We start from the raw sequence: 111,223 nt of genomic DNA on the forward strand, positions 1-111,223 counted from the left end.
GTGTTCTGTTCAGTTTCAGCACCAGATGACCACGCCCATGGTCAGATGAGTCAAGAGGCCTATTGCAGACATGAGGAAGAGCACGGTTGAAGCATCTGTCAGGGTCCACACTGAACATTGCTAGCAAAACTGAATCAGCCATGAGAGGAGAGAGGAGGAAGCTGGAGAGGAATGAAGTAGGAAGCAAGAGAGGAGCCATGAGTCAAGAGGTCAAGGGAGGGCAAGGAGACCAATAAGGCAAGAAAGCCTGCATCCAAAATGGCTAATTATATAGAATTAGAAGCTGGAAGAATGGAAGCCCAGCCCCTAGGAGGGACTGGTTTAGGATTTGGTGGGGTGAGAAGTAATGGGAGGAGTCACAGATACTGAGTGAGACTTGTCCCAGGTTTTTTGAGACCTAGCAAGTAGGGCTTACTAGCTTTTAGTCCAGTTACATTGTATTACAGATTTTAACTTTAATTTTATTATATTTACTTATTTATAGAAGTAACAATGATGAATATAATTATTATTGTTTTGATTTTTTTCTTTTGTTTTTTTCAGAGCTGGGGACCGAACCCAGGGCCTTGCGCTTGCTAGGCAAGCGCTCTACCACTGAGCTAAATCCCCAACCCCTATTGTTTTGATTTTTGAGTCAAGGTTTTTTGGTGTAGCCCTGGCTGTCCTGAAAATCACTATAGAACCAGGCTGGCCTCAAACTCAGAGATCCACCTGCCTTTGCCTTCTGAGAGCTGGGATTAAAAGCATGTGGCACCACACCTGGCTTATTTGTTTTGTACGTGCACATGGTGAGAGGATATCTTTGCATGGCAGTCAGAGGACAGCATGAATGAATTAATTTTTACCTTCCTGTATGGATCCAGGGGACTGATCTCAGGTCCTCAGGCTTCATGGTGACTTTATATCCACTAAGATATCTTGCCATCTAACCCATCTCAAAGGCCATTAGTGTGTGTGTGTGTGTGTGTGTGTGTGTGTGTGTGTGTGTGTGTGTTCGCATGTTTGTGCCATGGTGCAAATGTAGAGGTTACAAGACAACTTTCGGGACTGGAGAGATGGCTCAGTGATTAAGAGCACTGTCTGCTCTTCCAGAGGTCCTGAGTTCAATTCCCAGCAACCACATGGTGGCTCACAGTCATCTGTAAATGGATCTGGTGCCCTCTTCTGGTGTGTCTGAAGACAGCAACAATGTGCTCATACTAAATAAATAAGTAAATCTTAAAAACAAAAACAAAAACAAAAAAACACAACTTGTGGCTGGGCATGGTGGCACACTCAGGGACTCAGAAGGCAGAGCTAGGCAGATCTCTTTTTTTTTTTTTCTTTTTTCTTTTTTTTTGGAGCTGGGGACTGAAACCAGGGCCTTGCGCTTGCTAGGCAAGCACTCTACCACTGAGCTAAATCCCCAACTCCAAATCTCTTAAGTTCTAGGCCAGCCTGGTCTACAGAATGAGTTCAGGACTGACAGAGCTATGCAGAGAAACCCTGTCTCCAAAAACAAAAGCAAAACAAAACAAAAAAGACAGCATGCAGGACTCTAACAGAGCTCTCCCAGCTCCACCCAGGCTGCCTGTGAATAAACTCTTTCTTCTCCACAGTCATCCTTTTGGTGGCAGGCAGTGCGTAAAAGGCAGTGTGGCCTGCCAAGGGACAGGATCTATGCCTGGCAATGTACTAAGAACCAAGGAAACTCCCCTTCATTGCTTCAGGATTTCACATGGTCAGAAGTGTCACTTTTGTAAACCCAAAATGTGCTACCAGTTCCAGCAACTTCTAGGGTTACAGGAGTGTCAAGATTCCTTCACAGCCAGCTGCACAAGGGAGGAACAATTTTGGTGGTTCCTTGAGTAAGCAAAAGGGTCAGGTACAAAGTCCTGAGGCACTTCTCTCTCCCACCCAGTCCAACCCTGACCAGGCAAGTTTCTGAGTGACAGGCAGACTCACCCAGCAAGATCCCTCTTCCCTTTCTGACATAGCACCTCTGCCTCCCTCTGCAAAAGGGAACTGAGGGTCAAGTGTGGTAGCACAAATTTACCCAAACACTTGGGAAGTGGAGGCAGGGCTATCAGGAGTTCAAGGTCATCCTCAGCTACATAGCAAGTTTGAGGCCAGCCTGAAATACCTGAGACCCTGTTTCAAAAAGGGGGAAGGTGAAGCCAGAAGGTGGTGGGGCACACCTTTAATCTTCGAACTCTGGAAGCAAAGGCAGAAGCAAAGGATGATCTCTGAGTTCAAGGCCAGCCTGGTATACAGAGCAAGTTCCCAAAAACAGTCAGGGCTACATGGAAAAACTCTGCCTTGAACTCACCACCACCACTAAAACAGAGGGTGGGGAGGATGACTGGGAACTGAGCCAGACACGCCCACCTGTTAGCTCTGCTTGCTCCCAACTGACAGAGCATGCTAAGGCTCCTTTGGCTGCAAGATGAAGAGTGTGGGCCTGCAGCACATGTAGAGTAGCCTGTGCACCTCCAAACTAGCCTGTGCTTCTGCTGGACTCAGGGTTCCCCTCCCTTCTGTTGGGGCTTTTGCATTCTATTTCTAGGACACACGTGGAGACAGTGTAAGCCGGCCTCACTTCTTAGGCCTTGTGGTGCCTGCTAGCTACTTCATACTCAATCCCCACTCTGTGTGCCCCTCAGCCTCCTGCTGCTGCAGTGTGAACAAACATGCTAACACCAAAGAGGACTGAAAACAGACCCCCGAAATGATGCTACCCAAACAGAGACTGCCAGACCCATGAGTTGACTGGGGTCACTTACAGATTGGGGATGACTCCAAATGGCTGCATCACCCCAAGAGTCCCACATCAGTGTAGGTGACATAGGGGGGGCATAGATGGCGCCCCCTTTTAGTTAACCTTCCACTTCCCATCTAATTAAGCACCTCCCAGGTCGTCTGCATCTGGGAAGTGCAAGGGAGGGAGAGCATGGCTGTACTCTGGGAGGTGGGGGGAGTGCGGGTTTGATAACCACCACCTTTCTATGTTAATGAAGCCAGTCCCTGAGAATACAGATTGGGTAATCACAAATGCTCTGGTCCTGGGTGACAACAGCCATGTTCTTCATGTAGGGCAGATCTCCACAACACTTCTTTCTCCAGCCCCTACATTCTTTCTGCCCCTCTAAGAAATCACAGCTGTACCTGTTCTTTTCACCTTGTGTGGATTGAGTTACACATACACACACACACACACACACACACACACACACACACACACACACACACACACGTGCACAAAACTCTTTTTGTTTCTTAATGCTGTGTGTGTGTGTGTGTGTGTGTGTGTGTGTGTGTGTACAGAGACCCACAAAAGCCAGAAGAGTGCATTATACTCCTGAGAGCTGGAGTTACAGGCAGTTGTGAGCTGCCTGATCCTCACATGGGTGCTGGAAACTAAATTCTGGCCCTCTACAAGTGCAGTACGGGCTCTTAGCTACCCTGTCTCCTGCCCCCATTTTCACTTCTTTAAGTGGGTTCACATAGCTTTAAGATGCTTTGTCTAGCACTGGGCCATGGTGGTACAAGCCTTTAATGCCAGCACTCAGGAAGTAGAAATAGGTAAGTCTTTGATTTCTAAGCCAGCCTGGTCTGCACAGGGAGTTCCAGGACAGCCAGGGCTGTGCTGAGAAACCATGCCTTGAAAACAAACAAACAAGGGCTGGAGAGATGACTCAGAGGTTAAGAGCACTGACTGCTCTTCCAGAGGTCCTGGAATCCCAGCAACTACATGGTGGCTCACATAATGAGATCTGATGTCCTCTTCTGGTGTGTCTGAGGACAGCTACAGTGTACTCATATACATAAAATAAATAATTCTTAAAAAACAAACAAAAACAAAAACAAAAAACAACAACAAAAAAAAAACCCCAAGGATTGGAGAGATGGCTCAGTGGTTAAGAGCACTGACTGCTCTTCCAGAGGTCCTGAGTTCAAATCCTAGTAACCACATAGTAGCTCACAACCATCTGTAATGAATCTGATGCCCTCTTCTGGTGTGTCTGAAGACAGCTACAGTGTGCTTATATGTAATAAATTAATAAATCTTAAAAAAAAAACAAGCAACAACAGCACCAACAAGATGGTATTTCTAAATCTGCGAGGAGGTCGATATACACAGTGAAACCTTTCCAGAGGGTAGCAGGCCTCTGAAGGTTCACTGCTGTCTGTTGCAAGTAAGTGCCAATTAATCTCAGGAGTCAATAGCTAAGGGGGAAACCAGGCAGTGGCAGCGCACACACCTTTAATCCCTTGGGAAGCAGAGGCAGGCAGATCTCTGAGTGTGAGGCCAGCTTGGTCTACAGAGTAAGTTCCAGGACAGCCAGGGATACACAGAGAAGCTCTGTCTCAGCCCCTGCTCTCTACCCCCCCAAAAAACAATGAGCAAACAAAAGGTCCAATAAAGCACAAAGGATCCCTTTTTTTTAAAAAAATCAATTGCTGTCCAGTGTGAGGGGGAGATAAGACACCACTTTACTTAGCTCTCAATAATACATAATTGTTCCGGAGGGCTGTCCTGCACCCTTAGGCTGGGGCACTAGGCATCTTTCTGTCTTTGAGGGATCTGGCAGGGTGAGCTATTGTTTCTGTTTGAGGTTATGCTCTGGCCTCTTGCAAACACTGAGAGTCCATGTGTTTGACAAGCTCTGGTCCAGCACACTGTGAGGCACACCGTGAGCCACACAAGGCTACTGGAAGCACCCCAGGCTGAGCCAACAATCTCCAAGCCCAGGGGAGAGGAATATTGAATACTCAGGGACAAGCTCAACCTTTTCACCTGCCCTGCTTCCAGCTCCTTACCTGTCTACCTTCCCTCTTGCCCAGATACTTCTGGAGGCTTCCAGGAGTTAAGGCATGCCTGACCTCAACAGTCACCCCAATTTAGATAATCTGCACATCAATGTGGAGCTAGTAAGTCCTCACCTTAACATATGGACTCTGGGTACACTGAGTGCCACCTTAGGCACCCTCCTGAGAAAGCTGCTGGGACAGACCCACACCCCAGCACCACAGCAGCAGGCACAGCAGCAGTCACTGGCATCCTTTGGGGAACCCTCAGGCTTCTCTTGACTTATCGCCCCAAGACTCTAGCTCAACACAAGGTTCCACACGTTTGCTCTCCTGAGCCCTACGCGGGCCCTGTTCTTTCTTTTCTTCTTTAGCACCATACAAAGCTAGTTTACACGCTAGTCCAAGTCATTCAAATCCAACAGAGCCAGACCTCAGCCAGCAATGATCAAGTGTCCTCGTGACTTCTGTAAGGCAGACTGACTGTTCTGGTATGGCCTCGGATTATGCAGCTTTTGCCTCAAGGAGGGAGGAGCAAATGCATTACACAGCGTCTGCTTTCACAGACTGATCCCATCCCCACACCTGATACCTGATATCCGCAACTTTACAAGCCAGGCTGGGAGGTCTGTCAGCACTTTTTAAAAAAAATCTTTTGTTAATTTATTTTAAATTTGAAAGATTTTAAACTTTTTATTGGTTCTTTGTGACTTTCACATCATGCACTCCAATCCCACTCACCTTCCCATACTCTCATACTCATCCTCTACCCTTTCAGCCTCCCCACCAACAGAGGGAAAAATCCTCGTTGTGGAAGCTGTATTGTGTCACTGTGTGTCCCACAGAACACCCCTTTTGTCCACACTTCTTTACTTGCAAATGTTCATTGCAATGAGTCATTGGTCTGTACAAGGTCTCTGGCTTCTGCTACAAGATCAATACTGGATCCTCACTGGGACTCCTCTGGGTTATCCTGTCGGTCCCCTGTGTTGTGGAGATCCGGTAGTTTTGGATCTGTAGGACTGACCCCTTCGTGTATTCCAGCAGCTCATCCATGGGGTAGATGTTGGAGTGGGCTAATTCAAAGCCCTGGATCTGGGCTGAGAGATATCTAAGCTGTGAACTCTCTCACTCCTGCCTCTGGCCAGTTCTCCTGCAATACCCTATGTGAGGCGCAGGGCCCATCCTCCCAAGTGATGTGGTAAGGAACATGACCGGTTCACCCATTCTCATGACCCCGGGGCCGGCTCTCCTGCCTGCCAGAGTTAGTGAGGACCTAGGGAGCAGAGACCCACAGAGCTAATTAGAGGCAGAACCAATTCTCCTGCATTCACATCCTGAGAGGCTGGCTCACCTGCCACCCCCATGTCCAGGGCCAGCCCTACTGTGCTGCCCGGGCAACGTGCAGAGGCTTGCTCTCCTGCCTGTCATGGGTGATAATGGGCAAGGTGGGGGTGGGGGGAGACATCTCTCCTTCTCCTATGTCACTGTATGACAGGCAAATGGCAGGGCCAGCTCCCCCATGCTCACATTCATAGGGCCTGCTTGCCTCACCCTCTACCAACAGGATCAGCTCTACTGTGCTCCCCACGGGAAGTATAGGGCCCATTCTCCTGCTTTCGTGATCTTAGGTCCAGGTCTCCCAATTGCCCCAGGTGATAAGGGGTGAGGAGGAAGGAGAGTAATTTCTCTTCTGTCCATACCAGGATACAGGAGGTAAGAAAGTGGCAGGGCCAGCTCTATGATGCTCATATCCTTGGAGGTGGGAGTGTTGTTTGCTAGTTTTTTTCTATTATTATTATTTATATGAGTACACTGTCACTGTCTTCAGACACACCAGAAGAGGGCATCAGATCCCATTACAGATGGTTGTGAGCCACCATGTGGTTGCTGCGATAGGACCTCTGGGAGAATAGTCAGTGCTCTTAACCACTGAGCCACCTCTCTAGCCCCAAGTTGTTTGTTTTTTGGTTTTTTTTTTTTAATTTTTATGAGTATGAATGTTTTGGCAGCATGTATATACGTGTGCCATATATATTCCTGAAGCCTATAAACTGGAGTTACAGTTGTGAACCATCATGTGAGTACTGGGAACTGGGAACCAAGCTCAGGTCCTTTGCAAGAGCGATAAGTGTGCTTACCTGCTGAGCCATCTCTTCAGCCCCTCATCACTTATTTTAAAAGTCTTCCCCCAATTCAGGCAGTTCAGAGGCAGAATGTTCCCTGATCATTCGTTTCCTGTACTGAGCACAGTTAAAGACTCCTCCCCTCGCTCACGCCTAAACCTCGAGCCATGGATTTCCCTTGGCTCTGATGGGTAGAGTCTTCCATGACTTCTAACGTGCTCTCTCTCTTTTCCATTAGTTCTTCCCAGGAGGAACACTTTAGCGGAGTTACCTCATACTGTTTATCCATTGCAGCTCTCCCAGTCATACAAAGCAGAGCCAATGCCTTAAAGCTCATTTTTTTTCTTTTCTTTTTTTTTTTTCAGAGCTGGGGACAGAACCCAGGGCCTTGTGCTTGCTAGGCCCCAAATTGAGCTAAATCCCCAACCCCAAAGCTCATTTTTTAAAAAAGATTTATTTGTTTGTTTTATGTAAGTAGACAGTACACTGTCATTGTCTTCAGACACACCGGATCAGGTTCCATTACAGATGGTTGTGAGCCACCATGTGGTTGCTGGGAATTGAACTCAGCACCTCTGGAAGGGCAGCCAGGGCTCTTAACTGCTGAGCCATCTCTCTAGCCCTTAAAGCTCATTTTTAAAATGTTTATTCGTTTTCATTTTTTGTGCATTGATAGTTTACCTGCATTGGTGCTAGGATGCTAGACTCCCTGGAACAAGAGCTACAGAGAGTCCTGAGGGGCCATGTGGGTGCTGAGAACCGAACCCAAGTCCTTTGGAAGAGCAGCTAGTGCTCTTTTTTTTTTTTTCTTTTCTTTTCTTTTTCTTTTCTTTTTCTTTTTTTTTTTTTTTTTTTTTTTTCGGAGCTGGGGACCGAACCCAAGGCCTTGTGCTTGCTAGGCAAGCGCTCTACCACTGAGCTAAATCCCCAACCCCTCTTTTTTTCTTTTTAAGATTTTATTTATTATATATACGTATGAGTACACTGTCCCTGTCTTCAAACACACCCGAAGAGGGCATCAGATCCCCATTACAGATGGTTGTGAGCCACCGTGTAGTTGCTGGGAATTGAACTCAGGACCTCTGGAAGAGCACTTAGTGCTTTTAACCTCTGAGCCATTGCTCTGGTCTCAGCCTTCTGCTCATTTTCTCTCCCCTCCTCCCCTACCCCATTTTTCCTACCAGTTCAGGTGCTAGCACGGAAGCATCTATGTATCTTTTCCCTAACATGATCAAATTCTAGACAGCGAGTTTCAGTTTTATATCTTATCAGTTCTACAGCAAAGGCCACCCAAGCAATGCCTCAGCTTGCTCCTCATCCTGTCCCTTACTGTCTTAGGGTTATTACTGCTGTGGTGAAACACCATAACCAAAAGCAACTTGGAGAAGAAAGGGTTTATTTCACCCACAAGTTACATAATAGTTCATCACCAAAATGAGTAAGGTAAGGAGCTCAATCAAGCAGGGCAGGAATGTGGAGGTAGAAGCTGATACATGGACTACGTAGAGGTGCTATTTACTGGCTCGCTCAGTCTGATTTCTTTTTTCTTTTCTTTTTTTTTTTTCCGGAGCTGGGGACTGAACCCAGGGCCTTGCGCTGCAAGCGCTGTACCACTGAGCTAAATCCCCAACCTCAGTCTGATTTTTCTTTTCTTTTTTTTTTCCGGAGCTGGGGACCGAACCCAGGGCCTTGCACGTGCTAGGCAAGCGCTCTACCACTGAGCTAAATCCCCAACCCCTTTTTTTTCTTTTTAAAGTGACGCTCAGACAGGCGTAGCCCCGGGGCCGTCAGTCTGATTTCTTATAGAAGCCAGAACCACCAGCCCAAGGGTATCCCCTACTACAGTGGACTGCCCTCCTACATCACTCACTAAGAAAATACCCTACAGGCTTGCCTACAGCCCAGTGTTATGGAGACATTTTCTCTGTGAGGCTTCCTTCTTCAGATGACTGTGGAGATTGATTTAAAACTAGCCAGCACACTTCCATACACTCTAGATACTGCAATATATCTGTTCCATGTAGTTGAGGAGCATCCTCACAGAGATGTGGTGGATCCCATTTACCAAGGAGAAACGCCTCCTCATACCAAGGTCATCACTGCAGCTTAGGCTGTCCTGACATCCATATATAGCATGGGTTGGCCTTAAGCTGGTGGTAATACTCCTGCCATAGGCACCCAAACACTGAGATTGCAGGAACGAGCCACCATACAGAGCTAATCTTTTTTTTTTTTCTTCTAGTTCAGTGTTTTTTTGTTGGTGGTGGTTTGGTTTTTCAAAGAGAGGGTTTCTGTGTAGCCCTGGCTGTCCTGGAACTAGCTCTGTAGATCAGGCTGGTTTAGAATTCAGAGATCAGCTTGCTTCTGTCTCTTGGGTTCTGGGATCAAAGGCATGTGCCATCACCAACCCGGCTTTAGTTCAATGTTTTATTTCCCATAGCAAGGCTAAAGCAACGGTCACCACAGCACAGGGACATGCATACTGCAGAGGGCAAAATGGCCTTATCAGGATTGCTCCCTATTCTCCACTAGACAGTTCACTTTCAGATGGTTTAGGTTCAGTTTCATGTCTCATCCCCTCATCCCCTTGTTGTGAGACTGTTCCTGGGGAAATAGAAACAAATGTCTATTCACCCGAGATAGGGAACTGACAGTAGATCAAAGTATAGACACCACCAAAGTCCAACTTGGTTTTATTGGGGTCACCTACAGAAGCAGAAATGACTCGAAGACAACTGCATCACCAATGCTCATCCCAGCATGGGTGACAATACACAAAATGTGGGACTCTGGGGGGTGATATACATCTGGAAAAGAGCTCAACAGGAGGGACAATGTCCTTTCCAGGTGGCTCAGTTGGCCTGAGCCCCTTACAGGAAGCTTTGCTGGTCTTTGTTTCTTGTAGGTCTCTGCTTCTTCCAGGAGGCTGGTATTGCACGATGGCGAAAGCATTCGCTGCTGCTGAACTTCCCCTCTCTGGTCAGTGTCTGGGACTCCTCGAAGCTCTTTTGAATTTACTTCTTGTTTTACCGAGCTTCCCTGCAATGATGACACCCCCATAGCAAGAACTACTTCTGTTCCTCCCAACTCACTGTGGATTCTGCCTATTGGGCTAATAAGTGTTGTGTGACTTGTGCACCAAATGGCCATCATCTTTAGCAGATCAGCTGTGCCCGCTTGTGAAAGATCATCATAGCTCTGCTTTCTGAATGCTGGTGGCTCCTTCATAGGAGGAGGAGGGGGTGGAGAGGGTCATTAGACACCTGAATATCCAGTCACTCTTTCCAGCCTGTTGTAATTCTCCTCTAACTACATGGGCCTCAGATCTCAAAAGGGTTAGCGTACAATGGCTGGGAAGGATTAGGGAACGCCATCTGTGCAGCCACGAGAAAGCCGTCATCCGTGGGGGAATGCAGACTTTCCAGTGTGGATGCTGTGGGTTCAGCGATGATCTTTTCAGGAACCCATCCAGGCTCTGTAAGAAAGCTCTATAACAGGGCAGAAGAAATGGCTCAGTGGAGAAGAGCACTGGCTGCTCTTGCAGAGGACCTCGGTTCACTTCCCAGCACCCACGAGGCAGCTCACAACTGTCTGTAGCTCCAGTTCCAGGTGATCCATGGCACCAGGCATGCATATTATGCATATGGTACATATATATGTGCACACAGGGAAAATACCCATATACATCAAATAAAATAAATAAATTGCTTCCCCAAGGGGAACTCTGGTAGAATCAAACTTTACCTTTTGTCACTGGGGCCTTATAGGGGAGGGGGAGGTGGGAGGTAGCCCCTCAACTCAAGGCAATAATTGTCTCAACAGATATGAACAAACATTTACCCCAACTAGGGCACTGATCACAGACCAAAGAACAATCGCATCCAAGTTCAGCTTGGTGAACCAGTAAATTATTGGTCTTACAGGAGCATGGGTGACACAAACAGCTGCTTCACCAACAGTAACAGCCCCATAATAGGTGGTGACTTCCTGAAGGCTCCAAAGGTGGACTTCCCTTTAGTTAGCTTAACCCTCTAGCACAATGGCTCTCAGCCTTCCTCATGCTGCAACCTTTCAATATGGTCAGTTCCTCATGTTGTGGTGACCCCCAACCATAAAATTATTTTCTTTGTTACTTCATAACTGTTATTTTGCTACTGTTATGAACCAAAATGTAAATATCTGATATGCAGGATATCTGATATTGGACCCCACCCCACCCACACTCACTTCTGCAAAGGGGTTGTGGCCCACAAGTTGAGAAACACTGCCCTAGAGGCAGCCTCTGTGGTCCCTAGTATATTAAAGTCCATCTTCCAGTGAACTTGAATACAGTCAGTTGAAGCCAAGTATGATGGCCCAGGCCTGTAATTTTAGCACTTGGAAAGCAGGGCAGGGAAGACCAAGAGTTCAAGGCCAGTTTCCTTTAAAAAAAAAAAAAAACAAATCTATTTTTAAAAGATACTTGGACTGGAAAGATGGCTCGGTGCTTAAGAGCACTGACTGCTCTTTCAGAGGTCCTGAGTTCAAATCCCAGCAACCACATGGTGGCTCAAAACCATCTGTAATGGGATCTGAAGCCTTCTTCTGGTGTGTCTGAAGACAGTGACAGTGTACTTATATATAATTAATAAATAAATCTAAAAAAGATACTTTAAAAAAAGGTGGCTAGTTACTTTTTTTTGTCAGCTTGTCACAAGCTAGAATTATCCAGGAAGAAGGAACTTCAAATGAGATAATGCCTCAAGATTAGCCTGTTAAAAAGTCTGCGAGGTTTTTTCCCTTTGGCAGGTCTAGAACTCCCTATGTAACCAAGTTGGCCTTGAATCCACCTGCCTCTGCCTCCGGAATGCTGGGACTAAAGGTCTGTACAGCCACGCCTGGCTCCATTTTCTTAATTAACAATTGATAAGGAAGGCCCATATCACCACGGTGGGTGGTGCCACCCCTGAGCAGGTGGTCCTTGAAGCTGAGGGTTGTAGCTCACAACCAAAACAAGAAAATAAGCTGTGCAAACCAATGGAAGCAAGCCAGTAAGACGTTTTCTCTAGGTCCCTTTCTTGCTTTCATACCTGACTTCCCTGACAGACCGATTGTTACCTGGAAGTGTAAGAAACAATGAACACCCGCTCCCCGCCAAGTTACTTTTGGACAGTTGTGCTTCTCATAGCACTAGAGAACAAACTAAGACAAAATATTGAGAGAAAATCTGACATACAAGAACTGCAAATCAATAATGAGAACACTGTTAAAAAAAATTGCCCTTACGATTCTTAATGACTGAAGATACAGTTTCCATCTCAACTTTCTCAAATTGCTACTTATTCGGAACAGACTTCCAGGGGAGAAATCTTGGACAAGGGAGGGATCATCCAGCAGCTTAAGGCAACGGTGGAACCACTCCAGCTGGGAAGCTGGCTTTGCCAGAAGTTGCCCAGGATTCTCAGACCTGTAGGATTCTCAGACTGCGCTTCAGTTTGTCTGATTGTAGGCAGGGGCTGCACTGAGCTTGCCTTATCGAGCCGGCGCAGGGAGGGCGCAACTCCCAGTCTCTAATTGGGAATAGGGAAGTCCTATAGCTGGAGAAAGGGTGCACTTCGAGGTTCTACCGCGGGGGAGGGAGCACTTGTAGGGGACGCACTGTTGGAGGCAAGGGCCCGCTCAAGGATTAGCAGGGCTCTGGAGCGAGAGCGCTGCAGTCTCATTCATCCGCAGGCTGTTGGGGTCTGAGGCCTACTGAGCGCGCGTCTCAATAGAATCCGTTGTCTATTCATTCTAGGCATCCGAGTTCTAGAGGGGTACACCTGGGCTCCACTCTCCTTGGACTGGTAGAAAATAACCACGCGCTACTAAGGAAGAGAACTCAGACCGGGACACGGGGCGTGGTCTATGGCAAGGTCTCCAAGTACATGGGCGGGGCTCGCCTCCAGGCTTCTTTAGCTTTGCTCTGATTGGCCAGGACGCGCAGGGCATTGTGGGTTACCACGCACCAGCTACCGCCTCAGCTGTGCGCGTTTCGCCATGTCGGGGTCCCCGGTAAAACGCCAGAGGATGGAGTCCGCCTTGGACCAGCTCAAGCAGTTCACCACCGTGGTGGCAGACACGGGTGATTTCAACGGTAAGAGGGTGCGGTGTATGCGCCCTATAGAAGCTGCGCCCCCAATTTTGGAACCTGTATGGGTGTGGGCGCCAGGGGCGGGGCCTCGCGGGCGCTGGAGCCGGGATTGGTGAGTCTGTGGAACGTTCAAGGATCAATAGCCTCTGGGCTATTGGTGACCCTGGGAGCCGGGCGCGAAGCCCTGGTGGGCCGACGTAGTCCGACAAAGAGTCTCCGTGACCCCGGGTGTCCCCACACCCATTCCCAATCTCTTACTATGACACAGGCTCATCTTTGGAGCCAGTGCAGTCTGCAAGACTGGGACAGCCTCGGCGACACCATCTGCTTTTGCAGCCTGTTGCACCGGCTTTCCAAATGCATCTGATTACTGTCTGCGGGCAATACACAGTATGGCTGAAGTCAGACCAGATGCACGGACTAAATCTAACGGTTATCATTATCAAACTTCCTTTTTTTTTGAGACAGGGTCTCACAATGTAGCTCAGATTATCCTGGAACTCCTAGTAATCCTTCTGTCTTAGCCCTTAGTGATGGATCAGGCAGTGCCACCATGCGCAATTCCAGTACTCAGATTTATCTGGGCTCGGTAAGAATGGGAAAACATAGGTGGAAAGACTTGTACTGTCAGTCCAGCTCTCAACGTTGTAGAGTGGTGTAGGTGATCTCACATGTGCCGTGAGAAAGACACTTTCAGGAAATTCGCCATGTGAACCCAGTACAAAAGGACCTTATGCTCTTTTCTGCTTTCTCACGGTGACTTGAGAAACAGGCTTTAATTCCTCATGAGTAAGTGTATTGTTTATCTGTCAGAGAGTCAGAATGATTAGGCACATTTGGGCTGCTTAGATATAAAGGACAGACTTGATGTGGGCCTAATACAAACCTGTCTGACACAAGCTATGTTTGTTTGTCAGAGAGCTTCCAGAGACCCGGCTGGGAGTCCTGAGGTTTTCCACCGTGGCTGTAGTGCAGTTTACTGGCTAATGTTTGTGAAGAGTGCAAGAGACTGGCATGGCAGCATATGCCCGCATCTGGGAGGCAGAGACAGGCACTTTTTTTTTTTTCCCCCCGGAGCTGGGGACCGAACCCAGGGCCTTGCACTTGCTAGGCAAGCGCTCTACCACTGAGCTAAATCCCCAAACCCCAGGCACATCTTTTTGAGTTTGAGGCCAGCCTGGTCTACATGGTTCCAGCTAAGCCTGAGCTATATCGGGACAGCCTGTCTCAAACAACAACAAAACACATTCACTGATAGTGTGGCTTAAAACAAGTTAAATAACGATAAACACTGTTTCAGATTCAAAGTCTATTGTATAGTGAAGGTTTCTTTTGGTGTTTGTTTGTTGGCTTGTTTCTGGATGACAGAGTTTCTCTGTGTGGCCTTGGCTGTCCTGGAACTCAATTTGTAGACCAGGCTAGCCTCCAGCTCACAGAGAGCTGCCTGCCTCAGCTTCCAAAGTGTTGGGATCAACATGGTGCACTACCACCGCCCAGCTGTGCTGAGGGTTCTTAACTCATTGTGTATCCCAGGTTCTTGAAAGTAGAATTTTCAGATCTCAAAACACCGTGACCTTGGGGCTGGGGATTTAGCTCAGTGGTAGAGCGCTTACCTAGGAAGCGCAAAGCCCTGGGTTCGGTCCCCAGCTCAAAAAAAAAAAAAAAAAAAAAAAAACACCGTGACCCCTTCATTTTCCTCTGAACCTCAGGGTCTTTGGGCCTTAATGCTCATCTGTAGGGGTAGGATAGAGATCAAGCTCAGGCTAAAACAGGTACCCTACCTCTGAACTGTGTCTCCAGGCCTTGGGTCTGTGGTTTTCTATGATAAAAGCAGTGTTTTCTGTGCATCCTTCAGCGTACTCACACCTGAGCCAGCACTGCTCCAGAGCACATTTTCCCTACTTCTTATTTTGAAATAACCTCAGACTCCTGAGATGTTGCAAAAGTAGCCCGTACACCCTTTGCCCAGTTTCCCTAGTGATGTCCAAATCAGGAAGCAGACAGCAGAATGAGCCACACGCTCTGCTGCCTGCAGACCAGGCCTGCTCCGTTTATCTCTGCAGCTGTTTCATAACTCGTAGACTTATGTCAGTACCACGAGGACACAGAACTATCCTGTTCTTCTTAGTAAAAGACGTTATGTGCGTGGTGGTGGTGGGGGGGCTATAACAAAATCTTAACACTGGGTTAGGGCAAGAAAGTTAGTCAAGTTCGTGCCCCTTGGCCTGGCAACTGGACATCCGTGGCTGTGCATCTGCTGTTCATGTGCCTGATCATTTGGGTAGCTGAGCTGACCCGGGCCAAGTCACACCTCATTGGCTTCTACGAATTCCGGAGGAAAAAAAATATGTTAAAGGGGTCAATACAGCTGGGCATAACCCCCCACACACACACACACCATACACAACCACACACACACAACATACAAACACACACAACACACATACAACACAAACACACACATAACACACTACACACACATACCACACACAACACACACACAACATACACAGATACACACAACACACACCATACATACCATATACTCACAACACACACACACAAAGCCACACACCACATACAACACATACAACACACACACAACACACACACACACACAAAGCCACACACCACATACAAACACACACACACACCACACATACAACACACACAAACACACAAGCCACACACCACACACAAACACACATACAACACACACACACTACACACACAACACACATACAACACACACAATACACACACACAAACACACAACAAGCCACACACCACACACAAACATATACAACACATACACAACACACATACAGCACACACACCACACACATACACACACCACACATACAACACACACACACACACACACACACACACACACACACACACACACACACACACACACAGAGGAGGTTAAGAGCCAAAGCATGTCCGCCTGTGGTTTAGCATTAGTGCACCTCCTACTGGCTGCTGGGCAGTAGGACAAACTTGGGGAGCAAGTTCTTCCAGCATCCTCATAGTTCCAGTCCCAGTCACTGCAAATCAGCTCTTATGGGGGATGGTCATTCTAGGGTGCTTAGTTTTGTTTGGTGTTTTTGTTGTCACTGTTTTTTTGTTTTGTTAGATAGGGTTTCACTATGTAGTCCTGGCTAGCCTGGAACCTGCTATGTAGACCTTGCTGGCCTCAAACTCTGGCTTGTTTTTTTAAATTTTACTAATTAAAATGTTGCAAATTTTCAAAAACTCACATACCAAAACGGTTTGGTTGGTTGTTTTATTTTAAGACATTGTCCCACTATGTAGCCTTGGTTGGTTTGGAACTTGTAGACAAAGCAGGCCTTGAACTCACAGAGTTCAAGATACAAGACCTATGTCTGCTTCCAGAGTGCTGGGATTAAAGGCATGTGACATCACACCTTGCAGCTTGTTCTTTTGTGACAGGGTCTTGCTCTGTAACCCAGGCTGACCTTAAACGCTCAGTCAGCTGAGCTGAGATTGGTCGCGCCACGGTGGCCAGCCTGTGAGTATGGGTTGAGCGCTGTCTTCATGTTGTGGCATGCCTTATGGCAGCCTCTGGAGCTGCTGCGAGCATTGTCACTGTGATCCACTTGGAATTGCTACAGGGCACTGTTTTCCATGTCTGGTGACAGCCGTTTCTGGTCACTGTGACAAACACTTGAGAGGACAACAGAGTTTGTAAGGTTTCAGTCCATTGTGGTAGAGAGGGCACAGGTAAAGCAGAGCAGCTCCTCTCATGGCAGGCAGGAAACAGGAAGAGAATGTCTGTGCTGGCAGGCTGTCTCCTTTTATTCCATGCGACCTCCAGTGTATGGGATAGGCTATCCCTTACCTATCCTCTTGGAAACAGATAAGCCAGAGGAAACTACATCCAGATGCTTCTTGATCCGTTCCAGCAGACAACAATAACCATCCATCTGCTTTTGAAATGTTCTTACCTAGCCATCGATGAGTACAAGCCCCAGGATGCCACCACCAACCCATCCCTGATCCTGGCTGCAGCACAGATGCCTGCCTACCAAGAGCTGGTGGAGGAGGCCATTGCCTACGGCAAGAAGCTGGGTGGGTGAGTATGGCTGATAGAGAATGGAGATGGTCCCACTCCCAACTCACTGTGGCTCTAAGTCTTCCCAGTATAGGGACCTCCAGCTGAGCTGGAGAACACTCACCAATTTCAGGTTCCAGACTCTGACAGACTCAACACTTCTGACAGCTACACTTTGCCTCTGGTTGTCCTTACTTTCTTTCAAGTCTAATGGATTTTAGTACATTGTGTATTGGGACAGCCATTACCACAATCTCTGATCCTCCCCTACCTCCTGGTCTCTGTCCTGGATTCTTTCTTGTTTGCCTGAGATACTAAGCATTACTACGTAACCAGGCCACTGTCAGCATGCCCGCCCACGTGCTCAGATAGCATTGCCTGTCACTGTGCTGGCCTCCAGTCTTTTTCTTGTTTTGTTTTGTTTTTTAAAGATTTATTTATTGGGCTGGAGAGATGGCTCAGTGGTTAAGAGCAATGACTGCTCTTCCAGAGGTCCTGAGTTCAATTCCCAGCAACCACATAGTAGCTCACAACCATCTGTAATGGGATCTGATGCTCTCTTCTGGTGTGTCTGAAGACAGAGACAATGTACGCATATACATAAAGTAAATAAATAAATCTTTAAAAAAAGATTTATTTATTATATATAAGTACACTGTAGTTGTTCAGACACACCAGCACTCAGGAAGCACCGGCAGGCAGATCTCTGAGTTTGAAGCCAGCCTTTTCTACACATTGAGTTTTAGGATAGCCAAGACTACACAGAGAAACCCTGTCTCAAAAAAACAGAAAAAGGGGGTTGGGGATTTAGCTCAGTGGTAGAGCACTTAAGGCCCTGGGTTCAATTCTCCGCTGGGGGATGGGGTAGTGGGGAGCAGAAAAGGTTACGATGACAATGGTATGATTCCCAACAATATAATTTAATGCCGTTGAACAATAACCTTGACATGTTCTGGATGATTCTCTCTAATAAAGCAGTGGTTTTGTTTGGGCCTGCCTGCCTGCCTTTTTCCCAGGCTGGCCTCAAACCAGGAGCCTTCCTGTTCCTACCCTTTGAGTGCTGTGATTAGTAGCATGTGCTTTGTGAGTTTGAGACCAGCCTGCTCTATGATAGTGAGTTCCAGGACAGCCAGAGAGTAATAGGGAGACCCTGTCTCAAACAAAATAAACACAGTACCGTGTGCTCTCACATCCATCCTGGGGAGGGTGAAGAGAAAGAAAATTGGAAAGAGTTAGAATTGGTCTTACAAGTTCCCCCAAAGTCTTCAAAGTTCCTAACACAACTTTCCCTCTGAATTCAGGCCACAAGAGGAGCAGATTAAAAATGCCATTGATAAACTTTTTGTGCTGTTTGGGGCAGAAATACTAAAGAAGATTCCAGGCCGTGTATCCACAGAAGTCGATGCAAGGTAGGTGGTATGGAGAATGCACATTCTATCAGAAGACTGTACAGAACTAATAACCTAGAACTCTCTGACAAATGGCTGGTCTTGAGTCTGTGCCTTACGAAAATATACTTGGACTAAAGGGTCCAGAAATTTGGTCTTTTTGTTGTTAATTTTTTGTGTTTTCAAGACACAGTTTTACTGTGTAGCTCTGGCTGTCCTAGAATGCACTGTGTAGACCAGGCCAGGCTGACTTCCTTTGAATTCCAGAGAGACCTGTCTACCTTTGCCTCCCATATGCTGATTAAAAGCATGAGCCAATGAACCTGGCAGGTTTTAAGTACACTGAAGCTGTCTTCAGACACCAGAAGGGGGCATCAGATCTCATTACAGATGGTTGTGAGCCGCTATTTGGTTGCTGGGATTTGAATTCAGGACCTCTGGAAGAGCAGCCAGTGCTCTTTTTTTTTTTTTTTTTTTTTTTGGTTCTTTTTTTTTTTTTTTCGGAGCTGACCGAACCCAGGGCCTTGCGCTTCCTAGGTAAGCGCTCTACCACTGAGCTAAATCCCCAGCCCCCTTTTTTTTTTTTTTTTAATTTGTTTTGTTTATTTTTTCTTTTTTTCTTTTTTTCTTTTTTTGGAGCTGGGGACCGAACCCAAGGCCTTGCGATTGCTAGGCAAGCGCTCTACCACTGAGCTAAATCCCCAACCCCTGTTTTGTTTATTTTTTATCTTTTAAATCTTATGTATGTATGTATGTATGTATGTATGTATGTAAGCCAGAGTCATTTTGATTTGAGACTGGATTTCTCTGTATAACAGCCCCAGGCTGGCCTCAAACTCACAGAAATCTACCTGCCTCTGCCTGCCAAGTACTGAGATTAAAAGCATGCACCGGGGTTGGGGATTTAGCTCAGTGGTAGAGTGCTTGCCTAGCAAGCACAAGGCCCTGGGTTCGGTCCCCAGCTCTGAAAAAAAAGAAAAGAAAAAAAAAAAAAAAAAGCATGCGCCACCACTGCCTGGCTCTTAAATTTTTTTTTATAAACTTTTTATTTTATGTATGAGACTGTTGTTTTGATTATTTAATGTGTTTCTGTCTGCATGCGTGCATCTGTGCACCAGGTACATGAAGAGCCCTTGGAAACCTGAGAGGGTATTAGATCCCCTGGAAGTGAAATTATAGACAGTTGTGAGCCACCAAGTGGATGCTGGGAATTAAACCCAGCTCCTCTGAAAGAGCAGCCAGTGTTTTTAACCGCACTGAGTCAGTTCTCCAGCCTCTGTGTGCTTTGTTTTTTGTTTTGTTTTTATTTATTTTGAGACAGGGTCTCATGTAGCCCCAGCTGACCTCAGACTTACTACGTAGCTGAGAATTAACCTTGATGCTGTGGTCCTCCTGCCTTTACCTGCTGGGGTTACAAGGGTACACCATCGTACTCAGTTCATGTGATGTTGGGGATTTGGCCTTTTTACATGACAGGCAAGTGTTTGACCAACTCAGCATACCCCTGAATCCATTTCCTGTTTGTTTTTTAAAACCAAAGTCTCTTTTTCAAAGATTTATTTAGTTTTATGTGTATGAGTATTTGTTGTGTGATGTATTTAAACACCATATGTGCCTGTTGCTGGTGGAGGCCAAAGAGGACATGAAATGCTCTGGAACTGGAGTTCCCACACAGGTTTGGCTCTCACGCCTGCTTCTGAAATTAGGTCTCAGGTTGTTGAGTCCAGAGGAGGGGTGGGGAAGTTTGCCCACTAAGCTGTGGGATCCTAACGTGCTCTGGTGTAGCTCTGACCTGTTCCTGTTCTTACAGGCTTTCCTTTGATAAGGATGCCATGGTGGCCCGAGCCAGGCGCATCATAGAGCTTTACAAAGAAGCTGGGATCAGCAAGGACAGAATTCTCATCAAGTTATCATCAACCTGGGAGGGAATCCAGGCCGGAAAGTAAGTGTTCCCTGCATGGAGGCAACTTCAGATTCTGTTCCTGTTCCTTAGCAGCAAGCACCAGTTTCTAGGGTCCTTGAGAGAAGCCTATGCTTTGCTCCAGGGTCAGCTCTGACTGCCTTTTGCCAGTTAAGGAAGAGTGTCTTTCTTTCTGTTTCTCAGTCTCCTGGAACAGTGAGGCCTGAATTTACCTAAGTTTTAAACAAATTACCATGCATATAGTATGCTCTGAGTAGAAGAGAATGCAAAATGGCAGAACCAGTCAGCCTCCTGTGTGATGCCCCTTCCAGGAACAATAAGCCCTGGCTGGGCCAGGATGACTGGGCAGCAGGGATACTCATTTCCTCTCTGGCCACTGATTTTCCTCATTTGTCTGCTCTGGATGTCATATAAGTAGAGGCGGGTGGTGTGAGGACTGCTGGGTCTGGATCATCTCACTGTCCTGGTGTCCAGGCCTTTGCCTTGTTTCCTGTCAGGACAATATTCCATCCCGTGGGTCATGTCCTTGCGTCTGTCTCTCCTTGGGCATTGGGTCTGGTACCATTTTGAGGCTGTTTGAGGTTAGTGCCATGGACACAGGCCTGCATACATTTTGGTGCGGGCATGATTTTCCTTTCTTTTAGGCAGATGCAGGGAAGTAGGCTCACTGGGTCATGTAGTCAGTAGAGGAGTTCTCTCCTCTGCCGAGCCAGCATGGCGTGGACTACACTTGGATACTCAAGTAGCCACATGGCGGAGGCACCTCTGAAGCACCCCAGGATGGGAGCTGTGGCTGGAGTGCGTGGCCCAGGAGAGACGCTGTGCCACAATCACCCACTGTTCTAGCCTAGGAGCAGAGCCCGTTGGAGCTCTGAGAGGGGAGGGACCCTGATTATAGCGCTGGAGCAGACGTGGACCCTCAGGGACCCCACATATTGCCATTGTCTGTTATGCATTATAGATCTGATGAGGAAATCCTAGTCAGTCCTTGTGCAGACCCAGCCCTGCTGAGTCTCATGCTCTTAGCGGTGTACGGCCTGCTCCTGCTCCCACGACTAAGAACTGGAGACGTGAGCACAGGTGCCAGCGCCTAGCCTGAGACTGCACTCAGCCATCCCTGCCCCTCTTGTCCACAGGGAGCTGGAGGAGCAGCATGGCATCCACTGCAACATGACACTGCTTTTCTCCTTCGCCCAGGCCGTGGCCTGCGCTGAAGCGGGCGTGACGCTCATCTCTCCCTTTGTGGGGCGCATCCTTGACTGGCATGTGGCAAACACAGACAAGAAATCCTACGAACCCCAGGAGGACCCTGGTGAGCTACCCTTTAAGATCGTGGGGGTGGGGTGGGGGATCAAGTCAGGGTGGGATCGGACAACAGCTCAGGGCAGCTCTAGGGCTATCCTGGAACATACCTGGGTCTCTTCCAGGGGTGAAGAGTGTCACAAAAATCTACAACTACTACAAAAAGTTTGGCTACAAGACCATTGTCATGGGTGCTTCCTTCCGTAACACGGGTGAGATCAAAGCGCTGGCAGGCTGTGATTTCCTCACCATCTCACCCAAGCTTCTGGGGGAGCTGCTCAAGGACAGCAGCAAGCTGGCACCCACGCTTTCCGTCAAAGCAGGTAAGGCCAAGGGGCCCAATAAAAACCCCGTGTGGGTGGAGCTAGCACTGGCCTTGATGGGAGATTCTTAGCTTAAGCCTGAGGGGCAGTGATAAGTCCAAGGGAAGACAGGCATGGAGAGCTGTGGTATCCCCAGCCCAGACCAGTGACTTGGAGAAGATACATCTGGACGAGAAGGCCTTCCGTTGGCTGCACAATGAGGACCAAATGGCTGTGGAGAAGCTCTCTGATGGGATCCGCAAGTTTGCTGCTGATGCCATAAAGTTGGAGCGGATGCTCACAGTGAGTTCCTGAGTGGGGGTGCAGCTTTGGGCCTTTTCTTTCACCCAGAGCAGAGTTTGTGCAGAGTTTAAAGTTGTAGCGGGAGCCTGGCATAGTGACACACCTGTAGTCCTGTCACTTTGGAGAGTAAGGCCAGAGGGTCACATTCAGTAGCCTGGGTCAAGAATGCTAGCACAGGGCTTTAGTCCAAGCACCTAAGAGGCAGTGGCTGTCCTAAGAAGGAACAGAGACCCACACACAGAGGTGGGGAGGAGAGGGTTGGAGATTTGGCTCAGTGGTAGAGCGCTTGCCTAGCAAGCGCAAGGCCCTGGGTTCGGTCCCCAGCTCGGGGAGGGGGAGGTACCGTTATTGAGAGGTGGGGAGGAGAGAGGTATGAGTCTGTGGTGTTTGGTTTTTCTTGAGAACCATGGATGCAGATGGCTGCTGAAGCCATACTGGAACCTTGCTGGGTCTTGGCTGGGCCTCCCATGACTCTGGCTCTGGTCATTTCCAGGAACGAATGTTCAGCGCTGAGAATGGGAAATAGTGCAGCACCTGAGGCTGGACCGCAGACCTGCACTGCCTTCGAGGGGTCCGAATCGCACATGGCTTGTAACGAATGAATCTTGCATTTTTTAGTGATCAGAAGGGAAGGATTATAGGATTCTGATTTCATGTGAAATTTTGTCTAATTCATTAAAGCAGTCGCTTTTCCTATGCTGTTTCATTTCATCGTCTCTGTCACCACATGCCTAAGTACCTAAGGCCCAGGGTTGGCTGACTGAGGCTGAGACTGGAGATGAACCCCAGGCCATCAGCATGATCTGGGCAATTGTGGCCCTCACCTCCATCTTCTAAGCCCCTCTGGACCACAGCTGGGACGTGAGGTGGCAGGGTCATTGATTTTGGTGCTGGGACTCTGTCCACCCCTGGTGTCCCTATGCCCTGCCTGGCCTTATAGGGTGTACTGGCAGAGTTGGGAAATGAATGGTGGGCTCTGTTCCTGGGGGGCAACAGCTGAACAGAGTGCTACAGAGCCAGGCTTTTCCACTGCCCAAGGAAGTCAGTCCAGCAGTTTATTTCTCTCAGCCAAGTGTTGTGCCTAGTGTAGCCAGGTTCTGAAGGGCAGAGGACTACCTTATAGGGATAGCATAGTATACATCATCAGTTTGAAGGGCACGGGACCACGCACATGCCTGTAATCCCAGTACGTGGGGGACAGCAACCAGACTGCCTGCATCTCAGGAGAGCCTGGTCTATTTAGTGACTTCCAGGACTATATTGAAACCCTGTTTTTTGGTGTTTGTTTTTTTTTTTTTTTTAATTGGGACTGGAGAGATTAAGTGATTAAGACTACTAGCTACTCTTCCAGAAGACCTGTGTTCATTTCCCAACAGCACATAACTAACTATATAATTCAGTTCCAGAAGAGCTGGCACCCTCCCGTAGATATGAAGCAATATACCAATGCACATAAAAATAGAGAAATCATTAAAAATAAAATAAGCATTTAAAAATAAGCAAGACACTGGTAGCACACACCTTTAATCCCAGCACCCAGGAAGCAAAGGGAAGAGGATCACTGAGTTCAAAGCCAGCCTGGTCTACAGAGTAAGTTCCAGGACATACATATTTAAGTCAGAGGACAACTTTCAGGTGCTGTTTTTCTCCTTCGCCTCTGTGGGTTCCATGGTTCAAACTGTAGTGTGGTACTTTTCACTGGCTGAGCCAACTTGCCAGCCCCTTTTCATTTTTTAAAAGATTTATACACTGTAGCTGTCTTCAGACACACCAGAAGAGGGCATTGGATCCCATTACAGATGGTTGTGAGCCACCATGTGGTTGCTGGGATTTGAACTCAGGACCTCTGGAAGAGCAGTCAGTGCTCTTAACCGCTGAGCCATCTCTCCAGCCCTACTTCCTCCTTTTTCATCTTTTGTGCATCATTCTGTCATCTGTGTAAGGTCTCGTCTCCCTCGAGCTGCTCTAAACGTTCTCGTGACCGTAAGAGCTCAGCTGCCGCTTTCCCACTTCTGGAGCCTGCTGTCCCCTTCTTCTTCTAGGACTTGGAGAAAAGGCCTGGTACTATCAGAGCCCACCTTACCTGCTACAGCCATGTGAAGCCTCATATAGAGTATGACGCTTAGGTGGGCATTGGTGGCCCATGCCTATAATCCCAGCAGTCCAGAGGCAGAAGTGTGTGGGTCTTTGAGTTTGAGGGCAGCCTGGTCTGCAAAAGAGAGTTTAGGACCACCAAGGCTACATAAAGAAACTGTCTCAACAAACAAAATATGAAGTTCATGTACAGCCAGCCAATTAGAAACTCTCAAAACCCATCAGCATGTATCAGTTCCCCAGTGTCTGAAGCTGTCCCCTAAGTAACACTAAAACCTTGGCTCCAAGGTAATGGTGTTAAGTGGGACTTTGGCTTCATGAAACAATCAGTAACCTCTGAAGAGGTTCCAGAGAGCACCTACCCCTTCCCACCAGGTAAGAAGCAAAGAGGTCTGTGGCAGGAAGCCCTTACCAGACACATCTGCAACACTGTGTCCTTGAACTTAAAGTTTCAAGAAGTATGTGGAACATATTTGTTGTTTACAAACCATTTAGCTTATGTCTGAATCAGCCAAGTCTAGGGCACTGCCTCAGATTTTTAAGTTCTTGTCCAGAAATACCCATCATTACAGTGTTCATGGCAGACAGGAGCAGTGCAAGGCCAGGGAGTAGTTGAGGGATGGGAGTTGTCTCCTGTTTCTTCCTCCCACTTTGCTCTGGACTTTCCTCATATCAACCACCAAAAGGTATTCCTCCAGGTCTCCAAACTGGGTCCTTGGGTAAGTAGAGATGGAAGTTGAGAGGTTCAGGTTACTTGGGTCTATTCTAGAGCTAGAAGGCTGCCACCAGAGGCTACAGGCCAGGCCAGGCGCCCCAGGATTGACAGCAAACAGCCATGTCCAGGAGGGGGATGGTCACATGGCCACATCAGTTCTCAGCAAAAGCCTGTCCGAGGTCTGGGAGAAGGATTCATGGCTACCCCTGCTCCATATGGCTTTAGCCCATCTGTGGCCATTCCTTCTAGGAATACTTGGGCTGAGGCTTCTGGGAGCCAGAGGTCATTGGACAGACTGTAAGGTAACAGCAGTTTAAGGATTTCAAGGTGTGACACTTAACATTTTTTCTATGCCAATGGAGCAGGTTGATATCACTGTGTCTACTTCAAGGGCCCAGGACTATGCCAGGCTGAGCTGACACCTCTATTACATTCAAAACCACAGGCCAGCAATAGTTAAACAAGGGCAGACTTCTTAAGCAAGAATTCTGCCGCTATAGGGATAGGATAATAAGAACTGTTCACTCTAAAAAGATGAGTTCATAGCCAGGTGACAGTACATGCCTTTAATTGAAGCCTACAGTAGACAGAGGCAGGTAGATCTCTGAGTTCCAGGCCAGCCTGGTCTACAATACAAGGCTAGAGAAACCCTGCCTCTCTCTCTCTCTCTCTCTCTCTCTCTCTCTCCTGCCTCTCTCTCTCTCTCTCTCTCTCTCTCTCTCTCTCTCTCTCTCTCTCTCTCACACACACACACACACACACACACACACACACACACACGCGCGCGCGCGCGCCAAAAAAAAAAAAAAAAAGCCAGTGGGGAGCTAGAGAAATGGCGGCTCAATGGTTAAGAGGACTGGGTTCAATTCCCAGAACCTAGATGGCAGTTTACAATTGTCTGTAATTCTAATTTTATGGGACCAGATACCCTCATAAAGACACATGTTCAGGCAAAACACCATTGCATAGAAAATATAAAAAATAAACAAGTTTAAAAAAGGAAAGATGGGGTTGGGGATTTAGCTCAGTGGTAGAGCGCTTGCCTAGCAAGCACAAGGCCCTGGGTTTGGTCCCCAGCTCCGAAAAAAAGAAAAAAAAAAAAGGAAAGATGAGAATTCAAAGCTCTGGCCTGTGGTCCTGTCCATGGTGCCCAGGAACAGCTAACGGGATAGAAACAGCCAAAAGGCCACGGAGGAGCAACACCCCATCCTAAGACGGCATAGCTGACTGCAGCCCATGGACGATTCTTCTTGGCGTGTTCAATCTGAAGCTCTGAGGGACTGCCTGGCCAGCCAGGACACTGTGCTGGGAACAGAGGAAAGGTGTCTAGTCTACATGAGAGCTGACACTGCAGGTATAATTCCTGGAGGCCTCCAGCATTCCACAAGGCCCCAACGGAGGCTGAGTGTCCCATCGAGTAAGGATCAGAAGAAGAGGCCACAGTGAGTTCAGTCCTTGTCTCTAGACCACCAGGACAGCATCCAAGCTTACTTCCTACAGGGTAATAAATACATGTTCGAGGCTCAGAACCAGCAGGCAATGTCACAGACAAAACTGTCCAGCAGGGGCAGCCAGTCACAAAGCAGTAATCCACCCAAACCTCACCCAGGAACCTCACCGGCCGCCGCAGAGGAAGAGCAGGTTCTGAACAGCGGGAACAGTGGAGTTGGCATTCTGGCCAGTGACCAGATGGCGATCCAGCACCACATGCACGGCATCGGGCTCACTGGCTAAGGCAAAAGGCACAAGCCTTAGGCACACAAGGACCAGGCCCAGTCTCACTCCCAACCCATTAAGGAGCTGTGAACACCAGGGATCAGTAGGAAAGTGTCTGCCTGGGTGAACCACTGGACACGGGCACCCAGGACACAGCAGGTAGCCTTACCCATCTAAGTGAAGGGGCACCAACTTGGACTCACCACTGAAGCCAGCCCCAGAGTCCTTCACAAAGTCCTCAACGATCAATGATAGGCGGGCAAAGCCAGGTGCCCTGATGAGCTCATACACAGAAGGCTGCAAGGGCAGGGCCTGAGTCAGACCAGCTAGTGGCTCTACTTGGTTCGGTACCCTATTGTTCCAAGGACCAACCCCAGGGACCAGGCAGTCAAATTAAAGCAACAGCCTTAGCTACCACATGGGGAAATAGAGGCAAATGCAAAACTCAGTCACCTTTAGGGAACTAAGGCACAATGGCTTAGAGTGCCTGGCTCTCAAGGCATATGTGACCAAAATGAGATGGGCTGGTATCCTCTGGAAGGATTCCCTTGGTGGGTCCCATGATGTCCAGGTAAGGGACTGAGGCTCACCCCAGAGGGTTCCAGAATGTGCTTGCCCTCTTACACTTAGCACATATCACCCAGGCAAGGAGAGAACTGTTCTAGCAGCATAGGGAATGACAGGTCATAGTGCCTGTAGGAATCTCCTCCTGGTTCAGGTAGGGGTAAGGAAACAACATGAATGGGATACTGGTTGTCCACGAGGTACTCACCCCTGTCAGACTGTAGCCCTGGAACACCCAGGACCTATCTTCATTGGTAGCACAGCACAGGGCAGCAACACCATGGCCAATGGCACAGATGGGTTCTAAAAGCAGCAAAATATTCTAAGGCGCTGTATGCTATCCTGGGTGGGGTCCCCTCCCAAGTGTCCCCTCATCCGAGGTGGCTGTTTCAAGACGAGCCTAGAGCCCATAGTGCCTCAGCTTTAAGACATGTGCAAACTCCCAGTCTGTGTACTGGCCACTGCTTCAAACTGCAAAAGCCACTGGGGCTACCCTGGTTCTTCTCCATAGGCAAGTTAATGGCCAGTGCATTCCCATGACTGAGGTAGCTGGGAACAATTGCTGCCTGTCTCAGCCTAGAAGACCAGCTCTCACCAACAAAGGACACTATGTAGAGTCTGTCTGCATGCTAGTCTCTGATAAGCATCCTGTCCCAGCCTACAGCTGTGCTTATCAAAACAGATGTTGTCCATTGCCACCAGGAATCCAGACAGCATCCTGACTAGCCTACCATGGTCTCAGCATAAAAAGGCCCTCAGCACACAGACTGACAGTACGCACAATATGTTTAGCGAGATCCCTCTGTTGTGCACATGATCACAGGGCAGACCCATCTGTGTGCAGCTCAGAGTCACTGCAGATCTCCACTCCCATCTGATGGGCTGATGACATCCCCAGACATGCTTAGTCCTGAACACTAAACCCTGTACCAGTACCCACTCCACATCTCCCTTCCAAGCTTACAGTCTAGCCCCTGTCACCCACTGTTTTGGTCACACCCTACTTCCCACCCAGGTGTTGTGCATGTTCTTGTCACTCACTGCTCTCAGAGTGGAAGTGCTGCAGTATTCGAGCCAGGGACCCACTGCTGGCGAGGTCAGTCAGGGCGCCAGGACAGCTGGGAATCAGCAGGGCATGGTACCGGGCACCTGGGGAACACAGGTCAAATGAGGGCGCGGCCAGGACACAGAGGCCTCGCAGGGACCCACTGTCTAGGAGCTACCACAGACCATGCTTCCAACCTACCGTCAATGGACTCAAGTTTAGCAGGGCTGGCATATGCCTTGAGGCGGAAGTCTTGTACCCAACGTGCATTGTTCTCTGTCACATCCACAAAGTCCATGGCCTTTCCCTATAGAAGCAGGGTCAGCACTGGGATCATCCCCACATTTGGATGACAGAGAACGCAGAGAGGCTAAGAGACTTAAAAATAGGGGTTGGGGGGGGGGGGCTGGGGATTTAGCTCAGGAAGCGCAAGGCCCTGGGTTCGGTCCCCAGCTCCGAAAAAAAGAACCAAAAAAAAAAAAAAAATAGGGGTTGGGGATTTAGCTCAGTGGTAGAGCGCTTGCCTAGGAAGCGCAAGGCCCTGGGTTCGGTCCCCAGCTCCGAAAAAAAGAACCAAAAAAAAAAAAAAATAATAATAATAATAACAGCCCCTGGGGTTGGGGATTTAGCTCAGTGGTAGAGCGCTTGCCTAGGAAGCCACAAGGCCCTGGGTTCGGTCCTCAGCTCCGGGAAAAAAAGAACCAAAAAAAAAAAAAAAAAAAAAAAAAAAAAAAGCCCCTGAGGCACAAACACCCAAACAGCCCTTTTACTGGCTGGCTCACGCAGGAAGCCTCCAGTGGTTATGGAGAGAGAAAGATCAAGAACAAAAAAGACCCAGAAAGCCAAACCCCCATGTGTGGAGCCCAGTGCTACTCAATGCTGAGGTCTTTCCACACCCTGTTCCCCCATGGTCCCCAGTCTCCTACTTATAAAGTAGTAGCAACTGTCCCACCCAACTCCTGATTTCAAAACACTCAAAGTCACAAATATACAATACACACTTGCTGTGACCCGTTTATATCAGGTTTCCAGGGCCATAGTACAAGAATCAAGAATCTTTCCTATTAGGAGCAAAAGTGCAGGACCTGCACACTAGGGCCAAGCCTTATCTTCCACTTAAAGGTGGCCTGCAAAAGTGCAAGCCACAATGAAAACAAAACAAAACAAAACAAAACCAAACCAAACCTCCCTGAACACAGTTGGTCAGAGTCCAGGGACCTGGGATGGTGACTTACGGATGCCCACAGTAGATCCCCCTGCCTGGAGGTAGCTCCCTCCTGTCTTATCAACACTGTCCTAGCCTCAACCCAGGAAAGGAGACCATCTCAGGGTTCTCTGGAGAAGGGTGACTACTCACCCCCGGGGTGGCCACCTGTAGGTTGAAGGCAGCACTGGCCAGTGTGAAACAGTGGACGAAGGACTGGGCTGACACACCTGCAAGAGAGGATTCCAGAAAGCAAAGGGCATGATTGGGCCGGCTGGCCCAACTCTATTTCTCAGAGACTGCTCCAATGCTCCTGGGGGGTTGTCCTGGTCCCAGAGCCAGCTTTAGGGGTAGTCCACTGTAACCCCCACCCCCCAGGACTTACACCCTGGGGGAGTGCAGGACAGCAGCCCTTCAGGTTCAGTAATACGTAACTGAGAGCACTTGCTCGGAGGTCCACACACAGCATTATTTTACCCAGCTTTGGTCACTGGCCCCTGAAAGACCTGCAGGTGCTCCAGTGGTTCTGAAGACACCCAGAACAGGCTCTTCGCTTGATCTAATAGCTCAGGCCCCCAGCTCACTTTAACTATCTACCAACACCACTACAGCCTTGGCCGCATCCTACCCTTTGCCACTATGGGTACTTCCAAAGGTGAACATCTGGCACATCCCTTACAGATCCACCAGGATCCAAGGTCCCCATAACCTGAGAAGGGCAGCAGCAAACATGTCATGAGGTAAACGCAGCAGGAGAGGTGAGTGTTGTCTGGAGCACTCCTCATACCCAGGACACCTAAGGTTCTGCCCCCACCATGCTATTCTCAGCCCTCTTCTGCCCTTGAAAAAGGAACAATGCTTGCCTAATTCAAAAGACTCCAGACTCCAGGTGTGGTGGTGCACACTTTTGATCCTAGCGCTTTTTGAAAGACAGCATCTCATGTAGCCATCACTCTCTTTATCCTCCTGCCTCCAACTCCTATGCTAGGCTTTTGGCTTGTAGATTTTGTTTTGGTTTAGATTTTGAGTCAGGCCCTCACTGTGTAGTTCCGCTCGCCTGGAACTTGCCTCAAACGAGATCTATCTGCCTCTGCCTCCTGAGTGCTGGGATTGAAGACAATTTTTAGTAACTGACTACGGATTATTCCCACCAGTTCCTCAATCCCTCACTTTCCAACTCTCTCAAGTAAGGCCTACCTAGAGCGGCTGCAGATTCTCTTAACCCTCTGTTCCAGTGAGGAGCAGCACCCTCAGGCCCCTCCCATCTCCACCTGGGAAGCTTCACTGTGGAACCCAGAAGTTAGTTCATCGGTCCAGCACCCAAGGTACCCTCAGGCTCACACCCACCTGAAGAGGTCTATATGATTCGAGAGGGAAACCCTGGGCCGTGGGCCGTGGCTCCACTTCCCCGTAGTGACTATCTTGGGCCAATCGGTTCCCTAAGGACCCGAGAAGTAATCATCTGCCCAGCACCCCACACATCGGGTATTTGGAACCCATGTGAAGCCAAAAGACCCCTTCTGTGTGAGGCACCCTTCTGTACAGCTCTTTCGAGCAATCCCTTTCGAGAAACCTGGAGGTGCACGAAGATAAACCCAAGACTGGGGAGGCAAAGACGGAGAAACCATAGGCAGGGTACCAAGCCCCTGCGGCTGATCCGGGGGCAGGGTCATCTCTGCAGCCGACGTCCATCCCTGTCTGCCTGAGCAGTCAACATAGTAGGCCTGCGCCATAAAAACAGGTGCAGGGTCCCAGAATCCCAACTCCACAAGCACAAACATTGGTCCTGAGTCAGGACTGTAGGCCACTGAGCCACACAGCTGCCCCGCGCGCCTCACCTTCGGAAGCGCCGCTGGCCACCAGGAGACAGGCAGGCCTGCTTGGCAGCCTCTCCGACGCCATGGCTACAACCCAGGCTGATATTTGCGCGAGAGACGGAGTGGGGCAGGGCTCGCCTTCAGGGAGTGAAATGCGCATGCGTGAGACACAAAGGGCGGGGCTCGCCGGCAGGATGCAAGGTGGGGTTAGGGAAACGACGCGGAACTTGCTTGAAGATGTGGGCAGCTTGCGCGTGCGCAAGGCGTAGTGGATTGGTCGCAGGCGTGCGAGGGGCGGCGATGGGGCGGGGATGGGGAGGGGGCGGAGTTTGGAGGCGGGGGCCGGATACACTACGGGTCCCTGAGTTATGGTTGCTCGATTGGTGGCCACTGGTACAGACTTGTGGCCCTAGGGCACATCTCTTTTGAGCGCAGCGGGCCGGCACAGGTTCCTGAGAGTCTGCCACAGGGCTACTACGCCTTGGGCCTTTGCCAGCAAGTTGAGCCCGGCTAAGTGTGTCAGGGAGCGAAGACCAGTCGGGCGGACAGGGTGAGGGGCACCGAGTTGGGTCGCATGTGGGCGGGTCTTCTTCTGCGGGTTTGGGACTAAAGATACCTACCTGGGTCCTCTAGAGAGGATGGAATGTCACTTCCTGAACTGTGGACGCCGCAGGGGTTTGATGTTGAGTATCCTAAGGAAAAGATCAGATTGTTTGGGGAGGCCAACCTATAGCTACAGTTATTTACGTCGTACTGCATGACTGTGGGACTTCTGCTGGGGTCTAGAAAACGGAACCTGGAGCCTTCTGAGTGGTGAAGTCGGAAGATTCGCAGACCAGTAGTCCTTATTAAACCCCCATCTGTTGACATGAAGCCCAGAAATTGAAGGGGTCAGATTGTCTAGAGTCCGCATACTCACACAGTTCTACCTTTAAAGTAACATTAAGGCACCAGAAATGGCAGCGCCAGCAGTAGGCTTGAGTCTTGAGGAGGAAAGTATATTTAATTCAACGTGCAGGTGTTAGATACAAGTTTTGTAAAGAGACCACCATTCCAGGGAAATGTCTGGGCAGGGCAATTTTTACTCTTGAGGAAGAGAGTATATTGGAAGAAAGAGTGAACAGTACACCAGGACAGGAAGTGTGTTTGATTTTATTTCAGCTCAGGTGTGGCTGACTAGTCTGAAAAGAAGCTACTTACAAGAAGTGGAGGAGGGGAAAGCAGTGCTTGACTGAAGGAGGGTCCCTGTTCCAGGCGATCAAAGTCTTAGTGTAGAGAAATGGACCTTTGGGAAAACAGCTTTTACTAGGTGGGGAGGATTAAACATTTGCATAAATGTCTGACAAGGTGAGGGAGATAAAAATATTTGAATTCTTCATTCTAAACACAAGCTTTATAGTCTTTGATAGAAAAGACTAGTATCAGTTTGGCGTGGTAGCCCACAACTTTAATCCCAGCACTTCGAGACAGGGCAGGTGGATCTCTGAGTTCAAGGCCAGCCTGGTCTACAAAGGGAGTTCCAGGGTAGCCAGGGCTACCTGGAGAAACCCTGTCTTTAGAAAAAAACAAAAAGACTGATATTTAATATTTCTTTTTTTTTTTCTTTTTTTCGGAGCTGGGTACCGAACCCAGCGCCTTGCGCTTGCTAGGCAAGCGCTCTACCACTGAGCTAAATCCCCAACCCCGATATTTAATATTTCTTAAACAGGTTCTAATCCTGAGGGGAGTCAGGGCAGGAACTAGAGACCTTCGTTTGCTTTTGTTTGTTTGTCTTTTCTGAGACAGGGCTTCTATGTGTAGCGCTGGCTGTCCTGGTACTCACTCTATAGATCAGGCTGGCTCTGACAGAGATCGCACTGTGAGCATTAGGATTAAAGACGCCAGCTTTAGCTACGGTGTGTACCTTGTCTGACAGGTGAGTCACATAGCTGGGGGAAGTGCCTAAGTAATTCTATGGCCTGTGTCCAGAGTAGCACGCTCATGAGTGAGCAGAATGTCTGTCTGGTTTCCAGTGAAGCCTGTGAGAATGCTCTGGACCCACGTGGAGTTCAGCATTCAGGACTAAATAGGCAGATGTAACAGACAGACAGTGGTTGGCCAGAAGCCATGCTCTGGATCTGACATCCCTAGGCCATCTTCCCTTTGTCTCCTGTGATCAGTGAGAAGGATTCGAGGTCTTAGCACATTTCTTGGGTCAGGCCCTAGTGTAGCATTACCTGCCAAATTGCCTGTTGCTGAGTAACGTCCCGGATCCCCTGTGCTCAGGTAGATGGACTGAGGTACATTGGCTCCCAGGCACTTCCTGCTACAGTGACTGGGCTCTGCCCTTCCACCCCATCCTTCAGGGCTGACATCTGGGCCTGGACACCTGGACAAGATCAGGGCCACTATGGGGATTAACGGGCTGGTTTTGCCACTTGAGGCAGAGCACTGGAGGTCTCTGAGATGTCTCTGTGCAAGACCCATGACCCATCAAGAGGGAGGCTCAGTGCCACATCCTGCCCTCTGGAGCATTCTCTCAGTCTCCTTCATGGAGACTGGGTTCTGATTGTGAGACTTATACACCTGAGCCCTAGATGGATTGCGCTTGGGCATCAGGTCTATCAGCAAGTGCCCATGTGTTGAAGGTGTAAGAGGGGCGAGGACAACATATATAGGGTCAGCTTGTGTTTAGCAGTCTGGAACTCTTTGTTTTTCTTTTTCTTTTTTTCGGAGCTGGGGACCGAACCCAGGGCCTTGTGCTTGCTAGGCAAGCGCTCTACCACTGAGCTAAATCCCCAACCCCAGCAGTCTGGAACTCTTGATATTGATGGTAAGTTGGGCATTAAGAAAGAGGCACTCAGGGGCTGGAGAGATGGCTCAGTGGTTAAGGGCATCGACTGCTCTTCCAGAGGTCCTGAGTTCAATTCCCAGCAACCACATGGTGGCTCACAACCATCTGTAATGAGATCTGATTACCTCTTCTGGTGTGTCTAAAAACAGCTACAGTGTACTTATAATAGATAAATAATTTTTTTTAATGCACTCAAGCAAGGCAATAGTGGTGCAAGCCTTCAATCCCAGCACTTGGGAGGCAGAAGCAGGGGGATCTCCATGAAGCCAGTCTGAGCTATATAGTGAGCTCTAGAACAGCCAAAACTACAGAGAACCTGCTGAGAAAAGGAAAGAAAACAAGGCAGGCACTTCTCTTCCATGTCTAGAACCTGCTTCTACTGGAATGTAAGGGTAGGTGAGAGTCCTAGGAGGCTTCTGCCCTGCTGGACTGACCTGTGCTACAAGGCCTGTCACTCCTGCTGCCTCTGTGCCTCCTGTTTCAGAGCAGGCCTGGGCCTTTTCCGGGCCAGATATACACATCTAGGAGCTTCTTTCTGTCAAACTCACAACCTTATTAAAACCTGGGGCACTGGCTGCAGCATCTGCTCAGCACTGCCTTAGTGAGGTCACTGAGTGTCCCTCTGTTTGTTCAATGACAGATGATCACATGTTCCTTGGATATGAGAACTGAGTGTTCAGAGACATGAGGTCCTTTTGGTTTGGGGTGGGGAATCAGACAATCCTTGCCATGTAAACACTTATGGTGGAGGGTAAAGACCTGCCTGGAGATGAGAGGCAGCCTTCAAGTGACCTTCAAGGCCCGGATGCAGCCTTTCCCCATTAGGGCTTAGGGTTTCTCCTGGACCAAGTAGACTGGGTGAAGTCTGGAGCCTTAAACATAACTCATGAAAAGCTGTACCAAGCAAGAAGAGTGCAGCCGGCAGCCTGGCTGGCTGGGGTTGTGAAGGCTCCTTCGCCCTAAGGTGGGTCTCCTGCAATGTCAGAGCTCAAACAACTGGCCAGCCAGACACTGCGTAATAAGTGGGCAGGTGATGGCGCTGTGGCCTTAGGTACAAAGTGTCCCTGTAACAGGGAAGGGGTAGGCAGAGGGCAAGTCTAGGTGCTTCACTCTGGTACCCCTAGATCCATGGGGCTGGAGGGGGCTGGAGGAAGACCTCAGAGGTGTGTGCCCCTCTCTTGCTGAATAGCTTTTTCTAGTCTGGAGACAGGGAGCCACCTTGTCTGCCCACTGAAAATTCAACTGCACCGTGTGTGGTTTTTTTTTCCTTCTTGGAATTGTAGGCCAATACATAAAATCAGTCACTGTGAAGAAGCAAAGAAGGTTCTGTTCCGGGCCAAAGAGTAAGAGAAGCTTGAAGAGAGCTCTCACCTCTGAGAGCTGGAGGTCCTAGATACAGCTCAGATAGAACACGGGTGGTGGTGGAAGTAGGTGTCTAGGCGCTGGTAGAGATGTCCCCACCCAGCCTTTTTTTTTTTTTTTTTTTTTTTTTCAGTTACTGTGTAGCCCAGAGTGAGTGCTGGTTCTCTCTGAGCCTCTTAAAAGTCTTTTTCTGCGCCCTTGTCACAGCGCTTGTCATGACTCAGGTGTTGGGTTGGGGATTTAGCTCAGAGGTAGAGCGCTTGCCTAGCAAGCACAAGGCCCTGGGTTTGGTCCCCAGCTCCAAAAAAAAAAAAAAGTATATGACTCAGGTGTTAAAGGGCAGAGCCTCTACTGAGGAGATTCAGAGCAATTAGATGGGAGCAAGCATAAAGGTTAGTGACTGGTTAATCTGCCTCAGTTGCAGCAGAAGCCTGGCTGCTCTGCTTTTATCTCCTGTGTCACTGAGGCCTGACTGGGCAGCTAGCCAACTTCCGTATTTCTAGGATGCAGAGAGCATGGCCATGGACTGTGAGCCGCTCCAGAACGCACCAACGATTCTCATTTTTCTTAGACTAGCCTAGAACTCCAGATGCTCCTGTGTGTCAGACCACCTTGTAGGATAGGCTGGAGCCGTGTAGAGCCATAACTTGTTAGTTATGCATCTCTTTAATTAATTTATTCATTTACTTTTTTAAAAAAGATTTAATTTTATTTGATGTGCATTGGTATGAGGGTGTCAGAGTCCCCTGGAACTGGAGTTACAGACAGTTGTGAGTTGACATGTGGGTGTTGGGAATTGAAACCAGGTCCTCTAGAAGAGCAGCCAGTGCTCTTAACCTCCGAGCCGTCTCTCCAGCCCCCTCATTTACTTTTTCTTAAGGATTTACTTAATCCTTATTCTCCTCTTCCTTCTGTAGCTGGCATACTGGGGATGGCTTGTTAGGACTGTCAGAAGCCAGACTTTGAACCAAACAGTTTGGTAAGTCTGCTGACGCAAAACAGGACTTTCACTTCAAAGTGAGTAAGAGATGTTTGTTCTAAACCAAATATAAATGGCCATGGTCCAGGAACACCAATCAGGTTGTCTTGAATGGGTTCCAGTGTAGAAGAAGTGGGTTCATGAACTGTAGATATAAAACAAAAAGTCATAAATGGAGGCATTGGCCAGATACATCAGGATGCGCCAGATGGGAGGGTAGATAACCAGGAAATCTCTGCTGTAGATGTTATCTGATAACATTCTTAGCTTTGAGTTGGTAGATGTGAGTTAAGCAGTCCAAAGGTTCTTCCTGATAGAAGGACGGTAGGTCAGAGACAGAGGTGGACAATGAGTAACTACACAGGGAACTAAAGATAGCCCAAGATAATTTGACTCTGAATCTGGGATGTTTCCACTCTACACATTAATCACCAGGTTCCACTCATTCAATAGGCCTTGTAGAACCTTTTTTTTTTTTAATTATTTTTATTTTGTGCATGGTGTTCTGTCTGTATGAGGGAATCCTCTCTCCTGGCACTGGAGTTACAGAAAGTTGTGAGCTGACTGGAGATGCTAGAAATTGAATCAGGGTCCTCCAGAAGAACAGCCAGTTCTCTTAAGCCTGAGCTGTCTCTCTCGCCCTGCATTGTAGAACCTTTAATGTAGGTGTGGCTTTTTTTCTGGGATCTTGAGTTTTTGGAGCTGAGCAAAGTTGTCCCTTCTTTTTCCCTACCTACCTCCCCATCTCCCCATCTACATCTAAGTGCGTAAGGGTCTGAGAATGACTGAAAGAAGAAGCTGGTCTCGAATAGTATGCAAAGACAGAGTGTTTGTTCTGCAGAAACAACCAGCACGGAGATGGGCATGGGAGGAGGGGTGTCTCAACCATCCAAGCAAAATGGCAGCCCCGAGGGAAGCTCACAGCCCCCTTTTAAAGCCAGTTAGGGAGTTTCCAGGTATGGTTGGGTCACCTTCATCAGGAGTTTGGTCGAGCTTATGGTATGGGGTATTTGTACGCTTCTGATTGGTTCATATCTCAAGAGAGAGAGGGTTACCTTGTAGGGACTTTTCCTGTATCTGTTGTAAGCCCCTGGCTAGATGTTCGGGCGGTTACTGATTGGCTGCCCTTTTTCTGCTGTTGTAGAAATTGAAGTTTAAGACCTGCCTAACATGGCTTCCTGTTCTAAGATGGAATGAGTTAGGTCCTCTCAGGGAAGGCTGGGAAGTGATCACAGTCAAACTGAGGAGGCTCTCCAGGATGTGGTTTCCTAAGTGACACGTGGTGTCACAAAGTCCCCACCCCACACTGTCCTGTAAGAACCCCATGTGTGTCCATGACTCAAGACATGGACAGGTTTTATGCTGGTGCAGATGCTCAGAGGAGGCAAATGCTGACGGTCAGGCTCACAGGGCTGGTGAGCCTGCTGGGGCACGGATTTAAAATAGGTACTTAGAGCTGCTTTTGCCAAGCCTGTGAGAAGGCTCAGTGAGTAAAGACCACTAAGCCTGACCACCTGAGTTCCATCCCACACGATGGCCGAAGAGAATGGACTCCCACAAGTTCTTGATCTGCATGTGTACACACACACACACACACACACACACACACACACACACACTAGAAATACATTTTTAGGGGTTGGGGATTTAGCTCAGTGGTATACCGCTTGCCTAGGAAGCGCAAGGCCCTGGGTTCGGTCCCCAGCTCCGAAAAAAAAGAACCAAAAAAAAAAAAAAAAAAAAAAAAGAAATACATTTTTAAAGTGTAAAAGAAATGTTTTAACTAAAAAGCATTCCTGGGCTGGAGAGATGGCTCAGGGTTAAGAGCTGACTATTCTTCCAGAGGTCCTGAGTTCAAATCCCAGCAGCCACACGGTGGCTCACAACCATCATAATTTTTTTTTAAAGCATTCTCCACTTGGGCCCACAAGGGGTTTTTTTTTTTTGTTGTTGTTGTTATTGTTGTTTTTTGTTTTGTTTTGAGACAGGGTTTCACTGTGTAGGGCAGGCTGTCCTAGAACTTACTTCGTAGACCAAACTGGTCTCGAACTCAAAGATCTGACTTCTGCCTCTGGCGTGCTGGGATTAAAGGCATGCACTTCCACCACTAGGCTACTTTTTACTCTTTTTTTTTTTTTTTTTGGTTCTTTTTTTCGGAGCTGGGGACCGAACCCAGGGCCTTGCGCTTCCTAGGCAAGCGCTCTACCACTGAGCTAAATCCCCAACCCCCTACTTTTTACTCTTTTAATTGATAGGTTTCAGAATCGCCCTGAAAGCAAGCCTCTGGACATGTGCGAGTTTCTAGACCAGGTTAATAGATGTGAGATACCCACACTAAACATGGGGGTCCCATTCTGTAGACTGGGATCCTGAAAAGCACAGAAGGAGCTGAGCACAGCTCAGCATCCTGACTGAGTGCAGTGTGGGCAGTTGTCTCATGTTCTTGACTCCTGCCTCCCACCATGGTGGGCGGCACCCTTGAACCGTGAGCCACCGAAAACCCCTGAGGTGCTTCTGGCAGGCGCTTGGCCACAGCAGGGAGAAAAGTAACTGATGGTGAGCAGTGCTCGAGCAAAGCCTGGCATCGCCGCCTTCATTTCTCTGCCTACACTGTGGGTCCTCTGTTCATAAATTCAGGTCAACGTACTGGATCATTCCAAGACTGTGTGTCTAACCTTTTGTGTTCAAGAGTGAAGTCATTCATTGTCCTAATCCACAGTCTAAGATCACCAGAGAGAAAAACACCCCCAGGTGGGGGTGGGTGGTAATGGTGGCACCCCTTTAATCCCAGCACCTGGCAGGCAGAGGAAGGCAGAGTTCCAGGCCAGCCAAGGCTACACAGGGAAACCCTGTCTGGAAAAACCAAACCAAACAAACGCAAAATCCAGCCTCATGAGGACCAGGCTGCTCCAGGCCAGAAGTGACCAGTCCTGGGAACCACTTAGCCCCTCATGCACTGACTTCTTTGAACGCACTGCAGCACCAGAGATGAGATAGTGAGTGGAAGCGCCATCTCTAGACAAGGGCTGTTTAGTTATGCAAATATCTTGCCTCTTACCCAATTCTTAACATAAACCTGAAGTCCTTGTCAGTATCCCCAAAAGGGATTGAGGGTCACTGGGTCTCTTAACCTCTTCCTCTTCCCACCATGACTGACTGAATCTCTTCTCTGTTCTCACCATCAGTTAGCACTTCAGTGGTCGAAGCCACTGATTTGGCTTATTGGAGACCTTTGAACCTTTGCCCCCAGAGTTACATCCTGGGTTCACCTCCAAAGCAGGGCTCCCTCCAACAGTGTCAAGCCTAAGGGCACCTCTGTGACGGTGTCATGATCTTACCAGAACATTTCAGTGCTGTGGCTCTGTGTGACTTGGCATACACAAGCATGTTGGCTTTGTTTTGTTTGTCTTTCCCTAGACACGGTATCTTTCTGCAGTCCCGGCTGTCCTGGAATTCACTTTGTAGATGAGGCTGGCCTCAAACTCACAGAGATATGTCTGCCTCTGCCTCTTGAGTGCTGGGATTAAAGCTGTGTGTACCATCACGGCCTGGTAATGATATATATATATAATATTTTCTATATCTGCATTTGGTTAGACTATGAAAGTTGTGATAATAATAATTTAAGTCATCTTCCCATGGCTGCATGGAGCCTGTTTCCCTTTCTGGAGTGGTTCTTACCGTACTCAAGTTTAAGGTCCTTTGAAGCATGAGAACCCATCCTCTGAGACCTCTGCCATCTCAGGCGCTTCCTCAGGGTAGGCAGGTGTTCCACAGCTATGCTCTATCTCAACCCTCATTTTCACAGGGATCTTACTAACTTTCCTTTATAGTTCAGGCTGCCCTCCAATTTTTGATCCTCCTGACTTGTACCAGCTGGTCCAGGGGTTGCCTTTTGGTTTTGTTTTTAAACTTATTTTAGACATATGAATGCTCTATCTGCATGTACACCTTCATGCCTGAAGACAGCATCAGATCTCATTACAGATGGTTGTGAGCCACCATATGGTTGCTGGGAACTGAACTCAGGAGAAGAGCAGTCAGTGCTCTTAACCACTGAGCCACCTCTCCAGCCCCAGCTCTTTCTCTTTTAGTCCCAAGATGGTCTCATGTTATAGCCCAGACTGTCTGAAATTCCCCTTCTTCTAACTCTGCCTCCTAAAGGCTGAAATTATAAATGTCTGTCTCCATGCTCATCTTGTTCCCTGATTCTGAAGCTGCTCTGGAGTGAGCACAAGTAGGAAATTGGAAAAGCAAAGACTTACAGGGCTGTAGTCACAGGTGGCAGGTGCAAGCTTAACACAGGCTGTGCTAAGAGGAGATGGTGTCACAAGTGGGTGGCAGAGGCCATCTTGGCTCTGATGGAGCAGAAACACCTTCAGAGCCCTGGCTGGTCATCCACAGAGAGCCTACTTGCCTGACTGGATTAAGTGTGAGTGCATAGTGAGATCGTTTCACTAGATAGCATGACAAGGTCTCCTATCCAAGACTCCAGAATGCAAAGGGACAATGTGACATTTGGTGAACCTCTACTGCACCAACAGAAGTCATTTGCAATAAACTGCAACATTGGGGTTGGGGATTTAGCTCAGTGGTAGAGCGCTTGCCTAGCAAGCACAAGGCCCTGGGTTCGGTCCCCAGCTCCAAAAAAATAAATAAATAAAATAAAATAAACTGCAACACTAAAGGCTTCAATGCAGGACGAGTAATAAAGCAAGCAGGAAATAGCTCAGTTAGATGATCTGAGCTGGATCCCAGAAACCACATAAACAACATAGACAAAGCCAGGCATGGTGGCCCACAATTGCAACCTCAGCACTGGGGAGAAACAGGAATTCCCAAGGGTTGCTGATCAGCTTGCCTAGCCTACATAGTCCCAGACCAGTGAGAGATCCTGCCTCAAAACAAAACAAAAAGTAGATCAGGGCAGGAAAGATGCTCAGTTATTAAGAGCACTCACTGGCTGTTCTTCCAGACCCTGGTTTGATTCCCAGTGCCCACAGGGCAGCTTACAACCATTTGTAACCCTAGTTCCAAAGGAGAGTACCCCCTCCTCTACCTCTCACCACCAGATATGCAGGTAGTACAAAGATATTCATGCAGGCAAAATTGTCATACACATAAAACTGCAAAACTGAAAGGCAGGGTAGATAAACGAAGCAGTGCTTAAGGCTTGATACCTGAGTTAACCTCTGGTTTGTGTTCTCTCTCTCTCTCTCTCTCTCTCTCTCTCTCTCTCTCTCTCTCTCTCCTCATGCACAAGATTGGTTTTAATCAGGTATGGTGTTACAGGCCTCTAATCTCAGTACTCCCTGTATTGTGTTCAGGAAGCTGCGGCAGCAGGAGTGTAAATTCAAGGTCATCCTGGGTTATATAGTGAGATCTTGTATAAAAGAGACAGACAGAGAGAGAGAGACAGAGACAGAGAGAGGAAAACAGCCTCAAACAACAGCAAAACAGGTATACAGGCCAGGCTCAGTGGCTAAAAGCACTTGCTCTTGCAGAGAACCAGAGAACTCAGTTCAGCACACACACATGGCTGCTCACAACAGTTTGTAACTATAGTTTTGAGACAGGGTCTCTCGTATAGCCCTGACTGTCCTGGCATTCACCATGTAGACCAGGTTGGCCTTGAACTCACAAAGACCAGTCTGCTGCTACTTCCCAAGTGCTGGGATTAAAGGCATGTGCCACCACATCTGGCTTAGAAATTAACAATAACAGGCAAATAACAAACTCCCCGGGAAGACCTGAAGTGTCTTACCCAGCCCCACCTTGATGCCCTCACTACCTTCAGTAGCATACCAGCTGACCACCCAGTCCACAGCACAACCAAGAGCTTTCCAGGTCTAAACTAGAGCAAGGCGTCACAAGGTTTTCATTTTCCATTTCTGCCTCGTGTAAAGGTGCCAACATTCTCTTTACTGTGATTGAATTTTTTTAGTTTTCTGCGTATGGGTGTTTTGCCTGTGTGCGTGTGTACAGCTCAGTTCCCTAGAACTGCCGTTACAGGTTGCAAGCTGTCATGTAGGTACTGAGAACCTAGCCCAGGTCCTCTGGGAGAGCAGTCGGTGATCACTGAGCCATGTCTCAAGCCACCAATGTTTTAACTAAGTTTTACATGTATGGGTGTTTTGCCTGTATGCCTATGTACCATGTGTGTGCCTGTTACCTGTGGAGACCAGAAGAAGGCATCAGATCCTTTGGAACTGCAGGCATAAATGGTTGTTAGGCACTATAGGTAGATGCTGGGAATCAAATCCAGGTCCCCCGGAAGAGCGGTTAATGCTTTTAACTGTTGAGCCATGTCTCTAGCCGCAGGCACCAATACTTAAAAACAACCTAAAGGTACTTCAATAGAGAATCAGTAGGAGTAACTGCATGAGAAGAATATCACTTAAAAGTGCCCACTCTGGGTAGCTCCCCACAGCAGACGCTCACAGCCGCCTCTGTAGCCTCTGCAGCGCCTGAGGTGCTTATGTGTTTTGGTGCAAGACAAAGAACGGATGGATGAGAGTACTGGGTGAGGCAGCAGCCCATGTCGGCCAGGCAGTGCAGCCTCAGCCCGGACAGTGCAGATGAGCTGGAGGTGGTTGTGCATCCAGCGTGTCCTGAACCCTCTTCAGGAATTCTTGAATCAGGCAGGCGCCAGCCTGGACTTGAAAGAGGCAGTCTATACCGACAGTAGTCAAAGGGAGACCAAGAAGAGTGGTCTGAACCAGGGCAAGTGTTCATTCCGGATGTCTTCACCCTGTGGGAGTTGTCCAGATTTGGATGGGATGTGTCATGCGGGCAGAGCTACTACTCTGAGAAGGGTGGCTACCAAGAGATTGGAAAGAAAAAAAAAAACACCAGTTCAAAGAAGGCCTGGGGGGCGGGGAGGGCGAGCAGGTCAACAAGCTTGCCTGCCAGCCTCAGTGGCCCTGAGGATGGAAAGGAGGGACCCAGGATGATATAATCCAAAGTGAGCCTTGCTCTTGGCAGCCTCACAGTTCCCATGTACTGAACACACGGGGTCAGAATGGGCTCAGGGAGCTGTGGGAGCCAGGTGTCTAGAGGAACCTGACCTCAGCGTCTCTTGCACTTCATGGGTAGAGGGCCCTCCTTGCTGGCACAGGTTCTGAGGAACAAAGCCTTCTGTCCGGGTGCACTGGTGCACTGTGCGTAGCAGCCCAGGCCTTGGGTGGATAGGGGCACGGGAGTGGGGTGGGGGATGGGACAGACACAATTGTCACTGTAAAACTCCTGAATATCCACCTGGGTTCAGGCTCCCACAAAGGCCAGGGTATGGGGGAGGGTATGGTTGGAGCTGTAGGCACGTATAGTCCGTAATGATCAGGGCATGAAGGAGGACCTCGGACTTCCTCCCTGCTCCCTGAAAAGCCTACACGATGAGTCTGTGGGCCACACATACCCAAGTAGGAAGCCTTTGCCCCTCCCAGCCCCATGCAGGTGAGGACACCAGCCCAGCCTTTATATTGTAACAGTTTATTTCCAACTCAGCCTCCACTCAGGCCCAAGGTCCCTGCCACCACTGGCCAGGTGAGGGCAATGTTTCCTTAGAGCCCACTGCAGTTGTCTGGAAGGTGCCCACTGTCACACCAAAGGGCAAGCTGGGGCCAGATGTACTAAAGAGGGGCTGCACAGCAGGTCTTCCTGCAGGCAGTGAGTGAGTGCCACCCACCGGGCAGTTCTACTCTACCTGTGTTATTGCATTTATACGCTGTTAAGGGGGCGTTGGGTGCAGGCAGGAAGGACAGGATTGGGGAATATTGGGCAGGCAGAACTGTAATGCGGCTCCTCCATGTTTCCTACCGGGCTTTCAGCACTACCCCCTCCCTGGAACAATTGGCAGCTCTGAGCAGGAAGTAAGGTGGTCCTAGCCTCAGGAACTCTCCTGGGGCATACACTGAAAAAAAGGAAGAGGTGGGAACGCCATCCCAAATTGAGCTGTCAAGCTTTGCTTTTCCATCCAACCAGGACAGGGACAGTGGGTAGAGGTAGCCCTGCAGATTTGAATCCCACCCTCAGGTCAGTGTCCACCCCCCCACCCCACGCATCAGGCCCGGACAGACTGCTCCTGGCTCCTCAAAAGACAAGTGGGGAGAGTAAAACAGTCATGCCCTTTAATGTCCCCACAGGGCCAGCCTACTCCACCACTTATCTTTCAGAGGCCATAACCAGCATCTGTTCCTAGTTGTCTAGTTCAGGCTATCCTCCCCTTTGCTCCACACTAGTGCTTCCTGCAAACGGCAGAGCTGGGCTCCTGCCCCAGAACGTGGGAGAGCGTGTGCTGGGGTCAGTGGAGGTGGGCTCACTGTCTATTTCTTTCCTGCTGCATGGATGTATGTAGCATACGTGTGTGTGTGTGTGTGTGTGTGTGTGTGTGTGTGTGTGTTGTTCTATGTATATGTATAGATAAATATCTAGGACCTTGCATGCACTATATATTCAGGTCTGTACAGAAAGTGGCGCTCTGTGCCCTGACCTGGACACCAGGTATCATTTTTTCCGGGCTAGGAAGGCTACACCAAGAATTAGGGCTATGGTGGCCACGGCCACACCCCCAGCCACCAGCAAAGGGGTCAAGTTCTCACAAGGCCAGGGACCTCGGCCTCCAGTGTTGGACTCGTCCTCCTCTGCCCCATCCCCAGGACCCTTGGGCTCTGAGGTTGTATCAGGACTGCTGGGGGCTGCCGGCACCGTGGGCGCTGGCTTCAGGTTGCTGTGATTGTTGAGAAGTACGGGATCTGCCTTGGCTGGCGTCTTCTTGGTAGTGGCTGGCCCAGGGGCTGCTGGTTGCTCCTGCTTCTCTGCTTGGGCGTCCTTCTTCACGGGCTTGGTCAAGGGAGCTTTCCCATCAGCAGCTGGAGTGGCCTTGGCCTCAGCTGTGGCCTGAGGCACCTTGGTGTCTGGCTTGGGGCTGCTGGCTGACTTTCCTCGGGACTCCATGACGATTTTGGCTGGCAGCTGGTTTGGGGCTTGTGTGACTGGCAGGTGGCTAGACCACAGTGTCTCAGGACAGCTCACCTCTGGGCATTATATGGGTCTGGAGGGAGACACAAGTGAGATGGTGACAAGGGACAACACACCTTCCGTATAGCTTACCTGCCCTTGCCCCATGGAGATAACGTTCGCAATTCCCTGAATTCTCTAAGAGCTCCAGCTGAGGAGCATCCTGTGGACCCAGTCTCTCCTCTTCCAAGGCCTGGCCTCTGTCTGCTTCTGACCATTCTTGGAGAAGCCCCTCCAACTCCTGAGACCAGAGGCCTCAGTTTCCTTACCTATAATCTAGTCTTGCTTCACATGGACTGTGTCTATCCCACAGTGGGGGTAGGGAGGCTCTGTTGTTGATATATAAATCTAACCCTGCAAACTGGAAGAGAGAGTATTTGCTCAAAGGAGACGGCTAGGAGTCATGGTGAGCCCTGACAGAGCTCAGTGCTGCATGCTATCTCGGGAGATTGTTGCTGTTTCACAGAATAGGACCCTGTGGCGCCTTGGTCTCAGCTTGAGGAAAGTCTAAGACAGGGAAGGAGCTCAGAGTCTGGGTTCCCAGATTCTGTCGGGGAGAGTGGATTCAGGTCACCAGTAAGTGATAAAATGGAGGCAGAGAAGCCATTTGGGAATCTGCTAGCCTGTGCTTCTGGTCAGCCATCTGCCCCACCCAGCTTAGACCCAGCGCCCTTTCCCCAATCCGGGCCAGGCCATGGCTTCCTCCAGCTCAAGGACAAGAGTTCCTTGCTGAGCTCAAGGCTGCACTACAGGAGCTGAGGGTCCCTGGCAGCATTATCTGGGGCAATGCAGAGTAAAGACCTCACCTTGATTCTCTGTGTCCTAGCTGGGGAGACTGGGGCCTGGCCACCCTGCTGCACAGAGGCTCCTGTCTGGAAGGCCCAGGGCCACCTGTCTGCCTCCACCCTGGGAGGACAAATGGCCTGTGTGCAAGGAGGGGGAGCTACTTTGAGATGCTCAAGCTCCAAGCCTCCCTACCAGGCACAGTGAACACACCAAAGGTCATTTGAAGGTCACATGGTGATGGAGATAACCAGTGCTGAAAACCAGGTGGTGCCCACCTCCCAGGAAGCTCCTCCATGCTCCATTTCTGGAGAGACCTTTGCCATTGAGCATCAAGTTTACAGGGGGCAGTTAACTGTCCCTGGTTATTTTTGGCTTGGACTTACATCCTATTCTTCTAATTGCCTCCCCAGGGCTGATGAGCCTGGGAGAGTAAAGTGCTCACGGCACAACCCCAGTGACCTTCAAGGCCAATGCACTACTGCTTGGTCACTAGACCCTGGCGCCCCCAATGCCACCCTATCTCCCCGTCCTTGCCCACCCTCGAAAGGGTCTGTTACCTTACGTCTTCTTTGGGGCCTCCAGCTTCTCGCTGCGCATTCGATTCACGGGATGACAGCGGGCGGTGGCTGCGGATACCGAGGAGTGCTCAGGAGTTTCCCACAATGCACCACTCCAGGCGCAAGACAGGAGGACCAGAGGCAAGGGGCGGGGACAGCTGCGTAAGCGGGGCCACGCCTGCTCCACCCTGGGAACCCGGAGGTAGGGGTGAGGTGGGATGTCCCTAAGCATAGCCTCACTTCTCGCGTTTAAGGAGACTCAACCAGAAGGCGGAGCAAGGTTGTCTGACTGTATTCCTGTATTCTATCAAGGCTGAGGTAGGAGTCTGCCAGGGTGGAGACCTGGGCAATGCTGGTCTGCAGAGCCTGGCTAGTGTCATAGTCCGCCCTCTCCTCATTGTCCCACCCAAGCACAGACTCTTAAAGCAAACATCTATTTAGAATATTTATTTATCTTTTACATGACAAGACACAAAAAGTTACAACTTCTTAAAACTCTTCAAAAGAAAAAAATATAATTCTGTAAGCAGCAGCAGCAGCTTTCAAGGTACAGACATAATAGGAGGGGTGGCTCCCAGGAGCAACCGTGAACTAGGGGCAGCCCAGACTTGAGCCCCAGGTAGTGTCACTGGGAAGGGCCTCCATGGAGGGGGTTGGGCTTGAGGGACACAGCACCAGCACTTCAGTCAATCACCAAACACAATCACATGGCCAGGGCAGGGGAGGACTGCTTTGATTCAGAACAGAGGATCCAGGGCTGGAAGGGTGGGGCTTTCCAAACATGGATAGAGGCCCAGAGAGCTGGGAGGCCCAGGCTCCATAGTGTCCTTCATGCCTGCCCTTCCCCCCAAGCAATCTCTGTCTGGGAGTAGGGCTCTGTCAGAAGAGTTACCAGGCTGGAGAACTAAATTATCGGATGGGGTCAGCAGAGTCCTGAGGCACAAAACAGCACACACGCACAGGGTGCCTGACTCCATGGGGAAAGGCAACTGTGCCCTTAGGGGCCCATCCCCAAGCAGCTTGGCCAGCTGACTGCTGGGGGTAGGGGACCAAACTGCCTGCCACAGGCACACAAAGACCTCAAGCAATCTGGGTCCCACATAGTGGGGGTCCAAAGGCTCCCCAGGAGGAGTATGTGTGGGGTACCTAGGATGACACTTGAATGTGGCAGCACACCCAGCCTAGGAATCCTAGCTTGACAAGAGGATGAGACAGTCCAAGCCTCCTGTAAGGCTGGCTGGGGAGGCGGACTAGGGTCCTGGTTGAGGTGGGAAGAGCAGCAGGGGCAAGACTGATGGACGGAGGACAGGCAGAGCCACATGGGCACAGCAAATTCAATAAATAATTCTGGGTGTGTGTGGGTCCCCTTTGTAGACCAGGAGAGCCTCGGAGACTGGAGCCAGTGGACTACGGGGTAGGGTCTGCCTGTCCAGACCAGGCCTGGGGGCCCCAGCCCAGAGACCAGCTCTGTCTCATGGGGTGTTCAGGCCAGGTGGGACTGGGTTGAGGTACAAGGATGGGACAGAACTGGCTCGACAGGACTGGCTTGAGGAATGTACAGATTTCTGCATTTTCTACATAAATAAGACCTTGATCCCAACTTTTTGTCCCTTCAGGACCACATGGGGGCCTATGTGTGCACCACCCATGTGGACCCTGAACCCTCCCCTTGCCTTCCTGTTTGATGGGGAGGACTGGGGAGAGACCATTTCCTCTGCAGGCTTGTGCTGGTCACCCTGTTCTGGCCCCAGCCCATAGGCTGGGGAGAAGCAGCCATGGGTTCAGGCCTGGGGTTCTTGCAGCAGCCCCAGCAGGGACTCAGCGATGCCCAGGAAGTAGACCACCTGGGCGATGCCAAACAGCGGGGCAATGACCAGTGCGCGGCAGTACGCGCCTTTCAGGAAGGCCGAGGGGCCCTCATGTCTCCAGATCTTCCTGTAACGGACGAGAAAGTCAGAACTGGTGCCCATCCCAGCCCCATCCCAGCCCCATCCCAGCCCCATCCCAGCTCATGGGACCTGGCCCACCTTGCACAGTCCAGAAACCCGGAGTAAGTGTCCTCATTGACACCTCGCTCAAGTGACTGAAGCCGAGTTTTCACCACTACAAGGAACATATGAGTCACTAAGGGGGTTCCTGCCCCACCCCCCACCCCCATGGTGGGGCCCAGACCCAAGCACTGACCATCACAAGGGTTGACAGCCACAGCAGCTGCACTCCCAGCCACGCAGCCTGCCAGGAAGGACACATAGAAAGGTGATTTCTCCTCCGAAGATGGGCGACCCAGCTGATTCAGGTTGGCAAATAGGGGGAAGTAGACAATGGAGAAGGGGACATCCCTGTTGGGAGGAAGGAGTGATGCTGGTGGGAGGGGAAGAGCTAGCAGATAGACCTCCTCTCCCCATATGCCCGTCTTCCCACCTGAGTAGCGTGGCCCCCAGGCCCTTGTAGAGGCCAGCAATGCCATGATTCCGCAGCAGGTCACGGGTCAGCTGGGTGGCTGTGGGTCGAGGAGCGGCTGGAGCCTCTACTGAGGGCTGGCCACCTCCCTGGGTTGCGAGCTGAGCCTGGGCAGCCAGCATCTTCCTCTGAGCAGCTGGTGAGAAAGGATCTCTGGTCTCTTCCTCCTGGCTTGGGGAAGGGGCAGGGGACAGGGTCTAGCTGTTGTCCCCTCCCAGGCTCTGTCCCCTCCCCGCACCTTACCAATTCGGCCTGCGTCCTGTAGCTGGATCTTCAGCATTTCCATGGGGGTGGTCACAATCACCTGGCAGGTGCCAGCCCCGCAGCCTGCCAACATCTCCTTAGGCAAGGTCAGCTTCTGTCTGTAGAGTAGGGCAGGGCCATGACTGAGGTGATGAGGAACAACTCCCTATATGGGGCAGTGGCAGTCTGATTCACTCGTGTAAAGGGGGATGGGAACTGTGGAGGTCCCATGGGGGTACAGCCTGGGGCTCGACTCTCCACAACAGGCATCCAACCCAAAGGACAGATGGCCTCACATACAAGGGCTCGTAAAGAGAAATGGGGAACAGAAGGGGCCAACCTTGTAGCCCCACACTCCAGTGATGGGGTAACTGCTTAATGCCCCCAAATTCAGGCAGCAGACAGTGGCTAGGGGCCAACAGCCACTGACTCAGCAGCCTCCTTGCACCTCCTCACGTGGGCAGCAGGGAAGTACCCGCCCCCACAAGGTCAGGGATGTTGAGCAAAGGGACTGAGGTAGAAGAGCCTCTGGGGTGTGTTATCAGTCTAGGGGACTGCTGGGGTGGGGGGATGGATGGGATTAGCAACACACCCTTCCTTAGGACCTGGGCCCCAGCAGCCAGCGTGGCCGACCCGAGCCTCTCACCCATCCTTAGAGAGCTGATGTCTGAAGAAGTCATTAGCAGCCAGCTTGATGGCCTTCTCAGGGGTGACCAGGGTCAGGTTTACTGCTGCTCCTGTGGGGCATCTGAGGGTCAGCTAAGGCTTGGGGGACACAGGCAGGTCAGGTGAAGATAGACTTGCTGGGGAGCTTGGGTTAGGGAGGCTTTGGGATAGCACTTTGCTCCGCACTGGCAAAGCCCTGCCTGGCACTCCTTGGCTGCAGCCTCCTGCCCTCTCACCCACATATGGGCTTGTTTTGTGCCAGGCAGGCGGGAAGCAGGCAGGATGGGGTGGCGCTGTGTCCTCCCTCCCCGGCATTCCACCTCCATCTGTCTCTGGCTGTGGCAGAACAGGCCTCTCCTGAGAGGAAATGAAGAACAGGGACTGGGGCAATGAACCCCAGAGACTACGGTGGGCCTCCTGGTGACAGGTGCTCCCACGGGCAGGACCACAGTATGGGTCAGGGCTCAGGAAGGCTGTGGGTGGCTGACCAGAGCTGAGGGCTCAGGGCTACACAGCATCTGGGCAAATCCACCCTCAGGGATTGTTTTGTAAGCTGCTTTGTTTAATGCCCCCGGTCTCTAGGCACAGATGTGGTCCTGCCTGTCACATAAAATAGTGGAGGAGACTGAGCCACTAGGATAGAGAAAAAGAAAAAAAAAATCTGTCCTCTACCAGCAGAAGGTAGCAGGGTGTTCAGACCTGCCACCCTGCAGACGCCTATCCCCCTCAGACATCCAATCCCCTCATTGTGCTCTAGTGCTACCAGCACCACATAACACATCTATACTTACAGACCAAGCCTGGGCATGCATCCCTGTCCCTGCTCCCAGCCAGACCCGTCTGTCGCCCATCCCCAAGCCTCACCCCTGTACATGCCGAAGTAGCCCTCGGAGCGGATGGTCTTGATGAGGCAGTCAGACCTGTAGTCAAGGGAGAGCAATAAGCTGGGGCCAGCTGGACCCCGGTCCCAGTCAGGCAAGGGTAGCCGGTGCTGTTTCTACCCAGTATGCTCCTCCAGGGCCAACAGAGAAGCCAAAGACTCTGTCAGGGACAGGATCTCTCAGTGGTCTGCCCTGTGTTGTTTCCCTTTCATCAAATCCAGGGGTGCAGGAGCAGAGCCCAAAGGTGGAAGCTGTGCCCTCACCCCTCCTATGCAGCTCTCACTCACATGCTGGCATACATGCGCTGGCCATTCTGCTGGTTCTGCAGCCGTGTCTTAGCCAGGTCGATGGGGAACACACAGGTGACCCCGATTAGCCCAGCGATGCCACCATTGATGAGCTTGGCCGGCAGGCTGTGTATGCAGGGTCAAGTGTCAGGATTAACATCCTCAACCACAGGACAGAGGGGATGGGGAGGTCATGCTGGGGAGGGGGTGAAAGCCAAGACCGAAAACCCCAGCACTGGGGTCCCTCTGACCTGATCTGCTTATCAGCCATTTACACCAAGTGAAACAGGAGGCTGACTCAGTGGAGGCACCGATGGGGAGGGGCTGATGAAGGTGGCTGGCGGTGGTGGCTGGTGGTGGGGGAGGGGATGTCCTCACCTTCAGAACAATTTCAAGACTTCTGCCACCTGAAAGAAAGGACAGAATGAGTGGTTTAAAAGGCCTATCAGAGAAAGAAGCCCCTGTACCTGCCCACCATCTCACAAGGGCATGAACCCCCTCACTCCCTAGACCCCATGCTTCAGGCTGCAGCCATCAAGATACCCTGAGGATACACTGGGGGGGTGAGTGGAGAAAGAAAGGGAGGCCACTCATCCCTGGGGCCACCTGGCTTCACGTCGATGCCCTCCCCGTGGCGTCCTCCCAGGCAGCCAGGAACTCACGCTCGCTCACACGCAGATGCTCACGCACAGAAACAAGCTCCAGCTTTTAAAGGGCCAGATGCCTTTTAATGCAGTGGTACTTGGACCCTGGAGTGGAGCCGTGGTAACCAGCTCCCATCTTTTAGCATTTTTCAGTGGGATGGGGTGGTAGTGGTTTTTCCTTTGTAGAGCTCCTGGGTGCCTAGCAGAATCAGTTCTGTAGCAGCTACTTTGGGCCACGTAACCTTCCCATAGAGAAGCAAGATTCACACCCACACCGAGCTGGTTGCCCACCTTCCTGTCCACTTCCCAAGGGAAGTGTTTTCACTCCCAAAAGACACAGGAGCCTGGGGATAAGGACTCGGGGAGGAGAGGACAAGAATAAACGATATGAAGAGGGGGCAGAGGGAAGCCGGTCTCCTCAAGCATCTGTGGCTTACGGTATAGCCCATAACTTTAGAACGGGAGAGAAGCAACAAGAGCCTGCTTCCGGGAGGGGGGAACTCCCAAGAGGGATACGATCATAATAACTAGTCCTGTCCCTGTGTCTCTTCCTGAGCCCTCAGAGGTCAGCTGTCACACACAGGCTAGTATCCTCAGTGCTGCCACATGGGGTCACATGGCTGTCTCATACTAAAAAGCCCCCCAGACAAGTTGTGACTCAGGACCTACTACCCCGCCTCTCCCCCCACGATCCAAGGGGTCCTGCTCACCCTGAGTGCACCCCAAAGTGCGGACAACTGCTCCTTCACTGCTCCAACGACTGCGCTCACAGAGGAGATAAAGAGGCTGGCCAGGGGGAGGAGACAAAAGCTTACAGGGATTGGCTGAGGGGCGGGGCGGCCTGGGTGGGGGAGGACTTTCTCTTTCACTTTGGGCTACATGGTAATTTCTGCAGCTATGGGGAAAGGAAGAGAAGGTAAAACAACTTCTGGGGGGGGAGAGGGGCTGGGCCCAACTAGCATGTTATAGAAAGAGCAGACTGGCCCTGAGAATCCACCAGGTTGCCTACCCATAGAGATCCCAGCTTCAGGCCACTCAGTAGGTTTCTATTTGAGATGAGCATAGATCTGATTACAGCCCTAGAAACCCGGGGACTGGGACACCCTGTATGAACCTGTCAATATGGGTCAACACCCGCTGTGCTGTGAGATCTGGGTGTATCATTCAGGGAACTTTAGGTTAGGGCACAAGAAAGTAGACTTGTTCTCTGGAACAGGCAAGGAAGGGATGCTTGACTTTCAAAGGCCTGGACCACCGCCAAGCACAGGCCCTGCTCACCTGGTGGGACCAGAAGGCATGCAGGCAGTACTACAGGTGCCCTCTGCTCTCAGCATACCAGGGGCCTCAGTGGAAGAACCTGTCCTCTTGCCCTGACCTCTGAACTGTAGTCTGATTTCTTGCTCCATACCATGTGTAAAGTAGCTACAGCAGCTCTCCTTGCTGCCCCATCTCTAGGGGAAGCCCCATCCTTCCTTATGCCTCTGCCTTCAGGAATACTGAGCCTGCTGTCCCTCAGATGCTACCTTCCCTCATAGCTGTGCGATCTGAGGACGTGGATGTTGTGTGTATCCTGGAAGTCAGACAGACAGTCTGAAGTCCATGGGGAAGAACCAGGTAGGCACTGAGATTCCCCAGGGCTGAGTCAGCCCTGCACCCAGAACTAAACAAAACAGGTGGAACACCAAAGAGAACAGTTGCTGAGCTGAGAGCGAGGGGTTCTGCTGCCTCAAACAACAGGCAAAGGGAACCCTCTGGTCTGTTCCCTGCCTCCCTAACCCCTAGAATTTGTTTTTTATTTAGTATTTTTTGAGACAAGATTGCCCTGGCTGTCCTGGAACTCACTCTGTAGACCATGCAGACCTCAAAGTCAGATCTGCCTGCCTCTGTCTCTTGAGTGCTGGGAATAAAGGCGTGTGCCACCACTCCTGGGGTGTGTGTGTGTGTGTGTGTGTGTGTGTGTGTGTGTGTGTGTGTGTGTGTTCTTAACTCTCATCAGTTTGAGACAGCTGTCAGGGCTCCCTCAGCACTGTTACCATAGAAACCTGATTGTCCACTAAGACCATTGAGGATCCAGAACTTTTTGCCTTCTTCCCAAGTCAGGCCACAGGCCAACTGAGAAATGTCAGGTTAGCATATAGAGGTTAACAGCTCCATACAGCTTCTTCCTGAATTTCCAAGTATAAAGATGCCCCTTTCCTACCTAAAAGAAAAGCTGGTGGCACTGATGGCTCCCTCCTTTAATCCCAGCCTTCGGGAGCCAGACGCAGGTGGATCTCTGTGAGTTCAAAGACAACTTGGTCTACAGAGAATTCCAGAACGGCCAGCTCCACATAGAGAGACCCTGTTTTGAAGGGGGAGGGAGGGAGAGAAGGAAGGAGGGGGAGAGAGAGAGAGAGAGAGAGAGAGACAGACAGACAGACAGACAGACACACACACACACACAGACAGACACAGGAGACTAGACTGGGATTGAGTCTCACCACCAGTGTGCCTTTCCCCTCTCATCCAGTCTCCTTTGCCCCTTCCTCTTAGGGAGGTTAGCTTTATCTTGTTAGCTAGAAGGGCCATAAAGAGGTTTCCCACAGAAAGCTACTCCAGCTGTCCTACAAAGGAAAAGCAGTATGGGGCACATCCTCTGTTCCAGCCAGATCATGTCCTTTACCCTACAGTCCGAGATCAGCTGGCCTCGTTATCTCCAGCCAGACTACGAGGACTCTGACCATGTATGTGCCCACGCAAGTCCAGTGGGTTCTCACGTGTGCAGCACCCCCATCCCCGGCAGAAATAACTCCAGCCTCAGCTCTGGAGCTTCCACACTGCTGGGACACGTGTGCGCGGGGAGCGCGCCCGGCAGAGCCGGGACCGAGCACGGCCTTCCACACCCGGAGACAGCCTGTCGTGGTACCCACCGGTCCAGGTTCTGCCGGAGCCGCAGTGTCTGAGCAGATGTCACCTCTCCCAACCACCAATTCCACCCTTTTTCCTTCCAGCAACCTAGCCAGATTTGGGTGGGCGCTACGGGAACTGACCTGCTAGCACCACACTGCCGCCGCCGGGATCGCCTCCCCGCTGTGCCGCGCGCGGGGCCTGCACCTAGGCGGGGAGGCGCGTCTCTCGGAGGCGCGCCCGCTCCGCCCTAAGTTTTTGCTGCTATCGGCTCCCCCTCCCGGCCGACTTGGCCACTACCAAAGCCTCAGGCCATCCTTGAGGGAGTAGTCTTTCTGGTGTATCCTTAGGCGCGCCCTCCTTGTTCTTACCTCGAGTCTAGCCAGAATTGACTGAGAATAGAAGCAGGAAGCAAGGGAATGGGATGGTTTGCTCTGGGGAAGGTTTGGTCCCAGAGCTTTAAGATAGATGCTCCTTAGACACCGCCCACAAGACCTGGTGGGCAGGGCTTATGCACCATTCTGTCACAAGTGACTTTGTATCCTTACCTGCTGCAGGGTTACTATGTAGAATGGTTTCTCCCCACCCCTGGGGAATATTACACATCAGGACCTAGAGATGGCTCACTGGGCAAAGGTGTTTGCAACCAAGCCTGGTGACCGAGTTCATTCCTGGGGGCTCACATGGACCGGGAGAATGATCTCTGCAAAGTTACTCTGTCACACACACACACAATAAATAGCTTTTATTTTATATGTATGGATGTTTTGCCTGCCTGTATGTCGGCACACCACGTGTGCCTGGTGTCTGTGGAGGCCAGAGGAAGGTGTTGATCTATCCAAACTGGAGTCACAGACTGTCACGAGTCATCATGGAGGTAATGGGAACTGAAACTGGGTTCCCTGAAGGAGCAGCCAATGCTGTTAACAGCTGAGCCCTCTCTCCAGACTCTCTCTGCCCCCATCTTAGCAGGAGGACCTGACATGGTGGCAAGCATAGGCACACACAGGGACCAGGCTTCAGATCACTTAGACAACCCACTCTCTGTTCTTTAAGTAAAACAATCTCTGAGACGTACTCATTGAGAGTTGGAGGCTAGCTTGGCCTAGACAGTGGAGGGTTTTTGTGTGCTGGTGCACTGTACCACACAGGCGAGGTAGAAGGATAGGGCTCTGCCCACTGGCCAAGTCAAGTTTAAGGCTATCTTAAGTCTGTAAGCCTAGGCCTGTGCAGACTCTGGGTTCTGTAAAGCTGAGGTGCTAGGCAGAGTGGAATCCTCAGGGGCCAGCCCTGTGCGCCGAATGCTGTCCTGGTACTTGTGACGGCCAAGTTCCAAGATGGCACGCACCTCTTCAGCCACATCCTGCCGGTCACTCTGCTCCAAGGCCTGCACCAGGTGTCCCACAGCTCCAGGCTGTCCAGTCTGGCTCTCAGCCCAAGAGAAGAGCATGTGGCGGATCTGCCCATCCAGGTCATCCCTGGAGGGGTAGGGATGAAGACGTTTTGCCCAGGAACACACACAGAGGCTCAATATATCTCAAAAGTTCCTTGGGCTAGTGACCAGACCCTCCTTTCCCAAGCCTGTGTTTGCTCCATCCCCACCTCCTCGAAAGCTTTTGGCTAGTGTGCAGATAGAGGGTAGGGGAGATAGATGTCAGCCCTGAGGCTGGGAGTCAGCAGGATCCCTAGAACTCATGAAGCTTACCTGAATTCATGTCGGATACGCTGAAGCTTACGGTAGGGCATGCCTAGGTGCAGGGCCATAGTCGGCCAGTCAGAACCAAGGCGTGAGGCCACACTCAGCAGGTTGCTCTGAGTCAGGAATCCAGTTTCTGCATCACCCAGGTTCAGAGGCATCAAGGAGAAGTCAGTTCCCTGCCCACTCCCCTGGGCCCCCCGGAGTCTCTGTCAGGAGGCAAGGATACAGTAAACTTGGACCCATTCTCTTGTCTTTGGTCACCCTGGGACTGTTTCTTCTTGTCAGCTTATGCCTCTCCAGCCTCACCGGTAGCTTGATGGGCAAGGTGGCCATCCACAATGCATCTGTGCCCTTCCTCCGCCGGGCAGCCTCTGCCTCTTCAGGCACCTCCATGGGAAGTGAACCCCGATAAAAGGACACCTGAGGAAGGATTGATCGGGTGGGGTTTAGCGCTTTGGCCTCAGATCCAGATACCTCAGTCCAGGATCCTGACACATCTGCTCACCTGTCCTCGAACATCCTGAGCTTCACGGTCCAAGGCTGTGGTAATGTATACCTCCTTCATATTCTTCAGGTGTGAATAGAAGACAAAACAGATTCTGCCATCCACACAGTCTGGACGGTCTGTGGAGGAGGGGAAAGCAAACACAGTAGGAGGGGCCAAAGTGTCACTCCCCAGGGCACCCTGGATAAGAGAGACCTACCAGCATCTACATCGATGCCCCGCTCAAAGGCTGCAAAGAACTTCTCACCCTCAAACATCTCCACAGTCTCAGAGGGTTCCGGGCCACGGTACCGATCCAGCAGCCGGCTCAGGGTGGCATCTACCTGTGGGGCACCCACAAGGCATTAGAGGCCAAAGTTTTGTACCCACCCTGGCCTTCAGGTCACCCCACTGTTTTCCTGCTGCCCCACCTTGCTCCGGGGCAGGCACTGCAGCAGGACCTGCTCCGGGTCTCGGCGCCTCTGCAGTGCAATGAGGTTTACACGGTGCAGCCGCAGCCGTTCCCAGGCCTTCCGGGCCAGGCCCCCCACGCAGGTTTTGGTGGTATACCAGAGCCAGTACCTGGAAGTACTAGAGTTGAGGTGTGGTCATACAAAGGAAGGGTAGAGGCGTTCTGCGGAAGCCAGGGGACACTGACCAGGAGAAGTGTGTGACCTGGAAGCGTGCGTACAGGTGGGTGAATTCCAGTGCCACCTGAGTGCTGATGTCATCCCAGGTGCTTGTCAGGGGTGTTCGGTAGAGCAGATGTAAGTGGGAGCGGTCCAGACTGAAGCCTGGACAGGAAATGGCAGAAGGTTAAAGCCCCCCTAAATGTTGTCTCCCCTTCTGAGCATCCACCTTTGTTCCTGTGGCATGCAGCTTCACCTGTAACACCAGGGGGCAAGGGCAACTGCACAGTGACAGGTTGTAGGAAGCTGGGGGGTCCGCTCTGGGAAAGGCACAGCAAGGGGCTCACTGCCGCCTCTGACTCTTCCAGAAGGGCTCTCAGCTCTAGTCCAGCCATATGCACTACCTGGATGGAGAACCATTTCAGTGCCCTCTTGTACGCTGACGCACCTCCTGCCACCCTTGCCCTGCCCAATACCTGCATGGAGACTTGCCGGGGCTCTTCTGTGACCCCAGGGGGAAAAGTGACTTTGACCCCAGGATGACCTGAGGAGCACAGAAGTGCTCCCTCTGGTGGTAATAGGCAGGTGTTGGATACTGGGCGTAAAACGACCAGGAACCAGGAGAAGTGGGGCACCTGGCAGCGAGCCCAACGCCTCTGGAACATAAGGGAAGATAAGGTCAGGGCAGGAGACAGTGGGCGGGTTGGGTGGTGTCAGGATCAGCTGTTCTCCCCTATGCCCTAGGGCCTGGCAGCTGTCACCTTGGGGGCCTCTTCCTCCAGGTGGGTCTCTAGGTCATTCCAGATGTTGTCACTCCGTGTTCTCACAACTACCTCACGGCAACGACGGACTCGGACTCGTGGGGGGACAAAGAGCAGCCATAAGCTCACATTCTGTCAGGCAACAGTAGTATGTGAGACAGGGCCAGGCTTCAGCCACCATACCTGCCCCCTACCTATCCTGTACATGCCTGCTGGAAAGCCACCCCATGAGGCTGCAGCTCCAGGACACCACTAAGCAGGAAGTCATGAGGTCCCAGAGAGACTAGGCCTGGCTCAGGCAACCACAGTCGATAGTGGATGGTGATAGGTGTGGTGGTGGCTCCTGCTGGGAACTGTAGGCGGACACCACAGGCCAGGGTCACAGAACAGCCATGGGGAGTCACAAGGAAGCTGGGTAAGAAAAGAGGTATGAGGGCTGAAAGATGAGGTACCCCAGTGTGGCCTGAGAAGCAGGGTAGACAGATGTGTTCTAGCCACATTCTCACCAATACCTGTCCAAGTCTGAGGTCAGGAATAGCCTGGGCATTTCTGGAACCTGGGAAATGTCTGCACAAGGGACAGGCATATGGTCAGAATGATGATGTGCCTTTCCCCTCTTATAGCCTGGCCGTGCCCCATGCCAAGCTTACCTGGGGGACTTGGGGGTGCAGGAGAGGCCTCGCCCAGAGGGTTCCCCTGCAGGCGCACAAAGGGAGCTTCTAGTAGCTCGGCAGGTAGGTCTCTGAGCTGGTTGTCCCTCAGGTCAAGCCGAGTGATCAGTGGCAGGTGGGCCAAGCCAGGGGGCACCGAGGTCAAGAGGTTGCTGTGCAGAACAAGGAGCCGCAGGGACCGCAGCCCCGCTGTAGGCAAGTGCTGGCTTAGGGTTACTCATGGTGGCCCTGGTCACCTTGACAAGACACTCAAACTAAAGGCTTCAATGTCACATGTGAATTATAGGCAACCAAGGAGGTAGAAGGAAAGGGGCCAGGCACAGCACACAGGGGCCTCTGTGGAAGAGGAGGGAGGGGGCCAGAGTCCAAAGATTTTAGGTAGCATGGGGCCATGTGGGAGTGGAGCTCTGGAGAGTAGCTGAGGATTGCTCGAAACTGGCTGGTAATAAAAAAGCTGAGGCCATGGCTACTCACCAAGGGAAGCTGGGAGATGCTGCAGCCGGTTGGAGGCCAGATTGAGCTCCCTGAGGCTGCTCAGGTCTCCAATCTCAGACGGGATGGTGTCTAGAAGGTTCTCGGAGAGATCAAGACGCTGAAGGGTGGACAGGGACCCCAGTGTTGGGGGTAGTCTTTCCAGGAGGTTGTGTGTCACAGTGAGGAAGGTGAGGGTAGGCAGTGCCCCCAGGGCCTCTGGCAGCTCTGAGAGACAGTTGTGAGAAAGCAGCAAGGCATCCAAGCTGTGCAGTTCCAGGACACAGGTCGGCAGTGTCTCCAGCCTGTTGAAGCTCAGGTCTAGGTGGGCCAGGCAGGCTAAGTCTCTCATGCTAGCAGGCAGAGTGGTTAGGGTACCATGGAGGCAAGCACCCAGGGCACCCCGACTCTGGCCACCTGGAAGTGGGAAAGACAACTATAGCCCTCGGGATGAAGTACCCTCCATTCAGCCCTGTCAGAGAAAGCCTGCCTTTTAAGCCAGCCAGAGGTACAGAGAAAGACAGAAAAGCAGACAGAGAAGACACCAGATCATATAAGCTGACAGTATCACTCCAGAAAAACTGGGATCTGCAGAGACCCAACTGGACACCTACAGGGTTCTAGGCTCAGGAGTCAGGGCCTAGCAAGCCTCACTGTGGGGAGGAAGGTGACAGGGCTAAGGCTAAGGAATAGTTCTAGCGTAGGGGTTCACACCTGAGGTGCAGGGAAAAGAGAGGTCTGGAGCTAGGGCTGGGACAAGGATGGCCTTTGTGACCAAGATGTCGAGTCAAAGCTGGGACAGAGATGAGGACAGGGTCAGGAGCAAGGGTACTCACCTTTGAGGACCAGGGAGCGAAGGCGCAGTAGACTCCACGGAACCTTGGCTAGGGTGTCATCTAGCAGTCGAGGGTCCTCGTGGGTGCTGAGCCGCAAAAACTCCACTTGCAGCAGCTGTGTGTGCTGCTGGGAACACAGGTACTGCAGCCGACGGCAGCCCCCAGGGCGTAGGTCCAGATTCAACTGGTTCCCAGCCAGGAGAATAGGTACTCCGGGCCTGGAAGCCACAGCCTCCACTGTGGGTCTTGCAGCATCCTCTGCAGCAGCTGCAGTTTCCTCTGGCTTCGGCCCCTCCAACACTGCAGCCATCACCCACAGAAGGTCCTCGGGGACCAGACATGTCCTAGCTTGTCAAGCAAGCCTGCCTAGGCAAGGCTGATGGAAGCTGGAGAAGCAGGGGGAGGAGTAGGCTGTAGGAGACAGGCTCCTCTTCCAGGTCAGAGCAAAAAATAACTGTTTGGAAACCGGGGAGCTCTTAAAACCACCAGCCCGAGAACCCAGGGCACGAGAGGGGCAGAGTGGAGTGGTCACTGCAGCCCTAGGGCTTGCATCTGGGCTGGATTCTTCTGCCTGGGAAGGGCACCAGACAGGGTGACTCTGTGAACAGCATAGCTTGGAGAATCCTGCTAGACCAAGGATAAGAATTGTTTCCTACCTCAATTCTGGAATCTGACCATGTGACCGCTGACCCCACCTACAGGACTCTTGTAATAGGGACCCACTTTTTACCTTCATACCCAAATGTTTGGGGAAAACCCATGACCCTCCTCCACTGCAGGCGTCACTGTGCCCGAGAGGGTCAGTAAACAGTGCGAAGGGGAACCAAGAGGACTTTGCGGTTCTTGAGCTAGGATCTCAAATCGCGATCTCTAGCAGAAGCACTTGAGCCACAATTCCCAATTCACACCTCTGTCAAATGGGGAACGCAGAGAGGGTCTCAGTAGGTGTGGAGTCGCTTTGGTCCCGCCTCTGGAACAAACTTCCCGCCTCCCATTGAGTACCTGCCACGCCGATCTCCCCGCCAGTCTAGGCGCGCTCCACACTGTCTTCCCGCCGGCGCGCTTCCGGGCGGGCGGCCCCTCCGGCTCCGCCTCTCCAGGCCAGCCAGTAGGAGTTTTCCCGAACTCTTACTGCCATTTCCTTTTCGGTTTTCTGCACCAGGGAGTCAGGTGACCTGCAGGGAAACTCACACTTTCAGATCTCTGCAGCCCTTCCAGACCTGTGATGGCACTGCATAGTCTGGTCCCCAAGTGCATTCTAAGACAGTAATTTGAGGGATAACTTAGGGTATTGTCACACTCCTTGCCAGAAGCTAGAACTTTGAATGCCGGACGGACGTTTAGCCGGTACCAAGGACTTCCTGGGGGAACCACTCTAGGAAAGTAGTTCTCAACTTGTAGGTCGTGACCCCTCTGCCAAACTTATATCTCCAAAAGATATTTACACTACAATTTATAACAGTAGCAAAATTAGTTATGAAGTAGCATCGAGAATACTTTCATGGTTGGGGTCACGAAATGTGAGAACTGTCAAAGCATTAAGAAGGTTGAGAACCAGAGTCGAGGACTTGCCTCTCAGGCTTTGCAGTTAACTCCAGCTTTCCGAGTTCAGATGCTTTCCCACTGAACATCACTGTGGGCCAACTGCCTAGTTGGTGAGTTTATTGGCCTTTCCTCCCTGACTTGTGTGGATCTCACAAGAACAAAAAACAAAAGTTTCGATAAGAGATCTAGCCTAAGTCCTTTAGTTGGTGAATACTGAAGCCAACACCCAGAATCCTCCTCAGTGGAGCTGGTGGACTGGAAATGAATAGACATGTTCTACAGTCTAAGTGATGGGCAAGCTTCCTGCTCGCCTCTCTGCTTCCATTCCAGTCCCTGCCTCTTTCTCACTGTTTCCATAAAGCTGCCAGAGAGATCTTTATAAAAACAGCCCCAGGACTTAGTATTACTAATTGTGCTCATCGGCAAGCGGAGAATTGCCATCCTGGGCTGCACGGCAAGATCCAGTCTCAAAAACAATAATCCTCGGGATATTACTTAAGTTTATATTACTGAGCATGGTGGTATATGCTTTTAATCTGCAAAAGAGCGCTTCACCCTTGAGCCGTACCTCCAGCCCTATTGGGTGATATGTTACAGTTAAAAAAAATTCATGACAGGTGGCGGCGGCTCGTGCTTTTAATCCCAGCACTCTGGAGGTAGAGGGAGGTGGATCTCTGAGTTGGAGGCTAGCCTGGTTTACAGTGCTACACAGGGGACTGTCTCAAACAGACGGACCAAAAATTAAAAAAAAAAAAATCACGACATAAAAAAGTCACGCCAGGCACGATGTGCGTGTCTTTAATTGTAGGACTCTGGAAGTAGATGCAAGTGACTCTCTGTGAATTCCAGGCAAGCAAGAGTTACATGATGGGACAGTGTCTCAGAATTAAAGAAAATAGAAGTTTGGAAAAATGGCTCAGCAGTTAAGAGCGCTCGCAGAATAACTTGGTTCAGTAACCAGCATCAGGCATCTCACAACTACAACTCAAGGGGAGCCGACGCCTTCTTGTGGCTTCTGACGACACTGCACACAGCGCAAACCAAGAAGGAACATGCACTTTCACATTTTAAAAGTAATCCATAGGTGTGATGACTCACACCTTCAATCCCAGCACACAAGAGGTGTGGATCTCAGGGAGTGAAAGTGGGAGGGGGACAGAGAGTCTCCGGAGTCTGGTGTAGACACACACTTTTTTTTGTTGTTTCAAGACAGGGTTTCTCTGTGGAGCCAAATGGAGGGAGCAGGAGGGAAAGATGGATCTGGTGTAGAGGTACACTTTGTTGTTTTATTGAGACAGTGTCTCTCTGTGTAGCCTTGGTTACCTATAGACCAGGCTGTCCTTAAGTAAGAGATTCACCTGCCTCTGCCTCCCAAGGACTAGAATTAAAGGCCTGTGACATCACCTCCCGACAAAGCAAAGTTTTACTTATTTTTTTTTAAACTTCTTTATTTATATGAATGTTCTGTTGTTCTGTCTTTTTTTTTTTTTTCTTTTCTTTCTTTCGGAGCTGGGGACCGAACCCAGGGCCTTGCGCTTGCTAGGCAAGCGCTCTACCACTGAGCTAAATCCCCAACCCGGTTGTTCTGTCTTGATACACACCAAAAGAGGGAATCAAATCCCATTATAGGTGGTTGTGACATGTGGCTGCTGGTAAGTAAACTCAGGACCTCTGGAAGAGCAGAGCTCTTAACTATCATAGCTATTAACCCCTGAGCTATCTCTCCAGCCACTAAGTTTTTAATCCCAACACTCCAGATGCAGAGTCTAAATACAGGTCCAGGACAGCCAAGGGTATGTAGAGAAACCTGTCTCAAAAAGGGGGGGGGGGGGCATTTCTAGATATGGCCGCAGTCACTAGGTCTCAGACGAACTTGGGAGCCATTAGCTCCAGCCCAATTTAGGACCTCTGGTGCCCAAGAATAGGAAATGATCCACAGAACCACAATTTTTTTTAAAATTGGATATTTTCTTTACTTATGTTTCAAATGTTATCCCCTTTCCCGATTTCCCCTCTGGAATCCTATCCCTTCCCCCCTACTCCCTACCTCTATGAGAGTGTTCCCCCACCCACTCCCTCCCATCTCCTCACCCTGGCATTCCCCTACAAGGGGGGGTGGGGTTTGAGGGTGGGCGGCATTGAGCCTTCACAGGGCCAAGGGCCTCTCCTCTCATTGATGCCCGATAAGGCCATCCTCTGCTAGGTATGTGGCTGAAGCCATGAGCTGCTCCATGCGTACTCTTTGATTAGTGGTTTAGTCTCTGGGAGCTCTGGTTGGTTGGTATTCTTCCTATGGGGTTGAAAACCCCTTCAGTTCCTTCAGTCCTTTTTCTAACTCCTCCATTAGGGACCCCATTTTCAGTCCAATAGTTGGTTCAGTCCAATATCTGACTATATTTCTCAGGCTCTAGCAGGGCCTCTCAGGAGACAACTATATCAGGCTCCTATCAGCATGCACTTCTTGGCATCCACAATATTGTCTGGGTTCGGTGACAGTATATGGGATGGATCCCTGGATGGGGCCGTCTCTGGATGACCTTTTTCTCATTCTCTGCTCCAAACGTTGTCTCTGTATTTCCTTCTGTGAATATTTTGCAGAACCACAATTTGAACTCCTAGCTACCGACCCAGCCCACGTGCAACGAGAAAAGGGTAGAAGGGAGGGTACTTCCGGTATTAAGGTGTTACAGTGATGCATCTTGGGACTTGTAGTTCGCCTCAATACGACCTGGGCGGGGCCTCCGCATTGCACGTTGGGAGCTGTGGAGCCGTGTGGCATGCTGGGAACGTGAGGCGAAAAAGGGGATTGAAAATTTCGCCCGTGTCCCCATGGATTTCGGGAGACTCTCGCCTATGTTACAGGAGCACTTGGCACTTGAAAAAACTCTTGTTTTTGTTGTGGGAAACACATGACCGGGGACAAGGCAAATTTCTTGCTTCCGGCGCACCCTTATCGTCAATAGGAGGCGCCCCTCCGCGGCGCCTTGCGCGTCCCGGAGACTTCTGGGTAGCGGTTTACCCCCGCCCACTGCGTCAGCATCTTCCTTTCGCCGCCGGACGCCGCCGAGGTCGCACGCGTGAGGTCTGTCCACCGCAACCGAGTGAGTACCCTGGCCGGCTGGGGCGCAGATAGTGGTTGGGACTGAGGGATGGACCGCGGCCGGGAGCCGAGGGTTGCATATTTTCCGTGATCGGAGGCCTGGTGCCTCACATGGTCTCACTTGCTGGTTAACAAGGAGTGGGAAGCAGAAGGCCTCTAGGGAAACCTCACCACCGTACCTTCCTTCTCTCTGTCCCATTCAGCATGCGCTACGTTGCCTCTTATCTGCTGGCCGCCCTCGGGGGCAACTCCAATCCCAGCGCCAAAGACATCAAGAAAATACTAGACAGCGTGGGCATCGAGGCGGACGATGAACGACTCAACAAGGTAGCTTGCTGCTCACTAGGACCCACTGGATCCAAATGTCTACTAGTAGCGGTCCTTAAAATGTTAGGTCCGGATTTTACCCTTAGAGAAAATGTATAGGACCTGTTGAAAAGGGTGGAAGGAGGAGGCCTACACCCGTCTTAGTCATAGTTTTCTCTTTAATCCTTTTGAGGACCTTGTGCAGTCAAAGAAATCCGGGCATGACAAAGTCCTGCTCATCGTGCTTTTGTAGAAGTTTAATACAACTCGCTTGTGGGACTTTTGAGATCAGGTTTTACTGTGTAGCTCTGACTAACCTGGAACGCACTGTGTAAACTAGTTTCCTTAACTTTTTCCTTTTTGAAACTAACTTGGCAGTAAAGGATTTACGCCCACAAGTGAGAAACATCTGGTCTCCCTGGATCTATAGTTAGGGTTAGCTGATAAATGTAAGTGCTGGGAGTCAAACTCTTAAGATATGGTGAGTCCGAGCTGTACAGTGTGATCTTACCTGGAAAAGAACAGGTCTTCACAGAATCTTAGAATTTTAGTACCTAAAACTTGCCACTGCCAACATCTTTGTTGAGAAGACCCAGTACTGTCTCACGGCTAGTTACTGGGGTAGGGTACAAGTAGGACACCTTCCCGTGTCTGTCTGTCTTGCATTACTGACTGCTGGTTGTGGTTGTCTATTCCAGGTCATCAGTGAGCTGAATGGAAAGAATATTGAGGATGTCATCGCTCAGGGTGAGTTCCTGGGAAGTGAACATGTTTGTGGTCCATCCTAATCCCTGCTGGTCAGCCCGTGATCTGCCAGGCTTCGCTTGTGGACCAGAGCATCCTAGAAACCCTGCCAGAGTTGTGCGAGGCCTTTTTGTGTGCTTGTGCCGGCAGCGCTTCTGAACACGCTGGAGCTGGCAATGGGGTCATTTGTTGATTGCTCCTACCAGGATGTGAAAGCCTTTTCTGTGAGCAGGGACTGGGGGCACTAAAAATTGGTGCAGGCTCTTTCTTAACTTTTATTAGGCATACAGATTTCTGGTACCACCAGACTACATCTTATTTGCAATCTGAACAGTTAACTGCACACGAGAAGCAAAACCAGCTCAGCAACTGACCTAGTTAGTCTGTGAACCTCACCCCAAAAGAGCTTTGGGCATTGGGTCACGCTCATGGTAAACACGTTCTCTTGATTTTTAGTTGATTTTTAGTTAACTAAAAGTTTGTGGGTTTTCCTTTTTTTTATTTTTTTAAGATTTTATATAAGTACACTGTCTCCATCTTCAGACACACGAGAAGAGGGCATCAGATCTCATCATAGATGGTTGTAAGCCACCATATGGTTGCTGGGAATTGAACTCAGGACCTCTGGAAGAGCAGTCAGTGCTCTTAACCACTGAGTCATCTCTCCAGCCCGGAAAACAAGTCTTAAACAGTATTAATGGTGTTCCTAAGTGTGTGCAAAGTTGCATTGTGTTTTAGAGTGAAAGCAGGTGGCAGTGGTGTTCCTTGTGTTGGTGAGTCTACCCTTACAGAACAGCCTTTCTGGCTGGGTCTCTGTTCTGTCTGGTCTCATGTTCTTTCTATTTTAACATAGGTGTTGGCAAGCTGGCCAGTGTGCCTGCTGGTGGGGCTGTGGCTGTTTCTGCTGCCCCTGGCTCTGCAGCTCCTGCTGCTGGTTCTGCCCCCGCTGCAGGTAAATAGAGGTCTGATGAGTGGGTGGTGATCAAAGGGGGGGTTGGTGCTCAGAGTTTATTTTATTGTTGGCCGGGGCTCCTGGGAAAATCTGGATGCTTACTATGGTGTTCCTCCACAGCAGAGGAGAAGAAAGATGAGAAGAAAGAGGAGTCTGAGGAGTCGGATGACGACATGGGATTTGGCCTGTTTGATTAAGTTCCCCTGCCAATAAAGCCTTTTTATGTATTTTGAGTGGCCTTTAAGCACTTTGTCAACATTTAACATACTGTGTCTTCAGCCTAGGCTCCACGCAGAGTGTGGAAGTATGTTGGGTTAATGGGGAGGAAGAGGATCCCAAGGTCCATTTACTTAGGGCCTTGGCTTTAGAGAACTGTCAGACCCTGAGATGGATCTTTGTAGCTTTCATTAAACATTCTTGGAAAACGGGTGTGGAAAAAACCATGACCCTGGATTGAACTGCTACTTAAGTTTCCCTATAAGGATTGTGTCAAGGTATCATAACTTTTCAGAGTGTTCTAGCTACCTTCTGGCCAGTTCTCTGCATTGTTCATACTTTGTCATCTGCTGGCTATGAACTTCCAAGGCATACAGGCTGCTATATGGACCTGGTGAGACTGCAGCGTTGAGGGTCTGTCAGTCTTAGGGAGACAGATGGCTTATTTTAAGAGGTTGGAGGAGATGCTTCCTGTGGCGAGCATGGAGCCAGGAAGGGTGGTGGATGTAGAAAAGACACAACTAATCCTTGAGGTGAGCTATAAGGGAGCAGGTAAAAATGGGGCTGGGGGGTTGGGGATTTAGCTCAGTGGTAGAGCGCTTGCCTAGGAAGCACAAGGCCCTGGGTTCGGTCCCCAGCTCCGAAAAAAAGAACAAAAAAAAAAATGGGGCTGGGGTGGAGGGTTTCAGGGTCTCAATTCTAGTCTGTACCCTGAAGGAAGGGAGGAGCTAAGGTTCATGGGAGTTATCCAGCCTCAAGATTCTGAGAAAGAGCAGCCCTGTTCTTGGCGCCAGCATCTCCCAGGGGCCTGAAGGGTGTGTACCCAAACAGCCTTACCCTCTGTGGAAATGAGAGCAGAGGTCCCTCTGAGCCAGGGCAGCACTGTCCTTCAGGCCCATTACTGGAACAAAATAGTGGGGAGGACCTTAAGTTCTTAGCAGCTTCTGACCACCATGATAAGCCATGGGCTTACTGCGGGTTTGTTTCCACCATACCATTACCCTAAACTCATGGTCATATTAATCAGGACTACCAATATACACCTCACCTTGAGAACATTTGGTCTCAAATTCCATGTGTGGTCCAAGGCAGCACAAAAACAAGTTTACCTAGCATGAAGGACCTTTAAAATCAAAATTCTGAGCCAGGCAATGGCAGCTCACACCTTTAATCCCAGGACTCTGCAGGTGGAGACAGGTGAGTGAAAAAGGGCAAGTTCTGTACTGAGGTAGCACGGAGTGCTTTGCCTAGGATACCCTGGGTTCAAACCCCAGAATCTCCCCACAACTAAAAAGTCAGATTCTGGAAATTGTGAGTTCTAATCAGCAGACTGAAGTTAAGATCCCAACATCTAAGTCAGGTGACTCAAATACCTATAACACGAAATCTAGGGGGCATGCACCCCTTGAGTTTTAGGTACCTGCATGCACACACTTATTTTTTTTTTTTAATTTTAAATCAGGGACTAAAGAGATGACTTAGTGGCTAAAAGTGCTGTTGACTGTAGCAGAGGACCTGGCCTCTGTTTACAATATCTATACTGGGTATTGGGTGGCTTGGTGGTTAAAGCCCTCTAGCTCCAGGGAGTTGGCCTCTTTTGGGCCCCTGCACGTGCACTCAGTTGCTCATAAGTAGAAGTAAGCTGTGTGTTGTCCATGTGGATGGTAGAAGCTGTAAAATCTTAGAGTTCAGGACAGCCAGGGCCACAGAGACTGCTCACCCTCCTTGGATGCTCTGTCTATCTGGTTGCCATAGCTCTCGACTCAGTAGGCCCAGAAGTACCCTACCTTTTGACTGTACAGTGGGTTGGGACACTGTTGACCTCACCTATTCGTGCACCTATGTTGGGTGTGAAGTGGTCATTATAGGATGGGTCATCGTGACTTTAGAGAAAAGTCTCCAGGACTGCTTGGTTGGGCCTGTGGCCTTCACTTGTTTCTCTACATCTACTAGCTCCACCATGTTTGCTTCCTTCGTTCCCAGTTTAGTCCTTGTCCTTGAGACCACTAGAGAGATTTTAAAAACCAGCCCTGGCAACCATTCACCCAGCTCTTGCTCTGCTGATGCACACTTCCTTCTCTTGGTGGCTGACATCCAAGGGTTTTCAACATAACTGACCAGACCACCTGCCAAAGAACTGTACTCCATTTTCTGAGAAAACTTCACAAACAAAATGGCCAATAAACCAAACTGTGTTTCAATCTCATGACGTGTAAGGATCCCCTTGAGTGTGTTATTTTCTTTTCTTTTCTTTTTTTTTTATTAACTTGAGTATTTCTTATATACATTTCGAGTGTTATTCCCTTTCCCGGTTTCCGGGCAAACATACCCCTAATCCCTCCCCCTCCCCTTCTTTATGGGTGTTCCCCTCCCCATCCTCCCCCCATTGCCGCCCTCCCCCCAACAATCTAGTTCACTGGGGGTTCAGTCTTAGCAGGACCCAGGGCTTCCCATTCCACTGGTGCTCTTACTAGGATATTCATTGCTACCTATGAGGTCAGAGTCCAGGGTCAGTCTATGTATAGTCTTTAGGTAGTGGCTTAGTCCCTGGAAGCTCTGGTTGCTTGGCATTGTTGTACATATGGGGTCTCAAGCCCCTTCAAGCTCTTCCAGTTCTTTCTCTGATTCCTTCAACGGGGGTCCTATTCTCAGTTCAGTGGTTTGCTGCTGGCATTCGCCTCTGTATTTGCTGTATTCTGGCTGTGTCTCTCAGGAGAGATCTACATCCGGCTCCTGTCGGTCTGCACTTCTTTGCTTCATCCATCTTGTCTAATTGGATGGCTGTATATGTATGGGCCACATGTGGGGCAGGCTCTGAATGGGTGTTCCTTCTGTGTATGTTTTAATCTTTGCCTCTCTATTCCCTGCCAAGGGTATTCTTGTTCCCCTTTTAAAGAAGGAGTGAAGCATTCACATTTTGATCATCCGTCTTGAGTTTCATTTGTTCTAGGCATCTAGGGTAATTCAAGCATTTGAGTGTGTTATTTTCAACACACTTCCTTCAGCTTCAAGCCTGCATGGCGTAGCTTTAAAAGGCTATTAAGCTAGGGGCCTCTAATTCCAGCATTTGTGAGGTGGAGGCAGGTTTTGAACTTAGGACTGAAGTCCATAGTTTACAGCAGATCAAAAATTAGTTTATTTTTAGATTAACCAGCTTAAAAACCCCTCCAAGCTACCTATATGGCTACTGCTGAGGGACTTAAGCCTGCACTTGCCTCTTAAGTGCCTCTCTTTTGTATGTTTAGTAAACTAATTTCATTCTTGCTGGTCTTGAAATTCTTTGTGGTGTACGTCAAGGATGTGGGTCACCTGAATAAAAGGCACTGGCTCTGAGATCTTCAGGTTGTATTGTTGGCAATGCAGTTGTACTTCTGTTGTGACAGGTCTAGAGCTGAGCTGGGAGTGAGAATTTCTGGGCGAAAAGGCACTGTCATCCACAACCCCAATCTTGTTTGGGGTGGGGTAAGATGAGGGCTAGGTTTTAGCTTGTCCCTCAGCTAAGGGAACAATCAGGGGAAAAGGTGAACACACCACTTCCTGGAACAATTAGTTGGGGTGAGGCTTTTGTCTGAGACCAAGTAGACCCTACAATCGGAGGAGCCAGGATCAGACAGCTAAAACCCAAGCGAGCAGCTAGGGTACGGAGGGTACCCTATAATGGTAGAGCAGGACTAGAGTCTATGACAGTATTTGCTGGTGTCAGTCTGTTTGGCCTGTTGGTTTTGGGGGCTTTAGTCTGAGTGACTCAGGTTTTCAGGCCCATGGGGGTACCTATCACTGCGATTTCGCCCATGTTCTATCCAGCTCCTCTGTGTCCTGGCAGGTATCTCTGGAGAAGGAGGAGGCGCCTGCTCACAAACTCCCGGTGCCCAGATCTGTACAAAACTTGCACTTCTCCATGCGCTCGGGCTGCCTAAGTTGTGAGGTTGAAGGAACCGTGGAGTCGAAAATGAGAAGCCAAAGCCTGAGAATCCCCCTCCAGATCTCTCAGATGGCTTTGCCCAGCAGGTGTCGCGAAGGGGCGGGGCCTCGGGGGCGCGGCCGTTCCCTGCTTGATCCAGTTGGGTCGCGCGCCCAGGCCTTGCCCCCTGCCGACCAGGCCCCGCCCTCACCCCGCACTAAAACACCTCCTCCTCTGCCTCCCGGCACAGCGTCTCCGCCTCCGCCGGCGGGGACCCCAGGTTATCAAGACTGCGGGACCCACTGCCCGCAGGACGTCTAATCACGATGTTCCCAAGGGAGACCAAGTGGAACATCTCGTTCGCTGGCTGCGGCTTCCTCGGGGTCTACCACATTGGAGTGGCCTCCTGCCTCCGTGAGCACGCGCCCTTCCTGGTGGCCAACGCCACTCACATCTACGGAGCCTCGGCAGGGGCGCTTACCGCCACAGCGCTGGTCACTGGGGCCTGCCTGGGTGAGCCGGACTGCGCGGAAGTTGGGCAGGGTGTGGTGGAGACCGCGCGGGCCGGTGGATGCTCTAGCGTCCCACGCCCAGCCGGCGTAGGGAAGCTGATCCAGCAGCTAGTGCAGTAGGAGCGGTAGAAAGGGGCATCTCTGCCTGTATCCCGGAACTATGACCGAAAGTCCAGTTCTGACCCCCGATCCGGGGCAGGTTCTAGTTTGTTTTTGTTCTAAGAGTGTCCAGGCACTGGGGTGGGGCCTGGCGCGCTCTGGGCTCTTGGCATTCTCTCTGATGCCCATGTAGCCCGCCTTAAGGGGCACAAAGGTTGGGGACCAGCAGGTGCTACTAGACTGTTATTGGAAAGAGAAAGTAAATCGTGGGCGGGGCCATGAGCGAGAGAGAGGAGGGGCATTGGTCTCTCGGAATTGGCTGCCAGCGGTCACTGTGTCCCGAGGCTCTGGCCGCTACAAACTGCTGTGGCTCTGGGGCCTAGTACAAGGGTACCTCAAATGGGCATTTGGACACCGTGGCATGGTTCCTAAAGGGGTCCTCTGAACGCAGCTGGAATCAGGGCTTCCTCTGTCTTGGTGGATTGACAGCCTGACTTCCCAGCTGTAGCCAGCTGACCCACTTCACCGGGTGTTCATACTTATGTGCTTTGAAGGGTTTCAGCAGTACAGAGATGGGAAGGGGGGCTGGATCTCACACTTCCGGCTACCACGTGGGTTGTTGTTTACAGCACACAACGTTCTTCCTCAAGAGTCCTGGGAACTGCTGCCCATCCCCCGTCCCATAGGTCAGCCAAGGTGACAAGGGCATCCTGCTCAGCAGGAGTTTGTCTAGAGTTTTCTGCTGTCTCTTTCCTATCACCTTTGCCCTGAGGAGGGAAGAGGAGAAGGAACACAGTTCAAGTTCTTGGTACCTGGAGTTCACCCTGTGATCTTGCCCACTGGCTCTCAGAGAGGCTCTCAGAGGAGTGGGTATAGTGGGTCTATAGCTGGTCTCAGGATATACATGAAGACTGTACCTGAGTTGAGCATGGGTTAGGGATGCCACTCTCACAGAACTATTCACTACCAATACTTTGCACAGGTGATTTTGGGCAGTTAGAGCCATGACAGTTTGCCTAGTGTCAGCTGTAAACCCTTGGTCTATATGCCTGCCAAGGAGAGCATCTTCGAGGAGGGTATATGGGTCCTCAGGAGGAAAAAAAAAAAACCCTTAGATTCTCCTCTCCCTGGCTACTGTACTATTGTTCTGGGTCAGCACCCAGGGCGTCCTAAGTATTAGAGTGTTTGCTTTTGGCTGAAGTGAGACAATGTCTTCCTAAGGAGTGGGCCCACCACTTTAGCTCAATGTTCTTGAGCTTGTGTCTCTTTGGCTGAACTGGGCTTGGTGGGTCTGCCCACCCACTTATATCTGGCCAAGTAGGTGAAGGTTGAAGTAGGTCAGAGTTGACCCTCTGTCTTCCCCACTCTAGGCCACGTGCCATACCATGTTAGGCTCAGTGACTCATGGCAACAGGCTGTTGGGAAATACCAGGCATAGGGCAGGTTTTAGTCCCAGTTGGCCAGCTCCTGCTGTATGCCATCTCCAGGGTGGTGGCCTGCCTTCTACTTAAGTGGCAAAGTCCCAACTGTGAGCCAGTCCCCAGTGTGGGCATAGGTGTCTTCAGGGTCAATGGAATGTAACACATCTGAGTGTATCCTGGGTGTGGCGTCCTGGAGGAAGGATGGTTACTAAGCTGGGAATGTTGTCCCTGATCCTGGCCCTACTATTCCAGGCGAAGCGGGTGCCAACATTATTGAGGTGTCCAAGGAGGCTCGGAAGCGGTTCCTGGGTCCCCTGCACCCCTCCTTCAACCTGGTAAAGACCATCCGTGGTTGTCTACTGAAGACCCTGCCTGCTGATTGCCACACGCGTGCCAGCGGACGCCTGGGCATCTCCCTGACTCGAGTTTCGGATGGAGAGAATGTCATCATATCGCACTTTAGCTCCAAGGATGAGCTTATCCAGGTAGGCACTGGAGAAACTGTGTTGGAGGTATGGGAGTAACTCAAGGCAGAGCCTTGTCTACGACCCTGTGTCTTGTTCTTCAGGCCAATGTTTGCAGCACTTTTATCCCTGTGTACTGTGGCCTCATTCCTCCTACCCTTCAAGGGGTGGTAAGTACCACTGCTTGGCCCTGTCCTGGAATGACAAGCATCATCTACTGTCTCTGAGCTGTAGGGAAACCGGGTGGAGGGGAAAGGCACTGGGGCACCTCTCTCTCCCCCTTCAGTTCCTCACTGCCTGTTTGTTGTGTTGCTACGTCCCATGACTCAAAATCCAGGGCAGTCTTGGGGAGACTCCCACTTCTTCTGGCTGGTGCCCATTCCAACTCCATCTGTCTGGCCATTTGCTGAGTCCCCAGTGGCCCATGCCTAGTGGGCCAAAGGCTCAAATGGAACTGAATAGGTCTGCCAGAATACCCTGCAGGCCCCTCAGTGTGTGACTATGAATGTGTGTTCTTGCAAAGCGCTATGTGGATGGCGGCATTTCAGACAACTTGCCACTTTATGAGCTGAAGAATACCATCACAGTGTCCCCATTCTCAGGCGAGAGTGACATCTGCCCACAAGACAGCTCCACCAACATCCACGAACTTCGTATCACCAACACCAGCATCCAATTCAACCTGCGCAATCTCTACCGCCTCTCGAAGGCTCTCTTCCCGCCAGAGCCCATGGTGAGCCCGCACAGCTAGTCCTGACTAAGCACCAGGGGAGAGAACTCCTTGGGACTTCTGAGCCCACAGCGCTGGGGCTGTTGGATGTGTTCCAAGCCAGGACAGGTTGTTGGTGGAAGTGGGTGTTGCAGGGACTCTACCGCAGTACCTCAGCCGCACCATTCTCGCTGATTTACACCTCTGCCACAGGTTCTCCGAGAGATGTGCAAACAGGGCTACCGAGATGGACTTCGATTCCTTAGGAGGAATGGTGTGTGGGCGGCCCTGGGGTGGGAGAAGCTGGGTCTGCAGTGCCCCCTGCTGGCCATACACTCTAATGGCAATCTCTCTGTCACCCCACCCCACCCTAGGCCTACTGAACCAACCCAACCCTTTGCTGGCACTGCCCCCGGTTGTCCCCCAGGAAGAGGATGCAGACGAAGCTGCCGTGACTGAGGAGAGGACTGGAGGGGAGGATCGGATTCTAGAGCACCTGCCTGCCAGACTCAACGAGGGTGTGCCATGGGGAGAGAAGCTTGGTTTGGAGGCCTAGGAGGCCTCCACTTCCCTAATTGACCACTACCTTCTTATCCACAGCCCTGCTGGAGGCCTGTGTGGAACCGAAAGACCTGATGACCACCCTTTCCAACATGCTGCCAGTGCGCCTGGCCACTGCCATGATGGTACCCTATACTCTGCCACTGGAGAGCGCAGTGTCCTTCACCATCCGGTGAGGATGGGAGACGGAGTCTGGGGAGGACACATCAACATATACGTCAGGGGCAAAGGTCTAGACTCATCCATGAGCAGTGAGCTACGTGGGAGATTTGGGGAGAATAGGTCTTCAGTATCCTGCAAGTGAACATCGGATCCCAACCTGTTGTTTCTGACGCTCTGCTCTTGGTGCTCCCTTGTCAGTTTGTTGGAGTGGCTGCCTGATGTCCCTGAGGATATCCGGTGGATGAAGGAGCAGACAGGTAGCATCTGCCAGTATCTGGTGATGAGGGCCAAGAGGAAATTGGGTGACCATCTACCTTCCAGGTGAGCTGCCCTGACCACCTGCCCACCTGGGTCCTGGGTCTTGGAATCGTAGATCTCCATTAAGCCTCCCACCCCTCCCCGCAGACTGTCTGAGCAGGTGGAGCTGCGGCGTGCCCAGTCTCTGCCGTCTGTGCCACTGTCTTGCGCCACCTACAGTGAGGCACTGCCCAACTGGGTACGAAACAACCTCTCACTGGGGGACGCGCTGGCCAAGTGGGAAGAATGCCAGCGTCAGCTACTGCTGGGTCTCTTCTGCACCAATGTGGCCTTCCCGCCTGATGCCTTGCGCATGCGCGCACCTGCCAGCCCCACCGCCACAGATCCTGCCACCCCACAGGATCCATCTGGCCTCCCACCTTGCTGAGAACCATCATTCTCGGCTCACCCGGCTACCAGCCAAGCTCCAAGGTGTCCTGCCCCACTCAGAGGAGCCCTGGGGTGGAATAAGACCTCTGTCCCCTGGCTCTCCCCCCTTACATGCTGTGGAATGAGGACACAGGACCCTGCACAGCTGCAAGTGGGTTTTTGATGGGAAACCTTTCACCAGCCACTCACAATGCTACTCCTGGTGGGGAGGGATGAGGAGTAACCCTCCCCCTCACCTGTGCCTTACCGTTCACCTTTTCAGTGCAGGGTCAGTCTTAAGAACTCCACATCTGCTGCTTCTCCCTGTTTTTCAAGTTTCCTTGCAGAGTACATGAAGAATTATTTATTATTGCCAAAGCAGATATAATAAAAGCCACAGCTTAGCCTCGGCCGTCCTCACTTCTGCATGTCACTCTTGCCTCTGACTTGGGCAGCAGACACTTTCTCCCAGTGGACCGAGGACCTGTGTCTCAGTATCTGACAGTTGGGCTTCACAGGGTTCTCTAAGTCCTGGCAGCTGGGGACCCTCTCCTATGGTCAGCCCTCTGGCAAGGATGTGTGTAAGCCGCTCTGTTTTCCCCAGGCTTGCTGACTGCCTCTTGGGCAGCGTTTAAGGGTCAGTTTGGGAGTTTGAGACCCTTAGTATTAATAAAAACTAAAACGTTGGGCTCGAGTCGCTCTGTAGTTGAGCAGCTGTCTAATATGCACCAGGTCCGGATTCCATCTCAAGCACCAGGGGGAAATTGTTTACGAAAGGTGTCACCCACACATCCGGTGACACAGTGAGTGAGGGTGTGGAGTTGACTTCAGGGCTGGATCCCTGTAAAGGGTGAAGCGTCTGGAACTGAGGCCTGGGGACCAGGGAAGATCAGTTCCTGACCCACACTGGGGCATCTCGCCCAGAACTCTGTGCTTGGCTTCTCTTTCGTGGTTGTCACATGCTTCATTACCAGGAGCAGGTGCCTTTCCCTGTGCTGTAACCATACCTGCTTCCCACCAGAACCCTGGGAGGGGTCTGGAGTACTGAGACAAGGTAGTGAGAGTTCACATGTCTTCCTGAAGCCTCCTGTGCTGTGTTTTGTGTGTGTTGTAATAGTCTTGGAGGAAGGGGAACTGTGGGGGTGAGCTTAACTGTCCAGTTGTAGGACCTAGCTCAGTCCTACCAACTCAGCACTCACTTGCCCCTCCCAAAGGGGTGGGCTTAGCTGTCTATTTGTAGAACTTAGCCTAGTCCTAAGAGCTCAGCACCCACTTGCCCCTCCCAAAAGGTGCACAGTGGCTGCGGTTGCAGCCCCTAGCCAACAATAACGGTTGGTCTGGTTATGGGACCTGGGACAGCAGGACTGGGCGAGCCGGCCAGGCAGGTCCTAGCCTAGGTGCCAGGGGCCGCCCCTCGTCTCCATGACCTGTGCTATATACAGCCAGCCTGCTGTGGTTCTGCTTGAGAAGCACAGAGTCCCCCAGCGCTTCTGCAGCCTGTGATAGCCAGGTCAGCTTTTCAGGTCAGTTTAGGGGCTTGGTTGGGGGCATACCCTTGGAAATAGATGGCTCTCCTAAGTAGGACTTTGGCAGCATCTTCTGAAGTTCTCTAGACCCAGGGGAGCCCTGATTAGGAATGTGCCCCAAGAGGGGTCCCCAGGGCAGACTGCTGAGGCCGTTCACTGACTGGGTCCCACACTCACCTCTCTCACACAGGAGTGCTGCTAACGTATGTCATTCTCTAGAGCTAAAACTCAGAAGACTCTTAAGTTGGAAAAGTATAGAGAAGAAAGTCTAGTGTCCGCAGCCCTGGATACAGTCACTGAAAGTATTTGGTTTATTTCCTGCTCGGCATTTTCCTACACACACTTCTTGGCACCCTAAGTCTGGATACTCCGGGCGGGGTAGGGGCTGGCATCTGAACCTCCCCGGTCTTGATTTTGTCCTGAAAGGGTCTTGGGGGCTAGGGGAGGCGGTGGGAGTGAGGGACACGACGTCAACATTGCTGCCCCCAGTGGCTCTCCGGGGAGAACTAGCCACTCTGGGTCACCAGGACAGGAGAGGCGGGACAAAGCTACTGCAGCACTCTGGTGGAGGATCCACCCGGACGTGCTAATCCAGGGTCTCCCAGCCTGTAAGGCCGCAGGGTCGCTCTGGGTCCGCGCCCCTCGCGAGCTGTCGGGGTCCGGGCAGGGGCGGGGCGCACCGCGCGTTTCCGGGAGGAGCGGCCGGCCTGCGGCAGGTGCGGCGGCGCGGCGGCGCGGCTCGCAGGTAGGCATTTGCTCGCAGGTCCCGCGGCTGGGGTCCCAGTGCCCCGCCCTCCGGCCTTTCCCACCCACCAATCCCGGGCCCCTAGCTCCAGTGATCGCACCTTCGGACCGCCGTATGGAGCGGCGACCGCACGCATCTCTTTCTGGAACGGCTGTGTTCCTGGGGTGAAGGCAGCTAGCCCAGACGTGCGTGCGTGGATGAGATTTGCCTGTGGGCCCACCCGCTGCCTTTCCTCTGGACTCCCTGGAGCCTGGAGGCAGCGCAGCTTCCGGCCAGGATGGACCTCCGGTCCCGTGGAGCCCTGGAGCGGTTGGTGGGGTGGTGGCCGTGCCTGGCTGAAGTGAGGGTAGCGGTCAAGGGGGCCAATGATCATTCCAGGTTGCCCTACTATGCTCTTCCTCACGTTAGCTTGTAGGATTATTGTTCATTTCCTCCCGGAATATAGGTAAGGGGAAGATGACCTCAAAGACTGAAAAGATAGTAGTCGGTCAGTGTCACTGAGCTTGTAGCTTTGGGAAATCAGGGGTTAACACACTGCAGGACTGACAGGTGGCTCTAATTAGAGGTGGATGTCCATTCCAGGAGGTGAGAGGGAGGCCCCAGGGGAGGAAAAAACTCCAGAGGCTGTGTTAAACCGAGATGTGGGGGTGTTTCTTACAAAAGCTGTCCAGTGCCCAAGCCTGGGACCTTGCACCTGCACCCTTAAGGCCTGACTGGCAGGTGGGAGGGGCTGATGGAGTTTACTCTCTGCTTGCTTGCCAGCTGTCAGAAGTCCAGGGTATCATGGGCTCAGGCCTGAGGCTAAGGACTTACTTGGTCAGAAGTGGTTCAGCCCTCAACCTTAGGCAGTCCCAGCTTGGGATCTCCCAAGTCCAGGATGTGGCAGTCTGTTTACTCTCTGAGCCTCTTTCACTACAAAATCTCTCGGCTGGCTGCCCAGACCCCCACTTGGTTTTACCTGTCTTTTGTAGTAAGGTCACACTTTTTTTTTTTTTTTGAGATAGGATCTCACTATGTAGCCTGACTGTCCTGGAACTCACTCTGTAGATCAGACTACAAACTAGAAACTCACAGAGATCCCCCTGCCTCTGTCTCTTGAGTGTTGGGACTGAAGGTGTATGCCACTAGGCCTGGTCTCACTTCCTTTTTTGTTTTGAGGTAGGATCTCTCAATGCAGCTCTGGATGTCTTGGAACTTGCTATGTAGACTAGCCTGGCCCCGAACTCACAGATATCTGCCTAACTCTGCCTCCTGAGTGCTGGGATTAAAAATATATGCCACCACATCCAGCTCACCCTCCCTTTCTTGCTCTGGGTTCTTCTTGGGATTGAACCTTTTCCAGGTATTCCTACTTTCTGAGATGCCAGGTCCCAGGCAGTAACTTTGGTTCTGAGTCTGCTTCGCCCCATCCCAGTGACTCTGGAGCACCCCTGTCTCAATCTCTTTTCTGTCTGCTTACTTTCCTGCCTGCTCAAGGAGGTCCCAAACCTCTCTGCCTGCACCCTCTGCCACACTTTCACCCCTCCTCCCATTTCTTCTGAAATTCCTTTTGCTTCACAGCACCTATCGGAGCCAAGACTTGCTCTTATGGCCAGCCCTGGGCCGCCTGGAGCTGGGCAGGGCCAGGAGGAAGAGGAGAGGGCAGGAGTCTCAGCAGGACATCAAGCAGAGGTGCTGCAGCAGGCCCAGGAGCTCTTTGTCCTGTGTGACAAGGACGCCAAGGGCTTCATCACTCGTCAGGATTTGCAGGTGAATCCCACATCCAAGAGGTTGCTAGACACAAGGTCGACCTTAGCTGCTCACCTTGGTCCTTCTTGCCTGGTCAGGGTCTGCAGAGTGATCTTCCCCTTACACCTGAACAGCTGGAGGCTGTGTTTGAAAGTCTGGACCAGGCCCACACTGGCTTCTTGACAGCCCGGGAGTTCTGTCTAGGCCTGGGTGAGCAGGCCCCAGCCACCCTCTTCAGGGCCCTGTGAGACCTGATGTGTACCTCTCACAACTTCCCAGGCATTCTGGTGCCTACAGATAGGTGTATGATGAACTGTACCACCCCCAGCTACTATACAGGGTATGGTCTGACCTCCCCCAATCCCTTCTTCTCTGCCAACCAAGGTGGGGCGGGGGAACTGGCTGTCATTTCCCATTCCCAGGCCAATAGAACCAGAACAAGGAAGAAAAACAGGAAACTGGGCCCTGAGAGAGGACAGGATATGTTGTATGTGGCTTGAAGGGAGTTGGGTAGGTCCAGGGTGCTAACACACAGTCCTGATAATCTCTCCTCCCATGTCTGCAGGGAAATTTGTGGGGGTGGAGTCGGTCCCAGGTAGAGCCCCCTTGAGGACACCTGAGGAAACCTTTGAGTCGGGCACAGGGGGCTCTCTGGAGGAGGAGGACGATGTAGAAACATTCTACACTTCCTTGGAGAAGCTAGGAGTGGCCCGGGTCCTGGGAGAGTGAGTTGATGGCCACTCCTTTTCGAGAGTGTTCCCTCTTCTCTTCATAGTCTGACCGCCTTGCCCACCTGTCTGTTGCTACAGAATCCCTAGGTCCTGACAGTCCGTCCCCTTGTCAGTTGTGGCTGTCTGGGAGAGTGGCCTGGTGTGATTTTCCTCAAGATTTGCATTTCAGGAGGTCATAGCTCTGCGGGGCGGGGTGCCACCAGACACCAGGCCAAGCTAACATGAGAGCACTAAACAAGGGATAAACTGTACACGGCACATGTGCCAGTTCTGGGATGCTGGGTTCTCCAGGGCGTTCACTGTCCGCAATGGGGAGACAAATCTTCACCCACCCACCAACTTCCGTCTCCGATCGCATCCTCCAGGCAATGGGCTGTGAGGACACTCTGGGTCGGGCTGCAGCGGGAGCGACCCGAGCTGTTGGGTTCTCTAGAGGAAATTCTGATGCGCGCATCCGCCTGCCTGGAGGCGGCGGCCCGGGAGCGCGACGGTCTGGAGCAGGCACTTCGGAGGTGAGGGCTGGCCTGGCCTGGCGAGGTCTGGGGAGTCACGGAGGGGGCAGAGACTTGGCTCGGGAATGATCATGCCTGTGCTATCCCGGTTCCTCTAAGGCGGGAGAGTGAACACGAGAGGGAGGTGCGCGGACTGTATGAAGAGCTGGAGCAGCAGCTTCGGGAGCAGCGACAGCGCCGGCAGAGTCAGGTGGGCCCGCGCACGCCACACCTAGCCTCGCTGGCTTCTCCAGCTTCTCCAGCTCCGCCTTCCCTGATTGGTCCCTCCCCAGAGGACTCACCTCGAGAGTCCAAACTGTCCCAAGTCCAGGGAACTTCGCTCTGCCTCAGCAAGTGCCCCTTCCCACGCTCTCCACCCCTTCGCTCCCTACCCTTGCCTGCCTGCTCTGAGCCCGGAGCGAAGGCTCTAGTGCGGCTGTACATCCCAGAACCCACCCCGGGAGGAAGAGAGGGGCCACCTGGAGCTGGAGCTGCAGACCCGAGAGCAGGAGTTGGAGCGCGCAGCCCTGAGGCAGCGAGAGGTAAGCCGAATTGAGTTCACTTTGGCGTCCTCGCACAGGCTCAACTTCTTTGTGTGTCTTGTGCCTTGGGGTTCTCAACCAGGAGCCGCAAGGGTGAGGGGTCAGCTTAGCACCGGAGGGGTGTGGTTTGCCAGCCTGCATTCCACCATTCCTCAGTTGGAACAGCAGCTGCAAGCCCGGGCTGCAGAACAGCTAGAGGTACAAGCCCAGCACATCCAGTTGCAGAGGGCCTATGAGGCCTTACGGGCACAGCTGGACCAGGCGCAAGAGCAGCTCATCCGACTGGAGGGCGAAGCACAGGGTCGTCAGGAGCAAACCCAAAGGTGTGGTGAAGTGCCTGTGGTGAGGGTCGTGGATCTCTTCCACCACCTTGCATCTGATTGACTACCTTCTCTCCACAGAGATGTGGTTGCTGTCTCCAGGAACATGCAAAAAGAGAAACTCAGCCTCCTAAGGCAGCTGGAGCTGCTGAGGTGGGTCAGGCCTGCCTAAGCTAATGTGGAGAAGTGGTTTCAAGTTTCCAAATATTATTGACTCCTACCCATGTTGCTGGAAGTCCTTACGTCTGCCCTGTAGCCTTCAGGCTGCAGGCTCTCTAGTCCTCTGGACTCAGGGAAAGCATCTCCCCCACACACTTTTCCCTCTAGATCTTAGTCTCCTCGGTCTCTTACCTCTCTTTTCTAGGGAGCTGAATCTGAGGCTTCGAGATGAGAGAGATGCCTGTGAGACTAAGCTGCTGGGCAGTAGCCACAGGAAGGCTCTAGCTATCGCCCACAAGCCGGGACCTATCTACTGCTGCTGTTGTTGTGGCTGGGCTCGGCCCCCCAGACGAGGCTCTGGCCATCTTCCTAGTGCCCGATGACCAGCCAGCCCCAAATGACTCACTTCCTTATCCAGAGGACTATTCTTAGGAGGGGATTGGTCTTGGGTGGCGGTTGCTTGCTAAGTATGTAGCTCTACCCAGAAAGCATCCCATGCCTGAAGGAACTAACCCTCAGAGTGGTCAGGTCTTCAGTCTTTATCCTGTCTTCCTTAATCTTTGTCTAAAGGACCAATAAAGGCCACTGTATACTGTGCATTCCTTGGTTTTTGTGTGTTTGGGAGCTACAGTGCATTTGTGGTTCGTGCACTGGGTAACACGGAGAGATTTACAGGTGCACATTACCCAGTCGTTCCTGCCCCTGTGGGTCCCCTTGTGCTTGTGTATGTTCTGTGGTTCACCAAGCCCTCACCATCCCTCACAGCTGAAGATCCAAGGACTCAGGTTTCAACAGGTGTAAACTCCCGGGTGCTGGTCCTCAAATGGAAGGTCCCGCCCCTCACTTCCGTGAGGTCAACTAGCGCTCTGGTCCAGACCATCATCCTTCTGGCACAGTTCCTAGACAGACCATATGCAATCCACACTGGGTTCCTCTCGCAGGGCCCTTATGTCTCTGTGGGACCTTTCAGAACCCTCCACACTCGATCTGGAGCTCCCCCTCTGGCATTTCCTCAACCGCTAGAACCTGCAGCTTCAGAGTTGTTCTCCCGGCTTAGACTGGAGAAGAAATTGGTCTTGACCTCAGTTCTGGGCCTCTAGTGCCACCTTCCCCACCTCTTCGCTCCCCACCTGGGTTCTTTCTCCAGCCTAGCTCCTCTATTTCTGGATGAGTCCGAGGTTTTGATAAGAACGGGTGCCCTCAAGCTAACTTTACAGACCCACAGGCAGATCTCCAGGTCTCTCCCTTGCGCCTTAGCACCAAACCAGTTAGGACTTGCCTGCTCCAGCCGGCCGTGGGCGGGGCTGCGTCTGGGGCGGGGTCGCGCGCGGGGCGTGTCCTCGCAGGCCCCGGGCCGAGCATTCTCTGTACTCCGAATGAGCGCTCCTACAGTGGCTGCCGGGGCTGGTATTTCAAAGCGTGGTTGGTGAGTGCTCCGAAGCCGAAGGGTATGGGGAGCAGTGTCCTGAGTTCCTTGCTTACTGGTGTTCCTAGTCTCCGTGGCTGGCCTCGGGGCCACCCAGGAGGCAGAGCCCGTAGGACAGGGCTGCAGGCTCCTTTCCGGAAGATCGACGCCGGGGCAGGGCAGCTAGAAGCGCGGCGGGAAGGGGGAGGGGTAAGGAAGAGAGCCTCTGTGGTTCTTGGGCAGGCCTGGCGGTCTCTTTCGTGGAGAAACCCGGAAAGTTAAAGTCTGATCACCCTATTCATTGTCCCTGGACACCGGTTCCCTCCCCTGAGACCGCAGGTCCGCCCACTGGCACGGGGCGGAGGCGGGCGGCAGGGACGGTGGTGACTTCATCTCTGTGACGCGGGGATTCCTCGCCCAGCCGACTTCAGTATTTCATCCCGTCGGTGGGGCGGGTGCCCGGTGCCATGGAGGGCTCAGGGGAGGTACTGGAGCTGAGTGTAGGGAGGTAGTGTCCTGGCCGCAGGAGCTATTTCTGGCTGGTCCCGGCTCCCACGCGGACACTTTCTCAGGGAATTTACATTCAGTCTGCTGATTGTGCCTTGGCTTAGGTTGCTGGGTATGTCGAGAGAACCAGCTCCCCATAGGTTCTGGGCTTTTAGAGCCTAGCCCCGGGGTTTGCATTGTGGCTAGCCAAGCTTCTGTTTATGTCATTGCCTGCATCCAGTGAGGCAGCATGTATTTTTGGGTCCCATCTCCGATTGGAGGTCTGAAATCTCTCCCACTTCCAGAAGTGGACGGTTGATGCATCCTCCTTCAGTTTGCAGTCGCTGCTGTTTGGTGGGGAGGGAATGTGATGGATGAGCCTGGAGGGCGGGGCACCTGGAGAAGGCATTTGTTCCTCCCTAGATCAGGCAGGCCAGCAATGTTCTCTGGCCTACTGCCGTCCAGTAGAGAACAGTAGGCTTGGCTGTTATGCTTCCTTGCAGATCTGGTGGCTCTGAGAATCATTCTGATTACTGCTTCAGACACCATAGGAGTGGCAAGATCCCACCTGCCAGGTGAAGGGCGGGCAGATCAGTGACTTTGACCTGTACCTGCTGGTCCTGACTTCCAGAGGTGAGTGCTGGGGCTTGGGCAGATCCTTAAGGTAGCCGGCTAAAAGTTCTGTTTAGGTGCCTGTCTGGGAGCCTGGCCTGGCTCAGCTGAGGTTTGTACACTGTCCTCAGATGCTAGTGTGTCTAGGGGACCCCTGGAGGACTGCACATGCACATCTGTGGAACTGGGGAGCAGATTGCACAGGCTCCACCTACCGGCATTTTATTGTCTCTGCCCTGGCTGGTGGTAAAGCCGGCTGGCGGTAAAGAGGCTCAGAGTCCTCACAGTGTACCTGAGGGTGGCCTGAACTCGCTGCTTCTCTGCCATCTCTGGGGATGGGTATGAGTTGTAAGTACCTATCAGCCTGATCGTGGGGCTCAGGAAATGCTTGAGGGTGTCTATCCACAGGAATGTACCCTGAAGGCCTGCTGGAGCTTCCCCTAGTTGCCAGCAGGAGTGAGTCAGCAGATGTTTTGGGGGTCCTCCATGATAACCCAACATGTGTGTCTGGCCGTGAGGGGTTAGTCCAGGAAGTGACTCACATATGGTTCCTGGGAAGGCTCCTCTTAAGGCAGATAGCTGGCCGGACTCCAAACTCTGCAAGCATCTGGGGACTGCTGCATCCTCTCTGTCTTCATCGGTGTATAGCTTTCTTCTTAGTTGGAGGCCTGGTGCTTCAGGCCATCTGACCTCCTCCCCATTTCTCCAGGCCCAGGATGGGGGAATTCAACGAGAAGAAGGCAACATGTGGCACAGTCTGCCTCAAGTATCTGCTGTTCACCTACAACTGCTGCTTCTGGGTGAGAAGAGCTACATTCTCCCTGCATCCCTATTCCCCATGTTGGAGGCCTGGCCTAGGAGCTCAGTCCCAGCTTCCAGACCCAGGCCTCATGTGGTGACCACTATATACTTTCCGCAGCTGGCTGGCCTGGCCGTCATGGCAGTGGGCATTTGGACACTGGCCCTCAAGAGTGACTACATTAGTCTGCTGGCTTCAAGCACCTACCTAGCAACAGCCTACATCTTAGTGGTGGCTGGTGTTGTTGTCATGGTGACTGGAGTCCTGGGCTGCTGTGCCACTTTCAAGGAGCGACGGAACCTGTTACGCTTGGTCAGCAGGGCCTGGTGGCACCTGGTGGGGCTAGGGATGCCTGACATGGATTTCTCAGGGGTCTCTGGTACTGGTTCTGGGGGCCTGACTTGTTGAGTGTATTCCTGTAGGCTGTCCCTGTTGAACTCACTGGGGCAGACACCAGCTTCCAGAGAAGTATCAAGGAGCTAGGCAGCCCAGAGTGTAATTCCTATCCACATTCCTCTTGCTTGGCCTCTTGGGTTGGGGGCTTGGCTTTGTGGTGCTTTGGCACTAGGAACCCCCCACTTACTGGGTCCCTGCTCCCTAGTACTTCATCCTGCTCCTCATCATCTTCCTTCTGGAGATCATTGCTGGCATCCTGGCCTATGTCTACTATCAGCAGGTAAGGGCCTGAACAGGCCACAGGGTAATGTCCGGAACGAGGCTGTCAGTCCCACTGGAGGTCTTGACCAGCTTTGCCCTTACGAGTTTAATCCTACCCACAGCTCAACACCGAGCTCAAGGAGAATCTGAAGGACACCATGATCAAGAGATACCACCAGTCAGGCCATGAGGGTGTGACCAACGCTGTAGACAAGCTGCAGCAAGAGGTGGGTGCCCCCCCTGTAACTCCCAGCCTTCTAGGCATGGCGTTGTGTGCTGGCGGGCTGTGAGTCTCAGCCACATACCCCTTGTAGTTCCACTGCTGTGGCAGCAACAACTCTCGAGACTGGAGAGACAGCGAGTGGATCCGCTCTGGTGAGGCAGACAGCCGTGTGGTCCCTGACAGCTGCTGTAAGACTGTGGTAACTGGCTGTGGTAAGCGGGAGCACGCCTCCAACATCTATAAAGTGGAAGTAAGTGTGCTCAGCCTGGGTGGGGCTGGGCTGGGCTGGTCTTCAGGCAGCCTGGTCCAGTAGGGCTGTATGTGGGAAACCGGTAACGTTCACCACCATTATCTCCCGCTAGGGTGGCTGCATCACTAAGCTGGAGTCCTTCATTCAGGAGCACCTGCGGGTCATCGGGGCCGTGGGCATTGGCATCGCCTGTGTGCAGGTCTTCGGCATGATCTTCACCTGCTGCTTGTACAGAAGCCTCAAGCTGGAGCACTACTGACCATGGTGCCAGGCCAGAAGGCCAGCCTCGCGCTGTGTCCCAGCCCCCCACTACTGAACACTACTGAGTTAGACTGCTGACTGCCAGAGAGGTAGCTGCCCTCATGCCATTACCATGTCCCCTGGTGGCTCCACCTCCGTGGTAGCTTCAAGTGCCTTTCCCTGCACACCAAAGTCCCAAAGCTTGAGGCAGCGTACTTGCCCCAGCATTAACAAGAGGGGGCATGTATGCCAGTGTTGGGCTAGGCCTGGCTAGTAGAGTAGGGTTTAGATTACTTGACAGAAGTGCCTCTTATGTAGACTGCTTCCCTTTGGGTAGCTGTGATCTGCAGTAAGTCTGGGGAGAATCCGAGCATACCACTACACGGTGGGTAAGAGCAGGTGGGAAGGGGCCTTTCTGGTTGGGCTAGGCACCTTTCATGCCTGCTGCCAGGAACCCTCAGATAGGGCAAGCTTAGGGGAACTGGAATCCCACACTGTATGCTGTCCTTTCCACACAGGCCTCTTGCTCCTAACGGCCTCAGCCCTGGGCTTTTCCTACTACTGATAACACTATGTAAATGTTCCACGTTCCTGTACACTGTCTCTTTTGGGAACATCTCTGAATGGAGCATGGCTGTTTTCATTCACTGCTGTATCCCAGATGCCCACAGATGCTCCTGCTGTGTGACAGGTGCTCAATAAATGTATAAGCAGTCGAGTCAGCTTGCTGACAGGACCTTGCGGTCCAGGGTAGCTACAGTACTCACAGGACTCTGTGGGGAAGCCTAATGGCAGTTACAGGCAGGGCAGTCTCTGGTAGCTGGACACCTCCAGCCTGCTGTGGCCTGACCTGGCTCACTCAGGAAGAGTCTGTAGGCCCTGTTTCTCAGGCTTAGCCCGTCTGAGCCACTGATAACCAGTCCTGAGAAGGTACCCCAAGCCCATTCTCTTCCCCATAATCTTAAGAGCCAGCTGGAGGAGGGCACTGTGGGTCCTCTGAACTAAGGCAAAGCCTTTTTCTTAAAACAAACAAAAAAACCAACAAAAACTAGAGGGTGGGGGTAGGGTGGAGCATGCTGTTCCACACACCCTTAATCCCAGAATTCAAGAGGTAGAAGCAGGCTGACTGCTGTTTCATACCACCCAAAGCTACAGGATATCCAGTCTCAAATAAAACTCAAAACAAAAGTCTCAGAGGGAGCAATGTGCTAGAAAGAACCCTGGGGTACTTAATGCAAATGCCTAGGAACCAGATTACATACACTTCCTCTGGCCTGGCGCAGTTTTCTTACCACTGGGTGCTGTCCCACCCTGTGGTGGTTGGGTCAAGGGATGCCTAGCTGTTGGGCCTGGGAAGATTCTGCAAACAAGACTCTCAGACGTGGGCAGCAGATAGGCCCACACAGCTAATGGTCTTTAGGACCCAGGAAACTTGTGAGGCCTGTGGCCTTGGGCACACTCCTACAATATCTGGGTTTGGTTGTGTGGCAGTGGCACAAGTTGTCCTTTTAATCTCAGCACTGAGGAGGCAGAGGTAGGCAGATCTCTTTAGTTCAAGGCCAGCCTGGTCTAGAGTTGGGTTCCAGGACAGCCAGGGCCACGCAGCTTATTCCACCTCTAACTTTACTTTCAGGGGATGTGGCCTCTGGGGACACAAGTGATAAAAAGACTTAAAAGCAGACCAAACACATATGAATACCCCTAGCATTGAGATGAACATCTGGTGGGCCTCTAAGCGCTCAGCATTCCAAAGGACTATCTTCCCCAGGCTTAGGCCCAGCCTTGTGGATGGTGTGGTGGCCACATCCACTATGCCCACCTTGAACAATGGGCAGGAAGAGGAGAGACCCTAGAGCAATATGGTACAAGACTGTACCTAGTTGATCAAAATGGTCAAGGCCCAGGGAAACAGAAGCAAGGTGGGGGGAAGAAGACCAACGCTAGGAGAAAGACTGGAGGCAGGGAGGTAGCCTCAGAGACAGCATAGACGTGGATATAGAGAAAAGTCAGACCTGTTGGTGGTTCTGCAAAGATCTTTACTAAACAGTTCCTTCCAGGATGACAGGACTTAGCCACAGGGCCACAGCCAGGCAATACACTCACATCCCCAACACCTCAGTTTGAATACAGCAGGACAGATTGCCCTTGGCCAGCTGAGGAGGGCAGGCTCTAGCAGTCACTTCTCTAGGGGTGCATAGTTCAGCAGTTTCTCAATCAGGTCCACGTGTGCGAGCAGCATGCGGCGGCAGCAGTAACGCTTCAGGCCCAGAGCGTCCAGGGCATCCCTGTGAGGAGAGAGGAGTGAGGCTGGGCCTGGGCTCTATAGCCTACATAGGTCTGGAGCCACCTGCAGCTTGCCTCTGGGTATTGCTGTGGGCAGGGGTTACCAGGGTACATCCACATAATCAGGCATGGGGACCTGACACCAGACCACAGGGAAAGGCCTGGAGATTTCTAACATATGCACCCACATGGTTAGGTTGGAGCCAGGTGAGTCCCTTTCCCCACATAGGAGTACATGGGATCCCAGGATATACCTGCCTATGGATATGCCCACGTGCCAATCTTCTCCCTTAGCACCCTATATCCTCACTGGCCTTCTGCCTACATTTACTTTTTAAGATTTCATGTTATGTGTATAGGAGTTTTGTACACGGACGCCTGATGCCCCCAAAACCTAGAGGGTTTATGGACATTTGCAGCCACCATGTGGGTTCTAGGAATTGAACCTGAGTCCTCTAAAAAACCCAGCCAGTGCTTTTTTTTTTTTTTTTTTTTTTTCTTTTCTTTTCTTCGGAGCTGGGGACTGAACCAGGGCTATACCACTGAGCCAAATCCCCAAACCCTCCAGCCAGTGCTTTTAACAGTTGAGCCATCTCTCTAATCCCCGCATCTTTGCTTTTGTCTCTTGTACCCAGGGTTATGGGTTTCCAGAGTTATTTGGGAAAGCTTAGGAGACCAATATCCCCTCATCAAGGGGCAGAATTCCAGGCTCCACAGGTGGACTTGGACTAAATGCTGTGAATTGGTTATTGTCCGGACCCCACCTCCACCCCACCCCCGTTCTCATTACGGCTTTGTACTCCCATATCCTGAAGAGGTCGCTCAAACCAACTAGATATAATTTCTCTGGGACCTAGGCAGCTGGACAGGTTCCAGTCCAGGTAAAGAGAAGGCTATCAGCTACTCACCCAACCTAGTCATTGTAGCTGCCCACTAAGGCCCACGGGCTTATAGCTTGTGCAGAGAAAGGGTGTAGACATGGTGGCCAGAGGTCTGACTACTATGGAGAATAGTCACCGTAGTAAGCACAGGAGGGAGGGACAAGATGCCCACAGAGCCTGAATATCAGAGCCTGTCTTGCATTTTAAATAGTCCACAAGGTTGGAAGTACATAAGAAGGCCTGAAAGGCAGGTAAAGTGTAGGGTGTAGGTCCACAGGGAAGAGACTTGAGGTGTCTTGTCACCCATGGGAAGGATGCTTAGAAGCTTCCAAAAGGCCAGCAACTTGAAGAAAACCACCTTCTAAACTTCAGAGAGCCTGGGCGTGATAGTGCACGCCTTTAATCCCAACATTCAGGTGAGAGGCAGGAGGATTTCGGAGCTTGAAGACCAGCTTGCTTTATATAGAGAATTCTAGGACAGCCAGGGCTACACACTGAAACCCTGCCTCGAAAACAAACTAAAGATTCATTCTTCCGGGAATACATCATCGAGCCCGGCGAGAGGACACCCAGTCTCACTCGACCCCACAATCCCTGCCTGCCTTGCCAATTTTCCATACGAAGTTTTATCTATCCCCGGCCCAAGATACCTTAGTTTCACTCCCGGTCCGCGGCAGAACCCTCACCCCGGCCCTCGGCTTCATGACCCCAGTCCAGCCTTCCCGTCCCCTCCCTCGCAGCCTGCCGCCTCACCCCTCGGTGTACTCTGCCTGTAGCAGACCCAGGTAGGCTTCCCATTTGTTACCGACGATCTTCCCGCAGGTGAAGCAGCGAACTGGGATGATCATGGCGGCGTCTGGCGTGCAGGCTGCCGGCAGCAGTTTTTCAAAGCCCGCCCCAGGCTCGCCCAAAGCGCAGGGCTCATTACGCCCGAGCTCCGCCCCGTAAGATCCTGAGCCCCGCCCCGCATCTCCCCGAACCCCGCCGCAGCTCTGCCTCCGCTCCCGTGATTACTCTGAAGTGGCGGTGTTCTTTGCTGGCGCCCACCCGAGGCTCCTAGAGCCTCCGTGCCGGCGGCAGCATCCCGAGTACCCCCTCCCGCAGTGGTGGTATATCCCGGCTACGGCATCCGAGCAAGGCCGAAAGGCCCGCGGCGCCAGCGGTTCGCGTTTCTCGTGTTGCCTTGATTGACAGCTGCTCCGCCGTGCGGTGGCGCGCACAGGTACGGCGGGTCTGCGGGCTGGGGTCCCGCCGGCCCGATCGCAAGCCGACTCGAGGCAAGAGGTGGTTAACAAGTGGTGGCGGCGCAGTCGGAGAGCCGGCTGCCGATTGCGCACGGCCAAAGCGGTCTTCCCGCCTCCTGGTTCGGACTCCAAGGGGTCTGGAGCCCTTACCCGAGGTGCCCAGCCAGAGTTCGGGCCCTGGAGTTTGGGGCGTCCTTTTCTTCCGCCGCTACAGAACCGTCGGTGATGCGGTGTCCCGAGCCCCGACGGCGGCCTCCCGCGCTCAGTAGTCCTCTCCTTCTCTGAGAAGGGGCTAAAAGAGTCTTTTTCTGGGGAGAGGAGCAGGGCGGCGGTCCGGGAAGGTGTCGTGGAGGAGGCACCCTATGAGCAGACCTTTTAACCTCTTTTTCCTCCGGGATATTTGGCTCAGACGTGGAGATTGCCTGCGGGACCGCTAGGGGCCACAGGACTGCCTCACCTGGAGGTGACCTAAGGACTTAAGGGAATGGGCAAGAGGCTGGTTTCTGGGGAATGTATTACCTTCGCTGTAGCGCCTTCGTGCTGTGCCGGGGGCTACCCTTAGGAAAACGAGGCGGCTTACAATGAAAAGCAGAGGTTCCGTAGAGCCCGGGAAGTTTGGGGTCTGGTTACAGTGAAGCCTCTGGGGCGGTCCTAGACATTTTCCAGGTGTCTCTGGGAAACAAACGATGGAGGGGAGTTCGAGAAGGGTCTCCTGGGTCTTGAGTGTGGCTGGTCAGGGTCTTGAGTGTGGCTGGTCAGAGCCACTGGCCAATTTTGCGGTTGTGCCCCCACTGTCACCCTGGACAGCCTTTCTGGCAGCTTTTGCCATCCCCCATGGAACCACGTGCAGAGCCACGAGCTAAGCGACTTCCCGGTCCTGTCCCCTCCCCCCAACATCCTGCCCTGGCCAGAGGGGCAGTGGGGGCCTGTGAATCACTGTGGCCTGGGATCAGGATCAGGATCAGGACTGAAGACTGCTGGTGGCCAGAGGTGAGGGTGGCAGGGGAGTGGGTTAGGAGATGGTCTGTAGGGTCTGCCCTAGGGATGGGGTGGAGGCCAAAGGCTTCTTGGAGGAGGGGCTCGGCTCTGTCCTGCCCCTGGAGGACTTGTTTACTTAGGGAGAGTTGGGGAGTGAAGCCTGTGCCAAGTTGACATTCCTGGAATTCCCCTCTCTCTCTGTGTGTGTGTGTGTGTGTGTGTGTGTGTGTGTGTGTGTGTGTGTGTGTGTGTGTGTGTGTGTTTGTTTTCGCGTGCGCGCGAAAGTCCACTCTGTGTGTGTGTGTGTGTGTGTGTGTGTGTGTGTGTGTGTGTGTGTGTGTGTTTGTGTGTTCGCGTGCGCGAGCGCGAGCGAAAGTCCACTAGTTTCCAGCGCCTATTGTGGGTGGTGGCATCTTCTCCTCCCCTAGTTCCTGCTCCAGCTCTCTGGATTCCCAGAAATGGCCCAGGCTAGGGAACTCCAGGCTGTTGCTTATCCACCCAGCCTTTCCTTATCCCAGAGTGTGGGATGGGGTGGGGGCTATGCTGTGGCTCAGTTCTCTCCAGAGCCTGGCTGGGATCCGGGGCTCAGCCTCTGCCCCTACCGTTTCTTAACTGTTGCTGGCTTCCCATTTGGGACTGTGGAGGGAGAGAGATATAGGTTACTCATGCCAGCTCTGCTAGTTCTCCCAATGCAAACTGACTGGTCTCTGCCTGAAAAAACGGCTCTGTGAGAATGGATGCTCAATGTACTGTGCAGGGTGGAGGGCACACTGAAGGAGATGTGCTCAGATGCAGTTTCTAACCCATTTGCAACAGTTCCTGCCAGAGCAGGGGGTCACTTCAGGGCAGGGGACAAGGAAACCCATGATTGACGTTTTGGCTGCCCCAACCCTCCCATCCTGGGGGTTGCCCTGAAAACAGCCAGCCAAAAGAGGGTGCTGTACTGTGGTCCAGAGCGCTGGTCTGGGTTTCAGCTGACTCTACCCCTTGGCCTTAGGTCATAGCCTTAGTTTCCCCATTTGTAAAGCTCTGCTGGGACCAGAGGATTAATAAGTTCCTCTGCTTAAGGCTGTTCATGAGCTGGGGAAGTGGTCAGAGTGACTTCTCCCCAGGAACTCTAGCCTTGTGTCCTCGGCTTGCTCATGGAGGACAGTTTCTATCACCCATAGGGTATGGAGTGTATCATACACACTCCTACACCTCATTCCCAGGCCATATCTGTGCAGACACACTACATGTCCAAATAGCTCTTGGAGACCCTGTGGTTGAAACTGAAGTGACTAACTCAAGAACCCTTTGGGTTATTGAGGCTGGGGCACTTGGGGCTCAGTGCTTGGGGGGGTCTCCCACATGGTTGGGCAGAAGTGCTTTGTTCACAAGATAAGCATTCCCTGAGTCTAAATTAGGTCCCTTCTATTTCCACTGCCACGGGAGCTCTAACAGAGAAATACCTGAGGGTGCCAGGCAGGGAATGGAGGAAAGACACTATTTGGGGTGGCCAGAGAGTCTAGGAAGAAAGATGGGCCCTTTTTCTGGCTTCACACAGAGGGCCCTGCACCCCTATCCCTAGCTCTGTCCCTGAAGTGTGTGTCTTCAGTCTCCCGGAGCTAACCCCCCCCCCCCCCTTAGGCTCTGCATGCAGCCCTCCGTGCCTACTTCTTGGTGGGAGGCGTCGGCCTACTGGACCAGGAATTTGGGTGTTCCTGCCCAGGGTGGGGGTCTAGAACAGGCACTGGGGCCCTGCAGGGGCTGAAGCCGCAGCAGGAAGGCAGACACCACAGCCTGTTTGTATTGGCAGAACTCTCTGCCTCCTCAAAGAAGCGGTGGAGCCTCTCAGCCTCAGGACAGGGTGGGTGGCGCTGCTCTGCACTCCCTCCCTCCTGAGCTAGCTAGGCTAGGAGGAGTTACCACTGGGTCCCAACAAGCTTCTGGGCAAACTCATGCTGGCAATCTACAGAGGACCTATTTGCTCCAAATAGCCACGGTCAAAATTTGTCTAGAGTTTGGGCAGGTCTCTTTTTGAGTGGCAGCCTGGTCTAGCTAGGAGGGTGTCCACATTTTTCTTTGTGGCTTATTCCCCAGGGCTTCTCTTGTACCTACTCACAACTGAGGAGCTCTCCCTTGTCATGGAGCCCTGTTGGCAGATGGCTCCTATGTCCAGACTACTGTGGCTGGGCACTGGGCCAGGGTGTTGAGGAAAGCACTCCCTCGGCTCAGATAGGGTGGCCCTGCCTTGGTCTGTCACTGTTAGTGATCAGCCTGCATACCACACCCTGTGAATTCTGTCCTTGGCAACAGACAGGGACCTGGCCCTCCCGTGACCGTCCTGAAGTCCACTAGATCAGTCCCTGTTCATGTGAGTTTTACAGTCAGAGCCATCTAGGCAGGAGAGGGGCCCATTGTTCAGAGGACAGCATCCTAGCAGAACCGGACTGCCTCTCCTTTGTCCTAAGAACTTTGGGCACCTCTTGGGGAGCTCTTCCTATCCCTTCCAATTTTGGCTGTGTTGGTTACTTTCTGTTGCTGTAAGAACATGACCAAAGCAATTTGAGAGATTTTATTTTAAGTTATAGAATGTGCTTAAAATAAATTTATTCTTCTCTCAATACTTTACATCCTGACCACAATTTTCCCTCTCTTCACTCCTCTCAGTATTCCCCCATATCCCCTCTCCTCCAGAGCCATTCCCCCTTTGTTTACCTTCAGAAAGGAGCAGCCCTCCCAGGGACATAAACACAACACAGCATAACAAGTTACAATACGACTAGGCACAAACCCTAGGCTCAACAAGGCTGGATGAAGCCACCGAGTAGGGGGGGAAGGGTTCCAAGAGCAGTCAAAAGGGCCAGAGACACCCCCCACTCCCACTGTTAGGAACTCCACAAGAACACCTGTAGCTTTCATTCACCAGATGTAAGTGTCATCTCAGGGGTTTACTGCTGAAAAGCTCACCCTTTCTAGTTCTTTCTGACCTCTGGCTGGATGGTCAACTCAGCTGTCCTCGCTCAGACTCCTCTTCAAGAGGACTGGTTGAAACTGTCTTCTCTCTGAAGTGCTCCGCTTGGTCTCAAACTAACTCTGGCAATCTGTTCTAATCTCCTGGCTCCTTCTCATTGTCTGGCTCCTTCTGTCTTCACCTGCAACCTGTCTCTGTGAAACTGTCCTGGTAATGCCTCCTCTCTTCTCTCCCTCTCCCCCTACTCTTTCTCCACCGCTCTCTCTTTCTTATTTATTTATTTATTTATTTATTTATTTATTTATTTGTTTGTTTGTTTGTTTGTTTATTTATTTATTTGAGTACACTGTAGCTGTTTTCAGACACATCAGATCTCATCTGCTGGGATTTGAACTCAGGTCCTCTGGAAGAACAGTCAGTGCTCTTAACCACTGAGCCATCTCTCCAGCCTTCCACTGCTCTCTTAAATCCCCTTTCTTTTCTTTTTTTCTTTTTTCTTTTTTTTTTGGAGCTGGGGACCGAACCCAGGGCCTTGCGCTTGCTAGGCAAATGCTCTACCACTGAGCTAAATCCCCAACCCCTTAAATCCCCTTTCTTGTGGTGTCCTGACTCACTTTATCAAATCTTTGATTCATCACTTTATCTGCCCCTCAATTAGACCTCACTTTCTTTTTTTTTTTTTTTTTTTTCGGAGCTGGGGACCGAACCCAGGGCCTTGCGCTTGCTAGGCAAGCGCTCTACCACTGAGCTAAATCCCCAACCCATAGACCTCACTTTCAAACATGGCTGTTTCCTTCTACAAACTAATTTTGCCTTCATTGTTTGGGATTAAATGTGTGTACTAAGGGCATGTCTGTATTACCGTTGGATCGCACACACCTAAAAGGTCTTTGGATGTGATCTCTTGCCAGAGCAGGCATGTTGCTGGATTAAAATTCCTCTGCAAACACTAAGCTACACAATCATAACATATATGCACAGGGCCTAGGTCAGACCCATACAGGCTCCCCAATTGTTGTTTCAGTGAGAGATTTTATTTTACCACCCATTATGAAGGGAAGTCAGAACAGGAACTTGACGCAGGAACCTAGAGGCAGGAACTGAAGCAAGGCCAAGATGGAGTGCTGCTTACTGGCCTGCTCTTTATGGATTACTTAGCTTCCTTCCTTTAAGATGCTTGTTTGTTTGTTTTTTTAAATATTTTATTTATTTATTTATTTATTTATTTATTTATTTATTTATTTATTTATATGAATACTCTGTCACTTTCTTCAGACACACCAGAAGAGGGCATCAGATCCTGTTACAGATGGTTGTGAGCCACCATGTGGTTGCTAGGAATTAAACTCAGGACTTCTAGAAAAGCAATCAGTGCTCTTAACCATTGAGCCATCTCACCAGGCCCCCTGTGGGTTTTTTTTTAAAAGATTTATTTATTTACTATGTATACAGTGTTCTGCCTACACATATGCCTACACAGCAGAAGAGGGCACCAGATCTCATTATAGATTGGAAATTGAACCCAGGCCCTCTGGAAGATCAGCCAGTTCTTTTTCTTTTCCCCAAGATTTATATATTTTGTTTATATGAGCACACTGTAGCTGTCTTCAGACACCAGAAGAAGGCATCAGATCCCATTACAGATGGTTGTGAGCCACCATGTGTTTGCTGGGAACTGAACTCAGGACCTCTGGGAGAGCAGTCAGTGTTCTTAACCACTGAGCCATCTCTCCAGTCCAAGCTTGCAGCCCTAACTTGCTTCCTTATACATTCCAGGGCCACCTGCTCTGGGTGACACCTCTCACAAGTAGACTGGGTCCTTTCCCATCTATCATTAATCAAGAAAACGTCCTACAGATTGTCTACAGCCACATAGAAAATGTTTTAATTTTACCTATACAGGTGTTACGTCTGCATGCATAGTGTGTATCATGTGCATGCCTGGTTCCCACAGGGCCCAGAAGAGGGCGTCAGATCCCTTGGAACTGGAGTTACAGATGATTGCAAACTCCATGAGGGTGCAGAGAATCTAACCTAGGTCCCCTAGAAGACCATCCAGTGCTCTTAGCTGTTGAGCCATCTCCAGCCTCCTACAAGCCTTTTCTCTGGGAGGTCGGGAGGGGGGAATGAGGTCTTTCTATGTAGCCCTGGCTGTCCTGGAACTCACTGTGTAGATCAGGCTGGTTTTGAACTTACAGAGATCCCTTACCTCTGCTTCTTGAATGCTGGGATTAAAGGTGATGGAGGCGTTTTCTCAGTTGAGATTCCCTTTTCTCTAGCTTGGGTCAAGTTGACAAAAAACAAAACAAAACAAAACAAAACAAAAAAACCAACCAAACAAACAAAAAAACACCGATCTCCCACAGCTACCCCTGAAGGAAAAGAATTGGAGCTCAGGGTGGCTGTTTCTGAATTCCCTTCCGTATAACCCTCAGCTTGGCAACTGTGACTCCTGGTCTCCTCACAGCTCCAGCTGATGCCCCCCAGTACCTCATGGGGAGTTTCAGGCTGAGCCCCAGCCCCATGTCCAGGGAATAAGAGTGACCAAATAGACAGTAGGCTTATTATGTATTACAGGGAACTCAGCTCTTATGCCTCTGACCCAGGTCTTCAGGGTCACCTTCAGAGGAATGGTTTGATAGCTAACCCCATTGGGGTGATTGTCAGTATGGGTGATGTTTGGTCCAAGGTGGGGGTATAGTTTTTCTGGTCAGTTCTGGATCTTTCCTGGACCCTATGGCTTCTCTCTCTACTGGTGTGTAGACACTTGTGTATGTACATGGCCTTGGACGTGCATACTACCATTTATAGGTATCCTTCCACTCCAGCCTTCAGTGGTGGATGTCTGGCTGATCAGGCCAAGGGAGCATGGCCAGGGGCCGCGGGTCACAAGGGTCTTTTAGAAGTTATCAGCTGCCAGGTGCTCACTAGGTTGAACATTCAGGCTATAATCTCTGCTGCCTCTGTCCCTTTCTTGGAGTCCAGACACATCAAAGAAAACCATGGCAAGGTGGGGGTGTGTGAGATAGATCCTAGGTTGATCACGCCCTTCCAGGCATGCTTCCTGCATTCTGGGGTCTCCCATGCATCCATATCCCAAAGACGGACCCTGAGCGTGCAGCCTTGTGGGCTAGGGTTGCAGTTCCCCATAGTGACCTCTGGGAGGCAGCAGTACGCCGGTGCAGGGAACATAGGTGCTGGGCTGGGAGCTGCAAACCTTTAGGCATCTGGAGTTTCCATTACAATGCAGCCCCTTTAAGAGCTGCTCAGCTCTACCCATGGACACCCTTCTTTTTTTCTCTTATTTTTTTACTCCTTCTACTTCCTCTGCTGCCTCACTCTGGATCTTCAGCAAAAGGTTTTCCTTGTTCTACCTTCCCTCCTGTCGTCTGGGCTGCAGATCAGACGGAGAACCTTGGGGTTGGGGAGTTAGCTCAGTGGTAGAGCACTTGCCTAGCAAGCACAAGGCCCTGGGTTCGGTCCTCAACTCCGAAAAAAAAAAGAAAAAAAAAAAAAAGACAAAATAACAGACGGGGAACCTTAGCTTCGTGTTAGTACCCGACCCACACTTTGAGTCTCTTATGATCTGCATCGTTTGGTAGGGTTGGGGCTCAGAGATTGGAAGATGGGGCCCAGCAAGGGGCTATCATCCCATCTTTGATCTATGGGCTAGTGTGTATCTGGGCACACCTGCAAAGTGCCACTTACCATGTGCTTGTCTGCCTGGGATGAGATGGTGTTCATTAATCATAGGCTGATTCTTCCTGAGCTGGTCAAAGTGAAATTCCAGGTCCCTGGTTCTGCAGTTATAGAGAGTTGCAGAATGGCGCCAGTGGGACTCTCAAAATGGCCCGTGGCTGTGATAGAATCTGGCCTTGCTCCCACCACCCCTAGGAGAATGGACTGGACCAGAGGCAGAGCTGATTCCGTGAGCCCTCTGGACCAGCAGGGGGCCATCTAGGGTTCTTTGGCATCTCTCCTCTGCTACTTTGGTCATTGAATTCTCTTTTTAAGTTAGAAAACCTCATGGACACCTCACCCTCCCAGGCACCACAGGCTCCCTACGGCGCTTGAAAGCCAAAGCCGCTCAAGTTGCCACCAACAGCAACTGGGTCACCTCTTCATTTCCTCGGGGCTTTGCACATCCTAGACGTGGTTGGAGATTTGTTGCCGAATGGGCTGCGGGCCTGTTGGATGGGGTCTGGGGTGCAGGTTTGGGGCCGAGAGCTGCTGCGGTGTCATTCCCGACCCAGTCCCCTCAAAAGCTCCCCCTGTCCTTCAGCTGCATCTTCTTGGGAGACCCCGGGAGGGTAACGGGGAGGTGGGGGCTCGGGGTCGCTGCGATTGGCCGGTGGGGCGGGGTCCTCGAGGGGCGGGGCCATGCTGGATTGGCCGGGCGCGCGCGGGGCGCAGCGGGCCGGCCCGCAGGTGTCTGGCCGCGGGGTGGGAGCCAAGTCGCGCGCCCGCTGCTACCGCTTGCCCTGGGAGGTGCGGGAGCTTGCCGGTGTGGTGCGGATGGGGCGTCCGGGAGCCACGGGCGCGGAGCGCTGACAACGGCTGTAGCCACTGAGCTTGGCGGCGGGGGCCCAGCCTCCCCACCGCGATGCGCCGCTCCAGCACGGACGAATCCACGTACCGGCGCAGCCCTTCTCCGGAGAGCAAGGAGCAGGGCTTTGCGCGCGGCGGCCCCTTTCGGCGCTGCAGCAGCCTGTATGGGCGCGCGGGCGCCGGGGACGCCGGGGATGCGGGCGGCGGCTTCTTCGGCCTGCACTCGAACCCCGGCCCCAAGGCAGCCCAGGCGCGCTATACAACGCCCAAGGGTAACAAGTATGTGGTCTTCTACCTAGACCTCTCCTTCATCTTCCTTCTAGAGCTGAAGCGCTGCAGCATGGCGCGCGGCTGCCTCCAGGGTGTCAAGTACCTCATGTTCGCCTTCAACCTGCTCTTCTGGGTGAGTGTGGGGGCCTGAAGGACCGGGGTTCGCTGCTCTCCTAGTGACTTCCAGGAGCTCCCTTCTCTCTTCTCTGCTGTGGAGACAGGGTGTGTGCGCACGTGCTCACAAGACCAGGCAGTATCAAGCCTTGCCTCTCCTGGGCTCCAGGCGTAGAAGTGATTAACGTCTCTGTGCACAGAGCCACGGGTGTCCCCTTCAGCCTCCTCCTTGCCCTCCCTCTTCAGCCTACGTCCTTGCCTCACTCCCTTCACACTCTGCCCCTCTGGGAGATTGACTTACAAGGTCCTGGTCCCCCAGGACCCTGAAGACCAAGGGTACATGCACCGCTTGACCTATTAGGGCCTAGGGAGGTATACCAGACACTGGTCTGGGACTCTCCATGGACATGGGTGACACCTGGCTCCCTGCCACCTCAGCAGAGCCTCTAACTTTTGCTGGGGTATGCTGTGGTTGCTCAGGCATGGGGTAATGTTCAGTTGGGGCTTGCATGATGATAGAGCAGAAGATGGTCCCCTCCGGTGTAGATGGAGGACAGTTTGTACACTCTCACCCTTGTGGAATGGGTAAAGTATTGCATTTGATTACCACCTGGTGTTGGGGCTTGGCTGAGCCTGGAGCCTGAGTGGAACATGCTAGATTTGATTAGAGGTGACCCTTTATTACCTAGGCTTGGCCTGGACCTTCACTCACTAGCTGGAATACTTACAGAATGGTGTCCAAGGTCATTCCATACTCTACCTTGGTTCCTGAGCCAACTTTCTGGGAGTGGGTGTGTGCAAGTGAGGATGAGGGGTGTGTTTGGAACGAGGGAGTACAGCTTGGGAGTGAGGATGAGGGGTATCACTGGGATCCCTATTTGCTGCTCATTTGCATGCAGTCAGTCCAGTTCAAGTCATATGTGCAGAAACCTAGGTCCACTTTTCTGGCCTCTCTTTTCTTATAGCCCTGGCCCAGGGTTGGAACTGGGATTTGCTGGGACCCTGGGCTGCCTGAGGGCAGTAGTCCAGGGAGGCTGCTGCCCTACCTGACTCATCCTTCCTCGTCTCCCCCATTAAGAGCTCTCTGCCAGAAGCTCCTGAGAGGGATGGGCCCAGTTCTGGGAGTTCTCTCATACCAGGTGGGCATCAGAGATAGGTGTGGGCTGAAGCTGTAACCAGCCTATGTAAGGTGGATGCTTCTGTTTAATGGACTTCAGTGGGCACCAGTGTGTAGTCAGGAGCAAGTGATTGGCAGGGTCAGGGTGTCTCTGACATTGTGGCAGTTGGGGGGGGGGGTTGCAGACAACAGTATGACAGGTAGAAAAGGCTCAGGAGCTGCAGATGACAAGTGTCAGTTAGACAGGTATAACTTTGTGACCAGACCTGACAGCTGTAGGTCACTCACTCTGACAGTAGCAGGCAGTGTAGGTGGCAGAAGGGGGTTAGGAGGTAGGAGTGTGGGGCTAGGCAGCTGCTAGTAGCTTGGTTTGGGGAGGCTGAGGTTGTTGGAGTTACTGCCCTCTTCCTCATCTGGACACCTGGCCACAGGGAGAAGGGCCCATTGGCTACAGAGCAGGCACCTTCCATGGACCACTGGTGATAGCCTCTACCAGAGAAATAAACAATCAGTATCCCGTGGGACTCCTGTGCTGATGAACTCAGTACCCTCCTGGTATCCACATGCACCTCCTGCCTGGAAAATGGGCTCCTGCCCCAGAATCATTGTGGCTTCTCCCTCCAGCTTGAGTCCCAGTGAGGGGTTAGAGGCAACCATGCAAAAGACGCTGTGAACAGCATGGTTTTTCCTAGAAGTGCCTGTGCTGGGCTTGGCAGAGTCCATCTGGGCTAGCAAGTGTGAGAGTCCATCCATCTGGCCTGGTCAGTATGATGTCAGTCCACCTTGTCCCTGGCATCTGCGAACTAAATTTCTGCGAACTAAATTCCCCTCCTGCTGGTGACAGGTTGCAGTGGGAGGGCCAGAGAATAGCCTACCCAAGACCCTGATTCCTTTGCTAGACTCTTGTAGGAGAGGCTTTGATGCCCATTTGGCACTTATAATGCAAGACCAGCAGGCAGGACCCTAGCCTCTGCCATGTGTCTTGCCTCAGTCACCCTATTAGAGTTAACCAGGCAACTGGAGTCAAAGCTGGGAGTGTGGGGACACAATGAACCCTTGCCCTCCTTCAGCAAACAGGCTGCCACTGGGCAGTGATGCTCAACTAAATTGGGCAGTTGTTCAACCTGCTTTGAGATGTGCACAGGGTAAGGACTAGCTGGTTAGGGCTGGGAGTGCCTTAGGGAAGTGGGCTGAGTACGCAGCCCTTGAACAGTTAAGTGGGTAGGTGGTGTTGGGTGCTGGCCACTGACAGTAAGGGAGTGGGGGCTGAGCAGCCCCTGGGACCCTGTCTCAAGCCTCTGAGGCTGCATTGTCAGCTGGGCCTCTGCCAGCAAAGCTCTTCCTGTAATGGAAGTTGAGGTCCCCTGGGATCAGGGGAATCGGTGAAGCCTGGTTCTTCCTGCCTCCTCTCTCCTTTGCCCTCCCCTCCCCTGCCCTGGACTCTAAGGGTATCTACATTCCTGGGCAGCTACTGTGGTGTAAAGGTTAGTGTAAGTGGGGCTGCGCTCATGGAGTGGGGCAGGGATCTTCCCATGGCTCTTCTGTGTCCAGGTTCTGAGATGCTAGCCAGGCCTGAGCTGTGAAGTTCAAACATGGCCAATCTGAGGCCCTTCCTCTAATGCTTCCAGGCAGGCGTCCCTCTCTATTCCTCAGTCTAGCAAAATGTATAGCTGTTCCCTGCATGATATAGTCAGTGGCTGGGTGGACAAGATGGAGGTTGGAGTCATGCCTGCCGCCCAGATACTGTGTGAGCTGAGAAAATCCTGTATTCTTGGGGGTCTCAGATTCCCCATTTTGACCACACTGGGTCATCAAGGTGATCCAAAGGTATGTGGATCAGGGTCCTTCAGCCACACCTAGGTGGTCTGTGATGACCCTAGATGGATGACCAGCTGAGCAGAGGTTCTGAGGGGGGGAGGGGAGCGGGGGAGGAGGTACAAGAGTCAAGCTTCACTTACCTTTCCTTCAGAGAGGGGACTGGGGCCCCACTCTGCTCTGCCTGGGCTTTACCCATTGCAGCCTCAGTTCTTGCCTTATGCTGTCCCAAAGGAAGTTCCACTGGGCACAGGGATCTGCCCCCACGTTGACAACACATTGCAGGGCGCATGCCTTGCTAGGCTCTTGGGTGTCTGTTGCGTTTGATGAGCTGAGATGATATCTGATGGACAGGTGCTATTGTTAGTCTCTGACACTTTCAGTCTGGTGGATGAGGGGACTAGGAAATGGCAAAGGGTTCTGTGCCCAGCTCCTTGGAAGAACCAGGACACTCAGGGAGAGGGAGATCTCTGCTTCCTGTAACAGCATATGTTTGTGATTGGGGTGGCATGGCACTGCCTAATGCAGGGGGCCATGGTCTTGCTGGCTCTTTGGGATGTTGGTGGCTCTGATAATGTCTGGAGTTGGGTGAAAACAAATTCTATGTTTTAAGTATTTGGAGACCGGCTTTCCTTACTTATGATGACATTGAACTCCTAACCCTGCTGCTTCCACCTTTCAAGTCCCAGGAACACTGGTGTGTACCACCACTTGGGGTTTATGTGGTACGGAGTATCTAACCCAGTGCATGCTTGGCAAACACTGTACTAACTCAGCCTCATCCCCAGGGCGTACTTTCAATTTTAAGTGCACAAACTCACCCCACCGGGATAACCAACATCCTAGCCAAGATGGGGAAGGTTCCTGCCAGCCTGGCAGAAGACTGGCTTCTTGACATACCCTTGGCTTATACAGGGGCCCCAGCCCATACACCTCCACCAAAGATGTGGCTAGCTGCCCGGCCATCTGCTATATTGAGCTGTGTATGGCTGGAGGGGTGGTGGGTAGAGGTCTGCTGGCACCCACCTCTGCGGACCTGGACAGGCACATTTGGTGGGCACCCAGTACCATACGGCACTCAGCCTGAGGCTGATCCAAGGGGCTAGAGGCTAAGGCCCCTGCTGTGCACGGGTTTGGTTGGTGCCTGGGTAACAGCCCATTACACCTTTCAGGGACTGTTGTTGGGTATCCCGGCCGACTGCCTAGCAAGTGGCCCCGGTGGGCTGTGCTTATGCCCAGGCATGCTGCATGATCAGCCAGAAGGCTAGGATGGAGGACCACAGTGGCAGGAGGTCCTGCCCCTGAGTGATGTTCCCAGCTACCATCATTCAGGACTCCAGCTTCTTTAAAGACGCTGAGGGGAGTGAGTGTCTCCCACCAGGGCTTCTGTCTAGCCTGCGGGTACAGCTGCAGAGGAGTGAGCGAGCAATGGAAGACGGTCTGTCTCAGGAGGTGGGGCTCAGGGTTCTGAGGGAACATTGTAGATTTGGGGTGGAGGGGTGTCTTAGTCCCATCCCCACTTTTGACTGAGGAGAGACCTTGCTCCAGGCTGTCAGGGCTCATCACTGAGTCCTGCCTTTCTCATCTTCTGAGTCTAATGGGCCCATTTTCTCTTGCTCTTTGAAGCTGTAATTTTTCTGCCAAAATGTTTAAAAAGCTTCGTGCACCGAAACATTTTCAAGATTACAGGTACAGTACTCTTGCCACATGCACGGTTTACATTAGTGCGCCTGTTTGTGGCATTTCTGAGACGGGTAGCCCTACAGGATGGTGGTGACTCTGGGGGTACTGCTCATTTGTGACAATGCATGTGACACCACTGGATGGCAGTGGGGAGCATCTTGGCTGGTGTTCATCTTTGTCACAGTGAGAGTGACAAGACTACGTGACAGTGAGTGAATGTCTTTCATGCTGTCTCACCGTGTCAGTGAAGGAAACTGGCTCTCCTGGGTGTGGGGTCCCTTCCTGCCAGGCTTGCCTTGGATTATTCCTTCCTGGCCTCCTGGAGTGGGGCATTCCCTCCACCCCCAGTGGTGCTGCTCTGCATAGCAGTGTCCTTTCCATGCTCTTCGGGGTCCCATGGGACCAGGGGCGCTCCAACAGCTCACTTTCCTGCTGACACGAGCCGTCTGCTGTCCTTGGAAGGCAGAGGCGGATGGTGCAGACAGCTTGGTCTTAGTGACATTTATCACTGTTGTATTAGCATATCCCCTCCCTCGTTTTGGGACCTGCTATCAGAAGCATGAGTGTTTAGCTTGGAGGTGACCTTCCCAGATGTGACTCACTTGGGGGTCATGGCTCCTCTGGGGGAGTGTTATGCCCTGTGGATTGGTGTCTCTTGAGGCTTCTTGCTGCTTTTGATTTCCAGGTCTTTCAGAGCAGGTGTGGTGTGGAGTGAGGGTGGGAGTCCTCACTTCAGTCTTGATACTTCTGATCTAGTCCAAGGTAGCAAGCAGGGTATTACTTCTACCTAGCAGCGTGAGGGCCACAAAGGTCCTTCCATAACCTGTGAGCCACCTTACTGGGTCCTGGAAGACCTCATGATGCTTGGGAATGGCTGGAGACCATGGGAATAGCACATGAAGACAGATGAGGCCCTGCTTGCCCTGGGAGAAGCCTTCCAGATCCAGTAGCCTGTATGCTTACGGAGGATGTTATGCTGGATGATTCTGTGAACATTACCTGGCCAGATCTCCATTAGGGGGGCTTTTCCACAAAGGCTGAATGGGGGTGCCCAGCTCATCCAACTGCCTTACTTTAACACCGTAGACAACATTACCTCTCAGCCACTGCAGCCCTGCAGGGCTCCCTCCCATTGTAAAGGAGGCACTGTAGATTGGCTCACCAGAGCTACCTTGTGGCTCTGAGGGTGGATCTCCAAGTGCATATGCATACCTTTCCCTGGAGGTTCCCTGAATGGGCAGCATTTCCAGGTTCCTTGCTTCTTGATGACTCTACAGTAATGTCTCCAAGAGTTCATTGGAACTCAGAACCCTACATCATGGGCTCCTCTGCATTGTCCTGTCCAACTCTCTGTTAGGCTGCCAGGCCTTTTCCTAGAGCCTAATTGGTGTTGGTCCATCACCAGCTTCCTGGAATATATCTTCCTTCCTCCTCATTTGACAGAGTCCAAGGCCTCACGTGAGGGTGGGGCCATAGTTTTCCCCTCCCATGGCAGACCTGTATGTATTCTGGGACAGACTAGATGTCCCTGTCACCATGCCATGATGAATCCTCTCTAGAGTCAACCACCACATGCCTTCCTTCCCTGCTTCCTTTGATTTTGATTTTTATAAAAAGGAATGATGAGAGAGCCCAGTGTGGTGGCATGCACCTTTAATCCCAGCACTCAGGAGGCAGAAATGATTGGATCTCTGAGTTAAAGGCCAGCCTGGTCTACAAAGTGAGTTCCAAGACAGTCAGGATTACACAGAGAAACCCTGTTTCAAAAAACCAACAGTGAAGAAAAAAAACGTGATGAAACTCAGGGAGGTAGGGGGAGGCTTGGGGAGGTGGTAGGGAGGCTTGGGGAGGTGGGGGAGGCTTGGGGAGGTGGGGGAGGCTTGGGGAAGCTGGGCAGTAGCAGGTGTTCCAGTGAGATCCTCTGGTTGGTACCACAGAGCCACTACAACTTGATTATGAGCAGAAGTGTGCCGAGCCAGGGCTTCTCTGTTCATGGGTAACCCAGGACACCAGAAGCCCAGGGCAAGGGGGCCATACAGGTGGGTGGGCCACTCAATTGCCATGGCCTACATAGGGTGTGGGGAAGGAAGGTGCGGGATCAGAGGGCCAGAGGAGATTCAGACCCTTCTCCTTAGGCACAGGGGTTGGCGATGCTTCCTGCAAGGAATCTGAAGGCGTAGTCACTAGACTGTGCATGAGATGTACTCTGCCACAGACCACTATCAACAGGGGCAAAGGGAAGAGGCTTGAGGAGTGGCAGCCTGCTGCAGGAATTAAGCTGTCACTGGAGGTTCCCAGGCTGACAAGGTTGGCCTGTGCTTGTGGGTAGAGCCTTTCCCTAGGGGTCAGGTGCTCCTATAGTCAACCTCACCCTGTCTCTCTCTCTCCCCACTGCTGTGGTCCTAGCTGGGTGGCTGTGGTGTCCTGGGTGTTGGCATCTGGTTGGCTGCCACACAGGGAAACTTTGCCACCCTGTCATCCTCATTCCCATCCTTGTCTGCTGCCAATCTGCTCATCGTCACCGGTACCTTCGTCATGGCCATCGGCTTCGTGGGCTGCATTGGGGCCCTCAAGGAGAACAAGTGCCTACTGCTCACTGTGAGTTTGTTGGGCCCCTCTTTTTGGCTCTCTGTGCCATCAGCTCCACCTCTGAGGCCTGTCCAGCACCAGGGCTCTGTGGGGTCTTCCAGGCCAGGTGGGGCTGGAGGGGTTGCTGGCTCTGGGGTACAGAGTAAAACCCCGTCTCAAAATTTTAAAATGGGGAGGGCACTGGGGATATAGATCTAGAAGAATTCTTGTATGATATGCATGAGGCTCTGGGTTTAAGTCTCAGCGCTACACATACAAAAAAACATATCGGAGCTCGAAAGGACTTCTCGTGACAGGACACACCCAAGAATTTAGGTATCCCACAAGTGGCCTTTACCAAACTGTTCTGGTACTCATCCTTGTGGTGGCTCTACCCCAGCTCCTGGTCCTGCCCCTGGCCCCACCCTCTCTCTCACAGCACCATTTGGCTTTGGGAATATGTTTATGGAAAGGAAGCTATTTCCTCCTCCACAGTTTATAAAGTTAATCACAGGTAATTAGGAAAGGAGTCCTGGAGGATCTTACAAATTCATGTGCCTAGCAGAGGCCTCAAGCTGCATGGCAGGTAGACTGAAGCTCCTCCATGTCAAGGTTTTGAATGGTTCCTTTCCTCTTCCTGGGATAGGAGTTTGCCCAGGGCTCAATGCCTTGTAGAGACAAACTGATCCCTTCTCTCCCCACCTTCGGGGGTATTGTGGAGTTTATAGACTTTTGATAGGTGATATTTGGGATCTCTTTTAAATTCCCAGGTTGTGAGTGGGCGTGGTGCTCAGCTGTAGAGTACTTGTCTAACATATATCCCACTTGTCTAACAGTATGGGGGTGTGGAGAGTCCCAAATAGAGATGTCACGCCAGGAGCCTGGGGAACGGGGACGTACACGCATGTGGGTATGTTCAGATCAGGCCAGCAGGCTATTCAGGCTCCGGGATGGTCTGGCCTGGCTCTTGAGTTCCGTGATGGTAGGAGTTCTGGGGCTCTCCAGGAGCAGGGCTGTGAGTAAGAGGCACGTTCTCTACAGTTCTTTGTGCTGCTGCTGCTAGTGTTCCTGCTGGAAGCCACCATTGCTGTGCTCTTCTTTGCCTACAGTGACAAGGTATGTTGCTGCAAATGGACAGACAGTACATGGGGTGCTGGGAGACTCGGTGCAGAAAGTACCACAAGCCCAGGGATCTACGTTGTGGCTCTGGTTGTATGGGTGGGACAACAGCACTCTTAATTCCTAGGATATGTGGCCAGGGTCCTCTACTAAGTACAGGTTGCTAAGTGTGGACTGTCCCAACAACCCCAACCCCCACTGCTGCTTACTGTGTGTCATATGTGACTTCCCATATCTGTCTGCCTGGTCACACAACTGGAAGGATTTACTCAGATATTTTAGGATCTTGGGTTATAGATCATGCTGTATTGCTAGCTCCTGTGTCCCCAACTTCCCCATAGGACCTCCTTTCTGTAAAGTACCCTTGGACTATAGGAAGCTCCCTGTACAAGCCGGAGTTGCCCTTCAGTGCCCTAGTTCCTTTACTGGAGACTTAGGAGTGGAGCCATACCCTCAGCTAGAGAGCAGACATGTCTGTCGGTACTACCAAGAAGACTGAAGTCCTCCCCTAGCCAACAGGGGGAGCCTATAGAGATGAGGCAGCAAAGGCTTGCACCAGGGTCCTTGAAGCCTCTGGGAGAACATGAGCCTGGGCTGTGTCCTAAGTGTGATAGGGTACTAGGGTAGGGGGTAATCCCAGGAAACAAGCAAGAGGTTCAGATAGAGGGGGTTTGAGGTATTGTCCTGTCTTGGACTGAAGTGGAGGATATTAACTGGTGGTCTGTTAACAGATTGACAGTTATGCCCAGCAAGATCTGAAGAAGGGCCTGCATCTGTATGGCACAGAGGGCAATGTGGGCCTCACCAATGCCTGGAGCATCATCCAGACTGATGTGAGGCTTGGGCAGCCTTCTTGGTATGGCGGACAGGCTGGCGGGGGTGGGTGTTGTGGCTATCTCGCCACCCAGTCCTTTGCTTTCTTCCTGCTTCTAGTTCCGATGCTGTGGAGTTTCCAATTACACTGATTGGTTTGAGGTATACAATGCCACTCGTGTGCCTGACTCCTGCTGTCTGGAGTTCAGTGACAGCTGCGGGTTACATGAACCTGGTACCTGGTGGAAGTCGGTAAGAGTATTCCCTCTTGTGGTGGGTGGTTGCAGGGGTGGGGTTCCCCCAGCTGATCCTGGCTCTCTTGCAGCCCTGTTATGAGACAGTGAAGGCCTGGCTCCAGGAGAACCTGCTAGCTGTGGGCATCTTTGGACTGTGCACAGCACTGGTGCAGGTGAGCTGAGCAGGGCAGTGCCTGGGACTCCTGACTGCAATGGCAGAGGACTTGCTCAGGAGCCTGTGACCTGGGTAGGCAGGTAGCAGTGCAGACTGTAAGAAGACAATGTTCACTGGGGGAGGTGACCTTTGGTATGCAGTACTCCCTGTGCAGAGCCCGTTGTCACCTAGTGGGTCAACACAGCCAGGCAGCCATATTGGTTGGTAGTGACAGGACCTCCTGTGCAGAATGAGGGTGGCACTTGATACCTTGCTGCCTCCAGGCCCCGCTCTTTCCTCCTAGGTTCACAGCCATCTATAGCAGTGCTGAGGGTTAGCAGAGTGGTGCTCCAGGCTAAGTGGAGCGCCTACAACCCACCTGGCAAACAGATACTCGGTTGGCTACGGCTAGGACAAGTAGGTACAGTGGGATAGGCAGAGGGCTTAGACCAGGCGTGCAGAGGGGTGTGACCTAATGTGCAGAACGCAACTTACCCTGGGGACGGCTTGCAAGAGTCAGGGCACCAATGAAGACCAGCCCTTCTGCCTATGGGCAAAGGCCTATGACCTCTTGTCTCCACAGATTCTGGGCCTCACCTTCGCTATGACCATGTACTGCCAGGTGGTAAAGGCGGACACCTACTGTGCATAGGTCTCTGTCACGGCCTCTGCTTCTCTGCCAAAGGACCTGCCCATGAGGAGATGTCAAACCCACTTCCCATGCAGGACTTGGTGCTCCGCTGAATGCAAGGAGAAGAGCTTGAGGCCACAGCATCCAGGACCCATCCCTGCACCTGAGGGACTCTGCTTGGGTGGCAGCAGAGACACCAGATTAGGGTTGGTGCCAAATGGCACCCAGGGCTAAGGGCCTGGGGAACTTTTGACACTTTTATATCCATATATTTCTTCTAGTGTTCACACAGGATGGGGTCCCCAGCCTTGCATGGATGCCAGGTTGGGGGCAGGCCCAGTCTGCTCAAGGCCCACGATGATCTTGGTGCTCCAGGCAGGTCCCATGATCCACATTCCATGACAGTGTCGTGGATCCAGATGCATCTTAATAAAGTGTGTGAGCAGTCCCTGGGTCTAGCTGGCACACAAAGGTTGTATAGCCACAGCCTCCAATTGAGGAAGTTCTTTCATTTTCCAAGGGTCAGGAGAGTTCAGAGCTCAGGGGAGCACTGCTAACCTGTTTTAGTTGGGGAAAGGTGTGGCCTCTTCACTCTCATTTCTTCTAGGCTACCTCAGTTACTCTTGTATTTCTCTCCTAGTACCTCTGCCTCTGGATTAGTCTGGAGAGACTGCAGATTGCAACACTAGGAAACACAGAGCCCTTGCCACTGACCAGAGTTAGAGTCATATAGAGCATCAAGCCACTATCAAGACATCAAACTAGGGGATAAAGAAGAGCCGTAGGTGAGGGCCTTTGACTACAGGGATGGTACTCTGGGGATGGGGATTCAGGTTAAGATGAGCTCCCAGGAGCTGTGAGGCACCTGACTCTCAGTCCCCATATCCTGCTGTCTGAGGGGCCTACTCTGTGACAC

General features: G+C 51.7%; 11 protein-coding genes, 3 long non-coding RNA genes and 1 other non-coding gene across 99 annotated transcripts; 8 read left to right on the forward strand and 7 right to left on the reverse strand.

Moving 5' to 3' along the window:
* The first annotated feature begins 12,918 nt into the window (after positions 1-12,918).
* On the forward strand, positions 12,919-23,016 carry Taldo1 (transaldolase 1). Its single transcript, NM_031811.3, is given in 8 exon segments — positions 12,919-13,029; positions 17,002-17,125; positions 18,406-18,513; positions 20,303-20,434; positions 21,550-21,725; positions 21,841-22,038; positions 22,175-22,320; positions 22,814-23,016. Coding segments are annotated over 8 exon segments (1,014 nt in total). The 5' UTR covers positions 12,919-12,932; the 3' UTR covers positions 22,847-23,016.
* A 2,664-nt stretch (positions 23,017-25,680) lies between these two features.
* Gatd1 (glutamine amidotransferase class 1 domain containing 1) lies at positions 25,681-31,592 on the reverse strand. 2 transcript variants are annotated; one of them, NM_001107563.2, is given in 8 exon segments: positions 26,212-26,623; positions 26,748-26,859; positions 27,049-27,142; positions 27,618-27,712; positions 28,451-28,558; positions 28,656-28,761; positions 29,812-29,888; positions 31,497-31,589. In NM_001107563.2, coding segments are annotated over 8 exon segments (663 nt in total). In that variant the 5' UTR covers positions 31,561-31,589; the 3' UTR covers positions 26,212-26,616.
* A 12,529-nt stretch (positions 31,593-44,121) lies between these two features.
* Cend1 (cell cycle exit and neuronal differentiation 1) lies at positions 44,122-47,121 on the reverse strand. The gene is given in 2 exon segments (NM_001014163.1): positions 44,122-45,698; positions 47,008-47,121. A coding segment is annotated over 1 exon segment (450 nt). The 5' UTR covers positions 45,602-45,698; positions 47,008-47,121; the 3' UTR covers positions 44,122-45,151.
* Positions 47,122-47,439: 318 nt separating this feature from the next.
* Slc25a22 (solute carrier family 25 member 22) lies at positions 47,440-55,606 on the reverse strand. 26 transcript variants are annotated; one of them, XM_087561755.1, is made up of 12 exons: positions 55,228-55,304; positions 54,389-54,529; positions 52,899-52,974; positions 51,796-51,951; positions 51,545-51,670; positions 51,241-51,296; positions 50,357-50,447; positions 49,711-49,829; positions 49,429-49,603; positions 49,192-49,346; positions 49,035-49,110; positions 47,440-48,942 (listed from the first exon to the last, which is right to left on the reverse strand). In XM_087561755.1, the coding sequence occupies exons 4-12, from the start codon at positions 51,813-51,815 to the stop codon at positions 48,789-48,791; spliced, it is 972 nt and encodes a 323-aa protein (XP_087417881.1). In that variant the 5' UTR covers positions 51,816-51,951; positions 52,899-52,974; positions 54,389-54,529; positions 55,228-55,304; the 3' UTR covers positions 47,440-48,788.
* On the forward strand, positions 53,037-55,831 carry LOC147997001 (uncharacterized). Of its 2 annotated transcripts, none has more exons than XR_015652717.1 (3): positions 53,037-53,104; positions 53,680-53,802; positions 54,858-55,831. It is a non-coding gene; the product is annotated as an uncharacterized LOC147997001 (long non-coding RNA). The 2 variants fall into 2 exon arrangements; XR_015652716.1 differs by having other exon boundaries at positions 53,039-53,104; positions 53,644-53,802; positions 54,858-55,827.
* Positions 55,805-61,670, reverse strand: Pidd1 (p53-induced death domain protein 1). 20 transcript variants are annotated; one of them, XR_015687457.1, is made up of 16 exons: positions 61,628-61,670; positions 60,626-61,011; positions 59,793-60,206; positions 59,298-59,507; positions 59,160-59,214; positions 58,857-59,058; positions 58,648-58,779; positions 58,363-58,542; positions 58,143-58,290; positions 57,933-58,051; positions 57,689-57,839; positions 57,526-57,601; positions 57,279-57,397; positions 57,080-57,193; positions 56,780-56,979; positions 55,805-56,552 (listed from the first exon to the last, which is right to left on the reverse strand). XR_015687457.1 is itself a non-coding variant. In XM_087660054.1 (16 exons), the coding sequence occupies exons 5-16, from the start codon at positions 59,192-59,194 to the stop codon at positions 56,294-56,296; spliced, it is 1,800 nt and encodes a 599-aa protein (XP_087516180.1). In that variant the 5' UTR covers positions 59,195-59,214; positions 59,298-59,470; positions 59,793-60,206; positions 60,626-61,011; positions 61,628-61,670; the 3' UTR covers positions 55,805-56,293.
* Positions 61,671-65,214: 3,544 nt separating this feature from the next.
* Positions 65,215-67,505, forward strand: Rplp2 (ribosomal protein lateral stalk subunit P2). 2 transcript variants are annotated; one of them, XM_087595642.1, is made up of 5 exons: positions 65,215-65,271; positions 65,474-65,597; positions 66,275-66,323; positions 67,174-67,272; positions 67,396-67,505. In XM_087595642.1, exons 2-5 carry the CDS (start codon positions 65,475-65,477, stop codon positions 67,467-67,469), a joined length of 345 nt encoding a protein of 114 aa, XP_087451768.1. In that variant the 5' UTR covers positions 65,215-65,271; position 65,474; the 3' UTR covers positions 67,470-67,505. The 2 variants fall into 2 exon arrangements, with proteins under 2 accessions (XP_087451768.1, NP_001025192.1); NM_001030021.1 differs by having other exon boundaries at positions 65,229-65,271; positions 67,393-67,505.
* Snora52 (small nucleolar RNA, H/ACA box 52) lies at positions 66,352-66,485 on the forward strand. Its single transcript, XR_015655769.1, has one exon. It is a non-coding gene; the product is annotated as a small nucleolar RNA SNORA52 (small nucleolar RNA).
* A 4,091-nt stretch (positions 67,506-71,596) lies between the features above and the next one.
* Positions 71,597-76,677, forward strand: Pnpla2 (patatin like domain 2, triacylglycerol lipase). The gene is given in 9 exon segments (NM_001108509.2): positions 71,597-71,902; positions 73,674-73,906; positions 73,990-74,055; positions 74,409-74,618; positions 74,808-74,868; positions 74,969-75,112; positions 75,195-75,327; positions 75,516-75,638; positions 75,723-76,677. Coding segments are annotated over 9 exon segments (1,437 nt in total). The 5' UTR covers positions 71,597-71,715; the 3' UTR covers positions 76,003-76,677.
* Positions 76,678-77,243: 566 nt separating this feature from the next.
* Positions 77,244-82,822, forward strand: Cracr2b (calcium release activated channel regulator 2B). 25 transcript variants are annotated; one of them, XM_087561960.1, is made up of 11 exons: positions 77,244-77,506; positions 77,700-77,811; positions 79,815-80,003; positions 80,081-80,322; positions 80,548-80,707; positions 81,079-81,225; positions 81,325-81,415; positions 81,654-81,746; positions 81,903-82,069; positions 82,148-82,219; positions 82,431-82,822. In XM_087561960.1, exons 6-11 carry the CDS (start codon positions 81,158-81,160, stop codon positions 82,606-82,608), a joined length of 669 nt encoding a protein of 222 aa, XP_087418086.1. In that variant the 5' UTR covers positions 77,244-77,506; positions 77,700-77,811; positions 79,815-80,003; positions 80,081-80,322; positions 80,548-80,707; positions 81,079-81,157; the 3' UTR covers positions 82,609-82,822.
* Positions 82,665-83,953, reverse strand: LOC147997002 (uncharacterized). The gene is made up of 2 exons (XR_015652719.1): positions 83,505-83,953; positions 82,665-83,124 (listed from the first exon to the last, which is right to left on the reverse strand). It is a non-coding gene; the product is annotated as an uncharacterized LOC147997002 (long non-coding RNA).
* Cd151 (CD151 molecule (Raph blood group)) lies at positions 83,606-87,615 on the forward strand. Of its 3 annotated transcripts, none has more exon segments than NM_022523.1 (8): positions 83,606-83,651; positions 84,620-84,749; positions 85,438-85,528; positions 85,648-85,839; positions 86,129-86,203; positions 86,307-86,411; positions 86,499-86,657; positions 86,770-87,613. In NM_022523.1, coding segments are annotated over 6 exon segments (762 nt in total). In that variant the 5' UTR covers positions 83,606-83,651; positions 84,620-84,749; positions 85,438-85,444; the 3' UTR covers positions 86,917-87,613.
* Positions 87,616-88,912: 1,297 nt separating this feature from the next.
* Polr2l (RNA polymerase II, I and III subunit L) lies at positions 88,913-90,919 on the reverse strand. Its single transcript, NM_001143911.1, has 2 exons — positions 90,815-90,919; positions 88,913-89,182 (listed from the first exon to the last, which is right to left on the reverse strand). Exons 1-2 carry the CDS (start codon positions 90,907-90,909, stop codon positions 89,074-89,076), a joined length of 204 nt encoding a protein of 67 aa, NP_001137383.1. The 5' UTR covers positions 90,910-90,919; the 3' UTR covers positions 88,913-89,073.
* A 148-nt stretch (positions 90,920-91,067) lies between these two features.
* Tspan4 (tetraspanin 4) lies at positions 91,068-110,801 on the forward strand. Of its 12 annotated transcripts, none has more exons than XR_015687475.1 (9): positions 91,068-91,283; positions 100,111-100,190; positions 107,193-107,384; positions 108,396-108,470; positions 109,205-109,329; positions 109,407-109,538; positions 109,612-109,695; positions 109,981-110,093; positions 110,260-110,787. XR_015687475.1 is itself a non-coding variant. In NM_001439699.1 (9 exons), exons 4-9 carry the CDS (start codon positions 107,322-107,324, stop codon positions 110,326-110,328), a joined length of 525 nt encoding a protein of 174 aa, NP_001426628.1. In that variant the 5' UTR covers positions 91,074-91,283; positions 100,111-100,190; positions 106,922-107,093; positions 107,193-107,321; the 3' UTR covers positions 110,329-110,801. The 12 variants fall into 12 exon arrangements, 5 of the variants coding, with proteins under 5 accessions (NP_001426628.1, NP_001013088.1, NP_001426629.1 ...); XR_015687473.1 differs by having other exon boundaries at positions 109,205-109,306; NM_001439699.1 differs by lacking the exon at positions 109,981-110,093 and adding an exon at positions 106,922-107,093 and having other exon boundaries at positions 91,074-91,283; positions 109,205-109,306; positions 110,260-110,801.
* LOC147997003 (uncharacterized) lies at positions 104,750-106,565 on the reverse strand. Its single transcript, XR_015652718.1, has 2 exons — positions 106,306-106,565; positions 104,750-106,114 (listed from the first exon to the last, which is right to left on the reverse strand). It is a non-coding gene; the product is annotated as an uncharacterized LOC147997003 (long non-coding RNA).
* Positions 110,802-111,223: the final 422 nt, after the last annotated feature.

This window comes from Rattus norvegicus, chromosome 1, assembly GCF_021556685.1.
Source record: "Rattus norvegicus strain SHRSP/BbbUtx chromosome 1, alternate assembly SHRSP_T2T, whole genome shotgun sequence".
NCBI classification, from domain to species: Eukaryota; Metazoa; Chordata; class Mammalia; order Rodentia; family Muridae; genus Rattus; species Rattus norvegicus.

What these genes read in the sequence shown, in the direction of transcription:
- Gatd1 (XM_087561669.1), bottom strand. Translation starts at nt 31,560, where the DNA reads ATGGCGTCGGAGAGGCTGCCAAGCAGGCCTGCCTGTCTCCTGGTGGCC. An exon ending in GGCCAGCGGCGCTTCCGAAG is followed by an intron (nt 29,889 to 31,496) that starts GTGAGGCGCGCG and finishes CCTCTCTTGCAG; the next exon opens with GTGTGTCAGCCCAGTCCTTC. An exon ending in TACAGGTGGCCACCCCGGGG is followed by an intron (nt 28,762 to 29,811) that starts GTGAGTAGTCAC and finishes CTGCTTCTATAG; the next exon opens with GGAAAGGCCATGGACTTTGT.
- Slc25a22 (XM_087561755.1), bottom strand. Translation starts at nt 51,815, where the DNA reads ATGGCTGATAAGCAGATCAG. An exon ending in ATGGCTGATAAGCAGATCAG is followed by an intron (nt 51,671 to 51,795) that starts GTCAGAGGGACC and finishes CTGCATACACAG; the next exon opens with CCTGCCGGCCAAGCTCATCA. An exon ending in GGCTGTCAACCCTTGTGATG is followed by an intron (nt 49,111 to 49,191) that starts GTCAGTGCTTGG and finishes TGTTCCTTGTAG; the next exon opens with TGGTGAAAACTCGGCTTCAG.
- Pidd1 (XM_087659988.1), bottom strand. Translation starts at nt 60,935, where the DNA reads ATGGCTGCAGTGTTGGAGGGGCCGAAGCCAGAGGAAACTGCAGCTGCT. An exon ending in TCGCTCCCTGGTCCTCAAAG is followed by an intron (nt 60,207 to 60,625) that starts GTGAGTACCCTT and finishes TCCCACTTCCAG; the next exon opens with GTGGCCAGAGTCGGGGTGCC. An exon ending in CCCGGCAAGTCTCCATGCAG is followed by an intron (nt 58,291 to 58,362) that starts GTATTGGGCAGG and finishes TTCTCCATCCAG; the next exon opens with GTAGTGCATATGGCTGGACT.
- Rplp2 (NM_001030021.1), top strand. Translation starts at nt 65,475, where the DNA reads ATGCGCTACGTTGCCTCTTATCTGCTGGCCGCCCTCGGGGGCAACTCC. An exon ending in ACGATGAACGACTCAACAAG is followed by an intron (nt 65,598 to 66,274) that starts GTAGCTTGCTGC and finishes TGTCTATTCCAG; the next exon opens with GTCATCAGTGAGCTGAATGG. An exon ending in TGAGGATGTCATCGCTCAGG is followed by an intron (nt 66,324 to 67,173) that starts GTGAGTTCCTGG and finishes ATTTTAACATAG; the next exon opens with GTGTTGGCAAGCTGGCCAGT.
- Cracr2b (XM_087561902.1), top strand. Translation starts at nt 79,842, where the DNA reads ATGGCCAGCCCTGGGCCGCCTGGAGCTGGGCAGGGCCAGGAGGAAGAG. An exon ending in GTGGCCCGGGTCCTGGGAGA is followed by an intron (nt 80,708 to 81,078) that starts GTGAGTTGATGG and finishes CGCATCCTCCAG; the next exon opens with GCAATGGGCTGTGAGGACAC. An exon ending in GACAGCGCCGGCAGAGTCAG is followed by an intron (nt 81,416 to 81,653) that starts GTGGGCCCGCGC and finishes TGTACATCCCAG; the next exon opens with AACCCACCCCGGGAGGAAGA.
- Cd151 (XM_087586876.1), top strand. Translation starts at nt 85,445, where the DNA reads ATGGGGGAATTCAACGAGAAGAAGGCAACATGTGGCACAGTCTGCCTC. An exon ending in CCTACAACTGCTGCTTCTGG is followed by an intron (nt 85,529 to 85,647) that starts GTGAGAAGAGCT and finishes TACTTTCCGCAG; the next exon opens with CTGGCTGGCCTGGCCGTCAT. An exon ending in CCTATGTCTACTATCAGCAG is followed by an intron (nt 86,204 to 86,306) that starts GTAAGGGCCTGA and finishes TCCTACCCACAG; the next exon opens with CTCAACACCGAGCTCAAGGA.
- Polr2l (NM_001143911.1), bottom strand. Translation starts at nt 90,909, where the DNA reads ATGATCATCCCAGTTCGCTGCTTCACCTGCGGGAAGATCGTCGGTAAC. An exon ending in CAGGCAGAGTACACCGAGGG is followed by an intron (nt 89,183 to 90,814) that starts GTGAGGCGGCAG and finishes CTCTCCTCACAG; the next exon opens with GGATGCCCTGGACGCTCTGG.
- Tspan4 (NM_001439698.1), top strand. Translation starts at nt 99,843, where the DNA reads ATGCGCCGCTCCAGCACGGACGAATCCACGTACCGGCGCAGCCCTTCT. An exon ending in ACAAGTGCCTACTGCTCACT is followed by an intron (nt 107,385 to 108,395) that starts GTGAGTTTGTTG and finishes CGTTCTCTACAG; the next exon opens with TTCTTTGTGCTGCTGCTGCT. An exon ending in CTGGTACCTGGTGGAAGTCG is followed by an intron (nt 109,539 to 109,611) that starts GTAAGAGTATTC and finishes GCTCTCTTGCAG; the next exon opens with CCCTGTTATGAGACAGTGAA.